Raw genomic sequence first — 144,179 nt, forward strand, 5'->3', positions numbered from 1 at the left:
GAAAAGGATAGCAACAATGGCATTACAAGAATTACCAAAAATGGTAAGAGGTAGATTAGCAAGAAAGGTAAATAAGGACTACTAAACAGTAAGAAAGTGAAAAGGGGTAATTATAAAGATTTACATTAAACACACAGGTAAAGGGAAGATAAAGAGAAAACTACAAAAAATGAAGTTCTGAAGGAAGTATATATAATAAGATAACTTATCTTTTAAACAAACACTAGAGAACTGCAGTGACTACGTCTGTACACAATGGTGGCAAATGAGATCTAGGGAAAGAGTGGGACTGCTGCATTGTGGGTTAGGGAGGAGCTCAAGAGCTTGTAGTATCCATGAGCTATAAAAAAGTGCCTGAGTTGGATGTGAAGATCGGAGATAAACACATATGTTGAGGAATGAATGAAAATTGACAATCTCAAATCTACTATTTCAACATTTTAGTAAGTATGGCCAAAGTCCTTTTCTGACTTTATTGTTGTTACACAGACTAGCCATAAAACAGCTAGCCACACACCCAACACACATTCAGTTTGTCCAAACACCTTCACATTGTTTCTTTTTAAATTGAATCCCAATTGGAGCTTAAAAAGTTCCAGTAACCATTACATTTCAGTGCTGTTTCAATTTTGTCTGTTATCTTAGAAGAAGGTGCTATCTTGTCTGAGAACTGGCCTCTCACTCTGTCCTTTAACATCTTGACAAACAAAAGTGTTTACTAGGAGAAAAAGAAGTTATGTCTTACCATAATGTTCCATCTGTATTGTTGATCCTCGTTCAGTCATTACGTGTGAGTATCGGTTCCAACCTCAGAACCGAGCCGGCCATCTTCCAAGCTCGCATCAGCTACAAACTCTCAAGCTCAAACTCTTACCCAGAATCCCCCTCTCCCTGTTACCTCAGATTGAGTTTGCAAGTCAAAGGAAGGTAGAGGCTACCTCTGGTAAAATGACCTAAAAGAACCGGATGGTGAGATCCACTAGAAGCCACAAGAGGGGGAAGGAGGGAGGGTTGCAATGACTGAACGAGGATCAACAATACAGATGAAACATTATGGTAAGACATAACTTCTTTATCTGATATTGTTAATCCTTATTCATTCCTTACATGTGGGACAGAGTCCCCAGCTACCTCTATTCCCGGGAGGCTCTCATGGAAGGACATTCCTGAGCACCAAAGAACCGAAAGATGCTTTTCCCCTGGAGGCCAAATCCAATTTGTAATGATTGATGAAGGTATGAGGCGTAGCCCAAGTTGCAGCTGCACAGATGTCATGTAAAGAAGCTCTGGCATGGAAGGCAGCAGAAGTTGCCACCGACCTTGTCGAATGAGCCTTTATGGTAGTAGGCAATGGAATATTACGTTGTGTATAAATGAAAGTCACACGGTCTTTCAACCATCTAGCCAATGTCACCTTAGCAACAGCACATCCTAATCTAGGACCAGAATAGGCCAAAAATAACTGGTCTGATTTACGAGAGGCCTTAGTCCTGTTCAAATAGAAACAAATTTGCCTGTGGATATCTAGGGTATGTAGGCAATACTCTCCTTTGTTTGAATAGTTGGGAAAGAAACTGGCAATTCAATGGTTTGATTAATGGACATTTCAGAGATCACTTTTGGCAGAAAGGAAGGATTAGTTCTCAATGACACTCAGTCTCTATGAAAAATCAAGTATGGACTCTTGATGCATAAGGCTTGAAGCTCAGAGATATGTCTGGCAGAAGTAATGGCGACCAAAAACAAGGTTTTCCATGACAAGTATTTGAGGTCGCAAGAAGAAGCTGGTTCGAAAGGTGGCATTATCAAAGTTTGTAGAACTAGTGACAGGTCCCATAGTTGAATAGGCTCTCTAAAAGGGGGTTTTAGATGATTCACACCTTTTATGAAGGTCTTGCATGATTTGTGTGACATAAGAGAGGAGTCTTGGACACCTTCATGGAAATTAGATATTGCAGTCAAATGAACTCTAATGGTAGAGGCCGATAAACCAGATTGAAGGTCGGCTAGATACTCCAGTAGATAGTACTATCGACACTGGTGCTAAAAAGGGATCTACTTGCTTTTCTTTCAGCCAAAAGGTAAATCTTTTCCACTTGCTTAGATAAGTAATTCTAGTGGAAGACTTATGAGATGCAATAAGAATGTCCCGTACTGGCAAGGAAAGATCATTCTGCCTGGCAATCAAGGGAATTGGAGGAGCCAAGCTGTGAGCTGTGTCCAAATTGGGATGAATCAGATTCTGCAGATGGGAGATCAACCCCGGGTTTAGATGGAGAATCCGTGGTTGATCTAGCAGGTGAGGCCAACGAAAGGGGAACCAAATCTGACGAGGCCAATATGGTGTTATGAGGATCACCTTGCTCTTCAACCAGCGGGCTTCCTTCAGAAACTGGGGAATGAGGAGGAGAGGTGGAAATGCATAAAGAAGACCCAAGGGCCAATTGTAGACTATAGCATCCGTGGGTGACTGTCCCGGAGGGGGAATCAGGGTGAAGTAGTTGCTGCATTTGTAGTTATTTGGGGATGCAAAGAGGTCGCAGCAAGGAAGATTTGCACCGCTATCAAGGGATTCAGGGACCACTCATGAGGTTGTAGAATGCACCTGCTGAGTCTGTCTGCTATCATGTTGGAACTTCCAGGAATGTGCGTTAATAGAAGAAAACGGTTGGTAGCCATCGCCCATTGCCATATCCTCATGGCCTCTCAACAAAGTGGGTAAGATTTGGTTCCGCCCTGTTTGTTGATGTACCAGACCACTGCCATGTTGTCTGATTGTATTGCAATAGTCCCAGATGCAGCAGGGGATGGAATGCTTGCAACAGCAGAAGCACTGCCCTCAGCTCTAGAACATTTATATGCACTTGGGCCTTCAATTCGGACAAGTACCTTGGACTGTCTGTCCCTGACATAGCCACCCCACCCCATCAGGGAGGCTTCCGTAGTCACTGTAGCCTTGGGCTGCTGGGGGGAGAAGGGGCGAGACCACTGTGATGGGTTGTGGGTCATCCACCAATTTAAATCCTGTTTGCACCTGTGAGTTACTCGAATCTTGGCTGAAAGAGAATACTGAAAGGGATACCACTGGGGGGAGCAGTAGCCATTGTAGAAGCCTCATATGAAACCTGGCCAGGGGGACAATGGTTTTGAAGGCTGCCATGTAACCCAACAGCTGTAGGACAGAGTGAGCTGTGGATTTCTCCCTTGAAAGGATTGGGATCAGTTGTTGCTTTATCCTTAGAATTCTGTGCTCTGGAATGGATGCTCTGCAATTCTTTGTATCCAAGATGACCCCTATGAATTCTGTGGACTGAGATGGGGTGAGATTGGATTTTTGCCAGTTTATAGTTATGCCTAGCCTTTCTGCAGCAAGGAGAGAGTATGCCAGGGCTTCTTCCAATAGATAAAAAAAAAACAACGAAAAAGGCAACCAGTAGCAAAACAACGAACACAGTATCCAGCAAATCTTTTAATAAAATCTCTGACGTCTCGGCCAAAGCTTCTTCCAATAGATGTCTGGTGGGGGCGGAGATGAGCCAGTTGTCTAGGTATGGAAACACCCTGAATCCTTGTAGTCGCAAGTGAGCTGTGATGACTGCCATGCACTTTGTGAACACTCTGGGGGCTGTAGAGAGTCCAAAGGGCAGTATTCTGAACTGGTAGTGACAGGCTCTCACACAGAAGTGCAGAAATCTTCTTGATGGCCTGTCCACTTTTATGTGGTAGTACACATCTTGAAGATTTATCGAGCACATCCAATCATCTTTTTCCAAAAGCAGGAGGATAGACTGTATTGTGACCATCTGGAATTTTTGTTCTCTTACAAACTTGTTCAATACACTGAGATCCAGAATTGGTCTCCAGTCCCCGGTTTTCTTTGGCACCAAAAATAATCTTGAGTAGAATCCGGATCCTATCTGGTCTGGAGGGACTATTTGGATGACTCTTTTTCTTAGCAGCTTTGAAATCTATAATTCTGCTTCTTCCCTTTGATTGGGTGGAACATCGGGTAAGTTTGTTGAGGGGGCAGGACAAAGATCGAAGGGAATATGATAACCTCTTGTAATTATCCTTTGTACCCAAGAGTCGGTGGTGATGGTTAGCCAGGCAGAAGGGTACACAGAGAAACGACCCCCAACCACCTCCAGAGGAAAGGAGTTGGGCCACTCTTCAGGAGTGCTGGTAGAATTGGCCAGAAAAAGAGTCCCTGGAACCCTGGTTACACGGACCCCCTCTGCCCTAAAAAGGGCATCTTCCCTGTGAGTTTCCCCCTCTGCCTCTAGGGGAGAACTCAGCCTGTGTGTCACAGAAAGGACCCTGAGACTTTTTGCACCATATCTTCCCACTATTCTGGTTTCTGTTAGAAGCACGCTGAGGGGAAGAATAATGGACACCCACGGCAGAAAGAGTCTTACCGTCCTGTTCACATCTGGCCAGTGTGCTTTTAACCTTGGGTCCAAACAATGAAGAGGCTTCAATGGGAGCATTGAGAAAGGAAGCCTTGAAGGGTTCAATGAAATTACATAAGTGCATCCAGGCATGTCATCTCAGAACAACGCCTGAACTCACCACTCTAGCTGCTCCTTCTGATGCATGAGATATCAGGCGCATGGAGGAGTTAGATATCAATTAAATGGTGGCCAGCTGAGAGGCCACTTTGTCACAGACCTCATCAGACATGGCACCAGCCAAAGTTTCAGAGAGCTCAGAAATTAAATCCCTTTGAAACCTGGTAAAGTGTGCCATATAATTCAGGGACCTGATTGCAAAGGTTGCTGATGCAAAAGTACACTTCCCTATTCTGTCCAGAGCCCGGGTCTCTTTGTTGGGGGGATGGACAGTCTGGCTTTCTTCTTCTGCCAGGTCCTTCTTGGTTGCGGCTGCCACCACCACAGCATCTACAGGATGACCTTTGGACCAATGGGGGTCAGTAGCAGGAGGGGACAAAATTTTATCTGGCCTCCGGGGAATGGCCTCAACGGTGTCAGGAGCCTTCCACGCATGCTGCACGATGAGCTGAAGCAGTTCGTCAGCAGGTGGAGTAACCCAGGAGGTAGGGGGCTGGGCGCAAAAGGCCTGCAGGAGCACAGACTCTTCAGAGGTCAGGTTAGAGGGCTGCCAGTCACCTCTCTGTTTAAGGATTTCAAGGATATCACCAAAGGATACCTGACAGGGTGACCGAGGGGACCCTTCCCCATCATCAAATCTGTGTCTTCAGTAAGGGACTCCTCTGTGGAGTCCATGTGCTTCCTCTTGCATGAGCTTTTTCGATGAACTTCCTCAGAGGGAGAAGCTGGGGAAGACAACAAAAAAAGGGGTTTCCTGCGGGAGTATATCCTGAGGCCCTTGCTCAAGGTGTCTGCTAGGAGCAACTTGTGTACATTGCGGTCCAGAGAAGGGAGGGGAGACTGATAGCACAGTATCGCCAGCTGATGCCAAAGCCTTCTCCATTAGTTGGAAGGCCGGTCCACCTGAAGAGGGGTGAGTGTCCAGGACAGGGGTCACCCCTCCCCTAAGTGGCTCAGCTTGCCAACTCGGAGTCCCTTGATGGCTGTGAAATACCAAATTATGTATGCCACAGCTGACATCCTGGGTCATAGCAAAACTCTCCTGCCACGAAGGCAACTGCGGTTCCTTAGTGAGGTTCATAAAGGGAACCTTAGAGGGGGAAGACTGCGCTATATCAAGGGGCTTCAAAGGCAATGAAGGAGGAGAATAAGTAGGGGTCTTTGGCAAAGGGTGATCACCTCCCAAGGAAGGATAGGTCCTGGGGGGCAGGATACCTCTGGCCAAAAGCACTTGATCCACAAGACGCAACTCGTCATGTTCAGAGAGGCTTCTAGTGAATTTCACAGACACGGTCGAGGGAGAGTCCAGTCTATCCAAAGATGGGGCAAGCTCGGTGCCCACCTCACCAGCCAGTCTGCACTGAAAACAACGGGTGCCATAATGGACTGAACTACAGGTGTCTGCACTGAGGAAATCATCGGTGCTGAAGTCATGGTCTGCACCGACAATAAGGTCGGTGCCAAAGTGGTTGTCGGTTCTGAGGCTGGAACCAAAAATTCGGTGTCAATAACTGAGTTGTTGGTTCCGGGTAAGTTGTCAGAGCTGATGTGGTAACAGTCTGCATTGACTGGATAGTCTGTGCCAGTGAAGAAGTCTGAACCGAGGAGCCCCTCGGTACCAATATGGTAAAGGACACGCTAGTCGGTGCCAAAATCACAGATGGCGCCGATGGCCTTGGTGCCAAAGGTCTAGGCACCAAAAGCAGTGGAGCCAAAAAAGTCAGATCCGAAGTGGAAAGCTTAGCCTTCTTGGGTCTCGGTTGGTGGGAGTCCCCAGCAGGGGACGAAGGAAGAGACTTGTCCTTTGTATGTTCATCAGTCTTTTTCTTATGGGATCTTGGAAGGGTTGAAGCCTCAGACCCAGAAATAGCCTTTGAAAAAGGAGATTTAAGTAGCCCCTTCAATAACAATTTATTCTTTCTCTCAATCAACGTCCTGTTAGAGAAAGTCTTACAAATTCCACAGGGCGGGTCAACTGATAAATGAGGCACACCCAAGCAATAGACACACAGGGAATGTGCATCTGAAGTAGGTAATTTATGGCCACAATCTGAACATCTCTTAAATCCTGCACTACCTTTTTTATCTGCCATGTTAGGAAAGAAGGAAAATCAGAAAGAATACCAGCAACGGTACAGGAAATACCCAAAAGTAAGGAGGAAAAGGGGTTTACCAATCATGGTAAAGAAGAAAATACCTTGCAGTAAAAAGGATGAAGGGGATTGAAAATATTCAAGAAGGGATAGTCGCTAAATGTGATAAGGTAAGAGAAAACAATCTAGTAACTTTTCTGAGAGAAAAAGTTGTTTTATATTAGTATGACAAAAAAATATTGTACTTAGTTCAAGTGAAGTAGCTTGACACGAACAAATGGCGACGTGGCAAACAAAATCTGGGGTAACAGGGAGAGGGGAATTCTGGGTAAGAGTTTTAGCTCGGGAGTTGGTAGCTGACGTGAGCTTGGAAGATGGCCGGCTCGGTTCCGAGGTTGGAACCGATACCCACACGTAAGGAATGAACGAGGATTAACAATATCAGATTATGTGTTGCAAAATATGTCAGAAACAGAAGAGAAAAAAAAATGTGCTCTATTCAGTCTGGTATAAGTACATTTGATAGACTTCCACTTTTAGCCTGCATCACCTCTGTCATCACAGTAACATTTACACAGGTGTAGGGTTTTGATTCCCCAAGTGTTATACTCCCCTTAAAGGCAGACCATATACATTTTAATAATAGGATTATAGAAGGTTACTAGGCCCAATTTTTCTGAATGGAGAGGGGTCCAAATGGAGATATGAAAAGTCAGCAAGCAAAGGAGAGTAGTGCTGAAACTTGAATTCATCCCCAAGTCTTGGTAAGTACCTTTGCAAGGCAGACTCTATTTTCACAAAATCTCACTAAGGTGACGCTGATATATAGCTGTATTTATATAGCATATATCATGGACAGAAGTAGGTCAAAAACTAAAAGAGATAGCTGGGTGCATAAGACTTAGGATAAAAAAGTGCCCAATCCTGGTACGCGCACTGGTGTCAGGACTGTAAAAAAATGACAGTGTAGAATCCTCAAAATATGGAAACATTCCTACAATGGGGCCAAGCCAGGCCCAGGGGAGGATGCCCCCCTGTTGTAGAAGGAAATAGCAGTCCATAAAAATCACAAAAACTGATAGTCCAAAGAAGAACCATAATGATGATAGAATGGACTATTGAGGATAACAAAGAAATTACGTATTATTACTATTATGCAAAAAGCCCGGAATTTCCAGACACAAGATATGATATACAAAATGATTAAGAGAGAAATTAGAGGAAAGACAAATACTTCCGCTTCAAATGAAAATTTGTGTTCATTAATACAACAGATTTGTGAAAAACAGTACACAGATCAATAAACTTTGATCTGTTTGGAAAAAGAAGCATCTGAGGAAGTGTGAAAATATAAACAACAAAACCAAGAGATGTTTGAAAAGTATAAAAAAGAAATATAGACATTGGAAAGAAAGGGAGATTTGATATGGTACAATATTTATGCAAAGGAGAAAGCCAAATTAATGAATATAAAGAAGGCAGCCCCAAAGATATTTGAAAAGAAATAGAGGCAAAGGCATCCGGATATGGAAAATTTCACAATAAAAAAATAATGTCACAAAGATGGAATGTAGAAAAGAAGATTAGTAAAGTAGTTTAAAAAAATAGAAGTTGAAGTTATGGAGTGCCTGCAAAGTGAAGGATTTGGTGTAGAAGGTCTAACACATAGGATACATCATAGCATGATGGAGCGAGTCCCCAAAGTAAGGAGAAACAGGAAGAACAGGAGACATCTGAAGACAAAATACGGACATAGGAAAGAAAAAAGAGATTTAATATAGTATAATATTTATGCAATGGAGAAAGCAAAACTAACCAATAGAAAAAGAGCAGCACCAAAGATATTTGAAGAGAAATACAGGCGAAGGAATCCGGATATGGAAAATTTTACAATACAAAAATAAGAAGACAAAGAGGAAAAGTAGAAAAGGAGATTAGTAATGGAAAAGTTAAAGAAATAGAAACTGAGGTTATGGGGTACCTATGAAGTGAAAGATTCAGTGTAGAAAATCTAATTCAGGAAGCACCACAACAGGATAGAGCAATGGACATCCAAATTAAAGGGAAACCAGTAGTACAGGAAGCAATTGGTCAGGTGCCATATGAAGATATTTTTGAGCATTCCACAGGAAACCAGTATAAACATTCACTTGAAGCTAGACAGCAAGGTAAGGAACAGGAAACTGTAGAAACTCTGACATAGTTAATGTTGAGTGATAGGCCAGTGAGTTCCTATATGACAGAGCAATGGGTGGCACAGGATGAAATTGAAGAGAAGGTGCCACAGGAAGATGCTATAGAACTTTCTATAGAATACTCACATGAAATGGAAAACAAGGGATGTGCCCTCAGTTTGGAAGAAAATGAGCTAAGAGAAGAGTTGTTTGATTAAATAGACATGGATAGATATATCAAGATCAATGGGAGAAATAGACTGCCAAAGGTCAATAAAACCCAAAAAGTCAGAAGTCTGATAAAACAAATAAATGCAGTAATTAGGATTGTCCATGGAGATCCATGCGATATAACAGATGTAAACAGGATATATTACTGTGCTGCTAAATTAATAACTGATAAAGTTCTACCCCAAGAACACAGGATAGTGAGGGAAAGGAAGGGGAAAAATCAAATACCATCATGGAAGTATCGAATAGAGAAAACTATAAAGGAATTAAGACAAGAAGTGTCACTGTTAGAAGACTATAGAAAAGGGAATAGATCAACAAAAATACTAAGAAAAATAGATCTGATAAAAGCAATGTGCAGTATTAGAATAGACCAGGATCTACCATGCACTATCACAAATAACAAACTAAAAATTTCAGGACAGGTGGAAAAACTTACAAGATACACAGATAAATATAAAAGAAAAGTAGAAAATAAGCAATTTATTGGTGACCCAAAAAAAGTTTTATAGAGAATAGGGAAACAAGGTAAAAGGAATTGAATGACTGCCAAAAAAAGAGGAAATAGATACATTTTGGAGAAGTATCTATGAAGATCCTGTGGAACATAATAAAAATGCTAAATGGACAGAAGTAAAAGAAAGAATAAGAAGTTTAAAGGTTCAGGATATGAAATGAGATGAAGTAACAGCCAGAGAGATTGAAACAAAGTTAATAAAAGCCTCTAATTGGAAAACCCCAGGCCCAGATGCGGTACCTAATTTTTGGTTAAAAGTATTAACATCTTTGCATGAAGATTTAGCCATGAGTAAGAACTATTTATAAGCACACCCCGAACAAACACCAACCTGGCTAACAACAGGCAAAGCAATGCTTCTTCTTAAGAGTGAACCTGCAAGCTACCCTAAAAATTATAGGCCAATAACTTGCCTTCTGATGACATATAAACTATACACAGGAATCGATGCTGACATAGTTTATAGTCATTTAGAAGAAAAAAGAAGTTATGTACTCACCATAACATTTCATCTGAGTAGTTCTACTTCATTTGTCTTCAACCTACCGGCAATTTCACTAGCATCTGCTCTGAGCTCCATGCTCCTCCACTTACCCATAATACACCTCCACTACTTTCCAACACCCACATCGAGTTTGCTGCCACTTATACTGAGAACACGACCTGAAAAAACACCTTACACATCTAAAAACTTCAGCCAAACAGGCTGTCCATATGGTAAGGCCAGGGGAAGGGAGGAGGGACGTTTGAAGACAAATGAAGTAGAACTACTCAGGTGGAACATTATGGTGAGTACATAACTTCTTTATCTGAAGTAGTTTACTTCATTTGATCTTCAACCTGTGGGACAGAGTCCCCCAGCTACTAAACTCCTGGGTGGCCCTCATGGAAGGATATTCTGGAGCACTGTGGAACCAAAGGATGCTCTCCTTCTAAAAATCAAATCCAATTTACAGTGAGAAATAAAGGTATGAGATGAGGACCAAGTAGCTGCAGAACAAATATCATCCAATGAGACTCTCAACCAAATGGCCGCAGAAGTAGCCATTGACCTAGTCGAATGAGCTTTCACCTGACCCAGAGGAGACAAACCTTTATCCTTATAGACATGAAGGATGCACAAGGGGATCTACCTAGCGATAGTGACCTTAGAGATAGGTTTACCCAAAAATGGTTCAGAGAAGGACACAAACAAGTCATTAGATTTAAGAAAGATTTTAGTCCTGTGTAAATAGAATCGTAACTGTCTAAGAACATCCAACAAGTGGAGTCTTTATTCCATTTTGTTAGCAAAATTTGGAAAGAAAACAGGTAAGTTAATGGTCTGATTGATGTTAACTTGTGATGCTACCTTGGGAAGAAAGGAAGGATTGGTACAAAGGGAAACCCTGTCCTTATGGAAAATCATGTATGGAACTTTAACAGACAACGCTTGCAGTTCTGAAACCCTCTTAGCAGAGGTGATAGCCACTAGAAAAGCTGTTTTCCAAGACAAAAACTTAAGATCCGTGGTTGCTACAGGTTCAAATGGCAGAGCGACCAAAACTTGAAGAACCATCGTAAGGTCCCATGGGGGAACAGGATCTTTGACCGGAGGGCATAATAGGAAAGTACATTTAATGAAGGCTTTAGACAGTCTAGAAGAGGCCAGAGAAGCAGACTTCTCGCTCACGTGAAAATGAGAGATGGCAGCTGGTTGAACTTTGATAATGGAAGAGATTGCTCCTTGTTGAAAAATCGAGAATAGCTGAAACAGGAGTTGTGAAAGGGTCTAAACTCCTTAGAGAAGCCCAAAAGGAAAAACATTTCCATTTGCTACGGTAAATCTTCCTGGTGGAAGACTTATGAGCTGCCACCAGAATAGACCTGACTGAAGAGGATAATCCAGGAGTCCTGGCAATTAGGGGAACTGGTGCAGCCAAGCTGTGAGCTTCAAACTGTCCAGGCTCAGATGAGGAACCCACAAGGGGTGTGAAATAAGATCCTGAATGGAATCCAAGGTAGAGCCAGAAGATGAGACCAAAGGAAGGGGAAACCATACCTGGCGAGGCCAAAACAGGGCAATGAGGATCACTTTGCTCCCCAGTCGACAATCTTTCTGTAGAAACATTGGAATAAGATGGACAGTAAGCATACAGAAGATCAGGAGGCCAATCATGGACTACAGCATCTCTGGGGGACTCCCCTGGCTTGGGGTATAGAGCGAAGAACTCACTGCACTTCGCATTGGAAGGAGATGTGAAGAGATCGCAACAAGGCTGACCTCACTCCAGAAAGATCTGCTCCGCTACGAAGGATTCAGAGACCACTCATAAGGCATCAGTATAGTCTGACTTAACCTGTTCGCTAGGATGTTGGACCATCCCGGAATGTGCGTTGCTATCAGAAAGCGACCAGTGGAGATCACCCATTCCCAAACTCTCACAGCCTCGCTACAAAGGAGGTAAGATCTGGTCACTCCCTGTTTGCTGACATACAGACCACTGACATGTTGTCTGATTGATTGAATTGCAATGGTTCCCAGATGAAGAAAGGCATGAAGGGAATAGAACTCCAAAAGGACTGCCCTCATCTCCAGAACATTTATATGCAAACTGGTCTCAATAGGGGACCACAGGCCTTGGACTGTCCTGCCCGAACAATGCCCCCCCACACCCAAGTTGGGAGGCATCCGTGGTCACTTTGGCTTGGACAGGGGGTAGAACAAAAGGTCATCCCTCCAGAATTTCTGGAGAATACATCCACCAAAGAAGAGATGACCTGCAGACTAGACTGAGGTGTATTGGATGCGATAACGGAAGATCCAACTGGGACCATTGCAACGCTAGAGTCCACTGTAGTACTCGCATGTGTAACCGAGAGCACAGAAGCATTATGGTCACTGCCATAGAACCTAGGGCCCTCCAAACTGATTCTGCTGAGGGAAGGTGAGAGCGATAGATGAGGGAAACATGCATCCTTAGGTTTCAAACTCTCTCCGTGGTCAGGAAGATTTTGCACTGTAGTGTGTCTATCCATGCACCTATGTAGTCTATCACCTGGACAGGATTCAGAAGAGATTTGGATGCATTGATTGTAATCCCTAAGGTGAGTGCAAGCTTTAGGAAATAATCCCTGGTTTGGCAAAGTAGATGCTTTATGGAAGCAGTAAGGAGCCAATTGTCCTGGTATGGGTAGACCTGAATCCCCTGAAGCCTCAGGTGAGCCGCTACTAGCGCCATCACTTTGGTGAACATCCTGGGGGCTGTGGTGAGATCAAAGGGTAGCGCTCAAAATTCATAATGATTGACTCCTAACCAGAAGTGGAGGAACCTCCTGGAGCTGCTGTGCATCTTTATGTGATAGTAAGCATCCAGGAGGTCTAATGAGCACATCCTGTCGCTCTCTTGCAGGTACGGCATGATGGACTGTAAGGTGACCATCCAGAACTTTTCTTTGGCAACTGACAGGTTCAGGGTAGATAGGTCCAGAATGGGCCTTAAGTCCCCCATTTTCTTTGGCACCAAAAAGAACCTGGAGTAGATGCCCAGTCCAGACTGATCTGGGGTGACGGGTTTAATGGCTCGTTTGTCTAGCAGCTTGGAGATTTCCAGTGCTGCTGCCTCCCTATGCATGGGTAGTACATCCAGTAGGTGTTTGAGAGGTATGGGAGGAACCACAAATGAAATTGAGTATCCTCTTGATATAATCTGAAGAACCCAGCGGTCTGATGTTATGGACTCCCATGCCGCCAGGTGCAATGACAATTGACTCCCGACTGCCTCCAGAGTACAGCAGTCGGGCAAGGGGAGTGGGCCTGTCCAAGAATGGTTCTTGAGACCCAAAATTCCTCGGACCCCCCCCCTCTGCCTCTGGGCCAGCATCTATCCTGTCCCTCTCTGCCTCTAGGGGAAGAAGAGCCCTGAGTGACCCGGGAATACTAAGACTTCCAGAACCACATCATCTTTTGCCCTCGCTGATTCTGGGAAAAGGATCTTTGAGGATTCGAGATGTGGATTCCGACAGCAGACAGTGTCTTCCCATCTTTCTCACTCTGGAACAAGGTGGCTTTGATGGTCTTACCAAAAAGGGTAGGACTGTCATAAGGGGCATTGGCAAAAGAAGCCTTGAAAGGTTCCGAGAACTGACATAATCTGAGCCAGGTGTTGCGCGTCATGGACACTCTGGACCCAGTTGCCCTACCCACTCCTTCAGTAGCATGTGAAAGGAGTCGCATGGATGCATTGGAAACCATTTTTAAAGTGGCCATCCTCACGGAGAACATGTCTCTGCCCTCCTGAGACATGGACTTAGGGAGAGACTTAGCCAGTTCCTTTACCAGGTCACACTGTAGTTTAGTAATGTGGGACAGGTAGTTCAGCGCCCTGATGGAAAAGGTCGCTGACGCATAAACTCGCTTCCCTAAGCAGTTCATCATCCTAGACAGTCAGGGGGATGAAATGAGGAACTCTCCTGGGCTAGTTCCTTTTTGGTGGCTGCTGCTACCACCATAGCATCTACAGGGAACCCTTTGTTCCACGCTGGGCTGTCAGAGAGAGGGCTCAGAATTTTGTCTGGTCATTTTGGGATTGGTTCCATGGAGTCCGGCTCCTTCCAGGCCCACGAGGTGACCAGGTCCACCAGGGGATCTGCTGGAGGGGACACCCAAGGAAGTAGATGGGCCCTTGCTGAAAGCCTCCAGGAACACGGATTCATCAGAGGAAGTTTTGGGGGTGGATCAACCTCCCCACTGGCATAGGATTTCCATGATTTCTCCAAAGCAGACATCCTCAGGAGGTGATTTGGGGGAACCTTCCCCATCATCCAAATCCGTGTCTGTGGTGAGGGACTTGGGGGGAGTCCAAGTGCCTCCTCTTACATGTATGCTTGCGAGGCACGTCTCTGATGGGGCTCTCCAGGGGGAACACGCAAGCCACCTGTTCCTCAGGGGGAACTGCCTGAGGCTCCTCGAGCATGGATTGTCCATCTGGTAAAATGATGGGATTCGTAGACAAATCCGAGGGAGTCGGGGCAGAGTCCGAGGAAATAGTCAAGGGTCTCAATCCAGTGGAGAGAACCCTTTCTACTATGTCGAACGCCAAGGGAGAACATGCCTCCTGGACCACCAATAAGAAAACTGCTCTCCCCGGATCCAAAGCGAGAATCGGAGCCAGGCCTGAAGTGGGCAGAGCTCCGAGGGGGGGAACTTGGCCTGACAAAGTCAGAGCCGATGGAAAGTGTTCTGCTCCCTTGGATCTGATACCCAGGCTTTGGCTCCAAGAGCCACTCAGATGTGAACTGGTTAGATCCGACATGCTCCAGGCAGCTGCCAGCATCGAGGAGACAGGTACTGTCGGCACCAACCCCCTGACTAAGGTCATCCTCTGATCCATGTACTCCAAACCCAGTGGTCGGATCGGAGAAATTGTCATGAAGAAAGAAAGTGAGCTCCCCCTCCAGAGGGAGAGGGGGCTGGCAAGACTCCCATCTGGATTTGTGCACTTCAGAAAGGCTTCGGGTGGACCACAATGAGGCCATGGACTCTGACCTGGCGGGTTGAGTAGCAGAGGCCTTAGATGGTGGTTGTGGCTCCTCTGGCTCTGGGGAAAATCCTGGGAGATCAGAGCCGAGGGGAGTCATGGAGCCTAGACTGTCTCTTGGTGGGAGTTCCTGAAGTAGAAATGTCTGGGGGACCTCTTGCGCTTTTCAGACCGGTGCTCTCTCTCCTTCTCTCTGCCTTTTCTGTGCTCCGCTTCCACAGGCTTAGAAGTGGGAGGGTGAGTCCCAGCCTAGGAGGGAGGAAAAGGAAGGACAAGAGAGGAAGGAGAGGTGGCCACAGCCAGTAGAAGAGGCAGCCACCTCCATAGTAGGTAGAAGGCCTTTCAAGGCCAACTTAGCCCATCTATCCTTAATGGTGCATGGGTTAAAACCCATGCAAATAGTACAATCAGTGCTTAAATGGGCTACACCCAAACACATAACCCAAAGAATGTGGCCATCAGCGGGTGACAATTCGTGGCCATACTCAGTGCACCTCTTAAAGACTAGCTTGGGTTCAGCCATGTTTCTCACAAAAATGTGCAAAGTCTAGCACAAAAAAGAGAAGGAAAAAAGAAAAACTATTTCCTACTCAGACCCACTAACCATACTCTCAAAGGCACACAGAATGCTGAGGGGGGGAAGCAACAACACACTAATTACCATCTGACTAAAACTACACAAAAACCCTAAAACACAACACACCAGTGAGGGGAAGAAGAGAGGGAACCTACAGTAACAAACTACACTCAACAAACTTTCAAAAAAAAACTGCTAAATTATCAAACTACCCAACTCACAGACTTGGAGCTCAGGATCACGATGCTTATGGCAAGCAGCGGCAAACGAGATCTAGGGGTTGGAAGGTAGTGGAGGTGTATTATGGGTAAGGGGATGAGCTTGGAGCTTGGAGCAGATGCTAGTGAAATTGCCAGCTCGGATCTGATATGGATCTGGTACCCACAGGTTGAAGATCAAATGAAGTAAACTACTTCAGATACTCAATTATAGAAGTAGAACAAAAGGCCAGTAAAAGAAAGTCATATGGAACAAAGGATCATTTGTTGTTAAATAAAGTCATACTGGAGAACTGTATAAAGGGGAAGAATCAGTGGCGCGTTTAGAAGCGAGAAGAGCCTGAGGCAAACTTTTCCTCTAACACCCCCTCGGGAACCCAAGCCATCGAGATGACTGCTTTATAACTTCCTACTAATAGTTGCATTAAAGACTTGTTTTATATCTTAATATTAAGGTCAACAAGTGTAAGCATTAATTTTGGCAAACAGTTAGCACTTGCACTGATTATGGTTATGCTGTTGTCCAGAAAAATTTTGCATTTCCATGAACAATGTCCCACGTTGGTCATCTGAAAAGGTTGCAACCCAAATGCTGCGTTTCTGTACGGATATGAAATCTTTGACTACTATAACTGGCTGTTTGTGTGCCTGTGTTATATATAACATAACATAATGCAATATGGTATGATAGATACATATAGGCATAGATATAGATAAACTCGAAGATATTTCTTTATTTACAGTTCAATAGATCAGCCATTTACGTGGTGACGTTATAGTTCCTTGGTAACGGCCACACAATACGCAGGTTGTGGGGTTATAAGAACCGAACTCCACTCCACTGATCCAATTCATTTTAGTTCTTTTTCGGTTAATAAAACATAGGACTTTGCATAGATTGTGGCTGGGTACTGGAGTGATGTAACACAATGTATGCTGGTATTGTTAACATACCTCTCAACCTGGAAACATCAAAAATCTGGACAACAGCCCATGAAAAATAGGTACAAATCACATTCAAAGAAAATGCATCTGGCCAGTAGTGGATAAAGATCACCATTGGGCTGTTTTCAAATCATAGGCCCCTTGCACATGAAACATATATGTGTTCTTTGATAAACCTTCCTGACTGTATTAAATTATATTCATGTATAATACAGCACACTTGTTAGAATGTGTTTAAATGTATTGTTTTGAACATTTTTCCTGTAAGCAATGAAACAAAATGTATGAACCAATAATGACAAAACTGCCCAATTCACAACATTTCCATCATAATAGTGCAGGTTGTGAAAAAGCAGCAGGGACGCCATACACACATCAGTCTAATTGCCTTATTTGCAGCATAACAAAAGCACAAAATAAGTAATTCAATTCCCACACACAGAGCAGCAAAATGTATTAATTTTAATGGCAAATTAATTCCCTTATTTGCAGCAAAACTAATTTCTTTACTTGCAGCAAAATGTAGCAAACATGAGCCCTTAATCAAGCAGCAAAATGAGTGGCAAATAATTTCTTTAAATGAGCAGCAAAATGAGTGGCAAATGATTCCATTAAATGAGACTTTAACATTTTAAATTGTGCAGGTTCTTGGGAAGAGCAGGATGATGTTGCATAACAAAAGCAGAAGACAACCAAGTAATTCAAATTCCTACACACGGAGCAGCAAAATGTATTCGTTTTAGTGGCAAATCAATTCCTTAAAAGCAGCAGCAAAATGTATTAGTTGAAGACTAATTCCATTACTTGCAGGCTGCAGCATAACAAAAAAACAAAAACCTGTACTGGACTGAAGTAAATTCAAATTCCACACACAGAGCAGCAAAATCTATTTGTTGTAGTTGCAAATTACTTCCCTTACTTGCAGGAAAACTAATCCTTACTTGTTATGCTGAAAACATAGCAAAATGAGCCCTTAATCAAACAGCAAAATGAGTGGCAAATATTTCCTTAAATGAGCAGCAAAGTAGCAAATAATTCCCTTACACGGACGAGACCATAACCATAACATTTTAAATTGGCAAAATTAAAGTGCAAGTCCCAAATTAAACAAAAATAAATAAATAAATACCACTGCCAAATAAACGATCACGGACCAGTCTTAAAGAAGAAGAACAACCAGTCTTAAAGAAATATGTCCTTAAAATAAACCAAAATAAATAAACTGCAAAGTTAACATCGACATGACACCACCACCAGAGTACCACTACCACCTAAAACGATAACGGACTAGTCAAGAAATCTGTCATTAAAATTAAAGTGCACATAAAAAGTGCACATTCCATAAACTTCCAGGCAGACATGACATACCTGAGCTGCGGTAATCTTCAAAATCTTCTCATCCCAGGAACTCTACTGGAACATGCACTGTCTGGGTCTTGGCAGAAGTTAAGACTTTAAACTGTATAAACAATCACTGCTGTAAACAAGGTAAAACACAGTCACCCAGGGTACTGAGTCTCCAACAGTCTGGCAGTCTGCCTAATGTCATCACTTATTTGTTAACTGGGGTTATTCTTACCCACGGACGATGGACATTTACTAAATAAGCAAAACTGGGAAGAATTTATATATGGCATGGATTGACTATAAAAAATCATTTGATAGTATCCCACATTCATGGATAAAAGAGTTTTTAAAAATGTATAAGATACACCCTACACTGATCAACTGCATTACAGTGACCATGAAACAGTGGCAGACCACTTTGCAATTAAGCCATGATAAAGGACAGATTATTATCCCAGGGATAAAAAATTCAAAGGGGGATACTCCAGGGTGATTATCTGTTACCATTGCTATTCTGCCCTGTTTACTTAACAGCTTAGGCCATGGCTACAATTTAGCTCCTAGAAAGCAACAAAGTGTAAAGACTTTTCATCTTCTCTTTGTCGATGATTTAAAACTGTATAGCTCATCAGATGAGGAAATGAAAGCACAGCTGCAGGTTGTCAAAACTTTTTCAGATGATATAAGAATCTCATTTGGTCTTGATAAGTGTACAAAAAGAACCTTTAAGGCAGGAAAACTGCAGCACCACGAAAACATCAGTTTGGGACAAGAATGTGGTATAAAATAACTTGAGCAAGAGGGAGTGTATAAATATTTGGGAATTGATGAAGGATCAACAATAAAACATGAACAAATGTGAATAAAACTTAGTAAGGAATACTTTAGAAGACTTAAATTAATTCTGAAAACAGCATTGACATCTAGGAACAAAACCCAAACTATAAACCAATTTGCTCTTCCTGTCATAACGTACAGTTTTGGAGTAGTTGACTGGCCCCAAAACGTGTTGGCTAGATTAGATAGGAAAACAAGTAGGATGCTTCCTGCTCACCAAATGATTTATAAAAATTAGTGCATACCAAGATAATATATTCCCCGTATCGAAGGAGGGATAGGCATCCTTGAAAATGATTACATGTACAGATCTGCAATTGATGGACTCCACACATATCTGCTGACCCCACAAGACCCAAATAACGTGAAAGTTTTGAAAAACGAGAAGAATAACTCTAAGATGACTTCTGTGCTTAATTTAGCAGAAGCATATCGGTGTCAAGCAGGAATGGAAATCAAACCAGAAGTAGATAAATATCAGGCAGAAACTGAATGTGCCAAAAACAAAAGAAAGAATATAAAGTAAAGGACCAGATAAGAAGGCAAGAAATGTGGAAAAAGCTTAAATATAGTTGCAAGTATGGAAAACCTCTGGAAGAACCTCACGTTGATCAGGAACGAATGCAGGAATGGTTAAGGAGAGGCAAATTTAAACCAAGAGATGAAAGGTTAATATTGGCAGCCCCAGATAGTGGGCTATGTACATGCTGGTTTACAAAGTCCATTGAACATGTGAGAGAGACAGACAAATGTAGGTTTTGTAAAACCGAAATGGAAACAGTCGCACAACTTGTTGCTGGTTGTGACTTACTAATGGCAGAAGTACTGTATACTGAAAGGCATAATAATGTGGCAAGACTGTTGCACTGGGGATTGTGCAAACATTATGGTATTGAAGTGGCTGAAAAACACTGGAAAAGTACAGTTGTGTACACTTACCATAAATGTAGATGTTCGAGTGTATTCACTGTTGCAATTATTACATTTGGCTTATCTGCTTGCAGTAGCCCTCAGTCAGCCTGATTAACAAAGTCTTGGGTCCTGCGTCAGTTGCTGTCCCTTCTTCCATGATGTCAGGTCGTTAGAGGTATAAAACATGCAGCCGACGCCATTACATCAGTTTTTCTTGCCCCATATGTCAAGTGCCCCCCTAATGGGAAGCAATTAAATATATAAATATACAAAGATATACCTCCAACAAAAAAGCAAATACACCAAAAAGCTTTTAAACATAGTAGAGGAAAGTAGAGGTATAGCTTAAAGAAGTTAGGGGGCTGGAGGGAGGGTAACCAGGACGGCAACAGTGAATACACTCAAACATCTACATTTATGGTAAGTGTACACAACTGTACTATGTACTTCATGTTTCACTGTTGCAGTCATCACATTTGGGTAGATTCCCAAAGCTAAGGATGGGAGGAGGTCATTAGATAGCGTTAGGACCAGCTATAATGCCCTGCAAGATTGCAGTGGCAAAGCCAGCTCTGGATTTTGAAAAAATTGGCAAGTGGTAATGTTTGGTGAAGGTATGCACAGAACTCCAGGTAGCAGCTTCTAGGATGTCCCTGGTAGGGACGCCTCTGAGAAAGGCTGTAAAGGTAGATGCAGCCCTGGTAGAGTGGGGGTCTGATGCCCTGTGGGATAGGTTTTCCATGATGCTTATAGCAGAAATGAATGCAATGGCCTACCCATTTAGAAGTGGTTTGCTTTGAAATAGCCTTCCCCTCTTTCCCTACAGCAAATGCCAAAAGCAGTTGTTCAGATTTCCTTTGAGATTTAGTCCTGTCCAGGTAGAATCTAAGTTGTTTGTGCACATCTAAGGAGTGCAGTATCCATCCCCCTTTGTTCTGTGGATTAGGAAAGAAGTTTGGCAAATGAATGGACTGATTAAGAGCCACACTGGATACCACCTTGGGCATAATGGAGGGATTGGTTCTGAGGGACACCCTGTCCGCATGAAAGATGATGAAAGGCTCCACTGCCATAAGGGCCTGTAATTCAGATACCCTTCTTGCTGAAGTGATTGCTAAAAGAAATGCTGTTTCCAAGAAAGAAATTTTAAATCTGCAGTAACAGCTGGTTCGAGAGGAGGAAGTGTGAATTTCTCCAAGACAAAGTTAAAGTCCCAGACTGAAGCTGGAGCCCGCTTTGGTGGCCTTAAATTTTTGGCCCCTCTGAGAAACTTCTTGAGCAGTGGGTGAGAGAAGAGGGGAGGTTCTGTGTTATAATGAGCTGAAATGGCTGAGGCGTGAATTTTGATGGAGGAAAAGGACAAGCCCTTGTGAAGCATCTCAGTTACGTATTGTAAAATCTGAGGTAAATTGGGCGCTGTTGTGCTCATCCCTTGAGATTGGTTCCAGGCACAGAATCTTTTCCATTTCACAGCATAGAATTTCCTAGTACTGGGTCTCCTTGCCTCTAAAATGATATCCATCACTGGTTTACTGAGGGATGGTAAAGGAGATATTAGGTAATTAGTCAGACTGCTAGGTTCAGTGTTTGAAGCTGAGGGTGCAGAATCTGGTTCTCTTGCTGAGACAACAGGGAAGGTGTCTGAGGCAGGTGCCATGGAGCCAACCATGACACACTGCGCAAGAGGGGGTACCAGTGTTGGCGTGGCCAGTCTGGTGCAATCAAAATCATCCTTGGCTTGTCCTGTTTGATCTTTAGTAGTACTTTGGAGAGCAGAGGCACAAGATGAAAGGCATAAACTGATAGGTTTTTCCAGCTGAAAGACAGAGCATCCACTTTCCAAGCTTGTTTGTGGGGATTCCTTCTGCAAAATTTCTCAATTGATATTTCTTGGGGGAGGCAAACAGGTCTATATCTGGGCTCCCCCATTTGCTTGTCAACACGTTGAAAATCCTTGGTTCCAGTTTCCACTCGTGTGGGTCCATGAGGTTTCTGCTTAGTTCGTCTGCCAGTGTATTTAGTTTTCCTGGCAGGAATTGAGCTTGGTAGCTCAAAGTTGTGTTCCACAATGCCATGGCTAGTCTGCAGAGGGGGTAAGAATGTGTACCCCCCTGCTTGTTTATGTACCACATAACAGTGGTGTTGTCTGTCTTTACCATTAGTTGTCCTGGAAGAATGTGATCCTTGAAGGCTGTTAGAGCATTCTGTACAACTAACATTTCTTTTTGATTGATATGCAGGTGCATTTGACTTGGGTTCCATTTGTCCTGAATGCACTTCCCTGCCAGGTGAGACCCCATGCATAGTCTGATGCGTCTGTTGTTAGGATTTGGGCAGCAGGGAATAGCGTGAATGGTAGTCCCTTGTTTTGGTGGCAGGCCTCTGCCCACCAAAGGAACTCTAGGCATAGGCAAGGTATGATAGGAATCATTACTTCTAGATCCTGAGAATGGTGACACCATAGGCTTTTTAGATACCATTGTAGTTTCCTCATATGTAGTCTTGCATATGGAATTAGAAGAATGCAGGAGGCCATGAACCCCAAGGCTTCCAGTATTTGCCTTGCAGATAGCAGGGTTTTTGTGGCCACTTGTTTGAAGTAGGTTGTCAAATGAATCTGTTTCTCTGGCATGAGGAAAGCCATCTGGAGAATTGTATTCCAGCTTGCTACCAGGAATATGATTTGTTGACAGGGTACCAGGTGTGATTTCTTTTCATTTATGGTGTACCCCAGACAAGTCAGCACCCTTTGTACAAAGGCCAGATGGTTCAAAAGTATGCCCCGGCTTTCTGCCTGAACGAGACAATCGTCCAGGTATGGGTATATTTGAATATTTCTTTGTCTGCAAAATGCAATAACTGGGGCTAGGCACTTTGTGAATACCCTGGGTGCAGTAGATAAGCCAAAGGGCAGTGCAGAGAACTGATAATGCGTGAAGCCTGCTTTGAAGCGTAGGTATCTTCTGCAAGATTCCCTGATAGGGATGTGCAGGCATGCTTCTTTTAAATCTAATGTTGCCAACCAAGCATCCTTGCCTAGCATAGGAAGCAACTGGTGAAGAGTCAGCATCTTGAATTTTGGAATCACCAAAAAGGTATTTAGAGTAGAAAGGTCCAGGATAGAACAACATGAATTTTCTTTTCTGGATACCAGGAAAAGTCTTGAATAAAAACCTTGTCCCTTTTCCTCCATGTTTAAGAGAGAAAGTATTTGCTTTTGGGCCTCTGCACACTGATTTGGGGGTAGATCTGACCACCCGCTTGGAGTTGGTAATGTGTGGAAGTGAAATCTGTATCCTTGGGACACTGTATTTAAGACCCATTTGTCCTGGGTTATGAGTTTCCAGTTTCTGGCCTGCAGACCAATCTTTCCACCTAAAGGAGCATTCAGTTGAGAAGTGCTTGGAAGTTTTAAAGGCAAGTCATTGAGATAGTTTGCCATAGAGGGAGTCTTACTACTCCCAGATTTGGATGCAGAAGCACCCCACTGCTTAGTCTTGTGCGTACCCTGTGACTGTAACCTGGGGTTTCTGCTGTGTCTGGGTTTGGATTGAGAAGATCTGAAAGGGGCCGGAAAGGACAAATTCTTAGAGGGCCAATGCAAACTAAATCTTGGAGGCTGAACTTGTAAAAAGTCTTTCACAGTTTGCATAGATTTAGCTTTATCTTCCATCTTTTTAAGAACTTCCTCAGCTTTGTTGCCAAACAGGTGGTCTTGATTTAAAGGAGCATCCAATAGTTTAGCTTTAAGCATGCCTTCTGAGTACAGACCCAGTGACAGCAGCCCTGCAAGAGGCTTCTAAAGAATCAAATCCACATTGCAAAGTATGTTTTCCAACCTGTTCAGCAGAATGCATTAAGTCCTGTATTTCTTTATTTTCAGCACAGTCAGGAATCAACATCATTTTCTGTTTAAGCGATCCAATAGCATGTTGTTGATACTTTAACATATGAAACTGACAGTTTAAGGCCCTAATGGCCAAGGTTGCAGAAGTGTAAACTTTCTTACCCCATCTATCCAGTGCCCTGGAGTCTCTATGAGAAGGGATAGGATTTTTAGCAGTAGAAGCCTTAATGCCTTTGGGTCCCTGTGAATTAGTCTCTGGATCCGCAATAGGATTTTTAAAAAGGAACTTGTGAGAATCAGGGACCCTGTAATATCTATCAGGTTTTCTGGGAGCAGGAGGCAAAGAGTCAGGGGCCAAACTAGATTCTGAAAAGGCATCATCAACAATGTCTAGTACCAGAGGTATAGCTAAAGGCCTATGCTGAGGTAGGAGTAAGGAATCCCTAAGCCTCTTTTTTGAATCAAATCCTGGCTTTCCCCGTGAAAATGCTCCCTTAAAGTGTGCAAAGTTTCACCAAAAGAGAAATCCTCTGGAGGGGAAGCAGAGGGAATACAGTCCTCTGCATCAGAATCCTCCTATGTAGATAAGGGTAAATCTAGATCATCAGAAGAATCAGAAAAATCAAAATCCTGATCAGAGGATTCATAAACAAATTCAGTCCTAGGTCTCTTAGAAGGGGGGGGGGGTTGGCTTCCCCTGATTAGAGTTATAAGATCTTCAGCCATTCTTATCATTTGTTTTATAGGCATAGAAACCCGTGCATGCGGCCTGGGCGTTGGTTTCTTAGGCATGGTTCAAGGTTTAGGCCTTAAAGAAGAAGGAGGCATCGGTTTAATATGCAAGTCCGTAGGCCTGAATACACCCTCAGAAGCTGGTGCCTGCACAGCAGCTCTGGACCCAACCAAGGTAGAGACATCTGCAGGTTCCACAGTTGAAGCATCTCGCGGCATACCGGACTCCGAATGGGTCTCAGTAGAGGCCTGAGAATCAGAAGTAGCGGGTATCAGGAGCTGCAAAAGCACCTCACTGAGTACTGGCGAACTGGCGAATGGCTTAGGAGAAACGTCATTCGCAGCTTTGGACCTAGGCAGCCTGTCTCTGTCTTTATCTTTGCATTTTTTCAGAATACCGGTAATCAGATGGCTAACTGACGACATTTCAGGATAATTGAACCGAGAACCAAAATATTTAGAGGTGAAAATATACTGACAATGGATAGTGCGTTGATTAAATACGGCACAAAACCGACAGCAAGGTACGTCGTGGTCAGGGCCTAGGCAAGGAATACAGTACGAATGAAAATCTTTGTGAGGTATTTGCTTTCCACAAGAAATGCAATTATTAACTTTTACTGACATTAGTAAGGAGCAAGAAAAAGTTTCCCCAATAGGGTACTTAGCTTTAGTTGAAGACCTCAGTTCTGAAACTCGAAAATGAAAATTACAGGAGTCGGCCGACTGGCACTTGCGAACTGCTTCTTCTTCGGGCACCACATGGCAAGAAAGACTGTTGTAATGGCATCGGCTGCATGTTTTATACTCCTGATGACCTGATGTCATGGAAGAAGGGACAGTAACTGACACAGGACCCAAGACTTTGTTAACAGTGAAGCACGAAGAACATCATGAGCCACAATGCATCATAGAAAATTATATCACAGGGGATCACCCATTACAAACAGTTCAAAAGACAGATGCTAGAAAACAGGATATAGTGGTCCAAGAAAAGAAGACAAAAGTAGCATTGATCATTGAAATTGCTACACCCAGTGACTACAGTGTCTTGCATACAGAGAGACACAAAGTCATAAAATATTAGGATCTGCAGGCAGAAACGAGAGCAATGTGGAAGAAAGATACCCAGACAGTTCCAATAGTAGTAGGAGCAATGGGTCTTATAAAAAAGAATCTACAATTGTATTTAGATATGTTACCAATCCATGTAACCCCATATGAATTGCAGAAGGAGTCATTACTGGGCACATTGCGGGTGCTGCGAAGAGCACTTTTGGCTGATATCAAAGATTGAAACAATACTAATTTCATGAATTTTAATCATACCTTGACTTAGGAATGGGGTTCATTCCCGTCATAGTATTAGAAACCCAAAAGATTTGGAGAAATAAAAAGTGTGTAGGGTTTTGATCCCCCAAGTGTTATACCTCCCTTTAATGGAGGCCATATACATTTCAATAATAGGATTATTGAAGGTTACTAGGTGAAAGGCCCTAAAGCCTTTTAAAACTTAGCCATTCGTGCCCCAATTTTCCAAATTATCAATGCCCAAGGACTAGAATGACATTGTTATACACCTGGGCCTTAGGGCATCTACAAACTGTCCCTGTCTATAAGAAACACGGGCAACAAGCCAGGGGTGAATTTGTGATTTCCCATCTATTGGTCCAATTTGCATTTGAATAGGATTAGGGAAGAGCTCTGCTTCACATGAATGGGGAATCTGTTCCAGAGAAGGGTTACTTACTCAACAGATGTGATATGTGCAATTCAACGTAGTAGTAAAATTTACACAGAGAGAGAGAGAGAGTTTTGATCCCCTAAATTTATTCCCTTCTAAAGGATTACATTTTCATTCCAATACTCTGATTAATTTGATACTTCAACAGTGTGCTTCCTGGCAACTCTCATCTGATTTTGTCTGTGCTATGAGCAGTTAATGCATAGATCAACAGAATGTAATCTGAGGTATGCACGTATTCAACTATAGTAGCATATACTGAGTATGTGTGTGTCAGAACTGATGAAGTCCTGGATAAGATCAGGATGAAAGCACTTAACTGTTTGGTACAAATAAAGTATTTTTGGCACATTACTTCAGTGTCACTTCTTCACAGGGGAATTTTATTGATGTTTTCCACAGGTATGGTGGTCTGAGTGGTTGCTCTTTACTAGTTGTTGATAGCATTTCTGTGTGGCAAGGTTCTTGGTTTTCAGTGAAATCTGCCATTCTCACTTGGTGTATTTTCAAACATTAAGCAACTTTTCCTCATTCTCAAACTTCTCACCTGCTCTCACTTTTTCATAAGTACCCTGTGGGTAATTTTTGTCCCTAAATGAACTAACTCTACACTTCTGTCTCTCTAAAAATTCATTAAATTTCAAACATATCAACTCCATATTTTCTAAGCACTACTGTTTGTAAACATATTACACCATGCATGTCTTTAGGCAACACCTGTCAATTAAGTCCTCAAACAAAATCGATCAAATCGATCAATATATATATATATATATATATATATATATATATATATATATATGGGTTACCCTGACTTAATCGACAGATCACTACATCAAAAAGCACTCCATAGATGTTGCAAAACATCGACAACCTAACGGCTGACGTTACTCACATGGTAAGTAACTGTATGGCCATCCACACATAGAAACCTACCATTAAAACAAACACACACATGTGGGGGGCTACACCCCCCACAGCCCCTACACCCCCACAGCCCCCTACAACCCCCTTACTTAATATTCCAACTCCGAGAACGCACTACCATGGGGGTACGGGGCAAAGTTCAGGCTCCTGACCAAATGGTTACTTACCATGTGAGTAACGTCGGCTGTCAGGTTGTCGATGTTTTGCTTTGTCGATGGAGTGCATTTCGATGTAGTGGTCTGTCAATTAAGTCAGGGTAACTCATATATATATATATATATATATATATATATATATATATATATATATAGTTCCCCGTTATAATCTTGAAATACTGAAATCTCAAATTTCAGTATCCTGAGACCATAAAGGTGAAATTTTAAAATAGAAAGTGCATAATCGCAAATTCGAATATCTCAAATTCGTGGTTATGGCTTTATGCTTCGTTACGCCCTGTGTTTTCTGTGAGTGGTGTACAGTGTTATGTGTGGACTTAGGTGCGATTTAAGGTAAGTGAGTGTTTTGTAAGGGTTTTTGGTGGGAGTTTGAATGTATGTGAGTGTGTCTGTAAGTTGTACGTGTGGGTTAGGATAGGCAGGTGAAAGTATGAGTGTGTAAGTGTTGGATGTGTTGGTGTTTGTATATCTGTGATGTGTGTGCCTGTGTGCGAGGGACTGTGGAATATCTGGGTGTAAGTTTGCTGTCTTTTCTTGTTTGTGCGATCTTGGAGTTAGTATATACAAGTGGGGGGCAGTGGAGGTGCAGCCCCTCCACATGGGGGGGGTGCAGGGGTGCTTGACCCCTGCTTATATATGGTGTAGGTGTGTTGATTTGTGTTGTTGTGTTTGTGTATGTACAATTTTTTTCCATTTTTGCAGGGGGAGGCAAGCCCCCTTGCACCCTCCACACCCCCTGCTAAATGAATATACCAATTCCAAGATTGCACTACAGTGAGGAAAATGGTATATTTCCCATTCTGTTCTGTATGGTGATCTCCATTCAAACCGTTTGAAGTTTCAAAACATCAATCTTATGGTCTCAACCATTTGCAGTTTGAAGTTTTGAAACTTCGAGCTTTTGAAGGAATATATATATATATATATATATATATATATATATATATATATATATATATATATATATTGGTCTACTTCACAAGAACAAAATACCACATTACTGAAGATGAGAAGAGCAAGGCAAAACATCATTTAAATGAATGACCACATAGTCGACAAGTTTCCCATAGTCAGTAACCACTGGCCGACAACCAACGGAAAATACACCGCACCATCTCCAACCCACCCAGGTGGAGGGCTGCACCCCCAACACCTTCCCCCTAACTAAATATACCAACTCCGGGATTGCACTATAGTTGGGAAAAGGGTAAATTTCCCCTTGTTGGCCCAGTGGTTACTTTCATTCTTGTGAAGCAGACCCATTCATATACACAGTATATATTAATAGATTACTGCCTTGAGAGTCATGCAATTTTCAGTGTCTGACAGAAAAATAAATGTGTTAGTTCATTTAACCACAATGTGTTGTATTTGTTTTCTGGTGGTACACTTTTGAAGGATTTTTGCCCTTTTCTTCACTGTAGTGTGACCATGAAGTTGATGTCTATATAATTTACAGAGGTGGTGGTGCTCTGTTTTTTTATACTTTTCAATTGATGTCTTTTGACTTTATCTTTCAGAAAAATGTACACTGAAATGATGATACTTGACACAAAAATAGTTAAACTGATCCATAACTATCAGGAGATTAAACAGACCTTAGTAATAGTACCTATATAATTTCCCTATTACTGGACTAACACATCAGCCCACCTACATACAAGGTTAGGGAGACAGTAAGAACAGTACAGGGTACCCACACTTTCCCCCTTTTCCTAGGATCAATAAAGCATCAACAGAAGTGTAAAGTGAAATAGTGTTTAAATGTTAAAAATAGTTAAACCCAGCAGTGAATCATTGCCAAGTTATAGATCTCAATAGCACACTTTACTAACTAAAATTCCAGGTGAAAATTTGTGATCAGCCATCCAGTCATCCATTCTGGGTTTAAAGCTTGCCAGGGAAGTACTCTGCTGTGTAGGTAAGGGTAGCCTATTCTAGAAATGGGAGACATGTTGGGTTAGGTACCTACCATGCCAGCTGGTGTTGATGTGGCAGTATACGTTTAGGCCTTTTGGGTAGGCATTTGCTTCACCAGTCACTCTGGTTAGGTGAAGGAGTTCATACCTTGATCTGACTAAAGTTTTTGACAGAATTCCCCATTTGGGTATAGTAGAAAAGCTAAATAAACTGGGATTTATCCCCTGTGTCACCCACTGGACTGCCAACGGGCTCACAGACAGGATGCAGGAAGTCAAAGTAGAGGAAATTACTGCCACAGAAGAAAGCAGTCTCCAATGGAGTCCCCAGGGTTCTGTGCTGAGACTTCTCCTGTTTGGCATCTACTTCTCTTAAGTAAAAGCCAATAATAAAGGGTCCTGGCTGACTAAGTTTGCAGATGACTGCAAGCTAGGAGCATTCATTGAATCCCCAAATAACTTAGCCATCCTGCAGGAAGATTTGTTCCAAATAAATAACTGGTGCCAAAATCATGGACAGAAGCTAAATGGCAAAAAAAATTATTATTGTCTCCTTTGAAAAGTCATTTACCCCGTGGAACTACCACATTGATAAAATGCCCCTAAGAGTTGACCCAGTTGTTCAGTATTTGGGAATAGTGACCCAATTTTTAACCAACATATGTGTATTGACATAAAAAAGTGTATGTATCTGTCCAGACACATGCAACAACTGGAACACCCACACAGATACCTTACTAAAAGGATACAAGGCCTAAACAATATGTCCTACATGGACCGACACAAAGTTCTGTCACTATATTTGGTATCTTCCAGACTGTTAAGAGGTGACCTTTGTTTGGAGTACAAGGCATCCCCCAAACCAGTACTGATGGATTTACTACACATCAGCAAGTCAAATGGCATCAGAAATACTTGGTCTCTGGATCTAAACCTCTTCTACAGCATCAACAGAACAGTTTGGAGGGACAGGTATATCTCACAAAAGATACTGCTACTCTGGAAATCAGACTCCTTATCCCTGTAAAACAAAGCTCATCCCTGCCCATATTCAAACACAACTTGGACATACAGATGGGAAATAGAACATTTATCCCAGAACTGTCCCTTCTACTACTTATGAACAGAGGCAGCTCTTAAATGCTTTATCTCATGAATACAGATGGGTAAGGCCAGTGTAACACCAAATGGGATAGGTTAATTCAAGCGAGTAAAAAGAAACTGGCTAGGCTTAAAATGTCCTGCAAGGGCAGCTAGCCTTGTACTTATCTATGAATCTGTAAGGCTGCTGGGTTATTTGTACCATTTAATTAGAGTGATGGAGGACAGGTGAGGTTTGGACAGGGGATGGGGAAATCCTGTAAGTGTGGGCCTGAACATTTAACCAGTTACTGAGTGAACAGGGAGAAATAAAGGCCCTTGTAAGGTAATGATTTCCATCCTCCTATAGGTTTATTTCTATATTCAGACATGAGTATGAAATGTTTGTTTTAGCAGCTAGGGCTACAAAGTGGCTACCAGGATTAATATGTGTATATCACTGTGGGCTTACTGAGGAATGTGACAAACCAGTTACAACATAATGAAAATTAACCTATTAACTGGAGTTCTGAATGACAGAAAAAAGATCTGTTGATACAAAGCTTAGACACTGAAATGGAAAAAGGTATTTCACAGAGTAGAGTGTGACTTTTTTCTTTAAAAATGGATTTGCATTGCTATTTTGTGATGTTTTAGAATACATATGTAACAGAGCAACAGCTATAATGAAAGTTGGAGGACATCTTTCAGACTCTTTTGCTTTAATACAGGGAACACGGCGAGGATGCCTGCTGGTTACCTTGCTGTTTGTAATCTACTTTGAGCCTTTACAGTGTTTCTAACACATAATCAAATAGCAGGTTACAGTTGAGAGGAGCGGGAAATTAACATGTCACTTTCCACTGAAAATGTATTAGGGGCACCAGATTAAAATATCAGGTTTTGCTGACAATATACTAATTTATCTGATAAATCTGGAAGGGGATATACCAGTTTTGTTTCCCATGTTACAAGTATTTGGTGGATTCCTGGGATGCAAAATAAATAAATAAATCTAATGCAAGATAAAACATAGTTAAGCATTTAATTATACACTGAGCACAGATCTAAGGCGAATCTACTCTTTTCTTCAGAATCATAATAAGATCAATTATTATCCTCACAATTCCAACAAAACTCTTATATTATGTCCTCCAAGCAAAATACTTCTGAACCTCATCTCCTAATCACATCCTATCTATATCTGCACTTCTTATATCCTGTTTTTCAAGTACAATTACCCAAAGCAACAACCATTTATTCACAAATTTGGTATTAAACATAAAACAAGAAAACCTGCCTCTACCCATGGGATCATACCTCCACAACCATAAAACTTAGTAGTGACATCCACTCAAACCCAGGCCCAACTAAGCATATTGAGGCACCAGACAGTATATCCTCATCAACTCCTTTATTGCTACCACCTTACCCACATTCCCACCCTGGCCTTCATTTTACCATACCAACTTACAGAGTATTTATAACAAATTCCCTGAAGTGACATCTGTTTAACTCCAAAATATGTCCTTGTCAAGCCCCAACTTAACCCCTCACTCCCGTCCTTGGGTACCCCTCTCAGTATCCCCCTCTCAGCAAAGTATTCCTCCTATTTGAGGATACTTATTTCTACTTTATACTCAAATCTGATTGGAACTAACTCTTTTTGTAAATATGTAAATAAATTACTACTCTGATCACATATGACAGACATAACTACAGGTGTTTAATTTGTTTTACTTTGTCTTAAATATTATTGTATAATTTAAATTTCTGAACACATCAATGTACATGTTATCTGTTTTATGTCTGTTTTTTTTTTTTTTTTTTGGAGTTTTTCTCCTCGGGTCGCCACTGAAAACGGGCCACAAGCCCAGCTGGACCAACCTGGTTAACAAATGTCAATAAATAAATAAAATAAATAAAATATTAGTTGTCACAGTAAATCTGGCTATGCCAGGAAAATATAACGAAATTTCTCCGTCATGCTATAACAGTATCAGATTAGACAGAGACAAGAAAAAAGGCGGTAGTGTCACTGTTTTTCTACAAAAATGCAATAAATATCTCCCTTTTCCCCAAAATGCTGACAACTTTCTCTAATACAGAAATCCTACTAATCATGCTAAAATTAAACACTCAGAAGATAAATGCAATCATGGGAATATACATATCCACAGATAGCAATTCTAAAACCTTGTGGAAGATATTCTCTGCAGGATCTTCTCAAAAATTCCTTATGAAGCCTTAATATCAACTGATGTTAATACAGATGGATAAACATTCAGTCTGAAAATCCAACCAATAGTATACATCTGTATTAGTCCACCCAACTTATAACTGCACCAGTTAGATATAACAAAGTGACAGCCAATCAACCCTCAACTGGATCCTAACATCCTCTCCACATTAAATGTCATTAAATGGAACTCTGTCAGATATTCTAAGTGATCACTTACCGATCTAAACCATAAGGTGCCAAACTTACCAATCTACACCATAAGGTGCCAAAGCAGCAGCTCAAAAACACATAATTTTAACCTTGTAAGAAACCCTACTACGTTTTGTGAAGACAATTTTATTAATATACTACATCTCCTTAACTGGGAATCACTAAAGACTTTCCCCATAGATGATGCTGTCTCTGAGTTCAATAAAATCTTCCTAGGTATTCTAAACACTTGAGCAACTCCCCCCAAATAAAAGAGACAATCGTGCCCCATGGCTAGCCTTAGCAACTAAATAATTCATGAAACAAACAGACATGCATGGAAGGTCTGGACAGAAAATAAAACAGCTCAAACTTTACTAAAATATATACAGCTAAGAACCGTAATAGAACAACTTATCACCAAAGATAAGAAAACCTACTACTCAGCCAATCAAAACATATGCACTAATAATCCAAAACTGTTCTGGGCCTCCATCAATAAACTGTGAAATCCAGGAAAAGCTACACAGCCAACATCAAACACACAGAAACAAAATGATGCTATAGCCAACCAAGTCAACAGGCAATTGATACAGACTGTGCAGTTGTTAACCAGCCAGGTCACTAATCAAGCTCTTGATGTCCATACTAAGTCAAATACCATCCTTCAACATTTCTCCTTCCCACCAGTTCCCAGAGATACTGTCAAAAATACCTCAAAAAATAAAGCCTACTACAACTACCCTTGACAGTCTAACTCACCTACCCTTGACAATCTGTGAAATGTCTTAAAACAGCAGCTGAGGCTAATACATATCCAGTTTAAATTGTGAAAAATTGATCCATATCTGAAAACAAAGTCCCCGTCACTATGGAAAAGATCATTCATTATTCCATTGCACAAGGGTGGAGTCAACACAGATCTTCCAAACTATGGGCCAGTTATCTTATCACCCAAATCAAAAGTATTAGAAAATGTATTCTCATGAGGAAACATCTGAACTGTCTAATTAATAACCAGTATCTTTCTTCAACCCAACATGGCTTCCATCCTTATCACTGCAGAACTACTGCTTTGCTGAATTTGTCCAATGCCTAGCCCCCACCATCTTCTTAGACATATCAAAGCTTTTGATACTGTTTCCCACCAGAAACTTTTACAAATAAACTCTATCCTTAGGGGTCACAGACCCTTCACTTTGATGTGTCCACAGCTACATCTTAAACAGACCCCAAGCAGTGAAATGGAAAAGTGATTTCTCCACCCTATTACCTTGAAACTGTTGGTGTCCCACAAGGAACTGTACTAAGCCCCCACACTTTTCACATGTTCATCAATGACCTCTACCCTTGCTCAATGCGTTGATGATTTGACTGAATCTGCTTTGTCAAATCCATATCTGAATTCCAAGACCTTACACAACAATCCTTCTTATTGATTGAAACATGGCTAAATAATTCACAAGTACTACTAACCACCCCCCAAAAAAAAACACTGCTCTTTACCCCAAAACACATCTCTACCAAAACAACATAATCACTATTATCTCTGCCAACAACACCATGAGAGAGCAAATAAACCACACAAAATTATTGAGTGTCATCAGAGAGGACTCATATACCTTTTTCTACCTCTACTTTCTCTATCCCCACTACTAACGTACCCTACCCTCCCTTCCTCTGCACATACTCCCCTGAGGTTATACTCATACCTTTTCCACATCTATTTCTACTATCCCCTCTATCACACCTTACACATCTCTACTTGTACTATCCTATGCCTACACCAATATAATCTGTTACCATATTTCATGACTTCTAGAATATTAATAATCATTATGAAAATCATCTATTATGTAAATAATGTTGCATCTTCCTATTATCAGGCTTTCCATATAATTTATGCTTGAACACTATGACTTTATTATGTCTGTTGAGTTTTTATTCTGACAAACTAATGTGAAGTTTTTTACAAATTTTGTGCTTGAATGTTATAACATTATTATGTGTGTTAAGTTCTCAGTTTGACAAACTAATGTGTTGTTTTCATATTTGTTCATAGGTAGGTACTAGGCTATCTGCCTGAGGGCATTTATAAGCCTAGCCAGAGTGTGTCGGCATTCGCTGCCCCATTAACTGAGCCTCTGTCAAGCAGAGCCAATGAAGTGATCCCAGGGGTGTATTTTCTGTTACCCATCCACTCATCAAGGTTTTTCTTGAAGAGTGTTAGTGAGGGGCTCTGCCTAATGTAGTTAGGAATTTTGTTCCAAAGCATGGGGAGTCTCTTGTGACAGGAATCTATCCCTCCAGCATGTTCTATTTATTGTCGTGGCGGGGTTTACCTCACTAGAGCGCATGGCTCACAGTGACTTGGATTTCTTTAGGTGGAGCATGTCCATCAATTCTGAGTTAGACATGGCTTTGTAAGTCAGGCAGAGATCACCTCTGAATAAGCAATATGCCATTGAGTACAGCCAGAGTTTTTTCAGTCAGGCTGCATAGGACTATATTTGAGGCCAGTAATCCTCTTGGTGAGGTACTTTTGTGGTCTTTCCAGCTGCTGGAAGTGTCTTGTGAGGTACATCCCAAATGGGGCATTGTACTCTATAATGGGCCTGATGAGCGACGAGTAGAGGGTCATTAAAACCTCTATTTCTAGATGTGAACCCTTTAGTAATGCCACATAGAAGGATTTTCTAACTACTTTGGCAATATGATTGTCAAAGGAGAGATAGCTATCTCCCTGGGACCCCAGATCTCCTATTACCTCTTCTGTATTAAGGGGGCTGCCACCTATGTGGTAATTCGTGGGTGTTTTGTTTTTCACAAACAGGATGACTATGCATTTTTTGGCATTTAGCTTGAGGCCATGACTTTGATACCGGGTGTCTGTCTCAGTAAGGCCCTTTTGGAGGATGTCCGTGTCAGCCGGAGAATCAATTATGGCTCTCAGTTTGCAGTCATCAGCGAACTTGGTTAGCCATAATCCTCCTGTGTTTGCCTGTACTTCTGATATGCCGAACAGTAGGGGTCACAGGACCGAGCCTTGTGGGACACCACTTCTGACTGGTTTAGAGTCGGACCTGGAGCCCACTATTCTTACCGTGTGAGTTCTGTCTGTAAGCCAGTTGGCAACCCATCTCGTGACATAGGGGTTTATGTTCAGTCTGGTGAGTTTTTCTGTAATACCCGAGTGGGAAACGGTGTCAAAATCCTTGGCGAGGTCAAGGTAGGCTGTGTGAACCACCTTTCCCTCATCTATGGCCTTGGTGACTGTCTCAAAGAAGTCAACCAGGTTTAGTAGGCATGATCTGCCCTTAACAAAGCTGAACTGGATCAGGTCAAGTGTTTGGAGGTTCCCAATGTCTTTGTTAATGAGTTCCATGATGAAGTACTCCATAGCCTTGCAGACCAGGCTAGTCAGGCTTATGGGACGATAGTTACCAGGGTCAGTTGTGGCCCCTCCTTTGTGGAGCGGAATAACCATTGCTGTGCACCATTCTATGGGCACGTAGCCTGTGGAGAGGCTGAGGTTGAACAGCGTGTTTAGGTGGGGGGTTAGTTTGTTCTGTAGTTCGTGCAATACGCAGCCTGGAACACCATCTTGCCCCATTGACGCTGTGTTTTTGGCTTTTGAAAGGGCTGTTTTCACCTGTGCGTTTGTGATTGCCGGGACACTACACTTTTTTGGTATTGTTGTGGGCCCTTTTGGGAGTGACAGAGGGGGTGAGGTTTGCACTGAATCTATCTGCCAGGATGTTGGCAATATCAGTAGGTTCAGTATATTTTGTGCTATTTTGCACTAGCTCAGTGCATATCTGCAAGTTTTCACTTAGATTCTTAACATAGCTAAAGAAGGCTTTGTGGTTATCCTTTGAATCCTTGGCTTGTTTTCTTTCGAAGTTAGCCTTGGATGATTTTATGAGGGACCTTAGTTTCTTACTGAAACTGATCACGGATGTCTTTCCTTTTTGGGATTTGCTTTTTTCTGAACTAGTTTCCTCCTTCTATTGTATAGCCTGTTTATGGCAGGGGTCCACCAGACTGGTTTCCTTCGCTTAGAGGAGTGAGTCTTGGTTTTGCTAGGGATGGCATGATCCTTGCATACTTGTAGGTGCTCACAGAGTGCATTTGTAAAGGTTTCTGCATCTTGGGCAGCGTTATCCTTTAGCGTGGCGTGGGGGCTGTGAAACTTACCACCTCTGTCTTAAGTAAGGTGAAGTTTGTTTTAGAAAAGTTTTTTACTGTGGTTTCCTTAGCTGGGGGTGGTGGGGGGTGTGGACATCCAGAGTGATTAGTTTATGGTCTGATCTAACCAGTGACAGGTTGACCTCCAGTGTGGAACACCTGTCGCCCATGTTGGTGATGACCAGGTCCAATATGTTTTCACCTCTGGTAGGGGAGTTTACCAGCTGATACAGGGTGTTTGAGTTGATGAATTCCAGGAAGCGCTGGGCCTGGGAGTTTGTAATCGAGTAGTTTTCCCAGTTAATGGTAGGGTAATTTAAATTGACCAATATCAGGGTGTTTGGTAGGACCTTCATGTTTTCCAGTGTCTCCAGAAAGGCGGAGTGGTGGTCCTGGGTCATGGAGGATGATCTGTAGCAGGCCACAATTTGCATTGCAGATTTGCCCAATATTAGTTGCACATGGCTGATCTCAGAGGTATCATGCTGCACCACTAACCTGGAGGTGTAGGTATCCTTGATGAATATGGATACACCCTCTCCTTTTGTGTTTCAGTCCATGTTCTGTGGCCGAAACATGTGGTACGAGTTGTAGCCTGGTAGTGCTGGGGTGCTCTCTGGAGCCTTGAACCAGGTTTCAGTTACTGCACAGATGTTGATGTTCTCCATACTGAGGAGTACTTAGAGAGCATGCATTTTGAGATTTAAACTCCTGGCATTGAGTAGCATAACCCTCAGTTTTTTGTTAATTGTGCTGTTTACGGAGGTGAGTTTGACTCTTGAGCCTTGCCTAAAAAAGGCACTATGGGGGCAGCAAGAGCCTTGGCCAGTATTCGAAAGCCTAAGGGTGACAGGTGCAAGCCGTCTCTTGAGAAGCAACGCAACTTGTCGAGCATATTGTCCCAGGCTGACAGACAATGGATCCCCTTTGAATGACACCAGAAGCTTAGCCAATTGTTGAAATTGATCATTTTTTCTTTATACTGAGGTATCATTCTTGGTGAGAGCAGGATGCTACTCAGGGTCAGGGTCATACCCACCTGGGCTACATGATCAGAGAGCTCTTCCATGTCTCTTTTCATGTAGTCCAGGGAGGTACGTCTCAGGTAATTTACACCAACATGAACAATGACAGAGTCATATTTTTACTTGTTCTGGAGTGACCTGAGTGCTTGTGTTATGTGGCTGATTCTGGCTCCCGACAGGCAGCTAACAGTAACCTTTCCCTTGTCCAGCCTAGTGAGTGGGACGTCAGTGTACCTGACTATAGAGTCACCTATTACTAGTGTCTTAGGTATGATATTTCGCCTTAAGGGCTGTGATTGTGCGGCACACTGATTTTGTGTTTTATGTGTTGTCTGCTTTGTGACAGGAGGTGCAGGTTGTTTGGGTGTCTGCTTTGGAGATCTCTGATGCTTTTGCAAGTTTTTATTTAGAGCCTCCAAGTATGATTTTGTGTATTTAAGTGTATTTTTTGCCAGTGCTGGTTTAGTAGGTCTATGTGTGGCTGGAGGTGTGGTGCAAGTGTTAACCTTCTCCTCTTGACTGTCTGTTCCAGTCTTGGTTGGAGAGAGCTTGGCCTCCAGTTTGGCTGTATAATTGCATATCTCACGCATGTTAGTGTTTTGTGGTAAGAGGATAGGGCTGTCTGTGTACATGATGAAGTTGTAACATTGTCTCAGGATACCCAGATTCACCAGCTGGACTGGAGAGTACACCTAAAATTGCCCTTTGGTCATGCCTGAATAGTTGGGTGAGCTGCTTAGTCGCTTGGTTGGTGAGGGGTGAATAATGAGCCTTGCCCTGCTGGGCAATCAAGTGTCAGGGTATATTAGTGCTTGCTATTAGGTCTGAGCAAGTGCTGGTCTGCAGGATGCTTTTTGAGTGCTTAGGTTGAGAGTTAGGCTAGTTTCAAGGGAAAAACTGAAGGGGAGACTTAGTGGAGCCAGGAATAATTTAACCCTAGCTAACCAGCGCTGCCAGGCGTGCAAAACCATGCAAACTCGGTTTTTACAGCAGGGAAATGAAAGAGATAGAAATTAGCCCAAAATGGCCAATAAACTACTAACTTCTGGGCTGGAACCACGTTCTTGAATGTTATGACTTTATTATGTCCATCTAGTTTTTCGTTCTTTTTATCATATGGATTTGGAGCTTTTCTCCCTATGCATCTGCTGAAATGGGTACCTCATGACCCAGTCGGACTTTCCCAGTAAACAAATGCCAAATAAATAAATAAACGTGAAATTTGACCACCATGAATCACTTCTGGTTAAAAAACACTCATCAAAAAATAGTTACATTATACAGAATAAAACCCTACCTCACTGACATAGCCAGAATAAGTATAGCTATAGCCTCTACTTTTTTTACAGCCATCTCTCCTCTGTGCTACCATAATCTTCACTAACCTTCAAGCCTCACAACTGTCAAAACTTGAGCAATGTTATAACAAAATAACCCAATTTGCAGTAAACTATAACAATAGAACTCACCACTGCCTAACACTCAGATAATTAATCTGGTTAGAATTACCACATCACCTAGCCCTTTCTCAGCTAACTATAATACACAGATTTCTCTATAAGCCAGAAAATTGCCCTTAATGCAACACTCCTCCCCCAATAGAATGTAATGTTCTAGAGAAAAATCATTAATCACTATTACCAAATCATCTAATACTGCAGGTGACTCTAGATTCAAATAGTGGAGCTTAGCTATGGAATCACATCCCACTACCACTGAAATCCATTCTTAATGCAAACTCATTTAAAACCAACTAAAATGTAACCTATCAAATCATTAATTCTGTTCCTGTATATCTCCAGGATAAATGCCACTGTTTTCTTCAGTTTGCCATATTATCAAACACTTTCTCTTCATTCAGATTCCTATGCCCCACAACTTGTATTCACCAATGTTTGACTAGTTACAGTGGTATATCCCAGCTGTACACATAGTTTTGTGACAATGCTCACACCCACCTCTATAGGTTCTTAGGTGTGTACTTGGCTAATGGCCCTGGAGCCTTTACAATCATAGCCCATAGGATTACCCTGGCATCGGACCACCCAACCTTAATTCCCAGTGCCTCTGTCGAGTAGAACCAAGGGAGTGATCCCCTGGGTGAATTTTCTATTTCCCATCCACTCATCAAGATTTCTCTTGAAGAGGGCAAGTGAGGTGCTCTGTTTGACATGTATGGGAAGTCTATTCCATAGCATGGGCAGTCTCTGGGTTATGAACCTCTCCCTATACTTCTAATATAACCTTTATAATAGCTCTCTCTATATATATATATATATATATATATATATATATATATATATATATATATATATACACGCACACAAAATTATCAATGAACCTGCTTTATACACCACCTCTTATCAATGAACCTGCTTTATACCCCACCTCTTATCAATGAACCTGCTTTATACCCCACTCTTAACTACTACACTAACATTTTCTGCCCTACCTAGTTCCTGCTCTCACCTCCATTTCTTTTTGAATTTCTAAGCACTAATCACATGATCTATTATCTGTCACATGCTGTATTATCTGTCTGACAAACCCACTAATACCCCTCTTAAAATGCTCAATGTTCAGCATCTAGTAATGCAATAAGTATCTTTTTATACAGTAATATTTTGCATTTATTTCATATGAATGTAATCTCATTAGCAAATGAATGTGTAATTGTTAATATATATTACTTAATGTCTGTCCACGTATATTACTGAATGTGTGTACAAAAATGTTTGGAACATGTTGGAGCTTTTTTCCCCCAGGCCTCTGCTGAAAAAGAGATTTTAACAAAACCCAGTCGGATAAATACAGTAAACAAAAGCAAAAGCAAAATAAAAGTAAATAAAATAAAATTTGATGGGGTTGAATGATGGGAATAGTGGCAGAATCAGACTTTTGTATGATAATGTGCTTGTAAGGCATATGATGCAGACTGGGTTTAGATTTAAAAGTAAATACTATAACAATATTTATTCTACCAGTAATGTTGTATCTTGGGCAGACATTTTACTGATCTCTTTGAATAATGTTTTGAATCAGTTAAAACAATGGCTCCAATATTTTCTCTAGGATAATATGAAATACTTAGTGCCATGGTATCATTTACCTAAAAAACAAAATAGTGAAATCAGGAGGCACTCAAGTCAATGCTCGCCCATAATATCACTTTACTCATCCCCAAACCAACGACAACCCCTCCGCAACAAACATACAACAACAAAAAAATGTACCTATACCCAACAAGAAAAATCTTAAAATGGCATCCTTTAATATGTGCAGCATAAATAATATGTGGGCCACACAGGAAACCTGGATCTCTAGTGAAAAATCTCAATATCCTAGCCATAACTGAATCCTAGTTAAAGACAATCACTGTCTTTCTCTATTCATGCGCTCTGTTACAACAGCATTTGCTATGATTGTAGACATGGTCCAAGATCAGGAGGGGATGATTCTGCTAATCAATCAAAATGCAACCCTACAAATTACTTCATAGGTTCTCAGGAGATTACTAGGCTAACGGTTTAAGGGCCCTTACAAGCTTAGCCAGTATAACCTGATTTTACCCAATTTATAGCCCCTAGGATGGTATGGATTTGTGCCTGTGCATAGAGTATCTTACAAATTGCCCCTATCCATAAGGGGCATAGGCACTAATCCAGGTGTGAATTTGTAATTCTCCATCCATTGATCCAAACTGCATTGGAAGAGGGCCAGGGAAGGGCTCTGCTTAATGTGAACAGGAAGCTTGTTGCAAAGAAGGAGCAATCTCTGAGACACTTATCAGTCTCTCCAGCATGTCGTGTTTAAGTCGTTAACTAAGTTTAGATCCTTAGATTGGGTGATTCTCATGCTATTGGACTTGCAGATGTGTAGCAGCTCCATCAGGGTGGAATTTGTGAGTGCCTTGTAGATCAGGCATAGGTCATCCCCTTAATAGTTGGTAGGAGACAAAGTAAAGGGATATGGTGTTTAGTCAATCCCCATAGTTCATGTTGTTTACACCACGTATTTTCTTTGTTAGGAACCTTTGAAGTCACTCCAGCTACTGTAAGTGTCTAGTCAAGTAAATGCCAAATGGTGCAATGTACTTGATTATTGGTCTAATGAGGGCTGAGTACAGCGGGTCTATAATTTTCTTGGATCAAGAAGCCATCCCTTTACTTATAAGTTGTTCCACGTAAAAGAATTTCCTCACCACTGTGGACACATAGCAGTCAAAGTTCAGGCTACTATCTATCTGGGTAGCTAGATCTCTCACTTCTGAGTCTACTTTAAGGAGTGTGTTACTAATGTAATTTGCAGGCATGTTTGACTTCCAAAAGGGTATGATAATGCATTTTTTGCATTTAGTTTTAGGCCATGGTTCTGGCACCAATCATTTGTGTGATCTAGACCCTTCTGAAGGATATCTATATCATTGGGATATTTAAGGATTGCCCTCCAGCTTGCAGTCCTCTGCAAACTTTGTCACCCAGAGGCCTTGCACATTTGCCTTGACTTCAGAGAAGTATATTCTAAACAGGACTGGTCCCAGTACTGAGCCCTATGGCACACCACTGGTAGTTGGCCTATTGCTGGATCTGAATTCACCCACTTTAACCACGTGTCCTATCAGTGAGCCATTTGGCTACCCATCTAGTAGCATAGGGATATATGCCCAGTTTTGTGAGTTTATTTATAATACTTGAGTGGGGAATTTTGTCATATGCTTTGGCCAGGTCAAGGTGGGTGTCATGTATTGTTTTACCCTCATCCATGGCCTTAGTATCTTTCTCAAAGAAATCCACCTGATTCAGTTGGTAAGACCTGTCCTTGACAAAGTTTCTCAAAGAAATCCACCTGATTCAGTTGGCGTAACCTGTCCTTGACAAAGTTGAATTGGGTCGGGTCCAGTGTTTGGAGGTCTTCTATGTCATTATTTATTAGGTCCATGATTATTCTTTCCATGGCCTTATATGTAAGACTAGCCAAAATTATGGATCTGTAATTTCCCGGGTCAGAAGATGGTCCCCCTTGCAGTCCGTAACTCTATTGGGACAAAGCCAATCCAGAAGCTGTGGTTAAATAGAGATGCTAATGGGCCTGATAAGTCCTGATTTAATCTGTTTAATAGGCAACCTGGTATATTGTCAGGCCCCACTTGAAGTCATGTTTTTAGCTTTAGAGAGCACAGTGGCAACTTGTTTTTTGGTGATAATTGAAGGTGGAGTGGTGGAAGGTTTTTCTTGGGGAAGAACTGGGGGTGATGGGGAGATTAAATTTAAGCTACATTTGTCAGCCAGCAGATTTGCTATGTCTTCCAGCTGTGTATAGATGATACCATCTGTAATTAATTCTGCACATTGTTGGGTGTTGCTCTTAAGATTCAAGATATAACTGAAAAATGCTTTATGGTTATCCTTAGCTTTTGAGGCTATTTTTACCCCACCGTCTTCTTTCAGGGACTTCAGTTGTTCACTAATTCACCTGTTTAGACTAATGAGGTACTTATTGCTCAGTTGTGCACATTCCCTCATACTTCTCAACAGGATTTTCTTTCTTTTGTTGTACAACCTATTAATACCAGGGGGTCCACCAGGGTGGCTTGCTTTTGCAGTTTGACCTGGATTTATTTCGGTCTGGTACTGCTATTTCTATGCAAAAGCTGCAGTGGTGGTGCTGCGGTAGCATTGTCGCCTCACAGTAAGACGTTGTCCTCTTCGATTCTCAGCTAGGGCGTCTTCTGTGTGGAGACATGCATGAATGGGCGTACCTTCGTTGAAGGTTGTGTGCCAGGGCTGGCAACTCGGCACGTAAAAATCTACTGCCAATCATTAGCGGATCGGAGTTCCGCTGTGGCGACCCCTAACTGGGAAAAGCCGAAAGACACAAACAAACTGCCATTTCTATGCAGTTGTTTATATGGTCATACAGGGCTTTTGTGTATGCCTCTGCATAAGTTTCTCCCCGGGATTCATGAAGCTTGTGCCAGGCACAGGCGTAGCGTAGGTGGTCTAACGCCAAATATGGCCACCGAGCGATTCAGGTACGATCCGATTCCATGTGTATTACCAGCGTATGCCAGAGCTGTGCAGCTCCCTGAGCATGCATGCTAATCACCCCATGCACAGTAGTGCAGCATGCAAATGAAGGTACATAGCGATTCATGAAGTGGTGCAGGTGTAGCGTAAGCATACAGAAATGTAAACCAAAAAAAACGGTTTACGTTTTTTCAAACAGAACATCAGAGCCATGAAAGCAGACCAAACTTATGTATTACAAAGTTAACATATGCCAATGGCTAAATATACAGCCAATGGCATAAAAAACACGCACAACACATAAAAATAACATTTAATGTCATGGCCACACTAACGCAAAGTACAACCACAGGGCATGTGTCTGCAAACGGGAACACAAGGAAAATATATATAGATGTCATAAAATTGCAATGTAACACAAATCATGATTTCGCCATAATAGTCAATGGTATGCATGCTAAACCACAACCAAGGCGCAAGGGTTGCTAAGGGTCTGTGACAGTGTTTGGCACAGTAACTATGAATTAGTAGTCAATGCCATGCAAATGAGGCAAGTAATACTGAATCGCAAATGCCTTTCTGGCGTAAGGCTGCACCACATGGCATAGCAGTATAACACCGAGGAGAGGCCTGGAGGTATACATGACATTAGCCGAGGGGTGTGCCACCGTAGCTGTAAGCACATTGGAGCATTGCTAATCTGGGTTGCCCATTGCTAAGCAAAGCCGCAGGATAGGGGTGTGGATGTAGCCATAGCTTTGCTTAGCTGAGAGCACACAAGGTGACCGAAAGCGCATGTGCATGTGGATGACAACGCGCTCAAAACCCGGTAAATGGCTGTGCGCTGCGTGCACCACAGCTGAAACATTAAGATTACGGGAAGACAATAAGGAAATGCTGCAGTAGGATAATTGGAGTACAACTGAGTAATTAACACCTATTAACTCACAGTGGGCCATTGATGGTAGCTAACAAGGCTGCTAGCAGCAACCTGCAGAACAGGAAAGGGGAGGTGCCGGATTGTAAAGAAAAGAGAACTGTCACAGCACAGCAAAGCAAACCTGTAGTAGATCGGCTATAGAACACATTTCGCAACACAATCCTGGGTTGGGAAAGTACAAAACAAGAAAGCAGGCTGCTGGATGCATGCCTGACAATGGGAGGGGAATCGGTTTGAAAAGTGAAGGCAAGGGCAAGAGGTGATCCATGGCAGACAAATGTAATTCAACACCAAAGGCACCACAATAGCAGTACCTGCGGTAAAACACATAAGTAAGATACCCTGCAGCTCGGATTGTACATACACACCCTATGACATCATCAGCTTCCAAAGCACAATAGTATAAAGTGTGAAGTCACCTCACACACACACTCGTGTATTCCCAAACACTGCACCATTGGTTTAAACAGATGGGGAACTTTTACAATGTACATGTTGGGAGCTGCCATGGCTGTGATTCATCAGCATGTGTTGGAGACTGAAGGTGGTGTGGAGGATGATGCTGACAACCACCTCAGGCACTGGAGGAGAAGAGTGTTCAGGCCAAGGGTAACCTACCAGGGGCTAGATGATCTGGAGATAGTAGAGCGTTACAGGGTGGACAGGGACATCATACAGCAAATCATTGAGCTGTGCCAGCCATGCCTCAGAGCCAGAAACAACAGAGGGGAACCCATCCCAGTAGACACGAAGGTATGTGTAAGCTTGAGAATACTAGCCACAGGTACCTTTCAAAGGCCAACTGGAGATATCATTGGGATCTCACAGGCATCAGCATCCAGGGTACTCCACCAGTTCCTGGATGCCATGTTACCACATGCCAATGAGCATATATACTTCCCCCGAACTCAGGAGGAGTTGGCCAGCAATATGCGCCTCTTCCACCATGTGGCAGACTACCTGGAGGTACTGGGTGTAACAGACTGCATGCACATACATATCAAGTCACCACCCAGTGAGCATGGTAGGCGCTACATAAACTGCAAGGGATACCACTCCATCAACTGCCAGGTAGTGTGCAATGCCAAGGGCATTATCATGGATGTGTGTGCTGGCAGCCCTGGAAGCTACCATGACTCCCACATCTGGCATGCCTCACAGCTGTACCAGATATTTGTCAGGGGGGACATCCCATATGGCCACCTTGTGAGGGATGCTGGCTATGCACTGGAGCCGTGGATGATGACTCCCATCAGAAGTGCACACACACCCATGCAAGAATGCCATAATGAGGCACACGCACAAACCAGAATCATCATAGAGCGTGTGTTTGAGATGCTGAAATCACGGTTCCGTTACTTGGACATATCTGGTGGAGCCTTGCAGTACTCTCCAGGCACATGTGCCCATACCTTCATAGTATGTGCCATGCTACATAATATGATCCTGCGGAAACAGCTGCAGCAGGGACATAATGGTGAAGGCCCTCACAACCCACCGCAGTTGCCAAGGGCACCACAGGCACAGAGGGATTCAGACATTCAGGCGCTGGGCTGGCAACTTGACACAGTAAAACTCCACTGCCAATCATGAGAGGACAGGTGATCTGCTGTGGTGACACCTAACCGGGAAAAGCCGAAAAAAGAAGAAGAAGAAGTACTGGACATATTAATGTCTTTGTACTTGGATCCGTATGCGCTACTCTTAATATTATTGGATGTTTCCCTATTGTACATATGTACATAATTATTGTTTATTACTCATATTTTAGACAATATATTTGAACTTATTTGTGTCAACCAGATGAAAAAGTTGTACACAATAATTAATAAAGAGTTGAAGGAATTTATCTGGGAAGGAAAGAGGGCAATAGTTAAGTATGATAAGCTGATCCTCCAAATAGAGCAAGGTGGTTTAAGATTACCTGATTTGAAGGGATATTTTAAAGCTACACAGTTTAGGCTCATATACATAACACAAGCAGAAGGTTATAATTCAAAGTAGAAAGGGACGATGATGAAGCAGGGTGGGGGGAGTTCAAAAAAATAAGGAAAGAGTGGGATTTTGGATGCAGATCCTTAAGGACAATAATAACCACCATACATAATATTATAGATTTGCAGAAAGTATTCTGAGAAATAAGCCAGCTCATGAATGGAGAAAAATTATTTTGTCAATAGAGATGACTGCAAGTAGGGGTAAAGAAAATAGACAAGAGGGTCTGGAATTTACTGGGGAAAACTCACAAAGGATCCAAGGTATTGGTAACAAATAATGAGGTCAAGAAGATGTTTGGAATGCTGGTAAGAAATTGCCTACAAGCAAAGAGAAAGAGATGGGCAGGTCATAAGTGAAATACCTGCTCTGGTAGAGTTTTTTTGCTGAATCTAGAACAGAAGCTGCTGTTAAAAAGGGGATAATTAGTAGGGCGTATAAAATTTTGCATGATAACTATAGGAACAACCAGAAGAGGTTAGAAAGGATCGGGAAGAGTGACTGGATAAGCAATTCACAAGGAAACATTGGGAGGATATACGCATGACTCCCAATTATGCAACAAAGTCTAGAAGATTTAGGATCTTTACTTGAAAGTGTTTGCATAAGGTATTTTTATACCCAAAGCAGACTTCAAAGACATAGGGAGACTGCAAATGTTGGAGGTGTGATGGGGAATAAAGGGGGAACTGGGGGACATATTTTCTGGGAGTGTAATGAGTTGATAGATTTAAAAAAAAATTCCCTGCAGACTACTCTGTCAGAAATATTGGGTAAACAAATTGGTGTAACTAAGGAAATGTTTTTTTTTGAGCTGTGATACAGAATCAGAATTGCCTAGACACATACCTCTCAACCTCTTACAGCAAGAAATCTGGATAAAGCCAAAATAATGGGTGGACAAAGGCCCAAAAATAGGGAAACTTTTTAAAATATTATTACAAACTTAGAAAGCTGATAAAATACAGGTTTTGCATTAATATGAATTTTCTGAAAGATATTAAGTCTGAAACTCAAATGCCTGCCATTATTTTCTGACTTCATTCCTCAATGATTTGCCAGTGATTTACCAGAAAACCACAATTTAACAAGAAATAGAAAAAATATGATGTAAAAATCTGGACATTCTGTGAAAATCTGGACAGTTGATAGGTATGCTTAGACACTGAGTTTAATTCTAGTGGCTGCCAAAACAGCAATTTCTAAAAAATGGAAATTGAAGTCTAAACTAACCATACTAGAAGTAGTGAATATAAAAATAGAGATAAAAGAACTGGAAGCAGGATCTTTAGAAATGGGTGGGAGCAAATCACACAGAAAAAAATGAGAACTGTGGGAACAATACATGCAGAATAACGTTTTGGAGGAGGAATGACCTTTAAGGGAAGGCAAGAATTGAATGAGCTATGTATTGCCTGACTGACAATGTCTGTATGGAATATTATAAATGATGTATAATGTCTGCAACTGAAAATATGTCAGTATGGTTTGTTTTCATTTACATAAACGTATGATTGCTTATGTCATAAGTGATAATTCAATAAAAATGTTTCTTGTTAAAAAAAAAGACCCTGATTAAAATAACTATGATGATTTAAAATCATCTAAAACAGATAAAAGCTATAAAAAAGATACAAGCTGTTAAAAATGAACTTAAAACAGATAATAAATGAAATCAGCTAAAACAGATACAGACTGTTGAAATAAATGTAAAAAAAGATAAAGGCATAAAAATACGTTACTTACTTTGCTCTGTTGTTGCATTACCTGTGAGCCTACCTCAAACCAGCAACAATTTAAAATAACAGAAGAAAGTCAAAAGAGATCTATGTGATTGCAATTTCGTTAGAAGCTTTTGAATTCAATATGCAGAGACTAATCTAAAGGAGAAGAGATGTACTCTTGGAGTAGGTTTGGTGTCACTTGAGAAATTGCAATTAACTGTTGATCATTTATCAATGAATGGTTTAAAATGTTTAAGAAAGCATCAGCAGTGTCTTGGTTGTGAGGCCTAATAGGAATCATGTCTGTATTACCTGCAACTTCTTAAAAGTGTTCCAAACAAAAAGACAGGAATTGAGTGATTTATTTAATGTTGGACTGAAAGAGACATTATGAAGAAAGAAAACTTGAAATGAATAATGTGTGTAAATGGAAAAAAATGTTTTCTTTTCTATTATGGCTGGCATAATGGTTAATGTCTTCACCTTATAGGCAAAACATGCAGGGTTTGATTCTGACCTTAGGTTATTAGCTAGGCTTAAAATGGCCCATCAGGTCACTTAGCCTAGTATTCAACTGTGATCTGCGGATCTATTAATATATGTGAGCCTATATCTTAAGTGATATTTTATTAAAATTGTTAAAAATATATATATTTGAACTTATTGACAGCTTGTGTTTATTGCCAAGGTACTAATACCGAGACATTTGTATGATATGACTTGCTTTTTCCTAATTATGCATTTCTTTCTATGCTTATTCTGCATTTTATACTATATTATTCTGTATTTTATATTATATTTCATGTGCACTACTGTTCACTGAGCCCTGATCATGGCTCAGAAGGGTCAATGAACCTGCACAGCTACCCAGTAAACAAATAGTAAATAAGTAAATGGGTGGATAAATAAATCCTATCACTCGCAAACTCACCCAGGACCACTGCACTAACCAAAACCTAAAATACGAGCTCCATGGAACCACTTAACCTTGCCCCTTTGAAATGTCTTTAGTTTATGATTCTCACTGGATTGTGTTCCTGAGAACTGGAGAATGGCTACAGTAGTACCATTACACAAATGTGGCCCCACAAGAAATCCCAGAAACTATTGAGTCATTAGCCCCACAAAAGCATTATCTATAATCTGTAAAGTTATGAAGCACATAACTGCTGACCTAATAAACAATGGCACAGGTGGCCTACAAACTTTGGATTCAAACCAATTTGGATTTGTAAAAATTAGATAATGTCTAATAAACTTAATTGTTTTCTTCTCAAGGGTCACAGAAGCCCTAGATAAAGGCCTGACACTTTGTAGTGGTTACACTGACATTGCCAAGGGCTTTGACATCATGCCACATGGTGGTATCAAAATAAACTCTCCAACTTAATATAGATTCATCTGTAATCTGCTGGACAGCCAACTGGCATTCTGACAGAACCCACACTACTGCCATTTTCCATGTACTTCTCAGAAGTAAAGATGTCAAGGGAAAATGGTTAAGTATGGTTACTGACAACTTCAAATTGGGTGCAAATGTCAAATAACTTGGATACAGAGATACTTAAGTAGAGCCTGGACCACACCAGTTGTGTCACTCATAGGATCACCTTAAATGACAAAAATGCAGTATAGTTACCTTTGGGAACTATGCCATCCTTTCTCTTACCAGATTTCTGGCACTGCTCCCAAAACAGATATAGTTATCCCATGGTTACCTGTTTTGTTGACATTCTTTCCTTGATCGCCACGTCTCGCATTAAGAAGACTTTCTACCATGCTTAGCTGATTTGAACAGGTGCCTTCTCTAGATTTCATGCAGTCTTTGGTCCTCTAAAATCTTCCCTTGTTAGATATATTCTTGAATACTATACCACTTTTGGAATGTATCTTACAAAGCACTCTGACAGGTCTAAAAGACCCCAATGGATTCTGACCAAGATCATCTGCAGACTACACAGTCTGAGCTACCACAAAAGACTAAAAACCCGATCCCACTACTCTGTCTCATATAGACTTCTAAGGGGGGTTCTCTGTTTAAACTTTCAAGCACTGAAATATCCTACTCTTTTGGGCTTCCTCCACCTTTAATGAACCAACAGTCTAACACTTTTGCCAAAGACCTCAGCCTCTACCACAAGATCAACATCTGATTCTGATGTCATGATGCCTTTGGAATAAGATCCTTCTGCACATCAAACAATGTAAAGGAGAAAGAACATATTTACGTTTGTTTTATTTTTACAAAATTCAACAATGAATATTGACAGCTAAGTTAAAAGTCCAAAACAAATCAATAGTATAGAATAGTTGTGTAAAATCTTACCATAACCATAGATGTCCTTCTCTTCCATGTTGCAGTATTCTAGTTGTGGGGATTTCCTGCCCTTAGGTGACTCGTATGTTGGCTCCTATACAAAAGCTTCAGCTTGGCTGTTGCATCGTGCATGGGACGTCAGACATAAGGCCATACACCAGTGGCCTTAAATGTGACGTCTGCAAGCACAATCCTCAGAACTTGAAGGCCAGCAAGTAGAGTAGAAGGCCCAGCAGGAGGAATGCCAGTGTGGTCAGGCATGGGACCCTGGTGTCCTTCAGTAGCATAGATAGGTCCAGGTTTTAGCAGGGGATAAAGGAGAATGAAGAGGGAGTAATGGTGGGTGGGAAGGAAGGACATCTATGGTTATGGTAAAATTTGTCACAACTATTCTATGTCCTTCTATTCCTATGTTGCAGTATTCTAGTTGTGGGAGAGTACCACAGCTTAGATGGATGAGAGGGTGACAGATGTTGATGAGGATTCTACAAAGCCCTGTAGGATTGCCCTGGCAAATCCTGCATGTGCTCTGGAGACTTGGTCAAATTTGTAATGTTTGGTGAAAGTGTGGATAGTAGACCATGTGGCTGTTTTCATAATGGATGCCGTGTCCAGACCTTTTATGAAAGTCTTGGAGGTGGCCAATGCCCTTGTGGAATGGGCCTTTACTCCCATGGGGGGGGGGGTTCCCATGGTGGGAGTAGCAGTGACAAATGGCTTTTCTGATCCAGCATGCAACGGTTTGTTTGGAGACTGCCTTGCCCAGGGCTCTGGGGTGGAAGGAAACAAAGAGTTGCTTAGATTTCCTAATGGATCTGGTTTTGTCCAGGTAAAATCTTAGTTGCCTGTGCACATCCAGGGAGTGGGGTATCCTCTCCCCTTCATTAGTGGGGGAGGGAAAGAAAGTGGGTAGGTGGCTAGATTGGTTTAGAGACAAGTCATTGATCACCTTGGGCATAAAGGAGGGATTAGTTCTCAGGGTGACTCTGTCCTTGTGTAAGGTGGTGTATGGGGGGGGGGGCAGGCCATTAAGGCTTGCAACTCTGAAACTCTTTTGGCTAAAGTGATAGCCACTAGAAGGACTGTTTTTCATGTACACATCTGTAGGGAAGATGTCCCAGCAGGTTCAAAAGGGTGTTGGGTAAGTTTTTCCAGGATGTAGTTAAGGCCCCAGGGCGGAGGGATAGGCTTCTTTAGCGGTCTCATGTGTAACACCCCTTTAAGGAAGAGTTTTACGTCAAGCCTGGCTGTCAAGGGGGGATCAAGAGGCAAGCAGGCTGATAAAGCAGAAAGGTGTACTTTCAGTGAAGAATAAGAAAGTCCAATTTTTATCAATTAACACACATAAGCAAGAACAAGGGGGGTATCAGCAATGCACTGGTCCCTGCCCTTGTCTAGACACCACTTAGTAAATCCTTCCCATTTAGCTAGGTAAGATTTTCTAGTTGTAGGTTTCCTGGCCTCCCTCAGGACTGAAAGCATGTTCTCTGAGTAGTGGTATCTGAAAGGGATCAAAAGTTTATCACCCACACAGTCAGGGATAGCATCTGCATGTGTGGATGGAGGAGAGTTCCTTTTTCTTGTGTCAGTAGGTCTACCTTGTAGGGTAACTTGTAGTGATTGCCCTTGGCTAGATTGTGAAGTAGGTGGAACCAGCGCTGCCTTGGCCAGTAGGGAGTCACTAACAAGATTTTTGGTTTGTCCTTCTTGATTTTCAGGAGGACTTTCTGAATCATTGGGGGGGGGGGACATAAAGAAACACTCCCTCCCAAGAGATGTTGAAAGCGTCTACTCACCATGCTAGAGGGGAGTAGGTCTTTGAGTAGAAGGTCTGCAGCTGCCTGTTCTGGGGGGAGGCAAACAGGTCTATTTACGGAATAGCTCACCAGTGGACTATTTCTAGGAAGACAGTCCTGTCCAGCATTCAATCGTGCTGTGGAGAGGATATCCTGCTTAGGAGATCTGCTTGCTTGTTGTCTTGCAAGGGGATGTAGCTTGCCTGTAGGGACAAGTTGTGGCAAGAGGCTAGGTCCCATATCAGCAAGGTAAGTCTGCACAGCTGATAAGCCTTTGTTCCTCCCTGTTTGTTGAGGTACCACATTACAGTGGTGTTGTCGATCACTATCAGAAGCACCCCTGGTAAAAGTAGGGGGCAAAGGTCTTTAGAGATAGGAAGACTGCTGTTATTTCCCTGACATTGATGGGTTTGGCCTGTAGAGAAGGGTGCCATTTTTCCTGAACCCTGTAGGATGCCAGTGTCACACCCCAACCTGAATCTGAGGCATCTGTATGCATTATTTGGGTTGGGTTGGGTGGGGGGGTAGTAGTGGAAGTCCCAGGTTTAGTTGGACTTGCTGGATCCACCAGCTGATTTGTCTTTAGACAGGGAAGAAGGGGAATGACCTGTTCTAAATGATGCTGGTGCTGGGACCAAATGTTTTTGAGGTACCACTGTAGAGTGCACATGTGCATTTTGGCCAGAGGTAGCATGGGGATGGTTGCTGCCATTAAGCCTAGGAGACAAAGGAATTGCCTTGCCATCACCTTCTGGAAGTGTAGGATTTCATTGACGAGGGAAGTCAGGGATAGTACTTTGTCCTGTGGGAGAAAGGCCTTCATTTTGTCCATTCTGATTCTGCAACCTAGGAAAATCTTGTTCTGGTCTGTGTACAATGAGGACTTTGGGAGGTTGATGGTGAACCCCAGATTTTGCAGAAGGGACATGGTGAAGTGCAGATGCTTTGAGAGGGTATCTTTTGACTCTGCCAGTATTAGGATGTCATCCAGATAGGGGTGGAGTCCCTGAGTTCTGCAGAAGGCAATGGTTGGGGCTAGGCACTTTGTAAACACTCGGGGAGCAGTGGATAAACCAAAAGACAAAGCAGTAAATTGGAAATGAGAGGAAGGGCCAGAGAAACGCAGGAATCTTCTGTGGGAAATCCTGATGGGTATGTGTAGGTAGGTCTCTTTTAGGTCCAAGGTGGCCATAAAGGCCTTGGCTGGAATAAGAGGTAACAGAGTGGGAAGTGACAGCATTTTGAAGGTGGGTAGCTGAAGGTGAAGATTTAGAAATGAGAGGTCTAGGATGGGTCTCCAGGGGCCATCTTTTTTGGGGACCAGGAAGAGATGGGAGTAAAACACTTTTCCTTCCTGTCCTGAGGGGACAGGTTCTATGGTGCCTAGCTTTAGCAGGTCTGACAATACCTGTGGAAGGAGATGTAGTTTGATTTTTGGGGGGAAATGGAATGCTCTCCTGGGTGTTTTTTCTTTCCAGGATATGAACTATCCTTTTTGGATAATGGATAGTACCCATTGGTCTGTGGTGATGGTTTGCCAGAAGGGAAGGCAGTGGGGAAAGCGTACAGAAAGTGGTAGGTGGGCAAGGCAGTCACACATTATTGGGCTTTCCTCTGTCCTGAAAGGATTGTCTGGGCTGGGGAGGTGATGCAGTAGGTCTGGACGTGGTTGGTCTTCTTGCCCCTCTTCTAGAGCTGGAAGAGGAAGCACCCATCTGTTGTGGGTTACGCCTTACATAATTGTTTTAGCAGTGTAGCTTCTATAATACTTTGGAATGAGGGACACCAGCAGATGCTTAATGTGTTGTAATTCTTTACTTTTTTCTTGCAGATTCTTGAAGAGGTCTGCAGATTATTTTCCAAAAAGTAAATAATAATCCAGGGGGGCATCCAAGATCTGGGACTTGAAGTCTTCTGGGAGATTCTGAAGTCTCAGCCAGGAGTATCTCCTGAGGACAGAAGCAGATGCTACAGAGTGAGCAGAAGCTTCTGCAGCATCATAGCTGCATCTAGTGGAGTGCCTGGCTACTTGCTGAGCCAAGGACAGTTTGGAGGAGATGTCAGCCTTAATGGGGCTGTCAGGAATAGACGGCAGCATGGAGGATGCTTGAGACACCAACTCCAGAGCATACTTAGTCATGTGGGTCTGATAATTAATGGCTCTGAAAGCCAATGTGGAGGATGTGTATACCTTCTTCCCCATCCTATCCATAGATTTGCTGTCTTTATCCATGAGTAGGAGAGAGGCAGAAGGAAGTAGCCTGGATTGCTTATCAGGGGTGGTGGCAATCACAGCTGAGTCTGCCAAGGGTGGTTTAACTAAGAAGTTTTGCTCCTCCAGCACCTGGTAAAAACAGTCAGGGTGCTTGGGGGCAGGTGGCTGTGAGTCTGGTGCCTTAGCAGAACTGGGGGAACATCAGAAGGGGAGGGGGATTCTACTTGAAGCAGCTCAAAGTATCTCTTTTGGGCATCAGTCATTTGTGAAGTATCCCATATGAAATAATTTTTGATCTTGGTGATGGTTTCACCAAAGGTAATATCCTCAGGGGGAGAATCCCCTTCAACAGATTCCTCATCAGGAGAATAATACTCCTGGGGAGATGCAATCTGGGAGGTATATGAAATACAGAGTCCTCTGAGGAAGAAAAGGAAGAATCATGCTCTTCCTCCCTAACCTGAGAGGTCATGGGTGGGAGGGAAGAGGCAGAGTAGTGGAGGATGAGGCTGAAGGCCTAAGGGCCATAAAGGCCTGTATGAGAGAGGAATTGAAGGACTGCCAATCTGGTAAGCCTTCTGCAGAGGAGGAGGTATGCTTGGTTTTCTGCTTATTTTTGGCCGGGGTGGAAACTGGAACCGGCCTGGAGTCAGATTTTGAGGCAACTATTTCTGAAGTCTGGATCCCGGTCAGAGGTACCACAGAATCTGGTTCCCCCTTGACATCGATGGTAGTCGTTGTCTGGGTAAGCTCCTAGGATGTGCCAGTTGTCGGCTGAGCAACAACTTCCCCAAAGGACGTCGTTGAAGTTGATGGATCCGCCAGGCACTCCTCAACTCCTAGATCAGCAGTTGGCGGGGTGTCCAGTAATGAAGCAACAGGTGAGGAAGGTCTAGGAGTCTTGGTCTTCTTACGCGGAGGTTCGGATGCGGCCTTCGATGCGGGATCCATTCTTAGGGCTAACTGCTTAAGGGACAGGTTTTCTAGGTAGAAGTTTAAAGCAGCCAGACGGCTGCGTACGGTCTTCAGCACAAATGATTGACAAATAAAGCAGGCAGAATGGTTTTGCTCCCAGCCTAAATAAAAAACACACCTATCATGGGCATCTTTATGGGGTATCTAGCACCCGCATTGGCATTTTCCCTTTTTACCTGACATCAGCTAAATTGCTACAACAACCAAGCCTAAGCAATAGCAATCGGCTATAAAAGGAAAAAACAGAAACCCAACGGGTTACTTAGCTTTTAGATGTGACGTCTGAGAAGGAGCAATCATATGATGCGTAGGTCATCTGCAGCTGAAAAGTTCTGAGGATTGTGCGTACAGACATCACATTTAAGCCCTCTGGTTTATGGCCTTACATCTGACGTCCCACTCACGCTGCAACAGCCAAGCTGAAGATTTTGTATAGGAGCCAATGTACGAGTCACCTGAGGGCAGGAAATCCCCACAACTAGAATACTGCAACATAGGAATAGAAGCACATCAGCTGTGACAGCAGTGTAAAACATCATTACAGTAGAATTAAATAACAAAAAAGTAATGATTAGTTTGTCCAGCAGAGGGCACTAGAGACCATCATATCAATAAAGGTAAGCTCATGCAGTAATATAGTCTTCTGAATCAGTTTACAAAAATCACTGGTTAAAAAGCTGAGGAGACTAGACATAGATGTGTTGTAATTGTTTATGTTTCTTATGTGGACAAGAAGACTGTTCTATGCTGAGGCTACACCACAGAAAGCTCAGGTAGTCAGAAAATGAAGGTCTTTTTTTTTTTCAAAACAGGTTTATTGTTTTAGCATATAAGAGAAATATCATAACAATTTTATACAAGTAATTAAAAATAGGTATTATTATAATATTCAACAAAACAACTAAAGTATTTACAAAGACATCCACTACAATCAGATCAATTAATTAAACTAAAATACCGTGCTATTGAAATTAGAATTTTTTTAACAAATTTTGTAAATTATCCCATACAATATAATATGATGTTTTTCTAGTTGTTCGAAAATGAAGGTCTTTTGACAGTTAAAACACCATAGACAAGGAATCTAAGAGAGCAGCCATGCAAGATTTGTAACTTGCATGCGGGGGGGGGGGGGGGGTGACAGCAGTGATGGTGTAGAAGTCTGAGAGTAACCAAAGGTTAATGATAAGACAGTGTTAACAGATATAAGTAATTGCTTACATTTTCTAAGCAGAGCACCCAGAGGTTATCAAAGGTTTTGTAAAAGAAGAAAGTATTCTTTAAGGAGTTGAGTGTGAAGATAGAGAGAGCATCCTCCAGTCTAGGAATAAGTTACATTGATGACATTGGCTGTCTGCACTTCTGGTGCAAGATAAGTAAGTATCTTTCAGTTTAGATGTAGATGCCACAGCCCATGGACCAATGTTCAGTCATATTTTCAACAACAGATTTAAAAGAGAGACTATGGTAGAGAATCAGTCCAAGGCATTTTTACTGGTCCACCTGAGCTAGGGTCATACTGTGTGGAGCCAAGAAAAGAAAGCAGCCAGCATCATGTAGGCAGAGGTTAGACCCAAAGACATACTTTTTGTGTTTTGGCTATTCTAATGTACCCTTTTAGTGTGAAATCAGTTCATAAATTGTTGAATTGAAGATGGAGTTTCTTTCTGATTAACTTAAGGGAGGGTCAGAGTTTAAGAAGACAGAGTCGTGGGACTAAGTGAACAGTGATTTGCTACAGGTTCTGATGTCATTGGCTTCATTTGATTAGATCCCTGTCTAGCTCATGCCTGCTATAACATGCACAGAGCTGTACCCACAAAGGGTCTTTTATTGAGGATTCTGAGAAGCACTGAAAGCCTTGAAATGAGAGAACAAAACTCGGCGGGGGTGGGAAAGCTGCACTGTGCCAATGTCGAGATTTTTGCTTCATATTTCTGGTGTGTTCCTCATAAAATGTGTAGTTTTCTGACAACTCACCAAGGCTGAAAGTCACTAAATAATGACATACATTTAAGTTTCAGACTTCATAACCTTCAGCAAATGCATGCTAAAACTAACTTCCTAAGTTTATTAGAGCAGTATATTAAAAATCTGCCCCTATTTTTGTGTCTTAGTCTCCCCATTATTTTAGGCTTTAACCAGGTTTCTTTCTTGTACTAACTGGTTGAGAGGTATGACACAGTGCACATTCGCCAATGGGCTCATTCTATAGTGGACCGTCTGGGCAAGAACTTTTTCCCCTATAAGAGGCCTGCAAAATCTATGTGACCAAGGAAATCCAGGTCTGAGGCTCAAATAACCAGTGCCAAGTGCAAATAAACAGACTTTGAGGCTGCTGCAGTTCACCCCATACAGATAAATAAAAAATTCTTCACTACTTAGTAGTAAATGCACCCAAAGTTTATCCTAAACAAACAAAACTCCAAGCAGTTATAGTTGCCTGTGCCCCAGAGTCATTCCTGTCAAAATCATGGACCAGCAGTAGCACACAACATTTGTAGCCAGCCTGACTGAGATGGGTATCTTGAGACACTCTAGGAATTGCCTGACAATCACCTATTACTCAAACAGTGTAACAGTATGTGAGAGATGTACATATGTAATGTCCTTGGAGGTTAAAATCTCATGCAGTGTAAACTCAGACACTTAAATCTTCAGCAGTACACCACACCTCACCAAGATCACAAAACACATAAACCATCATATGCTGTGGTTCTAAAGATTAACTTGCCTAAACCTTAAAGGACTCGAAAATGCGACAGGCAAAAGCACAATCGGCAACTTAAGCCTACCTCCTCATATAGCACGAGTCCCAAAGTCACTGATGCTGAGCTCGAAGGCAGGCATCTACCCAACCAAGCATACTAGTTATAGGTTACATCATTGTAAGACAGACAGATGTGTCTCTTACCAAGCTGAGGAAAGAAAGAGTGCTGGTTATTTGCTTGTTTGGTGCCAGGAGCCATCACATCACTCGTGCACTCAGTTCCTTGAACAAGTGCCAGTATGACTCTAGCATAATTCATGTTTTTGTCAATGACTTCAGATGTATCTCCCTGAACTATATGAAGAGAGACAAGATGGCGCTCTTCAGACTATGTGTCCAAGGCAGGTATGAGCCTAGCATTGAGCAACATTCTACCTTCTCCAAGGATGATGCTACATTATGAGCAGAAAATAACTGAAACCAATAACTGACTTTTTATGTCATTTGAAGTGTCCAATATTTGTCAGCCTGGGAGGATGTGATCAACAGACCATGCAGCTTCACCAGGATGGCCTGCATCTGTCCTCTCTAGGATTTGATTACTGGCAAAGATATTGTCCACCCCCCAATGTCAATCTGATAAACCTACCAACATAACAAAGCAAGCAAAAGAAAATATGGATGTGTTACTGATCAAATCTAGGAACTTAAACAAGGAACTCCACTCCATAGAAGCCCTCCTCACCAAGATAGTGGTAGACCTCTCTGTAGTGACTGTGACATGGTTTAAATTGTTCACGAGCACTCTGGCCATGCAAGGTTCTAATACTCTCCACACATTTTGATGAGCCACTGTGCAGGAGTGGAAAAAAAGGAGGAGGTGTCTCAGTCTTTATTTAGAAGAGATTCATATCAAGACTGGTAAAGCAGCATGATGCACTACAGCTTTTTTTATTCCCAAATAACCATCAGAAAGATCACATACCATATATTAGCTAAGCATAGAAATCCCTCTATGACTCAAGAAAGCTACAGTGCCTGGAAACACTAATCCCGGAATTCAATAAACACCATGTAGGCCTCTCGCAAAGCCTATACAGAGTTTACATGTATGAGCAGTGATGCACAGCGATGTGCGGTGAGCAGCAGCACACAATGCATATTCATGACACGTTCCATGTTTAAGTCAGGTTTCATGGCTGGCAACAGAGATGGTGGCCTAAGCAAACAAAGATAGCACACCTGTTGAAACAAGAGCACTGACGGTCCGTGGTTTTGCATGAAATGCTACAATTATCACCAGGGCTTCACAGATAGCTCTCAGTCTTGAACAAAGGCCAACATAATGAAGGGGACAATGGCCCAGAAATAAGCACACATTTGACATATATGTCCTATAGAAATGTGCTACTATTACCAAGGGTTTGTGTTAAGATACGTTCTGAAAAATGTGAAGTATGAAACCCAAATATATCTCTTAAACTCTTAGATCAAGAAATCTGGATAAAGCCATAAATAATGGGGGGGGGGCTAAAATAGGGACATTTTTGAAATATTGCTCTTACAAACTTAGAAAGTTGATAGAAAAATAGGTTTTACATTAGCATGAATTTTCTGAACAGTATGAAGTTTGAAACTCAAATGCCTGTCATTATTTTCTGACTTCAATTTGTAATGACATGTCAATGATTTGTCAGAAAAACATTTTACAAGGAATAAAAATCTGAACATTCTGCAAAACTCTGGACAGTTGAGAGGTATGACAAATGTATGTAGTAATGAGTCACATCAGTCCTGAGATCATCCCAGTGATATGGCATAAACCCAAAAACTTGATAAGGAACACATCTAGACATTCTGTGAAAATCTAGACAGTTGAGCGGTATGAATGTTAAGTATATAGTCCAAACATAGAGGACAGTGTATCTACAGTGCACAGTATTGTGACATCCCATTTCTGGCATTCTGTACTGAAGTTGTATAAATGATCTGTAACAGTACATGGACTGCCATGTAAAATAAATACTCAGGGGAAGTATGTGTATTGAACAGGTGCACACAGATGAAATGTTGGAATGAACACAGGGAAAGAGGACAGGTGAAACAACCTAATGTACAGCAGATGATAGCATGTCAATGGAAGATGGTGGTAGAAGCAACACCAGTCACACATCTATATGGTACAATAGGGGCTGCATAGTGAAAATGTGTACTATGTGAGTGTCATACAAGGTGACCTAACAATGGGGAGGATGTCTGTGTGAGATAAGCATTCTTACATAAATAATGCAGAGGACATCCATCAGGGATCTGACATACAGCTGGGTAGGGTACATATTGTGAAGCTGTGCAAACTGATTTGCCTGAATATGAGTGTAATCTCACCAGAGATCTGCAGCACGTGGGACACAGGTAAAAGCTCATGGGCAACATTAAAATAACCAACCACAGTCATGGACAATATCAGAATAATAGCATATATATATATATATATATATATATGACTCTAAAGTCCCTTTCATCTGGAAACAGTGCTACACTGTACCTATACACAAATAAGGTAACTCCTCTGATACCTTCAACTTTATACCTATTGCTATCCTCTCCCCTCTCTCTAAAGTGCTAGAAAAATGTATTTGTAAACAAGTTATGCAGTATCTAATACAGGAAAATCTGCTTACACCCACTCAAATAGGCTTCAGACCTAAACATAGCACCACTACATCTCTATTATCCTTCCTCAACACTGTCTCTATAGCCATGGACGACCATAAACTTATTTCATGCCTATTCTTGGACCTCTCAAAAACTTTCAACACTGTCTTACACACACTTCTGCTGCACAAACTGCATAACCTCAAATTCTCATCTGATACTGTTGAATGGCTCTCCAGCTACCTCACTGATAGATCTTAATCAGTGAGATGGCACACTGTGCTCTCCCCTCCTCTACCTGTAAAAATGGGTGTACCTCAAGGGTCCATCCTAGGGCCTTTACTTGTTAATATCTTTACTAATCAGCTCTATACCGCTTGTCCTCAGTCATCTTTAATGCAATACGCAGATGACTCTACAATCATCACCACAGCCAACTCTCCCTCTAAGCTCTTCTCAGCTACTCAAGCATCTTTTAACTTAGTTGAAACATGGCTCTCCAACAACCAGTTCACCCTTAACCCTAAAAAAACAAAGCTGTTAGTCTTCCTGCATAAAAAAATCAACAATATTAAACCCTTTTTCTCCATACAGTCCCCTAATAACACTCCCATTCAGTTAGAATCCAGCACTAAGCTCTTAGGCGTAACCATAGACAATCAGCTTAAATTTGACTTGCATGTTAATAACTGTATCAAAAAGACTCATTCAAAACTAGGGCTCCTTTACCATAAAAATAAATTCCTTACATCTGAAGCCAAGAGTACTCTCTCTCTCTCTGTCTTACTTTCCTTTTACCCAGTCTAACGTACAACCCTCAAATTCTCACAAATCTTAACTCAACACTCCTGACCAAACTTGAATCTACCTACAACAAGGTAGCTAGATCTGCTGCCCAACAAACCTACAAATCCCATAATTGTCTCTCTCTAAAACACCTAAACTGGCTTGAATTAACCCACCAGCTTCTTGTCTCTCAGCTCCATTCTATCCTATTCCAGCCTTCCTACTACCCGGCATTATCCCCTCTCATCTCCCATTATTCTCCCTCCAGACCTCTCCAAAGGTCTAACCCAAGACCTACTACAAATCTACAAACCCAAGTCTAAATTTGGATGTAACATGTACAGCTATCACCCCACTATTGCCTGGAATAAGCTCCCTCTAGAAATCAGGACCCTTACACATCCTAAACAATTTAAGACAGCCACCAAAGAGCACTTTAAAAGTCACTGGTCTTGCCACTGCACACTCCCTCCTTAAACATCCCCAACTTCCCATACCTTAATCTGCTTTCTGCCCTTAACTCATTCTTGTCACTAGCTCTCTCTAATCTTCCTTGACTACTCTTTTGACTGTCTTCTAAAACCTATTAAGCAAATCACATCAGAGAAATATTCTATTGTAATTGTGTTGCCTTCATGCAGCTACATTAAGATAAAACTGGGTTTTTGTAACCACTTACCCCAAAAACGATATTCATCTTAATGACATATTATTTATTTTTATACATCTTGAAAGAGCTTTGTTATACTCCTGATTATTGACACTGTATAACATTATATTGATACTTAATGTCTTGTAATAATCCTGTAACATTGCTGTTTAATGCTAAATTATAATGAAAATTGTATAATATGTTGGTGCTTTTTTCCCCAGGCCTCCGCTGAACAAGGGCTCTTCAGCTCAGTCAGACAAACCCACTCAATAAATGTAAAATAAATAAATAAATAAATATATATATACAGCACAATCCACATTGTTACAAATGTTATCCATGCCTCCATGCCATTACTGTTGTCAAAAACCTATGTATGTACTGTGTGCATCACCAGAACAGGTAGCACACATGCATGTGGTGTAACAACTTGTTGGGTGTTCCGCACCATCAGTCCTGTTTATACCACAAAAAGAATACCTAAGTATGATCAATAAGCTGTGTGACAGCTCACTATGACAAAGGTGGTACACTTCCATTATACATCAGTGGAAGATGTGTAGGGAGGTACATGAAGAAGGGTGCATTGTACTCAGTTATTGGTGTGATGAAGGCTGGGAATTATGAAGGTATTATGGCCTCTGATGTGGATGTCCTCCACATACTCAGTACTTGTGTTACAAACAATGGAGCAGTCAGCATTGTGTTGTGACCACATGCTGGTGGATGCTCCACTTACCACCTACAACAGGACAAAGGTCACATACCTATTGGTCTGATTACAGGGTGTGATTTTCACATCATTCTTGGGCTCTGTGTTTGTTTTTCTAATTTAACAAATCTCCCCACATTTTCTTGCCATTGCAGGTGTTGTCATGGCTGTGGCATCCATCTTTGGCATGTGATGAAACAGTCTGTATTATACTAATATCACAGTTGGAGTCAATAATTGCCCACAATCTGTAGTCCTCCAGGCAGCTGTTTGGACTCAGGATGTGTATGTCATCTTTGATGTCCATCACTTAAATAATGGACAGGAAAGGGCCTAACAGACAATGATGTATGGACATAATCACTCCACCTGGGATATAGGTCCCTTTACACATTTCAGCATAGTAAGATGCCATGTATGTGATAAACAGGTCTACCCACTTGGTGATATAATGGTTTATGGCCACATCTGACAGTGTTGATTAAATACCTCAGTGTGGATTTGCATGAAATGCCTTGGCCTGGTCAAGTTCCGCATGATGACAGTGTTGTCATCATGCATGCCCTCAATGACCTCTGAGGACATCTATCAGATGTAACAGACATGATGTAGCTTTAACAACTCACACAGGTTTGTTGCACACAGCCAGGGTATTACTAGTGTCCATTTAGAAAAGGTTCATGATGACATATTGGTCTACCTCACAGTTGAGGAGAGTCAGGATGTGTCCACACATGCATGCATCAGATGGTGCCCCAACCAACTCAGATGGATGCATGTTGATGTACACCCTTCTAAGGGAACATAGCCCATGTAGAGGGTGTGTTGAAATGTGCATTCAACCATAACAGGAAGGTGTATTTGCTGAGTCACGCCACAGGTGATCTGTGATGTTGTCACAGCCCATTGATTCTGTGTGATAGTCCTGGATGAAGGTAAAGACAGTGCATACTGCCTATCTTGATCTGGCCTAGAGTTTTGACACAATCCCCCACTCAGTTATCATTGAGAAACTATCCTAGCTAGGGATTAACCATTATGTCACTAGATGGGTAACCAAGTGGCTCACCAACATAACACACACTGTAAAAGTTGGTGAATACACCTGTACCAGTACAGCTGTCACCACTGCCCAACCCCAGGGATCTGTGCATGGTCCTTTACTGTTTGGAATCAATTTCTCAACAGTTCAAGCTAAAGTATATGGCCCTTGGCTTATCAAGTTTTCAGATTCTTGCATATTGAGTGCAATCATTGAGTCTACCAATGATAACATACTACAGGAGGAGCTAACACATACAAATGACTGGTCTCAAAGCCACACAATCTACAAATAAATGCAGAAATGTGGTTTTATTTTGTCCTTCTGAAAAAGTGGAATTCCATGCTAATTACAGCATTGACAATAGTCCTGGCATGCGGAAACCCAGTAATGCAAGCAATGGGAGCACACATAGATAGCGATCTGAACTTTGACCACCAAGTGTCCACACTGGTACAGAAAACTTATGTTCTGCACATCATATGTCACACTATCATATTCAGATCTTAGGATTGTATGATAGCATTGTACTCAAACCTCATCAGAACACTAAAAGAGTACAATGCTCTGTTTTGCTTGCACCTTACCAGACACATTCAGCAGCAATAGTTCTAGTTCTGCATGTTACCAGATTAATGTGCATTGCATATCACACACCATTGGATATTAATTTTTGTAGTGTATGTGATATATGTGTGGAAAAAGGTACTGAGACTCCAGGTTTGCAGTGCTTGGGGGGAGGCAACACATGGTGTATTGTAAATATATGACATTGTTAGATAGGGCTTCAGTTTGTGTTTCCACATGTAATTTCATGTCACAGACCAAAAACGGACACTAAATAACAATAATACAAAATAATATTTACTTTTTCATAGTGAGACAAGCAGCGAGTTTGCACAACAGTTGGGTAAGTGTTTGCGTATGCAAGATACACATTTCCAATACTATTCATGTTTGCACATAGCTAAGCATTGCTAAAGTCTGAGAGTTAGTACTGAGTCTATGAAACACGCATGTGCTTAACTGACTCTGGCAACAGGTGCAAATGCACGGACACATTTCTTTTTTGAGCCCAGACAATACTGGGCCCTAATCCGGGTGTAAACAATACTTTCAAATACTTTTAAATAAACATTGATAATGCAATGACATGCATTCTTTATAGTACATGTGTTGCTGTGTGCTGGTATAGCACAGTGGGGTTAAGCGACATTGTGCATAGGTAACAGCAGCATTTTTCCACCACTCACCATCACTGTGCACCTCCATGCAAACATAGAGCCCAAAAAATGAAGAGATCTATTGCTTTTTCTGCTACTTATGTGTGTTGTGTGTGATTCTATTTTTTGACAAGATCAAAGATATTAAAATATGATAGCTTGGAAAGTGATGAAATGGGAAGCAAGCAGGGGGAAGAACAAAAGGAAAGCAGGAATGTGCAGGAGGAAGGTAGGAAAGAGCCATAGCTATCCATTTCTTTTACAGTGTAAACTGAAAATATGTAGAGAATATTAAATGAATTTGGACTGTCACTTACACAAAGAGGGAGGACCTCAATACAATCATGTTGTATAGCCAATTGGAATGAATCAAGTGTATCAGTAAGACATGTGTGTAAAATGGAAAGCTTTGTATGGAGCGATTTTTTTTTGTGGTACGGGTGCTCATTTATTTTTTTATTTCAGAGAGAGGAATGTTGGGGAAGGGATGTGGTAAGTCTGGGTCAGATAAGTTGGGTAGGTGAGGAAGCAATTGCAGACAGACAAGGCAAACAAGAGAAGAGGCAGGGATGGTGATGGGACACAAAAGGTTGGGGGGCACCATGATTGAGGTGTGGGAGGGGGCAACCCAGGCCCATGACCATCAAACTTGGAGACAGTGAGAATCGAGTCCTCACCCATTGCATTGTCATCACTGTCACCTTACTCCACTGGTGGCAGGAGTACTTGACGTTTCCACTTCCTACACAACATGAGGGAGAGCAGCCTCTCTAACTGGTGTAGGCATGCACACATGGTATAGTACAAGATCCTACGCACCATTTCTGGCAACCTGCTGCGGATGATGAAATCACTGCCTCCACCACTGCTCCTGGAGGGTACCACTGGATCAGCCTCCAGAACAGGACTACCTGAGGGCACAGGTAGTGCAGGGGTGGCACAGACAGTCCTGCCATTTTGACAACATATAATAGGAATAAAAAAAGAAAAGAAAAAATATAAAATAAAAATAAAATATAAAAAAAATCTGTTTAAAAATAAAACAAAAATAAAGAAAACAAAAAAAGAGAGCCAAGAGGTGGGGTGAGTAAAAAAAGGGATAAAATTAGTATAATCATATGTGACATACAATGCATTAATACAATTCTACAACTGTTTTATCTTAAGGTTTACATTTAAGTATACCTCCTAACAAATACACACTATACTACAGATTGCTGCAAGTAATGCTTGAAATGTGCATATATTCCACATATGAGTGCTCCAGTTATACAGATTACAGTTTACAGCAGGGCATTTGTGCCACTGGTATAGTTTTTAATTTAATGTAAATAATATTGAAGAAATAACAGTACTCTATAGTTGTGTATTGTGGTATTTGAACCCACAACCTCTGACTAAAGCCTAATACTGGACTCTTACAATTGGTTTGTGCTACAGACTAATGCATGCATGCTTGCTTTTACAGTTGGGATATGCATACTCAATTTGATACAACTTTATACAATACCAAAAAAAAAGCTATCTTTAACTTTTAATGCTACAATAACACTTCTCTTCTGATGCATAGATACCACTTACTTCCTTCAGTCTCTCCAATCAAGCTTCATGGGCCTGGACATTAAACTTCCAATCCCTGCCAGCTGGGGAAAGAATAGAAAATAACAGGAGAGCATTACACATACCAGTTTTCACTATATTAAGCATGCTAAGTCTTACAACTACTCTCTTTAATTGATACTAACACAGCTGTGGAATGTCCACAGTCCTAAATTTCTCCAACCAATGGTTGACAGCATCCCTTTTTCTCCTCTGTAGATCATTAAAATAATGCCTACAATGCTTCCAGTGTGCAGGATACCAGTGGCACTGGATACAGCCTGGGCTAAACTATTCCATGCCTCAGACTTTATCTGGGAGCCAGAATTCTCCCCATGCAGAAGCCTTTGGCTAGGGTACTTTAACAGGATTCCAATAAATTATCCTGGACTCCTGGACACCCTACATCTATGCTCTAAACCTGGCACTTCCCCCACTAATGCCACCCATGTCTACCAGCAGACCTAGAGCAATGGAGACTGATGCTTTCCCACAAATTCCAGTTATCGCATTTACTGGGAGTGCCTAAAACCAAACAACACGTTTGCATGATGGTAAGTTGATAGCAGTAGTACCAAGCAGGGAGGAATTAAACAATTGAAACAAGAAAGTTAATCTGACACATTGCCTTAGTTTGAGGGGTGTCTACTGTTTACTGATGTAGCCTGGAAATATATTTGGAAATTGTAAGGTAACTGTTAGTTGAGTTAGGTGTGCAGAAATGCACTGGGGGCATACATGTAATGACCTGACACATTTGTTTTTACCTTTATACACTGAGAACATTTGATTTTTACACTGTAGGATTCAAACCTAGGCATAAGGGACAAAACATTTTCTTCCAGAGCACTGATTTTCCATTTTTGCCACAGAAGAAGTGCTGCTCAGACATAGTCAGCAATGATACATAAATACAGGTGACAGTATTAGCCGTTACACATGTATGTGCGTGACCTGACAAGGTTATTGGATACAGATCCAGTTGTGTTTATGTTTTAGGCAAATGTGATGCCCATGCAAGTCCAGATAGAAGAATTATGCTTACAGAAAGATAGTTCACAGTATACCCTCAGTCATACATCTGAAAACACAATAACTGTGTCTCATTTCTCATACATATAATTCATATCAGCTCCACTATATAAAGTGTTATAAGTGAGTGAATATAATGAGAAGTAAAATAACAGTAAAAGCATATGGAATATCCTGTATTAGAACCCAGGACCATGTGTATGGCAGTCCTACACTTACACCTATTGCCACAAGAAAGTTAAAATAACACTTGTCTATATTTCAGTTCATTGCTATAAATTGCACTGTCACAACAGTAAAAAAAAAAAAGTTGCACACCCTGTACTAGAACCCAGGACCATCTGTACTCCAGCTCTACACTTACACCTGCCACAGGATGAGTTACATGACATTCCCTATTTACTAATCATTCTTAAGGTCTCTGTGTTAACTGCCATGCAACACTGCTTAGTGGGTTTGCGTGGTGCCCAACAGAATTAATTGGAAGTATCTGTTTTTTTATTTTTGGCTGTCTGGGTCCTGTATGCTTCCTGGGTGGTCCAGTTGTCCAGTTTGCGCACTGCCACACTTTGCTCAAATTAGATAAACACACCCAAACCCGCTATTCATTTCCTCCATTCCTGTGATTGCTGCATCATGCAAACACTGCCCCCCCCCAAAAAAAAAGGCAGAAAAAAGGGGAAAGTAGTTGAAATGAGGAAAACAAGTTGGCTCACATGAAATATGTATACATAGATCTGGGTTTGAACTCTCACTCCAATGAACCTTCAGAACACAGAAAGAATGCTGTATCCCTCTTTGTCACGCAAACAGCTTTGCAGCAAGGAACTGAAATCATTCTGCACACAACTAACTGCAACATCATCTACAGTAATATGAAAGCATACAATTGTTATTTGTACATTTATTTTTGGATGTAGTGCACTAATTGATTACACAACCAGTTATGATTATTGCTTGCACATATACAGTTCTGTCTTACCTGTCTGTGTTTGTTGATCATACTTCACCTATCTGACCAGTAATCTGAGACATGAAGTTTGTAAGCCATTCTATATCATTGGCCTTAAAATGTGTATTAGCTGGAAACAATATCATACACAGTTGCCAACAAATGAAGGGGAGGCTGGATGCTAATTAATACAGCCTGTGAACTGTGTGCTGCTTCTTTACATTTCCAGTCTTATATCTAACATCTTGTGAATCTAACATGACATACCCACTGGATGTAAGGCAGTCTGCAGTGCTGTTGTGTTTTCCTTCTCCCAACCAGTAATCATTCACAGCTGCAATCCATTAAAAACAAACACTGAGGGACTGCCTGCACTATATTTACATCTCCTACATGGATCCACGTATTTGGGATTCAGCAATTCTAATCAGTTCATACCTCATTTGCATATTCACAGTGCTAACAGTCCTGAATGTACTCCATATAAAAAGACAACTGTGTAGTTAGGCAAACTGAAGGTGGGGAGACTTCTGTATGTCACCCCTATATTACTTTCAGACAGATCTGCACAGAGGATTACTGTACTTCAAAAGGCATGCTTCCATTTTGTCAGCTATATACTGCATATGCTGGAGTGTAATTAAGAAAAATCTGAAGCAAGGGCTTTTACACTTTTATCTGTATGCATTAGTTAGAAGTGCATTTATGTCATGGTCACATTTGTCAAGGCATTTCACAGATATACATGACTGACAATACCTTACAATGGCATGCACATGGATAAATATGTACAAATGTTTCAGGGACAGTTCATTTAATAGCACTTTTAGCATTTCAAAGATGGTTTGTTACCAAAATGTGTAATTTTCCTGTTCTTTTATGGGGGGAGCAAAGCTGCATTTCTGTTATGGTACAAACAAGGATACCTTGCTAGTGTTACTCTCCTTTTCTTTTGCATACGGCATGTTGTTCGTATTTCAAATCTCTAGACTGTTTTATGTTATTCCAGTGGGTAATACTGAGATGCTACCATTTCTGTTTTATCTGGGAACAATTATTTTGCAGTTATGTGATACTCGTGTATTATCCTTCTGTTGTCCTTTAGGACACCTAGGACTATGCCACCCAGGTGTTTCAAACATCAAAGATCACTCTTCACTGATGCTGAAAATCAAAATTATAGCTGATGCATTTAGGCAACATGGTGCTTTCCTGCTTGAAAGGGGACAGTGAGATATAGCATGCAGAATGCATATTTGGTGGCAGATTGTGCACAATGTTAATGCCGTGGGTGGCCACAGCAGGACATATCAGCAGGTGAGACACAGTGCCACTGATATGATCACATCTGCATGGAGGAGAGCAGCTGCAGTGGGCAAATGTGAGGGCATACTGAGTAAGCCAATCTGTCTACACCCACAGCAGCTGCTGGTTCCCCATTTGACTCCTCATCTGTGTGTGGCTGTGGTGACCTTGGCACTGGTGGTGGGATGTGTGTTCCTACCCCTTGTTGATCCTGTTGAAGCTGTTTTCAAAGGATGATGGTGTGTAACGTGCCACATACTCTGAATATTTCAGTGCATGTCCATGGATTGTACTGCAGGACTCCCCCAGACGTATCTAGGCAATGGAACCATGACTTTAGCAGCCCGAACACACACACACTGTGATAATTCTGGTTTGAGCATGTGCCTCACTATGGCATTCTTCAGTGAGTGTGTGTGCATTTCTGATGGGTGTCATCAGCCACAGTACCACTGCATAACCTGCATCCCCCGGTAAATGACCCTGTGGGATATCCCCCCTAGTGAACATCTGATGCAATTGGAAGGTGTGCCAGATATGTGAGTCATGGTAACTGCCAGGGTTGCCAACACACATGTTCAAGATGATTCCCTTGGCATTACACATGACTTGGCATTTAATAGAGTGAAATCCCTTTCTATTAATGTAGAGTCTTACCTGTTCTCCAGGTGGTGCCTTAATTTCCATATGTGTGCAATCTATGGCACCCAGTGCTTCAGGGTAGTACATTACAGGGTAGAACTCCTGCATATTTCCAGCCCTCTCCTCAGGAGTACAGGGAAATATATGCGGTCACAGGCATGTTGTAGCATAACATTCAGGAATTGATGGAGGATCCTAGATGCTGATGCCTGTGACGACACCCTTAGCATGCCCCCTGTTGGTCTCTAAAGGTACCTGTAGCTAAGATTCTAAGAGCTACACATACCTTTGTCTCCACTGGGATGGGTTCCTCTCAGTTTGCCCAGGCTCAGAGTTGAGGATGACAGAGGTTGCAGAGTTCCTGTAGTGTATCCACCATGTAGCGCTCTACAATTTCCAAGTTATGTAGGTTGTGATAAGTTAACCGGGGTCTGAATACTCTTCTCCTTCTTGGCCTTGGTCTATCAGCAGCAGCAACACAGACTTCAGCCTGTTGCATATACACATGAATTAAAGCAACAGCAGCCCCTAATGTTGTTTCTGTGTAGACCCCTTTCCATGGCTGTATTCCAATAGGGTTTGGAATTCATATATTAAACCAGCACTGAGTCTACACAGTTGCTTTATAGCTCATTGAATAGCTCCTCCACCTTGGATTGGTTGATTAGCATACAGTTCAACTGCTTATGCTGTAATTAGCATGCCACAGTGTTTACCTTGTTTGCACAGCTTTGCGCAGTGGTACATGCCGTTTAATGAATCCAAAACAGTGTGCTATCATGTGTGCATCATGCTGCAATGTGCACATGGTGGAAATGGCCATGTAGGTATTACTTGATCTGGCTGTAAGTATTCAACCCAATTTTCTTAGTTGACCTAAACTGTCCAACTACAGACGGGAAAACCTACACCACCACTAGTGCATAAGGACAGAAATTCCTGGATTTCTTCAATACAAATGCCCTGGAATAATTTGTCAGAGTATCCACTAGAGGGAACAGCATCTTAGATCTTGTCCTTACTAATATGGGGGCATCTTGTACCATCTCTTATGTATCTTTGTCACTTGTTAGGTCTGACCATAAAGCAATCTCCTTTAAAATAAAAATAAAACCAGTGACCCCTTCCACCCAAGGTACCTTTAGAAATTTCTCTTAGATCAAACGGACTTTTCCTAAGTGCTACATTGGTAAACTTCAAATCTCAAGCAAACACAGTTAACTCAACTGAATACACAGAAATATACATCAGCACACTATGCCAGCATGTAAGTAGTTACACAGATGCAGCTGTAATCTGTACAGGCAAACCTCAGAACTAACCCCTGTGAGACAACTCTAATATCAACAAGCTTTACAATAAAAGAAAGAGAAAGAGAAATTTGACTAAAAGTAAGAAGTTTAATTCCCAGAATGTTTGAGCTCTCATCATCAAAATAAACATACAACTCAGAAGCCTAATAAAATGTACCAAAGTCTGGGACTAAAATAGCCACACAAGCCAAACAGAATCACAAGGCCTTTTTACTTATGTTTGTAATCTCAGAAGCACAGCACAGCAATTGTGAGATGACTGTGAAAAGGGTTACCTACAATGAGGCTGAAGATCTAGTGAATCTACTAGCAAACAAATTCAGCTCAAACTTTAACCCTCCCTCTCCTCTGTATATCCCAGAAGATATACTTGAGATTGAGTCTCCTCCAGCAATTACGTAAGACCAACTCCTAAAAGCTCTATCAAAAGTTAAAAGTACTGTATCACTGGATCCTGACAATATCCCTGGATACACCTGATAAAGCATGAAGCATGGTGCATGATTTAGTCACCCGTAACAACACTGTTCAACCTCAGCCTCCATACTGGTTTTGTACCAAGTGAACAGAGAACAGCTACAGTTAATTCCCTGCATAAAGCAGGATCTTCCACAGACCCAGGCAATTACAGACCCATAAGTCTGACCAGTCTCATTTCCAAAGCCATGGAAAGACTTATCATGGAACTAATCAATAATGACATAGAGAACCTTAACATACTGTCTCTGTCTCAGTGTGGATTCATCAAGGGCAGGCTATGCTTATTCAACCTGGTGGACTTTTTTTGTAAAGGTCAACAAAAGAATGGATGAAGTTAAAATGGCACACACTGTATACCTCAATCTGACCAAAGTTATTGACACAGCCTCCCACTCAGGCTGAGTAGAAAAGCTAAATAAACTGGGAAGAAGCCCATATGTCACCTACTGGCTCATGCGCAGGAAGGATGAAAATAGGGGAAGCTACCTCCACAAAGAGACCATTCACCAGTACAGTCCCCCAGTGTTTGATGCTGTGACCCCTCATGATAGCATCTACTTCTCTGAAGTAAAAAACAATACTAAAGGTCTCTTGGTGACTAAGTTTGGAGATGACTGCAAGCTAGGAGCAGTCAATGAATCCCCAAATGTCTTAGTTATCCTGCAGGAAGCACTGTTCCAAATAAATGACTGGTGCTAAAATCATGGACTGAAAATAAATGCCAAAAAATGCATTATATCCTTTGGGAAGTTGCCTACCCCAGGGAGCTACCACATTGACAATGCACCCCAAAAGTTGACACATTTGTTATGGCTTTTACAATTTATGTCAACAGTGACCTAATTTTCGAGCAACATGTGTCCACTGCCATAATAAAATCCATCTATATTGCATGGCTTATGAACAAAGAGATTGCATCTAGATCTAAAGATGTCACTGTCATTCAATCAGTTATCATTAGGCCAGTCAATAAGTATAATATCCCTTTTGGCATATATCTATCTAGACACATACAACTGGAATGGTCACAGAGATACCTTACTAAAAGGATACAAGGCCTAACCAATACATCCTACACAGACTGCATCAAAGCCCTGTCACTAAACTCTGTATCCTACAGGCTGCTAAGAGGTGAAATGAGTCTGGTATACAAGGCATTCTCTGACCCAATAGTGATAGACCAACTACACATCAGCAAATCAAACGCCATCAGAAATACTCAATCCAGAATCTAAACCTCTTCTGTAACATCAACAGAATGGTTTGGAGGGACAGGAATATCTCACAGAGGATACCCCTGCTCTGCAAAAGACTCTTGACATCCACATAAAACAAAGCTTATCCTTTCTCCATATTCAACTGCAACTCAGATCTATGGATAAGTAATAGAACTGCCTTCTGTACTACTACTGGACATATGCAGCTCCTAAATACTTTATCCTATGCATTGTTCCCCTCAAATTATCTATGGTATGATCCCAGTTATTATAACTAGGGGTAATATATAATTATTAGCCATGGGATGGGTAAGGCCAATCTAACAACAAATAGGATAGGTTAATTCAAACGCCAAAAGAAAAACTGTCTAGGCTTAAAATGACCTGCAAGGGCAACTAGTCTAGTAGTTACCATGGCCAATGCCATTCAACCTCTCAACAAAGGAAATATGGACAAAAATAAAAAATAATGTAGGGACAAAGCCCCAAAAATAGGGACAGATTTCAAATATTGCTCTAATTAACTCTGAAAGTTGCTAGAATAACAAGTCTTGTGTTATAATGCATTTTCTGAAGGATATGAAATCTGAAACTCAAATGTCTGTCACTATTTAGTGACTTCAGTCCTCAGTGATTTGTCAGAAAACCACAGATTTTAGGAGGAACAAACCAAAAATATAAGGTGAAAATTTGGACAGTGAAGAGGTTTGTGTAAATCATTGTGTGTATTGTACCTTGTCAGCCACTGTAGCTATATAGCACATGCATATACGTTACTGAGAACATGCAAGATCAGTGCCATTTTGTATAATCAGCCAGAGTGAATGCAGGCATGAATGGAGATGCACATGCGACTGTGTTTGAAGTGATGAGTCAGTCAATTAGCTTAAATATATGTTCCAGTTACAGCTCCTGATGTGTTTATGTACAATAAACAACTTGAACCCATCACAGTGCCTCAGTGTCTCATTTGAATACATGAGACTAGTGACATGGTTTCAATGAAAAACAGAACAGAATGAAGCAGCCAAACTGGATTGAAATTTTCTTTACTAGATTCTGGTACCTCGGCCTTCACATGGAATAACAATGTTATGCATAAACCAGTATAAATACACACCTCACTTAATCAATCATATCAATTAAACAATTAATCAATTGTATATAAATATATTACATTTTAAAGAAATACATACAAAATACATATAATATATAATACTTCATGTTAATAATTATACATCTAAATTCATACCATTGGGAAATAGAGTTCCATAATTAATAATAAATTTAGATTCCATATTCAGTAATTTAGTTTGAAAATTTTTATTATTTTCCCCCATTCCCCATGGTCTTGCCAAAACACTAAATTAAACCAGTTTGTTCTCCATTGTGAAATTGATGAAAATGACTTGCAATTGGACTGTCAAGTCTACTATTCCTAATATCTCCCAAGTGTTCCAAAATTCTTAGCTTGACCCTACGTTTCGTTTGTCCTATATACCATTTTCGTTCTTTACAACTGCACCCAATAATGTATACCACCCCAAATGAATTACAATCAAAATGATCTAATGCATGGTATGCAACCCCATTGATTTTATGGTCATCTAAATTAATAATTTTATCACAAACCTTACATTTATTGCAAGCAAAAGAACCTGCATCCATAGCTTTTTCCTTCTTGCCCTTACTTCTAACTAATTCCTTCAGATTTTTACATCTTGTATAAGAAAAAATAATATTTTTTTGGAATTATATTTCTCAAAAAATCATCACTAGTTATTACTGGCCACATGTTTAACATAATTCTCTTCAAAATGGAAGAAAAAGGAGAGACTTTATCTACAAAAAATATTTTATCCATCTCCATTGGATCCTTTTTCTTAGAATGAATGAATTTATTCCCAATTCTCTTCCTACTCCTATCAGCAACCCCCTGCCTGTTCAAATTTAATATTCCTTCCACATTGGCCCTATGGGAATAAACATTATCCCTAGAATAACCTCTGTTCATTAATTTCTGACAAATGATGTCAAATTCCCTTTGAATATTAATATTCTCTGATGTGTTCACAGCAATTCATTTGAATTCACCTAAGGGCAACGACTCGAGTAAATAATTGCTATGCATACTGGTAGCGTGTAAAAAATTATTTACTGCTGTTTTTTTATGAAAAGGCTTGTGTTCTATCGTCCCCTTAGAACCAACATAGAAATGCACATCCAAAAAATCCATGTTTTTGACATTTACCTGATACGTAAAGTCTAGACCACATGGATTTGATTTTAAACTTACAATGAACTCATCAAAATCTTTGGGGTTGCCTCTGCATAAAAATATGAGGTTGTCTATAAATCTCTTATAGATCAAAACATTATTCTGAAAAAACTTTTTGGTGTAAACAAATACATTTTCAAAGTGCCCCATGAAAATGACAGCATATGAGGGTGCAAAGCTAGCACCCATGGCCGTCCCCTCCTTTTGTAAAAAATATTTTCTGTTAAATTCAAAAACATTATGAGTAAGGCAAAATTCCACCAGTGAAATAATGAAGTGAGTTTTGGGTCCTTCCCCCATGAATGTATGAATAGCTACCAAGCCCCATTGTGTAGAAATAGATGTATACAATGAAACCACATCCACACTAGCCCAATAATAATTTTCTTGCCAAATCCTTCCTTTAAAACTGTCACAAACCTCTTTTGTATTCTTGACATGTGATGGAATTCTATTTAAATATTCCTTTAGTACAGAGTCCAAAAAGATGCCAACATTTTGCAAAAAAGCCCCCCTCCCTGAAACTATTGGACGTCCAGGTGGATTTGCCAAATCTTTATGTATTTTTGGCAAAATAAAAAACCTGGCATCATTTGGATTTTTAATAAACAGTTTCCTAACATCACTATGAGAGAAAAAAACAAGCCTTTCACCTTTTTCCAATAGTTCAAGTAGTTTATCATTGAACTCAGTAATAGGATTTACAGATAAAGAAATATATACCCTATTGTCTAAAAGCAAATCAAGGGCTATGGAATTATATCTATTCTTATCAAAATCAACCCAATTGCCTCCTTTGTCTGATTCCAAAAACACATATTTATCACTCATTCTTCTTAACTCACATAAAGCTTGCCACTCATCCTTACATAAATTATAACTTTTCTTTTGTTTTTTAAACAAAAAATATTCCTCAGCAACCTGTTTGTTTAAAGCTTTCTCAAAAAAAATTATGCAAGAATTGTTCTTAACAGGATTAAATTCACTAACACATGGGACCTTTGGAATATTGAGTTTACCATACCCTGTGTTGTATTCAAACATCCCACTAGCGTTATCAACAGTTTCATAAATGTCAACCATTTCATTTTCATAAATGGAAATATCCATGAGTGAGCTTTCCAAAATTGAATCATTGCCAACATCATCATAAACGTTCTCATTTAAACAAGTATTATTTACTGCCATGGCCATTTAAATGTGATTAATTTATCTGATTGTTTGATAACTGAAAGCATGAAAAATGTTTTATACAGGGGCACGAAGTTCATACCCACATACATTCCTTCACTAGCGGAGATTCTTTTGGAGGTTAAAGCCTTTTGTAGAAAATTATATTTAAAGGTTTACTTCCATAGACAAAAAACAAATAATACTTGTTTAAATGAGAACGTTTATGATGATGTTGGCAATGATTCAATTTTGGAAAGCTCACTCATGGATATATCCATTTATGAAAATTAAATGGTTGACATTTATGAAACTGTTGATAACGCTAGTGGGATGTTTGAATACAACACAGGGTATGGTAAACTCAATATTCCAAAGGTCCCATGTGTTAGTGAATTTAATCCTGTTAAGAACAATTCTTGCATAAGTTTTTTTGAGAAAGCTTTAAACAAACAGGTTGCTGAGGAATATTTTTTGTTTAAAAAACAAAAGAAAAGTTATAATTTATGTAAGGATGAGTGGCAAGCTTTATGTGAGTTAAGAAGAATGAGTGATAAATATGTGTTTTTGGAATCAGACAAAGGAGGTAATTGGGTTGTTTTTGATAAGGATAGATATAATTCCATAGCCCTTGATTTGCTTTTAGACAATAGGGTATATATTTCTTTATCTGTAAATCCTATTACTGAGTTCAATGATAAACTACTTGAACTATTGGAAAAAGGTGAAAGGCTTGTTTTTTTCTCTCATAGTGATGTTAGGAAACTGTTTATTAAAAATCCAAATGATGCCAGGTTTTTTATTTTGCCAAAAATACATAAAGATTTGGCAAATCCACCTGGACGTCCAATAGTTTCAGGGAGGGGGGCTTTTTTGCAAAATGTTGGCATCTTTTTGGACTCTGTACTAAAGGAATATTTAAATAGAATTCCATCACATGTCAAGAATACAAAAGAGGTTTGTGACAGTTTTAAAGGAAGGATTTGGCAAGAAAATTATTATTGGGCTAGTGTGGATGTGGTTTCATTGTATACATCTATTTCTACACAATGGGGCTTGGAAGCTATTCATGCATTCATGGGGGAAGGACCCAAAACTCACTTCATTATTTCACTGGTGGAATTTTGCCTTACTCATAATGTTTTTGAATTTAACAGAAAATATTTTTTACAAAAGGAGGGGACGGCCATGGGTGCTAGCTTTGCACCCTCATATGCTGTCATTTTCATGGGGCACTTTGAAAATTTATTTGTTTACACCAAAAAGTTTTTTCAGAATAATGTTTTGATCTATAAGAGATTTATAGACAACCTCATATTTTTATGCAGAGGCAACCCCAAAGATTTTGATGAGTTCATTGTAAGTTTAAAATCAAATCCATGTGGTCTAGACTTTACGTATCAGGTAAATGTCAAAAACATGGATTTTTTGGATGTGCATTTCTATGTTGGTTCTAAGGGGACGATAGAACACAAGCCTTTTCATAAAAAAACAGCAGTAAATAATTTTTTACACGCTACCAGTATGCATAGCAATTATTTACTCGAGTCGTTGCCCTTAGGTGAATTCAAACTAATTGCTGTGAACACATCAGAGAATATTAATATTCAAAGGGAATTTGACATCATTTGTCAGAAATTAATGAACAGAGGTTATTCTAGGGATAATGTTTATTCCCATAGGGCCAATGTGGAAGGAATATTAAATTTGAACAGGCAGGGGGTTGCTGATAGGAGTAGGAAGGGAATTGGGAATAAATTCATTCATTCTAAGAAAAAGGATCCAATGGAGATGGATAAAATATTTTTTGTAGATAAATTCTCTCCTTTTTCTTCCATTTTGAAGAGAATTGTGTTAAACATGTGGCCAGTAATAACTAGTGATGATTTTTTGAGAAATATAATTCCAAAAAATATTATTTTTTCTTATACAAGATGTAAAAATCTGAAGGAATTAGTTAGAAGTAAGGGCAAGAAGGAAAAAGCTATGGATGCAGGTTCTTTTGCTTGCAATAAATGTAAGGTTTGCGATAAAATTATTAATTTAGATGACCATAAAATCAATGGGGTTGCATACCATGCATTAGATCATTTTGATTGTAATTCATTTGGGGTGGTATACATTATTGGGTGCAGTTGTAAAGAACGAAAATGGTATATAGGACAAACGAAACGTAGGGTCAAGCTAAGAATTTTGGAACACTTGGGAGATATTAGGAATAGTAGACTTGACAGTCCAATTGCAAGTCATTTTCATCAATTTCACAATGGAGAACAAACTGGTTTTGAATTTAGTGTTTTGGCAAGACCATGGGGAATGGGGGAAAATAATAAAAAATTTTCAAACTAAATTATTGAATATGGAATCTAAATGTATTATTAATTATGGAACTCTATTTCCCAATGGTATGAATTTAGATGTATAATTATTAACATGAAGTATTATATATTATATGTATTTTGTATGTATTTCTTTAAAATGTAATATATTTATATACAATTGATTAATTGTTTAATTGATATGATTGATTAAGTGAGGTGTGTATTTATACTGGTTTATGCATAACATTGTTATTCCATGTGAAGGCGAAGGCCGAGGTACCAGAATCTAGTAAAGAAAATTTCAATCCAGTTTGGCTGCTTCATTCTGTTCTGTTTTTCGTTGAAGCTTCGATTTGGACACTTTGTGATCCAGAAGTGTTTTTCTTGATTTATAACTAGTGACATGGTGTCAGAATGGGATCCAAAGTTGAAGCAACTTGCAAACCATAAGGCACGCAGTTAGAAGTGAAGGAATATACAGGAGCCATCTCACAAATAGATCAATGGTTATTCAAAGGTACTTAAACTCATTTAAATGATTTTTCAGTTGCCGAATGTGTGGCGAAGCATTCAAAACATTCAAAATAATTACCGAGATATAATAAGATTTGACCGCAAAACTAGGAAGGGAGGGGGGTAGCTGTTCTATATAAATCTGGGCTACAGGTGACCACTGAAGCCTCTCAACCACCCCAAGTCAGTAATGCTGAAATTCTTGTTACTAAGATACAAATCAATAAATGTAAATGCATATATATCATCTGTGTCTATATACCTCCAGGTAATAACATTAACACCCTTGAGGACATCCTTTATTGGTTGTCAGTTAACTACCCCCAAGAAACCATAGTCTTTGATGACTTTAACATCTATTGGAAAAAGTGTTCCTCTGAACACCCTACCATCCATGTTAACCTGTATGGGATTACTCAGACCATTACCTCCTCCACTAGGATCAGCAAACCCAACAACAAAGAAATTACCTTAGACTGGATTCTCATTAATAGTCATCCCCAAATATACAAGGCAGGGACCCTCCATGATGATATAAGTGACCACTTTCTTACCTTTATAATTAGGCATAAGACTTGACACTCTTAACCAACCCACCTATAACACAATAAGGAACAATAAAAACTTCAACCCTGTTAAACTTAGTTTATTTTGAAAGTTATGTGTTTGGTCAGTCCTAAAACACCTGTCACTGGAGGAAGCAGTAATATACTTTAATACTAAATTGTTAGCCATTCTAGACTACCATGCGCCAACATGTTCTATAAGAACTAAAACAAAAAATGTCCCATGGATTACGAAAGAAACTAGACAAAGAATTCTACTTAGAAATAAAGTATGGGCCAAGTGGCGTACCACAAAAAAACCCTGTAGATCAAATTAAATACAGACAGCTAAGGAATAACACAAAAAAATCCATTTTGTCAGATAAAAAAAAAACTTTTACTACCAACTACAGCAAACCCACCAAAATAAACTTCAAAAGTTCTAGGCAGGTATCAATAAACTCCTGCACCCAGAACAATCCACCACTCCGACCCCCTCAGGCACTAACCACAATAGTCCTGAAGTAGTTGCCAATACCTTTAACAGTTTCATTACTGAAACCATCCACTCTCTAGACAACCAGCTATCTCCTGATGGCTCAAGTTCTTTTACTTCTATACCCAGCTCTCAACTCTCTTTTCACCTTCAACCTGTTTCCACATCCCTTTTTCGAACCCTTATTAAGAAACTTAAACCAACCACCCTCTCTGCTCATCTCTTACCTGCAGAATATCTGCAAAAAGCTGCAGATGCCATAGCCTATCCCATCTCTATCCTGATTAATAGAACTATAACCAAAGGTTCCATCCCCTCTATCTGGAAGATATCTCATATTATCCCTCTGCATAAAGTTGGCAACTACAATGAATTATCAAATTATAGGCCCATAGCTATATTATCACCCCTGGCTAAAATCATAGAGAAATGTATACATAGACAACTGCTGAGCTATCTTATCCAAAACAACTTACTCGCCAACTCTCAACATGGTTTTAGACCATTTCACAGCACCACTTCTCCCCTCCTGTCTTTTTCTGATGCCATTAACAAAAATCGCAATAATAACATTCTTTCCTCAGCCCGCTTTATTGATATCTCTAAAGCCTTTGACATGGTAAACCATCAACTACTCATAAACACGCATGGATCCTTTTCTCTAGATAATCTGGCTATACAATGGTTCCAATCTAACCTAAATGATAAACAACAGGCTGTCCTATGGCAAAACAAGATATCAACTTGTCTTCCCATTACCCTTGGTGTTCCACAAGGTTCCATATTAGGACCTCTCCTATTTTCAATCTTTACTAATGACCTGCACTCAGTCATTCCACATGCTACCTGTATTCAATATGCAGATGATTCCACATTGATATGCTCAGCTACTTCCCCCTCTAATCCACAGATTCTAACCCAAAATGTGTTTAACATAGTTGAAAACTGGCTCCTTAACTGTCGACTCATACTGAATCCTAAGAAAACAAAATTACTACTATTCTCTCCAACCCGTAGGTCCTCCCCACTTACCTTTACTGTTAAGTCAAACAACAGCACCATCATATCTCCTGATCCCTCCACCAAACTATTAGGGGTATTAATTGATAACAACCTTAAGTTTGATGTGCATATTAACCATACTATAAAAATAGTCAATAAAAAACTTGATTCTCTATACAGGATTAAGCCCTTCCTTATCCCACTAGCTAGGACTGTTATTGCCCGCACCCACTTACTCTCTACCCTCCTTTATGCCACCCCCATATTTACAAACTTGAGTAAAAATAACCTTAACAAACTGGCAAGCTCCTATAATAACATTGCTAGATTTGCCACTGGAGCTGCATACAGAATCCACCACTGTCATAACTTGAGTCAATTAGGATGGTTAGAATTGCATAACCAACTACAATACAATCAAATTATAATTGCACATAAAATTATTTACCAACCTGATAACACTCCAATGCTTAATAACCTTATCACCCCATACAACAACCTTAAGACCCTACGGTCATCCAACAGGCTACTAGTACAAATAGTTAAAACCAACAACACAGCCGGTGTTTTTCTCTAATTCCATTGGCAAAACCTGGAACTCCATCCCCACTGATCTTACTTTGGTTTTCTCAATAACCCTATTCAAAAATAGCCTTAAACAGTACTTCAAAACACATTGGCTATGTCCCTGTACTTACCATGACTAACTCTCTCCTATATCCCTAGGTTCAAGGATACTTTTTTGTTGTACTAAGATTGAATGTTTCTGTTAGCTCATGAACTTTGTATGCTTTAACATGTCAGATTTTATGTCACTGTATATGTTTAGTCTAGCATATTATTCAAATGAATTTACTATATGTATCTTTCATGTATAAATGTAATGTACATTCTCTGTCTATGGTTGGAGCTTTTCTACTTGGGCTTCTGCTGAAAATGGATATATATCCAGTTGGACTAGCCCGGTCAACAAATGTAAAATAAATAAATAAATAAATGTCTGAAATTGAGGCATACTGATAAATGTTTTCAAAATTAATACAAAAGTGTTTGAAATAATTTCCAAAGTGTTAAAATGTACGAAAAAGCTAAAACAACCACATTTTTTTGCAATTCACTACTTTTTCGCATTAACTAAAACTGTTTGAAGTATACAAAGTGTCTGGAGTGTTTGCAGTGTTAAAGTAAAGCCTTTTCAGACAGATTGTTGTGCATTTGAGCATAATTACAAGTACCTGATCTATGCTTTACTTAAATATATTTTGCTGTTATGGAAGAGGGATTTCATAGACCTGGACCGCTGGTGTTTGATAATAATATTGCTAAAAACTGTTGAGTGATTGAACAAGAATATATTTTCATACAGGCTGCATTTTCTGCCAGTGCGAATGTGGACAGTGTACAACATAAAGCTAAGATGAAAAAGAAATATAAACCAACTGGGGCTGCTACAAACAACCTTATTGTTAGCTGTTGTAACTGTGAAGGCAGTCATGAACCCAAACAAGAGAAGTGCTAAGCTTTTGGTCAGCAGTGTCACAAATGTAAAAAGTGGAATCATTTCAAAAGGCTTTGCAAGTCTAAAGTGGCACATACTTTTATTAAAAGAGAGCATCCAAAGACACAAGTAGATCAGATAGAGGGCTGTGAGCAAACTTTTTATGTTGATGGTGTCTCTGTGATTAATGAAACAATTAACACAGTAGATTATCAGTTGGCAGCAAAGAGCGAATATTTCGTACGGTTTGGATTAATGGGAAACCTGTAGTGTCTAAAGTAGACACTGGATCCAAGTGTAATGTTATATCAGCATAAATGTTTGACAAAGTAAAAGCTGGTGAGAAACTTGATTCAGCAGAGTGTGTAAAACTAGTTGCTTATGGTGGTGAAGATATTCAAGACTAATGGCGCAGTAGTTCTCACATGCCATTCTGCTGGGAACAGCTATGACTTGCAGTTTTACATAGTCAAAAGACATGTGCAGTCATTGTTAGGCCTCAAAGACAGTTTGTGGACTGATGTCATTTAATAAAGAGGTCCACCATGTAAGTCTGAACAACAAAGATACTTTTACACAGAATATTTTAGTGAATATGCTGATATTTTCACAGACGAGCTTGGCAAACCTCCAGTCACATATTCCATGAAATTAAACCATGAAGTAAGCCCAGTTGTCAGACCAGCAAGGAAGGTTCCAGTAGCAATGCAGAGCAAAGTAAAAGCAGAGCTTGACAAAATTATGAATTTAGGTAAAATAACCCCAGTAAAAGAACCAATTTAATTGGTATCACCCACGGTCATTGCTCATAAGAAAAGCTCAGATTATATTCGAATGTGTACTGATCCGACAGACAAAGTGCTTAAACATTCTCATCATCTGACATGCACAGAAGAAGAAATAGCCACTCTCATTTCAAATGCCACTGTTTTTTCTGTCTTAGATGCAAAACGTTAATTTTGGCAAATTTCGCTGGATCACAAATCTTCATTGTTAAGTACTTTCAGTACACCATTTGGTAGATACAGATTCTTGAGTATGCCATTTGGAATAAATTCTGCCAGTGAAGTATTTCAATGTGTGATGGAGCAAATTTTTTCAGGTTATCCATGTGCTATCATAGTAGATGACATTACTGTAGGGAGCAATGGTCAAGTTGAACATGATAGAAACCTCAAGAAAGTTCTAGACCGTACTCGTGAAGTAAATCTTGAACTGAATACTCAGAAGTGTAAATTCATACTGAAAGAAGTTACTTATGTGGGTCAGTTTTTACCAGTTCTGGCTTACAACCACATCCATCTGAGAAAGCAGGAATTCTTGAGATGCCAGTTCCAGAAAATGTCACATCTATACGTTTTCTCAGTATGGTCAACTATTTAGTAAAGTTCGCCTGAGATCTGAGCGAGCTTTCAGCACCGCTACACAAGTTGATACACAAAAATATAAACTGGTCCTGGTTGGAACAACACCAAAAAGCATTTGATGTTCTGAAACAGAAAATTGTCAGTCCACCCACATTGAGATATTATAATGTTCACAAACTTTAACTGTTTCGTTTGATGCTTCAAAGTATGGTCTTGGTGCAGCATGTCTTCAAGAAGGCATACCAGTAGCCTATGCATCCAGAACTTTAACTCAAACCGAAATGCAGTATGCGCCAATTGAAAAAGAGCTTTTGGCAGCACTTTTTGCATGTTAGAAGTTCAGTGACTATATTTATAGCAAACCTGCTCAAACAGAGACTGATCACCAACCATTAGTGACAATTTTGAAAAAAACAATACATACAGCCCCAGCATGCCTGCAATGCATGATGTTAAAATTTCAAAAGTACAATTTCAATATTGTTTATACAAAAGGCAAATATCTATACCTTGCTGATGCTTTGTCAAGAACACCCAGACAAACAACAGAACAGCATGATAATAAGAAAGCAGACTTTGAAGTCATGGAAGTCAAAAGTTTTTCCTCATCACATCTTGATGAACTCAGAAATCATACAGCTTCAAACCCAGTTCTCCAAAAGCTGAAACATTATCAGTCAAGGATGGCCAGCATGACAAATTAGTTTACCACTTGACATACAGAAGTATTTTCCTTACAGATATGAGCTCATGATGGAAGATAGAATCATCATGAAAGGTCCTAAGGTGGTAATTTCTACAACCCTCCAACAGGAATATATCAAAATGTTGCATCATGGCCACCCATGTACTGATTCAACCAAAAGAAGGGCAAGAGACATAGTATTGTGGTCTTCTATTGTAAAAAGATATAGAGAAGGAAACTCTAGCATGTTCTGTTTGCAACAGTACTAAATCACACCATCAAAATGAATCACCTCAGCTAAACCAGATTCCTGAACTACCCTGGTCAATGGTTGCTACTGATATTTTCAAATGGAATGGTCAACATTACTTAGTGTTAGTAGACTCTTATTTGAATTGGTTTGAAATTGACCTTCTTCCTAACTTAACATCCAGCACTGTCATCACAAAATTGAAGAGACAGTTTTCTGTTCATGGTAGTCCACACAAAGTTGTATCTGACAATGGTCCACAGTTCTCAAGTCAGCAGTTCAAGAATTCTGTTGAGTCTTGGGACTTTGTCCATGTTACTAGTAGTCCTGAGTATCCAATGTCCAATGGATTAGTTGAGTGTGTAGTTCAAAGTGCAAAACGTTTGTTGGAGAAATCCAAGAAAGATGGTACCAATGTTTTTCTTAACCTACTTAATTTCAGAAACATTCCTCAAGATAATTTATTTGCTTGGTTCACCTACTCAGAGATTGATGCCCAGACAGACTAGAGCAAGTCTTCTGATCAGTAAACAATTACTGATTCCAAATGCAAAGAACAACACAATGGTCGAAACTCAACTTTTGAAAAAAAGCCAGTCACAAAAGTTGTAATAGGATACATCCAGCAAACCCCTCAGACCATTAAGACAAGGCAAGATCATGGGAATCATGGGAATGCAAACATCTAAAGGATATGACCAAATGGGAATTGTCAAAAGTATTTGTGAAGAACTGAGATCTTACATCATAAAATCTGATGGACTGGATTTCAGAAGGAATCAAAACACATATTGCCAGTCTCCAAACCGATGACGCAACAGATTGCCTGCACCAGAGACTCTATTCATCAGAGCGACTCTACACTTGTTCAAATTCCAGAGGATAGTGTATCTTCTTCAAGTAGTCCTGATGTAGTCCCCAAAGTTCCAATTGTAAAAGATTCTCCAATGACTGTCTCTGTTGCTAAGCCCAGTCAAAGGTTTTATGTAACTAGATCAGGTACAATTTCCAGACCCATTCTGAGATACACAGCGACTTGGACTTGAATTCATTTGTTGTTAAATGTTGATGTGATATCTAGCTTGTAAAATATTTTGTTCTCCTATTGTATGTCAAACAAATCACAAAGGGAGGATGTAGATCATTGTGTGTACTGTACCTAGTCAGCCACTGTTGCTAGATAGCACATGCCTATAAGTTATTGAGCATGTGCAAATTCAGTTCCATTTTGTATAGTCAGCCAGAGTGAATTCAGGCATGAATGGAGCTGCACATGTGAGTACGTTTAAAGTGATGAGTCAGTCAGTTAGCTTAAATATATGTTCAAGTTACAGCTCCTGATGTGTTTATGTACAATAAACAACCTGAACCCATCACAGTGTCTCAGTGTTTCATCTAAATACATGAGACGTGCAACAGTATGGTCATTACCCATGAAAAAGGTCATCTGCATAGAGGGAGAGGTAATATTTGAAAAGGCTGAACAGCACCTCATTACTAAGGAGAAAAGGATAAGTCCCAAAGTAAGTGCCTAGAGAGGATTTTTAAGGAATCAAGAACACCAGACTTGTTTGGAGCCAGTTTATGAGACTGTCAGTGCCATTGTCAGTTGGAAAACCAGAAAGCTGTAATCAGCTACTATGAAGACTGTTTTATGATTAGTATAAATAGTACCTGCTAAGAATCTCTTCTCCAATTGCAGTCATAGCATTGAAGCCACTCCTAAAACCAAGCCGAACATTAACCAAGAGCCTGTACTTATTAATGTGTCTGATAATGAAGATGTACACAAAGTGTTGAAAATTGTGGTTAGAATTTTAAGTAGCCAGTAGCTCTGTAGTCCTTTGGGTCAAGAAGATTAACTACTTTAGGCAGTAGGAGTACGGTTACTTGGTTAAAGTACTCCGGACAATCCCTGAGATAAGTAGACAATTGGATATATGGGTGAGAGGCTTGGCTACTGGTGGCTCTGTATGTTTCAAGAAGGTGGGAGGCAGAGACAGAGTGGAGCTTTTCTAGGAGTTTGAATACCTTGTTTATTTTTACTGTCCTAAAATGAGACGTATTTTTGGCACTTTTACTGCTGGAGCTACAAGTTACTGAATGGGGATGACCAGATAAGGCAGAGGGCAGACATGTGGTGGCTGACAATTTCTATTTTTTATGTCATCTACCAGTCACTAGTGACAGCCATCAGTGCCTGGTATTACTTTATTATGAACCTTGTCTCTAAGTGTACTATGTGCATCCAAGAAAATCCTTTGATTAACCAAGGAAAACAGCTTTTCTTCACCTAAGGACAAAAGCATTACAGCCTTGGTGGCAAAGTGAAGAGTAGCTGGACATGTTGAGATTGTCCTTGTAATACTACCAGATTACTTCACATTGCCTAATAGAAGTTCAAATCTCCTTGGTGATCCAAGGCCTCCTTCATGTATTATATGTCCTCCTTCTGCCTGGGAAGAGTTTATTCTGGATTTGGGAGAGGGCAGAAAGAAAAAAATGCAAAGTTCTATCAGGATCACATTCACCTAAAAAGATCATTTTAGCTGATTCTGTTGAGTTTTAAGAGTAAAATGTCTGCACAGATTCCAGGAGTGACAGGTTGCCAGCATATGCAGTTTTAGGTTTTTATGACATAAAGGATAAAGGACCAAGCAGAAAGGATGGGAAAGGAGTCACTCATGGTGTCTGAGTGAACTCTGATGACTTATACATCTGGGGGAATGTTGGAAGGAAACACATAAACCAATGAGTAACTACTTGAGATCAGGTTGTGTCTGGTGGGGTCAAGGGAGATTAGGATGAAATTGTACTAGGCAATGATCCTGTCCAGAACAGTTAGATGAGGCCAAGCCACTCCAGACTGAAATCTTCCATAATAATGCATTTGCAATGCATGAATACAAGGGAGAATTTCAGACAGTAAGTATTCAATATTCATGGAGATTGGGGGTGGGGGGACTATAGCCAATTCCAAGAAACAGTTTGTTCACCAAGGACTAATTTGGTAACAACTCATTTGGACTGTCTACGAGTCATGCCTGCAGGTTAGTTTTTTTCCTGACTAATAACAAGACACCTACACCAGATCTTTGATAACATCTTTTGTCTGCAATCCGGTGTAACCTGTTCATTAACAGATGGTAGGGACAACAGTTCCCAGGTTATTCATGCAGAATTCAGGTTTCAGTTAGAGGCCATTTATTACTAATACTATTAACATTAAGTAGGGTAATGCTGAGGCCTTTGGCTAATGTTAAAAGATGAGACAGGAGAATGAAAGGCAACTCTTATCATCTCAAACCAACTGACTTATTTGAAAGAGTTTCTGAAGCCATGGACAAGAGTCATTAAGTCCACACTGCCTAGCTGGATCTGGTAATTGTCTCTGATATTATTCTTCATGCTGGTATTATCAACAAGCTTACCCTACTAAACATTAACCCTATGTCATATGATGGGGAAGCCAACTGGGTCACTAACAGAATGCACAGAGTGAAGACTGGAAATCCCTTTACCAAAAGAAAGGACATCATGAGTAGTGTCCAACAGGGCTTGGTCCAGGAACTCCTCCTCTTTGTTATCTACTTCAGTGTGAAGGCAGGTGTCAAAGGCCTTTGGCTGGCAAAGTCTACTGATAAGTGCAAGCTGGGTGAAATTGTTAATTTTGCTGGTAATTCCCTTGTACTGCACAAAGGACTGGAGCAGATCAATGCCTGTTTTACTGACCACTGGCTCAAACTCAATACAGAAAAAAATGCAGTGCAGTCTTATTGAGAAACAAGACTATCCTTGCTCATACCATATTAGTAATACCAGTCTTAAAAACTGAACTGTCATTAGAGATTAAAACCTGACAAGGCTATTAGACATCTAGGCACCATCATTGAAACTGAGCTATCCTTTGACCACCAAGCATCAACCATAATTAGGAATTCTAGTTCTGGCCATACAGTACATGAACTGCTGGTGGGCATCCATAAAATGGTACAGGAACTGCTGGTGGGTATCCATTAAATGCAAAAATGCAGGATTCTTTCTAACACAGCCTGTGGATTGGGGAAGAACGTGGGTAGATAGATATTTTAGTTGAGTGCTTCCACAGAAGTTACCTAGGGCATTAAGGAAGAGCTGATCTACAATGAAAACTATGTAAGGTTCCTTGAACATGAGGACTTCTAGACCTAACACTCCTGTAGTGGTGGAAGTCTTCCTACCAAGAAGAGAGTTTTCCAGGTAGGAAAATTTAAAGGTACATATGTGACCATCCAGAGGCCACTGATCTTTGTTGCAAAGTTGTTCCCCATCCCATGCTGCACAAGGAAAGCTTTGTTTTATTGCCTTTCAGTTCAGCAGAAAGGTAAGGGAACTTAAATTCCATTGCAAGTACTCTATTGTGAATTCCCTTGGTCACACACTGAGTTCAAGTTACATAAACCAAAACTATTCCATACAAAACTGTCAATGATCCCTGTTGAGATTTGGGCTCCACTATCCCATCCCACAAAAATAAAACAATTCTGTATTATCCTGCATTTCAGCAATAAGGTAATTGATCTGTGTAAAATATAAAGTTTAATACCTCCAACCAATCTCCACACTTCTGACAAAAGGAAAAATCATAGAAAAGATTAGCTATAATCAACTTTCTCAGTACAGCAACCAATATCACCTCTTATCCTTTAAGCATAACGGATTCTGGTCTGGTTGTATCACAGTGACTGCCCTCTGGGGTCTTACTGGGTTTGGTGAAAGGAATACTGACTGGTTCCATTTTACTGAGCCACCCAGAGCTTCTGATGTTCCTGATCACACCATCCTAATGGATTATATTATCGAAATGGGGATTAGCTTTGACAGCATTCCCTGGTTACAAAAATATCTCTTTGTCAGACCACGAATTAAGCAATAACACACGAATCACTAAGAACGCTAAAATTTAATGAGAAGCTTTCGGGCTATCCACCCTTCATCAGCATATAAAATCAATGAAATTTCCAAGCTTTTAAATAGAGGTTCATTTAAAATCACATGATCTAGCCAGCCTACCAATATTATTCTTTTAAAACAATCAGATAATAACATCAATTTACATTACATACATTCAACGAATTAAATATGCATATAAAAAAAAAAATATATATATATATATATATATATATATATATATGTGTGTGTGTGTGTGTGTGTGTGTGTGTGTGTGTGTGTGTGTGCATACATGAACATAAAACAAATATAAATATAAACCAAGTCAAATGTTATCTCTCTGTCTTTTTACCAATACTGGCTTTAAACTAACAGTACTATTTAAGCCTGGTGGTGAATCTGCCTGCAACCTAACAATCCATTCATACTCTCTCAATTCAAGCTCATTATTTATATCACCCCCTCTTGGATTTGTTGTTATTACACTTATACCCCTGAACTTAAATGTGTGCATGTTGAACTCCAAAATGTGTTTAAAAAGACCATTATTTGGTACTTTCCTTTTTATTTCTGACTTATGCTCAATTATACAGTCTTTTAATTTTCTCATCATTTTTCCTATATAAAATGCCGTACACATTATGCATGTTGCTAAATATACTAATTTTGCTGTATTACAATTTACAAAACAGTTGAAATGAAACTTCTCTTTAGTGACTGGATGTTGATAAAACTCATTCTTGTCAAGAACATCCATGCAACAAGTGCAGTTAAAACATTTATATGTTCCCTTTTTACAATGTGGGGTTACATCTATATTTTTAAAATCTTTATAACATAGCATTTGTTTTAATGTTTCCTCATTCCTAAAAGCAAATTTTGGTTTTAAGCCTACCAAGTCCTTTATTTCTGATGATGCCAATAGAATTATCCAATTTTTCTTTATAATGTCACACACTTCTTTTGTGTTACCATTAAATGTAGTTACATATCTCAATACACTTCTATCATTATTCTGGTGCACTTCTTCTGTTACTAGCAAAGAATTCCTACCAAATATGGGCCTATATCTATCCTTCCTACCTAAGAGGACCTCATCATATATCATATTTACATTATGTACAGGATAACCATTCCTAATAAATTCATCCTTCATCAATTTTGCTTGATCTTTAAAATTGTTGTCCTCTGTATTTAGTTTTCTAACTCTTATCAATTGAGATTTGAGAATACCTTTAAATGTGTGCGGAACATGCATACTACTTCTTTTCAGATACCTATTTGCATGCACTTCCTTCCTATAAATCATAGTTTTAATTTTATCAATTTTTTTTATATATATTCACATCTAGGAACACTATATTCTCAAATGAAAAAGTCATTTTAAACTTTAAAAAACTTGTGGTTGCATTTAAATATGTAACATAAAAAACAAGTTTTTTGATAAGAGTTAGCTTAGTTAGCTCCTCATTCCTAAAAGCAAATTTTGGTTTTAAGCCTACCAAGTCCTTTATTTCTGATGATGCCAATAGAATTATCCAATTTTTCTTTATAATGTCACACACTTCTTTTGTGTTACCATTAAATGTAGTTACATATCTCAATACACTTCTATCATTATTCTGGTGCACTTCTTCTGTTACTAGCAAAGAATTCCTACCAAATATGGGCCTATATCTATCCTTCCTACCTAAGAGGACCTCATCATATATCATATTTACATTATGTACAGGATAACCATTCCTAATAAATTCATCCTTCATCAATTTTGCTTGATCTTTAAAATTGTTGTCCTCTGTATTTAGTTTGCTAACTCTTATCAATTGTGATTTGAGAATACCTTTAAATGTGTGCGGAGCATGCATACTACTTCTTTTCAGATACCTATTTGCGTGCACTTCCTTCCTATAAATCATAGTTTCAATTTTATCCAATTTTTTTATATATATTCACATCTAGGAACAATATATTCTCAGATGAAAAAGTCATTTTAAACTTTAAAAAACTTGTGGTTGCATTTAAATATGTAACATAAAAAACAAGTTTTTTGATAAGAGTTAGCTTTTCTGCATCGGTTGCTGTCTCTCCAGGTCTGACGCCAGGTCGTCAGGGGTATAAAAACAGGCAGCCGATGCCATTACATCAGTTTTTCTTGCCCCAAATGTCAGCAGCCCCCAGTAGGGAGCTAAGCTATGGTGGAAAAAATCTCCACCAGTAAAAAGTAAATACCAATACCCCTACAAGTGATGTGTAGTATACAGAGAGTCGAGAGAGAGAGAGAGTGAGAAGGGGGCTGGAGGGAGGGAAACCAGGACTGCAACAGTTAATACACTTGAACATTTACATTAATGGTAAGTGTAAACAACTGTACTATGTTCTTTGTGTTTCACTGTTGCAGTTATCAGAATTGGGTTGATTCCCAAAGCTGTAGAGAGGGTGGAGAGAGTCAAGAAGTGTTTGGGATGGCTAGAATGCCCTGCAGAACAGCAGTTGCAAACCCCACCCTGGATTTGGAAAATATAGGCAGGTGGTAATGCTTGGTGAATGTGTGTACAGAGCTCCAGGTAGCAGCCTCCAGAATGTCCCTGGTATGGACTCCTCTGAGGAATGCTGTAGAGGTAGAAGATGCCCTAGTGGAATGTGTTCTGGCCCCCTGAGGGTTTGGTTTCCCATGGTGTTTGTAGCAGAAATGGATACAGTATGCTAGCCATTTGGAAATTGTCTGTTTTGAAATGGCCTTGCCCTCTGCCTCTGGTGCAAAACTGAGTAGTAACTGGTCAGATTTCCTGAAGGGCTTAGTCCTATCCAGGTAGAATCTGAGCTGTCTGTGCACGTCTAAGGAGTGCAAGATCCTTTCCCCTTTATTTTGAAGATTAGGGAAGAAAGGTGGCAAATGGATAGATTGGTTGAGAGCCACACTGGACACCACTTTAGACATAAAGGAAGGGTTAGTCCTGAGGAAAACCGTGTCAGCATGAAAAATAATGAAGGGTTCCACAGCTATAAGTGCTTGTAGCTCAGATACTCTTCTAGCTGAAGTGATGGCCAGATGCAAGACTGTTTTCCAAGAGAGGAATTTTAACTCTGCTGATGCTGCAGGCTCAAAGGGGGGGGGGGGTAGCGTGAGCTTTTCCAGTACAAAGTTAAGTTCCCAAGCAGGGGTGGGTGCTCTCCTTGGTGGCCTTAAATTGTTTGCCCCTCTCAGAAACTGTTTGATGAGAGCGTGAGAGAATGGTGGCTCAGAGTTGTAATGAGCCGAGATGGCAGAGGCATGGATTTTAATGGAGTAGATCTGCTAAGTAATCCAAGATTAGAGGTAGGGAGGGCAGAGTTGTGTCCTCTCCTTTAGATTGAATCCAGGAGCAATAGCTTTTCCACTTATCAAGATAGGATTTCCTTGTACTGGGTCTTCTGGCTTCAAGAATGACGTCCAGTACCTGCTTGCTTAGGCTGGACACTGGGAGAGAATTCAAGGAATAAGCCAGGCTGCAAGATTTAAGGTTTGCAGTTGCAGATGCAAGATGTGTCCCCCTGCTGAGTGTGCAGGGTGGGGCTCTGGGGTAGGTGCCAGGGTGGCACCAGTGACAGGCTGCGCAGGAGTGGGTACCAGTGCTGGTGTGGCCAGTGCGGGGCAATCAGAATTGTCCTTGGTTTGTGCTGTCTTATCTTGAGCAATATTCTTGCGAGAAGGGGTAGAGAGGGAAATGCATAGATTGAGAAATTTACCCACTGGAAGGATAGGGCATCTACTTTCCAGGCCTTGCTGTGAGGTGTCCTGGTGCAGAATTTGCCGAGTTGGTGATTGCTAGGGGAGGCAAAGAGATCCACCTCTGGGGTCCCCCATTTCTGAATCAGAAGGCTGAAGGTGCTGGGCTCTAATTGCCACTCATGTGGGTCTAGGAGATTTCTGCTTAAGTCATCTGCCAGTGAGTTTTGTTTGCCTGGCAGGAATTGAGCTTGTAAATGGACCTGCATATCCAAGGCCATTTTCCAAATGGCCATGGCTAGCCTGCAGAGTGGGTAAGAGTGGGTTCCCCCCTGCTTGTTGATGTACCACATAATTGTGGCGTTGTCTGTTTTTATTAGCAGGGGTCCTGGTGAGAGTAGGGATCTGAAAGCTGTTAGAGCATGCTGCACAGCTAGCATCTCTTTTTGGTTTATGTGCAGATGAAATTGACTTGAGCTCCAGTGGCCCTGAATGCACTTGTCGTCCAGGTGTGCCCCCAGGCATAATCTGATGTGTCTGTGGTTAGGGTCTGGGCAGCATGGGGTTGAGTAAAGGGTAGTCCCTTGTTGTGGTTGCATGCTGCTGCCCACCAAAGAAACTCTGTCCTTAGACAGGGTATGATAGGAATGATGGATTACAGGTCCTGAGAATGTTGGCACCAAAGACTTTTTAAGTACCATTGAAGTTTCCTCATATGCAGTCTGGCATATGGAATTATTAGGATACATGAGGCCATGAACCCTAGGGCCTGCAGGATTTTCATTGTGGATAGCTGAGTTCTGGTGGCCATTTGACTGAAGTAGTCTGTCAGATAGGCTTGTTTTTCTGATATAAGGAACGCCATCTGGGATGCTGTGTCCAAGCTTGATCCCAGGAATGCAATCTTTTGACTGGGGACTAGTTTTGATTTCTTTTCATTGATGGTATACCCCAGGGATGTTAGAAGGTTTTTTACACATGTCAGGTGCTGCAACAGCATTTCCTGACTGTCTGCCTGAATCAGGCAGTCATCCAAGTGTGGGTAAATTAGAATTTTTCTCTGTCTGCAGTAACCAATTGCTGGAGCCAGGCATTTTATGAATACTTTGGGAGCAGTGGATAAGCCAAAGGGAAGTGCAGAGAACTGATAATGCATAGATCCTGCCTGAAACGAAGATATTTCCTGCATGAGTCCCTTATAGGGATGTGCAGATAGGCTTCTTTTAAATCCAGGGTGACTAACTAGGCATCTTTGGCCAGCATAAGAAGAAGCTGCTGAAGGGTGAGCATTTTGAATTTTGGTACCACCAGGAAGGTGTTTATAATGGAGAGATCTAGGATTGGGTGCAAAGTGCCCTCTTTTCTGGGTACCAGGAAAAGTCTGGAACAGAACCTTTGATCCATCTGTTCGACAGGAACAGGTTGAAATGCCCTTATAGAGAGCAGGGATTGAACTTGTTTTTGTGTCTCTACCCACTGGTTTGGAGGAAGGTCTGGGAACCCTATTGGGGTTGACAGTGAGTGGAAGTAAAATTTGTACCCCTGGAATACAATGTTGAGGACCCATCGGTCTTTGGTAATGGAAGCCCAGTTTTTTGCATGATGGTCAAGTTTTCCTCTTAGGGGCACAAGCAGCTGGGCAGAGGTGGGGAGTGGAGTTGAGAAGTCATTGGGAATTCTTCCCGTAAGGGGGTGGATTAGCACTCCCTGTTTTTGAAGTGGAGGCACTGCATTGCTTAGATCTCTGCATACCCTGAGACTGTAGTCTGGGGGGGTCTGTTTCCCCTGGGTCTAGTTTGAGATGACCTAGAGGGGGCTGGAAAGGACCACTGTTTTGAGGGGCAATGCCTACTGAATCTAGGAGTCTGTACTTGCAAGAAATCTTTGACTGTCTGCACAGATTTAGCTTTTTCTTACATCTTTTTAAGAACCTCTTCTGCTTTGGTGCCAAACAGATTGTCCTTATTCAAAGGAGCATCTAGTAATTTTGATTTGACATGGTCTGGCAACATTGCTCCTTAAGCCAAGCATGCCTTCTCAGTACAGAACCAATGACTGCTGCCCTGCAAGATGCTTCTAGGGCATCAAAGCCACTCTGCAATGTATGCTTGCTGACTTGGCTTGCATATGCATATGCTCTTGTAATTCTTTACTTTCTGCACCGTCCGTAAAGGTCGCCATTTTTTGCTTAATAACTTCCATAATATGTTGTTGGCACTTCAGCATGTGAAACTGGCAATTCAAAGCCCTAATGGCGAGAGTTGCAGAGGTGTATACTTTCTTACCCCATCTGTCTAAAGCTCTGGAATCCCTGTCCGAAGGAGTGGGATTCTTAGCTGTAGTTGCTTTGATACCTTTGAGCCCCTGGGAGATGACCTCTGTGTCAGCAGTAGGATTTTGAAAAGGAATTTGTGAGAGTCAGGAACTCTGTAGTACCTGCCTGGTTTCCTAGGAGCAGGGGGTAAGGTATTAGGAGTTAAGCTGGAGTCCATAAAGACATCATCCACAACATCCAGGACTGGGGGTTATGCTAAAGGCCTATGTTGTGGCAAGTCTAGAAATTCTCTGAGTCTCTTTTTGGACTGAGGATAGTCTTGGCATTCTCAGTGGAAATGCTCTCTTAAAGTATGTAAGGTTTTGCCAAAAGAAAAATCCTCTGGAGGAGAAGCAGAGGGAATAGATTCCTCTGCATCTGAATCCTCATAAGCAGATAAGGGCATGTGTTCATAATCAGATACCTCAGAGTCATTGGACTCTTGGTCTGTTAAAGCTGCTGGGGACAGGTCTATTTTTCTCTTAGCAGGGGAAGGCTGACTTCCCCTAATCAACATAATAAGGTATTCTGCCATTTTAAGCATTTGATGTTGTGGCAAGGAAGTAGGTGCATGCTTTTGGGTCGTCTTTTTTTTAGGCGTAGCATGTACTCTTGGCCTTAGAAACTCGGTAGTTTTAGACAGAACTGAAGACGTGAAAGAAGTTATCAGTTTGTGTCGAATATCAGTAGTGAGAAGAACTTCCTCAGAAGCCGGTGCCTGCTCAGTGCCTCTGGACCCATCCAAGGTAGAGACATCCACAGGTTCCGTGGAAGAAGAGTCTCGCTGCATACCGGACACTGAATGGGTCTCGGTAGAGGCCTGCGAATCCATTGAAGCAGGCATCAGGGGCTACGAAAGCGCCTCACTGAGTACAGGCAAACTTGCAATTAGCTTAATGGAAGCATCGTCGACAGCTTTGGACCTGTGTGGTCTGTCTCTGTCTTTATTCTTATGTTTTTTCGGTAGATCGGTAGTTGGATGGCTTATCAAAGCCATTTTGGAATACAGAGATTGAGAACAAAAGTATTTAGCAACAATAAGGGCCCAATGACAAATAGTTTGGGTGTTGAACAAGACACAAAACTGACAGCGGGAGGATGTCGTGGTCTGAGCCTAAACAGGTGACGCAGTAAGAATGAAAATCTCGGTCTGGTATTTGCTGTCCACAGGCAAGACAATTGTTAACTTTTTTCTGACATCGGTTAGAGCAAGAAAAAAGGATCCCCAACGGGGTACTTAGCTTTAAAAGACTTCAGGAGATAATTCAATTTGATAATGAAAACTCGGGTAGCGGTCAACCAGCATTTGTGCAAACTGTTTCTGCTTCAAGCTCCTCAGCAAGAAAGACTGGTGTAATGGCGTCGGCTGCCAGTTTTTATACTCCTGATGACCTGACGTCAGACCTGGAGCGACAGCAACCGACGCAGAAATACTAAGTCTCTGGTATTTGAGCCAACTGAGGGCTACCTGTAGGCAGATAAACAAAGTGTGATGACTGCAAAATACAGTTGGGTACATTTACCATAAATGTAGATGTTTGAGTGTATTCACTGTTGCAGTTGGGCAACCTGCCAGCAGATTACACAAATGTAATGACTGCAACAGTGAAACACGAAGAACAGTGAAACACGAAGAACATCTGCAAAAACTCTATGTCTTTTCAGATCTTTGATCACAATGGTATTATAACAGAACATGTTTCAAATATTTGAGGAATTGGCTAGACCCCTCTCGAGACTTACATCTCCAGCTGGAAATAGTAGGAAAAATCAACTCACTCCTAGTAGGAAAAAAATCAACTCACTCCTGTTATGGGCCAAAAAACCCTCATTTTCTCATGCCTATAGAGCAGCTACAGACAAAGGATATTACTCTCTCATTTGGAATATTGCCTGCCTCTAATAGCCACAGTTTCTAATAGAAATACCACAACCACTAAACATTGCTGTTTCATCTCCCCAAAAGTATAAACACCACTTCAAAACAATTAAAAAAAGTCTAGTGGTTGCCAATGCGCTAACCTCCTACGTGGATCAGTACTACATCAAATGCAAAATGTTCAAACAATCCATCTTTGAGCTGCTAAACTCATAAGATAGATATTCTCATACAATTTAAGAAGTCTTGGACACTCAGGATCCCTTCTTCAAACAACCAAATGTAAACTTCATTGCACTGACCACTGCTTTTCATTGCTAAGTGCAAAACTCTGGGAATCTCAGCTATTCCATTTGAAAGATACTTCATGTTCCCCTAAATACCACTCAGAAGTAAAAGCTCATCTTTGAAAATAAGAAAAATGCAACTATTTTCTCACAGGATATATTTAATATTATAATTTATCTCACTGCCTTCTCTCGCTACTCCACTAATTCTAACATTTGACCTTCAGTACCTCATTTTCCATGATGCACATTTTAGGTAGTTGTCACTAATGGAATTTGGAGCATGTGATTTTGTACATCTGTATGTAACACCATTTTATTTGTTGTAGTTTGCTTTCTTTGTATTCAACCTGTGCACAACTTGTAATGTAAATTGATATTTCTCTTTTTCTTTCTGGACTGAGACCAAAATTGGTCAAATGTGATCAGTGCTCTACCATGCTTAACAAATTTAAATAAATACAGCTAAATAAAAAGTGTTTCACCCACTTCCACCACAAGCAAGAACAACATTGTTTTGTTTTGTCTTGTCTTGCAGTTCACCTGAACAGTCACTAATCTGATCCCTGTTCTAACATGAATGTTCCCACTACATTCCACACAAGGAAAACGTTGCTGTACTATCCTGTAGGTTAGTAAGAAAGTGAGGGATCTTGAATTCTATTACAGCTATTCTGAGGTGAGCTGCCTTGGTCACATTTTGAGGACAAGCTACTTGTCCTAAACAAAAGCATTTTAATTAAAAAAAAAAAGTTTGGCTCAGTTCAGACTACCCTGTTTTAACTTGTCCACATTTTAATTGTTATCCTTTGTGATGTTAAAGGCTTTAAAATTGCTTTCTCTCTCATACATGTTTTTTTTTTTCTGTGAGGAGAGCCCCATACCTCTGTGCCAAATAAAACCATAGAGCATTGCTTTGTCAGCACAGATTTGATTGATAGAAACTAACAAGGTTATTGTTATACTTCCTCTGTCTCTAATTTTATTCTAATTCCTGGACGTATCTCTGAGGAAGACATTAATATGCAGTTTGCTTCCTGGATAGTATTTACCCCTGGCCAAGCTCTTGTTAATGCCTGTGCAGCCAGTACTGCCTTCAGAATCTGGTTGCTGGGGGTATCCCATGTGCTTCCATTGCACGTCTACTGCCATGCTTTTGTTCTAATTTGCTTTAGTCCAGCTGAACCTGCACAGAAGCTAATACACTAGGCCCCTGCTAAACTCACATATCTCCCTCTGCACAACTCAACTGACCTCACAACTCCATCATCCAAAGGTATTCTGATTTTTGGTTACAGGAAAATCATATACTTTTATGTTGAATTGATGCACTTATTCAGGATACGGCATGACAGAGTATTGACTAATTTAGTGGACAAATAATCATACACCATCTGCACATTATGGCCATATGCAGTGAAACAGCCCTTTACTGTCTGCACTGCATGGCAACATGAACATCTCCTACAAACCTCAAAGAAAATTAATTTGCACTAAAGTATTAAATGAGCTCAGTGTCTTGCATGTGTTTTATACATTTTTCTGTTGGTTTAAACATTTGAGCATTTGCCACATTGGGTAATGGCACAGTGAAACATTAGTACTACTAATTGTTCAGTCTCTTGTTTCAGTCAACAGATACATGCTTTAATATTGTTTTTCTGAACAATAAGATGATCTTACAATTTATTTTACTTTTTAGCAGCATATCAATAAGAACATCCTTTTTATCATACTTTTTCTGTACTGCTTATTTTGTCTTCCCCAGGATTTGTTTGCCCATGTAATCTACTACTGGTATGTCATAACTGCCTTAGATGACATGCACCTTATGCTATTATTTTTACTATGATTAGATTTCTTATTATGCTATTGCATAATTAGTTAAAAGCTGTTTTCTTATTAGACTAACCTTTTACTGTATGGAAGCCTGGCATCTGTTCTTTGCTGCTGATAATGTGAAACACCAATCACTCTGTGGTGTGCTAGCTTATTGTATTAATCTTGCTTCAGGCAATAATAATGCTAGAATACATTCTGGTGTCTTTCTCAACTGCTACATGTCGGTGATCTTTGGTATGATGTGTCTTCTCCATTTCAAACAAGTAAAATGTTGCTGTACTCTTCAGCAGTTCATTAAATTGGTGTGGGAGTTTGAACTTTATTGCATTTACTGAACAGCAAAATATCTCTGGCGCAATCTTGGGACAAGCTACTTGCTTTAAGCAAAAAAATTAGGAGACTCAATTTGCTCAGTTCAGAGTGCCCTAGTTTAGCTTTTGTGTACTTATGAAGCAACTTGCTTGCTGTTATTGGGCTTGAAATTTATTTCCCTGATGTTTACAGCCATGCCAAATAAAACTGTAGAATATTATATCTTTAGTGCAGGCTGAATTGTTAGGAAGTGACACGACTTACTGGCATACTTCTTCTGTCTACAACTAATTAAAACACCTGGAGTTAACTCTGAGGAGGACTTACTTGTTACATGTTTCCAGGATTGTACTTATCCCTGGCCAAACACTTGTTGATGTCTCTGTAGCCTGAATGTTATCAGAAGCTGGCTCTTGGGGTATGTTTCCATTACATGTTTATAGCCTTATTTTTTTTTTGTTTGTTTCACTAAAGGGCAACTGAATGTGCACAAAATGTTAACAATATCAGGGCTCCTGATGACACTCATATCACTTTTCCTAAGCTTTACTGACATAACCTCTTTCAGTCAGGCTACGGTCATCCAAAGATGCTTTGACTTTTGTTTACATGGGAATAATTTATTTTGCATTGAATCAATTTACTTGTTTAAGCTACTGTTAGATGTAGTATCGATTAATTTAGGAGGATCAATTTCGTACCACTTACAACATGCTGGCCAAATGTAATGGTTGCATTTTATTTCAGCTGCATATCCTAGATGTGGACATGGAACTTGTCCTAGTGAATTTTAAGAGACAGATTTACAATAAGATATTAACTAAACTCTGGACATGTGTATTTTTTGTAAAACTTACTGTTGATTTAAAAATGTGAGCTTTTCCTGCACCAACTATCACCATATTCAGTTATTTGAAGTATTGAACTGTTCAGTCTCTTGTTTAACTGAATGGAGCACGATTTTAATATAATGAACTGCAACAAGACTTCAAAAGTTATTTCTACTGAATTTGGTTTTATTTTTTAGCAGCATGTCAGAATAACTTATGGCAATCATTCATTTGTTCAGCACATCAGAATAACTTCATGGCTATCACTCTGTTATTGTACACTGTTAGCCAGCCTTGCCTGGGAAGTGTTTACAGCTGTAACTTACTATTAGACTTCCCTCACCAGGTGTTTAGTTGCCTTATATAACACACACCTTTATGTTATTATTTTTACAGTATAGTTAGATGCTTTATGTACAGTGAGATGCTTTATTATTGTTCTGTTTAAGTTATTACAAGCTGTTCTATGTTCTTTGTTCCATGGAAGCCTGGCATTTTTTTGCTTGTTGTTGTTTATATGAAATGGTTTTCAGGCAGTCTGTAGAGTGCTAGCTTATTTTATTAAATTTTCCTTAGGTTATTTTGAAGATTATGACTAGATCTCCAGTTGTAAGCAATTTGCTACATGTTCAAGTTATGTATGTCAAGAAATTCATCTCAAGAGCAGAGTGAATCAAAGCTCAAAGGTGAATCTTGGCATCCATGTTGAAAACACATAACAAGATGGATTATGATCACAGAGACCCAGTCATAATGTTCTGTAGTACAGGGAACTTTGCTATCTCCCTTGTACTACAGTAGTTAGTGGAAAAAAGTGTAGGAGCACTAAGTGTTTTACAACTTTGAAAGCAACAAAAAACATAGAAAGCAGCCACTGCAGAAGACAGTGGAAAAGTGGAAAATTTATATGGATGGTGCAGTGGTAGCATTGTCACCTCACAGCAGAAGGTTCTCTTGTTCGATTCTCGGCTGGGGTGCCTTCTGTGCAGAGTCTGCATGTCCTCCCTGCGTTTGTGTGTATTTCCTCCGGGTTCTTCAGTTTCCTCCCATGTTACAAAGACATGCATCTGGAGCATTTTCTCCCCAGGCCTCTGCTGAAAATTGGCTCATTCCAAGTCGGACTTTCCCAGTTAACAAATGTAAAATAAAATAAATAAATAAACTATATCGACCCAAAGTAACCTTTCACATTTTGTTACCTTTTTTTTGCTGTATAATGCCATGTAAGGCAACTTTTTTATTAAAAAAAAACTTGTTTAAAATCTTTACTTTGCATATGATGGCAATGAAAGCTATGTCAGTTCATAATTAAAGCTTCACTTGCTATACCATCCAATCTGCTTCTGCTTCATTTTGTATCTTCTAGTTTTTGGAGGTAACAAAACTTAACTTCTCTTTTCAGTCTGTGTCCAGCCATTGGTGGCAGCAAAAACAAACCAGAGTCTATTGATAACCTCTCTTCCACTCTGCTGTGGTAGCAAAGCCAGCCTGTTTTCCCTTAGCACCTTTTTAGTCTTTGTCAGTCAAAGCTAGTCTTCACCTTTCTATAGTCTTCAATTCTCCACTTCTGTGTTACACATTATCTGATCTTTAGTAACAGTGGAAGTCAATCTACTCCCTCTCCCAGGCTTTGACTGCAACTGAAGCCAACCTGTACGGCAGTAGAAAGTGAGCCACACTTAATATCCTGTCAGCCTCCGGATGGAGCAAAGCTTAACTTCTCTATGCAATTAACTCCTTATCTGACTTTACTGAAACAAAGGCCAATTATTTTGTTAACTCACTGCCTGTTCTTACTGGTAACAAAGTCTAACTTACAGTATTTCTTGCATTTTTCTTCTATCTTCCACTTGTTATAGGAACCTCATCTAATCTCCAGTGGCAGCTGAGTGCTAGGCTCTACTGTCAGCTAAAGCCTTATACAGCCCTTGGTATCAGCATATTATCAGCCAACCTTTGTTATAGCCTTTGATGGCAGCAAATGCTAATTCCATTTGACAGTCAACTTGTGGTTTGTTCTTTGGTGGCAGCAAAGGCTAACTTCAGTTTCAGCCTTTTCTAACAACAGTTAGCTATCTAAGCTCTCATCTCCTTTCTCATCTTTTTCTATGTGTAAATGCACATTTCATATACACATTGTCATCTCATCGTTAACTGCACATTACTTAACAACCTTATCCCATCCACTTAAATCCTACCTTCTTATTATGTGAATTAGCCACTGTATACATACCAAATTGCTTTTAGCTACAGTCATCGGTACAGCGGTAGCGTTGTTGCCTCACAGCAAGAGCTTCTCCTGTTCGATTCACGGCTGGAGTGCCTTCTGTGTAAAGTCTGAATGTCCTCCCCACAGTCGAGTAGCCTCCGAAAGACATGCGTGAATGGACGTGCCTTGGCTGAAGGTTGGGCATCAGGCTGGCAACTCGGCACCATAAAAAAGTCTACTGCCAATCATTAGCGGACCGGAGTTCTTCTGTGGCAACCCCTAACCAGGAAAAGCCGAAAAGACAAACAACAACAACATCATGTCTTCTCATCCCATTATCCACAACACAGAGGATTAGGATCAGGTCTCCAATCATAAGCAACTTGTTATGTGTTGGAGACATGCATACCAAGAAATTCACCTCAACAGAGGACTAAAGTGAAACTTCAGAGATGAATTTTGGCATCCACGTCCAGAATGCATAACAAGCGAGTTATGATAAGAGAGACCTAATTATAACTCTTTATAGCACATATAGTTTTAGTTGCACTGATGTACTCATAGTTACAGAAAAGAATGTAGGAATATGAAATGCTTTATAGCCTTGAAAGCTTTAACATTCATAGCATTACCATTCAGACAGCCAACAGCTGTAAAAGCTGTTAGACTCTTTACTTTCATTTTTTATTTGTGTGGCTGTACAAAAAGTATTACAGTTTTTAAAGCTGTCAATTTACTTCTGGTGCTTTTCTGTGGGGGCTGTCATATGTGTTGCTGAGCAAGATCCAGTCATAGCAGGTGCATAACATAGATAATTCTGATTATACCCAACTTGTTATATTCACAAGAAATTCACCTCAAGAGTAGAGTAAATCAAAGCTTGAGAGATGCATACTGACATCTATGTCAAGAAAGTACAGCTGTGCAAGTTAAACTTACCATAACAGCAGATGTTGAAATGATCACTGCTGCAGTAAGAGTTAGCTACATGGGTAATGTCCTGTCGAGAATATAATAGCCAGCCAGCTGCCAAATCTTCAGAACACCTTCCATGCACCAAAACTTTCAGGCAGCTCAAGCTTGTTAAGAACAGCAAGTCAGCCAGATTAGCTGGGTCAAATGGAGCAAGTGTTAGCTTCTCTGACACAAAACTAAGATCTTTATAGCACACTTAAAAGGAAAGGGGTTTAAGCAGGGAACACATGGGTCATGTGACTAATTAATTAATATTTAAATATAGTTTGTAATTGTGCTTATTCAGTCTGAAGAAGTCTAGTTATCGGGGAGAAGAAAGCACTTACTGAATCCTTGTAGTGAATAAAGTCTGTCTGGTTTTATGCCAGCTTATTTTATTTACAAAACTAAGATCTCAATGAGGGGTCATCGGTTTTCTTGCAGGCCTCTTATGCAAAGCCCCTTTCTAGAAAACTTTGACATGAGATTGCATTGAAAGAGGAGGATCAATAGGTTGATATAGGATATAGGTTCAATAGGATAGGTACTAACCTATGAATCAATAGGAAGACATGCTGAAATGGCAGACAAATGAACCCTGACAGACACAAATACTGTAGGCCTAGACAACAACTAGCCCTGAATGGGTGCTGGTTATGTTGTTGGCACCAACTACAAAAACCTTTTCCATTTGCTTGTTACTATATGATTTTCTAGCAGCAGTCTTTCTTGCCTCCATTAGTACCTGCTGCATGTCCTCAGTAAAAAAGTACCTTAAAGGAATTAAGACCCTATCATTCAGGCAGTCAACTGAAGTTGATTGATGTCAGGGATATATCAAAATACCTGTTCTTGTGCAAGTTAATCCAGTCTGTGAGGCTTGTGGTAAATGTCCCTGGCCATTTCCAAAAGAAGGGAGACCAACAGATGCCTGGGCCAGAAGAGAGTCACCACAATGATATCGGGGGATTCCTTCTAAATTTTCAGAAGTAACCTGGATATTAATGGAAATGGTGGAACAGCATACAGGAATATTCCTGTTCAAGGAAAAGAAAAGGACTTCCTGCATGGATCCCTGGAACAGAATCTTGTCAGTTGATTGTTCACATAGGAGGCAAAGCAGTCTTCTTGAGGAACTCCCCACAAATGGATCAAATATTGGAAGACCCACCAATTTAGTTTCCTTTTGTGAGGATCTGCCTGGTCCTGCTCAGTTGGACTGCCACACAGATTTGCGCTGATGGAATGTAGGATGTCTGTAGAGTGAGACATTAGCTGTGAAGCTATATCTCAATCTAACATGGTTAGTCTGCAAAGGGAGTACAATCTGGGTCCCCCTGATCTGTTGATGTACCTCATGATTATGGTATTGTCTCTAACCACTAAAAGAGGTTCCAAGAACCAAATATGATTCAGAGAAGCATCTCCTAAATATATATGTGCTTGCCTCTGCCCTTCGTGTCCCACACCCCCTACAATTTTATCCCTCCTGAAACTGCTCCTTAAGCAAAGTTTGAAGTGTCTGTGGTGACGTATTGATTTGGAGCAGAGAGGGAGAAGGGGAAACCTCGATTTAAGGATGTCTGTTGTCTCCACCAAATTACTTCTCTTCTGACAAATCCCAGCTCTGGGGATTGAAAAGTTAAAAGGTGCTGATGATGGGACCAAAGTCATTTCAGATGCCACTGAATCTTTCTTCTGTGGAATATTGTCAGGGATATCATGAGAATCACAGATGCCATGAGGCCAAAATTTCTGAGGTATTCCCTCACAGTGACCAGGTTGGGAACAAAAAGACTTCAGATACCATTGGATTTTCTTTGTGTGGTGTTTTGAAAGAGATATCATGAGAATCATACATGCCATGAGACCCAAAATACTGAGTTATTTCTTTGAAGTGACCAAAGACTGACTGGAAAGCCTGTAGAATATAGGTCTTCTTCCTGTGGAAGAAAAGCTGTTTGTACTGAGGTGTTTAGTAGACATCCCAGGAACACAATACTGTGTGTTGGAGTCAAAAAAGACTTTCAAATATTCTCTTGGAAGCCCAGCCTGTATAGGAGATCTCTCATTCAAGTGAGAGAGTCGAACACTTTGGCACATACCTCTCAACCAGCAGACATTCAAGGGTCTATATCGCTTCGTCAAAACGGCAAAAGTTCGAATACCATATGTATGAACTTCTAACCTCGAAGTGCAAAACCATCGAAGGCTTAAAACAGCGATTTTTTTTCCCAGAGAAAAAAATTGCTGTTCAAAGAAACATACACACAACACAAGCACACCAAAAAAACAGCAATCCACACACATACACTTAAAATCCTACATCTAACTCAAACCATACACATCATATTTAATACCTACCTACTTAACCACAAACCCTCCAAACCCTAGGTCCACATATCACATGTCACACACTCACCTGACCCGCGCCCTAACTCTAACTCATCTATCCCACCCTAACCCTAAAGTTTGTCGCTATCGCACACCCACTTCACCCTAACCCTAACTCACCTAACCTGCGCCTTAACCCTAACGTCTACACAATTGCACACTTACCTGAACCTGACCCATAACTTTCCACCACAGTCCTGAAAATCGCGAAGCCAGAGAAACGGCCCACCGAATTCTTTCCCTGGGAAAGAATTTGGTGTTCCATGGCTTCGCGATAATCAGTTTTCGAACTTCACAGTTCAAACATATGGTGTTTGAACTGCTGAAGTTTCGATGAACTAATAGGAACCTGACATTCAAAACAGGAACATCCAGCAAAAAAATTGCACACCTAATTAGTATAAAATGTGAACAAATACCACATAACTTTTCCTGCTTCCAGCAGGAATGTGGGATACTACTCATAAACATATTTTAATAAAGAGAGTGACAAAAATGATGGAAAAATATAAGCACATCATCAAAGAGACAGTTTAAAATATGTAAACTTAATTGAGTAGATTTCCACCACACAAAGTAATTTATTTTTGCTTCGGAAAAGTTGTAAAATGTGTGCACTTTTTCTTTAAATTACTTTCTGCATGTCCTCCCCGCGGTTGGGTGGGCATTCGAAAGACATGCGTAAATGGGCGTGCCTTCGTTGAAGGTTGAACGTTGAGCTGGCACCTCGGCATTCGTGAAAATCCACTGCCAATCATTAGCAGACTGGAGTTCCGCTGTGGCAACCCCTAACCGGAAAAAGCCGAAAGACAAACAAACAAACAACTAGTATGTTGGTAATGTAGTGCGGTTTTCTGGGTACTAGACAGCTTCAAAAATCACACATGATGACTGGGATTCAGAAAATTGTGTGAAGGGGTAAATCAAGCCTGAAAATATGAACATACTTCCAAAAACAGAGGCATGTTCCTCCAAAATAGGGACAGTTGAGAGATCTGCTTTGAAAAAAAAGATGATTCAAATATAAGCAAGTCATATAAATGGAAAAATGTGGCTATCCTATAGCCTGCAATGAGCTATGACTGGAGCAAGACACTTTGTAAACACACTTGGAGCAGTGAATAGCCCAAAGGATAAGGCAGAGAAAGCACAGTTATGTAAGAATTACCATACCAGTAGATGTCGTACTGATCACTGTTGCAGTATTCGTAACCAATGGGTTATCACCCCTTATGTCCAGCTGGGGTACCAAAGGTTTATCTTCCCAAGACTGCATATCTGATGTGTGATCTCAGCTTGCAAGCACAGGTGGTATATAGGCAGAGACATACAAGTGTAATTTTTCAGACCATCCCCAAGGCAGTGGCCAGAAGACCCCTGAGAAAGAAGTGGTCAGCTTGAAGAAATGAAGTGGTAAGGAAGTCTCCTTGTTCTGGGATACTGTCAACAGAGTAGGAACAGAGGGAGACAGGAGAGGGTTATTAGAAATAATCATATAGGGGAAGGAGGGTGGGAAGGAGTACTGCAACAGTGATTAGCAGGACATCTACTGTTACGGTAAGTTCTTACACAACTGTTCTGTGTCCTGAATGAAATCACTGTTGCAGTATTCTTAACCAAAGTGTGATTCCCAAAGCTGAAGGGAACATAAAGGTGGATGGATAATAAGCAGCAGAATTATCCAAGAGGCCAGAAAGGACTGACCTAGCAAAGGCAGCCCTAGACCTTGAAAAGGCATCAATCCAGTAGTGTACAGTGAAGGTGTGTACAGAAGACCAGATGGCAGCTTCCAGTATGGCCCTGCTATCTTCAGTTTAAAAGAGATGACGTTAGAGATCCAGCTTACGTTGATTTGCTTAGATACTGGTTGACTCAGTTTTGAGTCCATGGAAACACAAACAGTTGTTCTCACTTTCAAATGGATTCTGTTTTGTCCAGATAGAATCTTAGCTGCCTGTGAACATCTACAGAGTGTAGGAATCTCCTCCTTTTCTGTGGACTGGGAAAGAAAGTAGGAAGGTTTACGGCCTGGTTGAGAGATGGCTCATTCACTACCATGGGCATGAATGATGGGTTAGCCCTCAGGGTCACCCTGTTCTTGTTAAAAATAAGAAAAGGAGAAATAGCCATGAGTGCCTGAAGTTCTGAAATTGTCCCAGTCAAAATGAGAGCAAAAATAATTATTTTCCAGATGCAGGATTTGAGATTTGCTGATGGTTCTAGTTCAAAATGATGTAAGGTAAGCTTTTCTAACATAAACCTGAGGTCCCAAGGAGGAGTTATGGGCTTCCTTGGTGGTCTCACATGCAGAACCCCTTTAAGGAATAGCTTGACCTCAGATCTAGACATAAGTGGGGGATTGAGAGGTAAGCAGACAGAGATGGATGACAGGTGGGCTTTGATGGAAGGACTGGCCAGACATATACATGAGTTTACACAGATATTTCAGTATGGAAGGTACCTCTGATCTTTTGGGGTCCTGTTCATTCCTATGGCACAAAAATGAAAAACTCTTCCATTTGGCTATGTAAGATTTTCAAGCAGTTGGTCTTCTGGCTTCTTGTAGAACCTGAATTATGTCATCAGAGAAATGGTGCCTGTAAGGAATTAGAACCCTATCATCCACAGGGTTAGGTTTAGGGATGACAAGTTAGGATACAGTAGAGACCCTTTCTGCTATGTGATGAGATCCACTTTAAGTGGTCATTTGTAGCATATGCCCCTAGCTGGATGAAAAAGAAGAGGGAACCCATGCTGTCTTGGCCAAAAGAGGGTCATCAGCAAAAGTTTTTCTTTTTGGACCTTTACGGAAATCTTAGAATGAGAGGTAATGGAAGGAAGGCATAAAGGACTTTCCCTGTTCACTAAAAGGAGAAAGCGTCTGTCCTCCAGGCTAAGGGGCAAGGGCCCCTGGTGCAGAATAAGGGGATCTATTTGCTGTTTTCTGAGGCAAAGAGGTCTATCTGAGGTGTGCCCCAACATTGAAGGATGTCCACGAAAACTTGTTTGTTCAGGGTCCATTTGTGAGGGTCCTCCAAGGTCTTGCTTAATGAGTCTGCTAACACACTGTCTTGTGATGGGATGTATGGTGGTATTAGATTGTCTGTGCTAGTCTTCACAGTTGGCATGATCTGGTTCCCCCTGGCTTGTTTATGTACCACATGAGAGTTGTGTTGTCTGTGAACACTCATAGGGAACCTGGTTTCCAGACAAGACAGAAAACTTAAACAGTTTGGATAAGGGCCCTCATCTCTTTCAAATAAATGCATTCCTTTAATAGTTTTGGCTGCCACCTGCTCGGTACTTGGTGGGTCCCTGTTCAAGCCCCCAGTGCCTTATCTGAGGCATCTATGTACAGTTGCTAAACTGGGGCTGGAGGAATGAAGAGGAGTCCTGGATGGAATGTCACCTTGTCCTTCCACCATAAGAGTTCCCATCTGAGACAAGGTAATAGAGAAATCACTGTATCTAATGGGTGAGAGTGTTGAGACCACACTGGTTTTAGGTACCACTGGATTTTCATCATATGCAGCTTGGCTAGAGGAAGCACTGTGATAGTAGATGCCATGAATTCCAGAGCCCTTAGGATTTTCCTGGCTAAGGAATGCAAGGCTGTGAAAGTAGTCTGTAAAATTCTGCACTTTTTCTGAGTCAGGTAGGCCTGAATCTTTTTTGTATCCATTCTTCAGCCCAGGAAAACTAAGTTCTGAGTTGTCTGCTGGGAAGACTTCTTATAGTTGACCGAGAACCCCAACTGTGAGAGGAAGTTGAGGGTGAACTGGAGGTGCTGTAGAATAATCTGTGACTAGGTAGCTTGGATAAACAGATCATTTTAAGTAGAGCATAATCTGGACTACTTAGGTTCAACAGAAAGCAATCACTGGTGTCAGACACTTTATTAAAACTCTTGGGACTGTGGAGAGCCAAAATGGCAAAACAGTAAACTGAAAGTGAGATGACCCAGAACAAAACCTAAGGGGCCTCCTGCAAGAGAGGCAAATCAGTATATGGAGATAGACATTTTTCACAATTAGCGATATCAGAAAAGCCTGAAGTAGTATGAAAGGCAGCAGTGTGTGTAGTGTGAGCATTCTGAAGGCTGGCATTTTTAGAAAAGTGTTTAGTAAGGAGAAATCCAGTATGGATCTCCACTGCCCTTCTTTTCTTGGCACTAGAAGAGTCTGGAGCAAAACCCTTCCTCACAAATTATTCTGGCATCAGTTCTAATGTGACTTCTACTTTGTAATTCCTATAGAATGGGTGGAAGCAGGTGGATCTGGTTATGGGGAGAGGGAGGTATGCCATTTAAATGGTGGACTCTCCATCCAAGACATGACACAGCCTTTTTTATAACACAAAAACCCCAGTGGTCTGTGGTAATCTTTTTCCAGATGGCAAAAGACTGGGTGAGCCTTTTTGATAGGGGCTGGGCAGGAGGAAGAGTCCATAAGTAATCACAGATATTTCTCTCCAAAATAAGGCCTCCCAGAGAAGGAATCCTTCTGTAGTTTTTTTCTGGGACTCTCCTTCTGGAGTTCTTCCTGTACTTCTGACAAGGTCTAGGATCCCTTCTAACAAAGGAGGGTGGTTTGGCTGGATAATTCCTCTGGTACCTAAATACAGAGATTAATAGAAGCTGTTTGCAGACCTTCAACTTTTTTTTCCTGTTCCTGAAGGGTTTTGAAAACTTTAGCTGCTTGTGGGCCAAACAAGAGGTTCTTGTCTAAAGGAGAATCATTTTTTTGCTTTACAGTCTTCGGTCAAGGGTTTTATTTGCACAACCATTCATACCTACGAATGTCAGGGGCAGTGGCAGCTGCCCTGGATGAGGTCTCTGCAGTATCATAACTACATTTAATGCTGTGTCTGGATACTTGGTAAGTAAGGACAGCATTTGTTGTTTAGGGTCAATTCCCTGTGGATCCACGACTGCCTTCTGTAAGGAGTTCAGGATGGATATCAAATACTTGGCCATCTGGGTTTGGTAATTAATAGTCCTGAATACCAAAGCAGAGGAAGTGTAAACCTTTTTTCCCCCACTTATCTATAATTCTGCTATCTTTACCAGATGGGAAAGCACTGGCTTTTGGAATGAGTTTATAAGGTTTTCCAGAAAAAAGACACAGCAGAGTGGTCTGCTACACGTTTTTTAAACAAGAACTTAAGATCATCAAGGACATTATAAAATTTGCTTGGTCTTTTGGGGGCTGGAGGCTGCGACTCTGAGGCAGCTGAAGTGGATTGAAAAGTGTCTAAAAAAGTCTCAAGAGCTGGAGGCACTGGGGAAGGGGTTGGAGTGCCTATTTACAAGAGGTTATAGTATCTTTTCTGGACCTCTGTGATCTGCTTAGATTCCCACTCAAAATGCTTCATCATGTTTAAAATGGTCTCTCCAAATGAAGGTTCTTCCACAGGACAGTCAGGTGAAATGCAGTTCTCATCATCATCAGAAAGGACTTGGCCAGGACAGGGGAATTGAGAGGAATAGGGCAAAGAATGGTCAGAATTGGAAACCTCCTCATATTCAGAAGATGAAACCACGGCAGTCTTTTGAAGTGTGGAGGAAGGGGTTGGGAAGAAAAAGAATGAGGCTTCAGGACCAAAACGGCATTGAGCAGACCTTGAGAAAAGTCTATCCATTCCTTCTCCCTAGAGGGAAAAGAAGTTATATGCTTATTTTACTTTTTGCCATTTCTATTTTGGCATAATGTCTGTCTTAACCAAGGGCGGTGATTCAGATCCCTGATGTACCTCTGTTAGTTCATCTGAGATCTCTTCCCTAACAAGCATCTGAAAGATGCCTTCTAGACCCTCCAAGATGATCAACCGGACCCCCCCTGATTCTAATACCTCCTCTACCCACACACACAACTTCTCTCCAGCTCCTATTTCCACAGCCATAGTAAAGAAACTGCTTCTGAAATTAAAACCATGCACTAATGCCCCTGACAACTTGCTTCCAGATTTCCTTCAAAAATCCGGAAATTCCATTGCCTACCCTGTTAGCATACTTCTCAACAGGTCCATTCAAGAATCTTATGTTCCTTCCATTTGGAAAAAAAAGCCTACATCCTCCCACTTCACAAAGGTGGAAATAAAATAGATATCTCCAACTTTCAGCCCATTGCCATTCTCTCCCCTATCTCAAAATCCTTGAAAAATGTATCCACAGCCCATTCCTTAACTATTTACTCAACAGTAACATATTGTCACAACCCAGCATGATTTTAGACCAAGACATAGCACCATTACAACTCTCATATCCTTCTGTGACTCTATCAATCGGGCATGTGATGCCAGAAAACTGATCTCCCTATTTCTTGATCTTTCTGAAGCCTGATACCATCTCCCACCCTCTTCTTAACACAGGCATCGCTCCCTCTACCCTACAATGGTTTTCTAACCACCTCACTGGCAGGCAACAAGCTACAAAGCGGCAGAACTCCTTCTCCCCTTTCCTTAATACCTCTGCAGGTGTCCCCCAAGGGTCCATCTTAGGACCAGTACTTTTCAGCATTTTCATCAATGATTTCCACTCTAGCCTCAATCAAGGGTCAGTCATCCAGTACACAGATGACTCCACTATTATCTGCACTGCCAACTCCCCACACAAACTTCAGCAACTTACTAAGGCAGCTCTCAGCTCTACTGAAATATGGATGGCTAACAACCATCTAGCATTAAAGCCCAAAAAAACTAAGCTAATTTTATTCACCCTTAAGAAGACCATCACCATAAAGAAAGACACATTTTCTGTTCTCTCCCAAGATAACACTTCTATTGAAGTTGTCACACACACTAAACTTCTAGGTGTCACCATAGATGAGTATCTAACTTTTGACATGCATATTCACAATAACATTAAAAAAGCACACCAGAAACTGGGCATGCTATACCAACACAAAGCATTCAACTACTCCTCCAAACTAGCCCTTGCCTCCTCCTTCCTTCTCCTCTCTCTTCTTTATGGTGCTCCTCTTTTCACCAATATACAGGTCAGTCTTAAATCCAAACTACAGTCATGCTATAACGAAACTGCAAATTTCATCACCAATGGACAACTATCCCACCATTGTACCTCTCTTCAAATACTAAACTGGCTTGAACTTCATCACCATCTTACATATATTCAACTAATTACTGCCCATAAACTAATATTTAACCCATCCAGCTGTCCTGCTGTTTCTAATCTATTTATACTACATCACCCAAATAGGCCTCTCCGCTCTGAAAAGCATATGCTCCTACAAGTAGAGAAACCCATCCTTTCTGCTGGTCAAACACTCTACTCCTTTTCTACTTCTAAGCTATGGAGCTCTCTCCCAGCCTCACTTAGATCCACCAGCAATACATCTATCTTCAAAAAAATCTTTGAAACAACATTGGTCCTCCCACTGGCAATGTACATGCACCAACTCCTCACAACACATAGCTTGACATTGTCTCTCCCCTTATTCCTTACCCGTCTTTGCCTCTTCCCCTTTTCTACTCCCTCCTCTCCTCTATCCTTCTACTACCTCCTGACCATCACATTTACTCCTAATAGATAATCCACTTCTGTTCCCTGGTGTAAACATATTGTCAATTTGATATTTTACATTCAGCTGCACTGCCCCTTTCTATATCAATAACAATTTGTATCCTCAGTTCACATTTATTTATAGGTGCATTACCTTTTCATGTGTCAAAAAACTCTGTTTACTGTTTCTATTTTTATAACTACTATTTGTGTTTTTATCAAAATTTGTACATTGTATTTGTCAAAATATTTGTATTGTATATATATATGTGGAGCTTTTCTCCCTGGGCCTCCACTGAAAATGAGCACTTTTTGGTCCAGTGGACCTTCCCAGTAAACAAATGCAATAAATAAATGAATAAATGATGGTTCAATCTTTTGTGTGAACTCCTCAGTCATAAGGCCCTCTGACACCATACTTGCCTCCAGTGGGGTTTCAGTACAAAGCATCTGAGGTGGAGTTGGATGTATCATGGATTCTGAAATCTCAATAAGTGCAACAGAATCAGAAAGAGTCAACTGAGTCTCTGGGCTAGGCCTTTTTAGCTTTTTCTTAAGTGGTAAAATTTTACTACTCTGGGATTTATTAACAGGTGTGCAGGCTTTGTGTTAGCAAAATGAGCAGCAACACTCTTTACATATGCATGCTAATCATCATTCTTACATGATTTGAAGCACAATGTCATGGCCAGCAATAGTGCTGGCAGCCAATAAATGTACATAACTTAAAAACGGACATGCTAGCAATTAACATGAGAGGTGCACAATGCAACATTGTAAGAAAGGGGAGTAAATGTAATATCATTGTTGATAACATGCTGATTTGAGATAATAGTTAGCAAGGACAGTGGATGAATTATGGGCCATTCGCATACAGTGCAGTTATTGAATATCGCATGTATATACAGGAAATGTATATGTGATAACTGACTGTAATGTTGTAGCCTCCACTCCATCCTGTATAAACAAGGCATGAGCTGCACAGCAGCTGTGTCATGTACACCTGAAAGGGACAAGTTTTAACATTTGTAATTGCACAAGCATACATAGGAGTGTACATTATACTGACACGTCTTGCATGTGTTTCATATACATGTGCATCATAAACAAGAATATAATAGCAATCAAAATACACAAGCATCAAATGACAACACAGATCTGATGACACTGCAGTACTTCAAGGTCTCTGTAAATGGTGCACATCTAATACAGGACTATACTGGGCATGCTCACAAGACAATAAAGTGAACACTGCCATAACAGCATGTAAGCAACACAAACACATATTATTTGCATAAATAATAAACAAATAAAAACTGAGAATAACTTCATGCAGTGTTATTTGTGTAATGTCAATACATTCACAGAATTTTACCCTTGGCTGTAAATGAACAGCAAGCTATGAAAGCCCACTGACTACAAACATGTGTATGAAACAATCACATGCACCATAGCTGAAGTCTTAACAAAGCTGCAAGACACCACCTAGTTGGCTTTTACCAAATAATGTAAAACAAAACCAGACAACATAAAACCAAATTAAGTGGGGGGCTACACCCCCACACACCCCTATGTGGGGGGCTGTGCTCCCACCCCCCCAACTATATATACTAGCACCAGGATCACACTACAGTGGGGAAAAGGACATATACCTTTCACTTGCTTAGAGTACTACTTGTCAGTGAAATGAGTTTTAGGTGAAATGAACTTTAAGTGATTTGGTCTCAGTGAAATGAGTTTCAGTGAAATGGTCTTTAGGTGAAGTGATACGAATCCATATATATATATATATATATATATATATATATATCTATATATATATATATATATATCTATATATATATATATATATATATATATATATATACACAAGACATCAATGGGGGGAATGCCCGTGTACGCAACAATGGTTTAATAGATACCATGTCATTTACTCCTGGTGTCTTTACTGCATTAAAAATATAATCCAATGTAATTCAGCCCATCAGGCACATTAAAGAGAGCAATGCTTTAGCATGTCATGTCAGAGTTAGTGGCCCCCAGCACTGATATAAATTTTTTGTGTTGGAAATTGTGAGAGATAACATTAGAGGGGGTGATATCAGGAATAAGACTGAGCTGGCTGAATTACATTGGATTACGTTTTTTAATGCAGTAAAAACACCAAGAAGAAATGACATGATATCTATTGAACTATTGTTGAGTACACAGGCATTCCCCCACTGATGTTTTTTTAGTTCATATTTCTTTTATGCAGCTATTTCTGCTGTGTTACTGTTTGCTTTATCAGCATAATTACTCATGCAAGATTTGCACAAGAGAGGTTCACAATAGTACAGCAGCAGGATAACGGTGTGTTAAGAAACGTTGTAGCCAACAGTGATATCTACAGGAGTCATACAAAACATTCACAAACAGTATGGAATATATGTGGATTCGAACTTGGCAGCATTGTAAGAAAACTCTACAGATCTGAGTATTATCTAAACACACAACATAGGAGCTCCTACTTCACAAAGTTCCCATGTGACAACAGATCGTAGAAAAGGAGAATGGATGTATTACCTGTCATTACTTTCATAACAACTATAAGCCGAATGTTCAACTCTTCAGCTTGTTCAAAAGTAGATTAACCTGACTAAATATAGATAAGCACAGCAGTGTGGAGAGCACCACAGTAACGTGCCTGAAGGTAAAAACTCAAAAGATTTTGCCCTAAGCATTTAGCATCAGTTGAACTTGTTTTTCAGAAACAGACATGGTGCAAAGCTGGATGAAGAAAAATAATCTCACAGAAGGGAGAAGACACATATACAGGGTGAGAGGGAGGCAGGGACCAAGAAAATTATGACAGAAGCAGGATAATGTTGGCTCATAAAAAGAAGTTATGTCTTACCATAACGTTCCATCTGTATTGTTGATCCTCGTTCAGTCATTACACATGGGTATCGGTTCCGAGCTCGGAACCGAGCCGGCCATTTTCCAAGCTCGCATCAGCTTAAAACTCTCGAGCTAAGCTCTTACCCATAATCCCCCTCTCCCTGTCACCTCAGATTGAGTTTGCAAGTCAAAGAAGGTAGAGGCTACCTCTGGTCAAATAACCTAAGAGAACCGGATGGTGCGATCCACTAGAAACCACAGGAGGGGGAAGGAGGGAGGGTCGTAATGACTGAACGAGGATCAACGATACAGATGGAACATTATGGTAAGACATAACTTCTTTATCTGATATTGTTAATCCTCTTTCATTCCTTACGCATGGGACAGAGTCCCCAGCTACCTCTATTCCTGGGAGGCTCTCATGGAAGGACATTCCTGAGCACCATAGAACCGAAAGATGCTCTTCCCCTGGAGGCCAAATCCAATTTGTAATGATTGATGAAGGTATGGCTGCACAGATGTCGTGTAAAGAAGCTCTGGCATGAAAGGCAGCAGAAGTTGCCACCGACCTTGTTGAATGAGCTTTCATGGTAGTAGGCAACGAGATATTACGTTGTGTGTAAATAAAGGTCACACAGTCCTTCAGCCATCTAGCTAATGTGACCTTAGCAACAGCAGATCCTAATCTAGGTCCAGAAAAGGCCAAAAATAACTGGTCAGATTTATGAAAGGGATTAGTCCTGTTTAAATAAAAATGGCTTTGCCTGTGTATATCTAGGGTATGTAGGCAATACTCTCCTCTGTTTGAATGATTGGGAAAGAAAACTGGCAATTCAATGGCTTGATTAATGGACATTTCAGAGATCCCTTTAGGCAGAAATGATGGATTACTTCTTAGAGACACTCTATCTCTATGAAAAATCAAGTATGGACTCTTGATACATAAAGCATGAAGTTCAGAAATACGTCTGGCAGAAGTAATAGCGACCGAAAACAAGGTTTTCCATGACAAATACTTGAGGTCGCAAGAAGAAGCTGGTTCAAAAGGTGACATTGTCAGGGCTTGCAGAACTAATGATAAATCCCATGGTTGAATAGGTTCTCTAAAAGGTGGCTTCAGATGATTCACATCTTTTATGAAGGTCTTGCACAATTTATGGGACATAAGAGAGGAATCTTGGACACCCTCATGAAAATTAGAAATTGCAGCCAAATGAACTCTAATGGTAGAGGCCGATAGACACGATTGAAACAGGTCGGCCAGATAGTCTAGTATTATCGACAGTGGTGCTGAAAAGGGGTCTACTTGTTTATCTTTCAGCCAACAGGTAAATCTCTTCCACTTGCTCAGATAAGTAATTCTAGTGGAAGACTTATGAGAAGCAATGAGAATATCTCGTACTGGTAAAGAAAGATCATTCTGCCTGGCAATCAAGGGAATTGGAGTAGCCAAGCCATTAGCTTCAGGCTGTTCAGGTTGGGATGAATCAGGTTCTGTGGGTGTGAAATTAACTCCGGGGTTGGATGGAGAATCTATGGTCGATCTAGTAGGTGAGGCCAAAGGAAGGGGAACTAAATCTGTCGAGGCCAATATGGTGCTATGAGGATCACCTTGCTCTTCAACCGACAGGCTTTCTTCAGAAACTGGGGAATGAGGGGAAAGGGTGGAAATGCGTAAAGAAGACCCGAGGGCCAATCGTGGACTAGAGCATCCCTGGGTGACTGTCCCATAGGGGAACCAGGGCGAAGTAGTTGCTGCATTTGTAGTTGGTCAAGGATGCAAAGAGGTCACAGCAAGGACGGCCCCAGCGGTGGAAGATCTCCACCACTATCAGGGGATTCAGGGACCACTCGTGAGGTTGAAGAATGCACCTGCTGAGTCTGTCTGCTATCATGTTGGAACTCCTGGGAATGTGCACTGCTAGAAGAAAACAGTTGGTAGCCATCACCCATTGCCATATCCTCATAGCTTCTTGACAAAGGGGGTAAGATTTGGTTTCACCTTGTTTGTTGATGTACCAGACCACTGCCATGTTGTCTGATTGAATCGCAATTGTCCCAGACAGCAGCAGGGGATGGAATGCTTGTAATGCCAGAAGCACCGCCCTCAGCTCTAGAACATTTATATGCAGATGGGCCTTCAGTTTGGACCAAGTGCCTTGGACTGTCCATCCCTGACATAGCCCCCCCACCCCATCAGGGAGGTATCTGTGGTCACTGTGGCCTTGGGTTGCTGGGGGGGAGAAGGGGTGAGACCATTGTGAGAGATACTGTGTCATCCACCAATTTAAATCCTGTTTGCACATGTGGGTTACTCGAATCATGGCTGAAAGAGGATGCTGAAAAGGACACCATTGGGTGAGCAGTAGCCATTGTAGAAGCCTCATGTGAAACCTGGCCAGGGGAACAATGGTGATGGAGGTTGCCATGGAACCCAACAGCTGTAGAACCGAATGAGCTGTGGATTTTTCCTTTGAAAGGATTGGAATTAGTTGTTGCTTTATGCTTAGAATTCTGTGCTCTGGGATAGCAGCTTTGCAATTTTTTTGTGTCCAAGATAACCCCTATAAATTCTGTTGACTGAGATGGGGTGAGATTGGATTTCTGCCAGTTTATGGTTATGCCTAGCCTTTGAGCAGTGAGGAGAGAGTAAGCCAAGGCTTTTTCCAGTAGATGTCTGGTGGGGGCGGAAATGAGCCAGTCGTCTAGGTATGGAAACACCTAGAATCCTTGAAGTCGCAAGTGAGCTATGACAACTGCCATGCACTTTGTGAGCAGTCTGGGGGCTGTAGTGAATCCAAAGGGCAGTACACTGAACTGGTAGTGACTGGTTCACGCACAGAAGTGCAGAAATCTTCTTGATGACCTGTCCAACTTTATGTGGTAGTACACATCTTGAAGATCTATAGAGCACATCCAATCGTCTTTTTCCAAAAGTGGGAGGACAGACTGTATTGTGACCATCCAGAATTTTTGTACTCTCACAAACTTGTTCAGTGCATGGAGATCCAAAATTGGTCTCCAGTCCCTGGTTTTCTTTGGCACCAAAAATAGTCTTGAGTAGAATCTGGATCCTATCTGGTCTGGAGGGACTATTTGGATGACTCTCTTTCTTAGCAGCTTTTTTATCTCTAGTGCTGCTTCTTCCCTTTGACTGGGTGGAACATCGGGAAGATTTTTTGAAGGAACGGGACAAAGATCGAAGGGGAAATGACAACCTCTGGCTATAATCCTTTGTACCCGGTAATCGGTGGTGATGGTTAGCCAAGCAGAAGGGTACAAGGAGAAACGTCCCCCAACCACCTCCAAAGGAAAGGGGTTGGGCCGCTCTTCAGGAGCGCTGGTAGGATTGACCAGGGAAAGAATCCCTGGAATCCTGGTTATGTGGACCCCATCTGCCCTGAAAGGAGCATCTTCCCTGTGAGTTTCCCCCTCTGCCTCCGGGGGAGAACTCGGCCTGTGTGTCATAGTAAGGACCCTGAAATTTCTTGAACCATATCTTCCCACTCTTTTGGTTTCGGGAGAAAGCACGTTGAGGGGAAGAATAACGGACACCTATGGCAGAAAGGGTCTTACCGTCCTGTTCACATCTGACCAGTGTGCTTTTATCTTTGGGCCCAAACAACGAGGAGGCCTCAATGGGGGCATTAAGAAAAGAAGACTTAAAGGGTTCCACAAAGTTGCACAAGCGCATCCAGGCATGTCATCTCAAGACCGCAGCTGAACCCGCTGCTCTAGCTGCTCCTTCTGATGCTTGAGATATCAGTCACATAGAGGAGTTAGATATAGACTAAATGGTGGCCAGCTGAGAGGCCACTTTGTCACAGACCTCATCAGACACTGCACCAGCCAAGGTTTCAGAGAGCTCAGAAAAAAGATCCCTCTGAAGCCTGGTAAAATGTGCCATATATTTCAGGGACCTGATAGCAAAGGTCACTGAAGCAAAGGTGCACTTCCCTATTCTGTCCAGGGTCCGGGACTCTCTGCTAGGTGGATGGGCAGTCTGGCTTTCTTCTTCTGCCAGATCCTTTTTTGTTATGGCCACCACCACCAAAGCATCCACAAGAAGACCTTTGGACCAATGGGGATCTGAAGCAGGAGGGGACAAGCTCTTATCCGACCTCCGGGGAATAGTTTCGATGGTATCAGGAGCCTTCCAAGCACACTGTACGATGAGCCTGACAAGTTCATCGGCAGGTGGAGTAACCCAGGAGGTAGGGGGCCAGGCGCGAAAGGCCTGCAGGAACACAGATTCCTCAGAGGTCTGATTAGAGGACTACCAGCCACCTCTCCGTTTCAGGATTTTGAGGATATCACCAAAGGATACCTCAGAGGGTGACTGAGGGGATCCTTCCCCCTCATCGAAATCTGTGTCTTCGATGAGGGACTCCTCTGTGGAGTCCATGTGCTTCCTCTTACATAAACTTTTCTGGTGGACCTCCTCAGCGGGAGAAGCTGAAGAAGACAATGGAAAGGGGGATTCCTGAGTAAATATGTCCTGTGGCCCTTGCACCCGGTGTCCGCTAGATGCGACTTGTGAAACCAGTATACCAGAGGAGGGCAGAGGTATAGACAGTCTGGTATCGCCAGCAGCAGCGAAAGCCTTCTCCCATCAGTTGGAAGGCTGGTCCACCCAAAGAGGAGTGTATATCTAGGACAGGGGGCACCCCTCCAAGTTGCTCAGCCTGTCGATCCGATGTCCCTGGATGGCTGTGGAGCAGCAAGCTATGCGTGTCACAGCTGACATCCTGGGTCGTAGCAAAACTTTCCTGCCATGAAGGCAACTGTGGTTCCTTAGTGAGGTCCATAAAGGGAACCACAGAAGAAGAAGACTGTGCTATATCCATGGACTTCAAAGGCAATGAAGGAGGAGAATAAGAAGGGGTCTTTGGAGATGGCTGATCACCTCCCAAGGAAGCATAGTTCCTGAGGGGTGGGATACCTCTGGCCAAAAATGCCACAAGATGCAACATATCATATTGAGAAAGGCTTCTAGTTGACCTCACGGAGACTGAGGGAGAAACAGGCCTGTCCACAAAAGAGGCAGACTTGGTGCCCATGTCATCTGACCGCACCAAGGACAATGGTGCTGAGAAAGACTGGACTAGTGTTGTCTGCACTGAAGAAGTCATCGGTGCCGAGGTCATTGTCTGCACCGACACAGGGATCGGTGCCGAAGTGGTTGTCGGTGCCAAAGCTGGAACCGACAAAACTGGAGTCAATAATAAAGGTGTCGGCTCCGAGGAAGATCTTGGAGCTGATGCGGCGGTCAAGGTCTGCGCCGACTGAACGGTCGGTGCCGATACAGTAGTAATGGTCTGAACTGAGGAGCTCCTCGGTGCAGATATATAGAAGGCTGCAGGAGAAGACGGAGCCGAAATCACTAATGGAGCTGAAGGCCTCGGTGCTGAAGGTCTAGGCACCGGAATCACTGGGGCTGACTGAGAAAGCTCCGGAGCCGAAACTTTAGCCTTTTTATATTTTGGTTGGCGGGTGTCCCCAGCCGGAGATGAAGGCAAAGATTTAGCCTTAGTAGAAACATCCAAGGTTTTCTTATGGGCTCTAGGTGGGGTTGAGGCCTCTGAAAAGGGAGATTTTAGAAGTCCCTTCTGTATCAGCTTGCTTTTCCTTTCCAACAAGGTTCTATTAGAAAATTTGTCACAAATAGTACAGCGTGGATCAACAGACAAATGGGAAGCTTCCAAACAATAAACACACAAAGAGTGTGCATCAGAAGTAGGCAGTTTGTGTCCACAATCAGAGCTTAAATCCCAGACTACCTTTCTTATCTGCCATGACAGCAAATTAAACAGAAGAAAAAGTTACCAACAATGGTACAAGAGAGTACCCGAAGGTATGAGAGAAAAGGATGAAAGGATTACCAATGATGGTAAAAAGAGAATACCTCGTGGTAAAGTGGCAAAGAAAAGGCAGAAAAACCTGAAGAAATTATAAGCGCTAAATGCGATAGGGTAAGAGACAATAAAATATGAACTTTTCTGACAGAAAAGTAGTCTATAAAGCTATTAAACAACAATTGACTATACTTAGCTCAAGAGAAGTAGCTTGACACGCCCGAATGACAATGCGGCAAATGAAATCTGAGGTAACAGGGAGACGGGGATTCTGGGTAAGAGTTTAGCTCAAGAGTTTGAAGCTGATGTGAGCTTGGAAAATGGCCGGCTCAGTTCCGAGCTCGGAACTGATACCCATGCATAAGGAATGAACGAGGATTAACAATATCAGATCAATATATAGGCAACAGCTACACATAAAATAGTGTACTAAAACAGTCAGAAAAACTTAAGCTACTGTAACTCCTGGATTAGAACCCTTGAAAGAATGCAAAAATCTGTGTACAGATTAGAGCTTTATCTTATCAAGCAACAAAGGAACTCCTACTCCACACACTTTACATAACACAACTGAAGGACAGTGACAACTTACTGAGGCAGCAGGGATGAACAGGGACAGACAGAGAGAGAAATAGCAACTGTATCTTTGTGGAACACGTACGACCATCTGTATGGTATGTTACATATTTCCTCATTATTAAGTTGTCATGCACTGTACAATTGTGTGTTTGCTGTAGGGAGCAAGAAGGGATAGGAGATCACAGCCAACATTAAGACATAAGCAGGATAAGGATGGCTGTCCCTGTTGGAGCTGGAATGTTTTTGCAAATGATGGTTTGCTGTACTCTTCAAATGGTATGTTAATGAGATGTAGATGGAAAGAAATACAGAAAGTTGAAGATAACTATATGATAGTAATATAAAATGTCATGAAATAATCTGACCCATAGTAAAGACATCACTCTACAAACTGGGGAATTATGTCAATATGCCACAGACAAGCTTCTAGTTCAGGACATCCAGCAGCCTAAGAACTGTTACAGTAACTGTTTCACAGTACTGTCTTTAGTCTGCCTTTACTGTGTATTCCCATAACACAGCAGATTTAAGAACATTTGTGCAAAAGTAACTGGACTACTGCACCTGAAATTAAAATCTTCAGCTTTTGCCATAGGAAGTTAAATGGCACCCACTGTCACTCAGCACTGGTGATGAGGACAAAAAGTGAAAGCTTTTCCATAGGCCAGTTTTGGCCACATGCATTGTGTGTGATTCTATTTTTTGACCAGATTAAACATGTAAAAATGGACTGAAAGGGCAGCAGTGAGCATGGCGGGCAAGCAGAGGGTAGGACATGGGAAAGAATACAGGGATTTGCAGGACACTGGTGGGAAAGCACCATAGCTATCCACTTGTTCAGAGCATAAATGTAGACTTGTGCTAAAAAATTCATGACTTTGGAGAGTCACCACACCAGGGATGGGAGACAACAACAAAATAATGTTGTATAGCCAACTGAACCAAATCAAGTGTGCCAAGATGACACATAGGCAAAGTGGAGAGCTATGTATGGGGTGTAATTTTTTTCTGGAACAGGAGCCTTTTTTTTGAGCAAGAGAGAGAGAGAGGAATGTTGGGGAGGGTGCTTAGTAATGAGTGGGTCAGTTAGATAGGATAGGTTAGGCAGCAGGTGCAGACTTACAGGATACACAAGACAGACAGGGATGGTGATGGACACAAAAGGTTAGGAGACACCATGATTTTTGATAGGCAGGGGACCTCAGAAGAGCATCCAAGTCCAGCTTGATTACAGTGAGACTTTAGTCCTCACCCCTCGGAACTCTCATTTCCTGCCAACCTGCCTGGTTTAGTGCAGGACTCAGAATTGTTTTGGCAATATGATGCAAGACCTTTTCAGCCCTGCTGATTTGGGTACTGAAGCCCTTCTCCATCATGCTGTCTACCAGCCCTGTCAGCTGCTGTTGGGTGAGAAAATTGCCACTTCCAATATTACTGTTCCTGAAGGGTACCACTACACCAGAAGCTGGTGCAGAGTTACCTGACACAGTTGGAGCAGGTAGTGTGGGTTTTGTGGAGGCAACACTGACAAGGCTGTGTCCCAGATCTGCTGGGTGTCTGTGCTACCTGTGGTGATGTCACCACTGCCACCTGTGGAAGTATGGAGGGTGAAACCCCAGTGGTTGGTCTACTTCCTTGTGTTGATGGTCATTTTGCTTTTAGAAGCAATGTATAAAAAAGGAAAATTGGGGCAACATAAAAGAGTTAATTAGATAAATGGCAAGTCACATTACTTATTTCAATACATAAAACAATATAAAAATACATAAGTACACCTTGGCCACATCCAGATATGATGGGAAGGCATAAATGTGTCATAAAATCAATCACAATGGTATGATATGACTAACAGAATCATGTATTTCACTGTGTCATATCAGAGATCTGCTTTCTAAGGTAATAACTGCATTTGCAAAGACTGAACTTTTAATGCCATGCAGTACTGAAGTTAAAATATCTTATAAATAGTAGCTTGTATAAAAATTGAACATCTGTTTGTGGATATTGAACTCACACACAATTAATCTGATGTATTCATTGCCTAATGCAATAACCAAGAGGTACTGGAGCATGCATGTAGGTGTGATATTAAAGTTAGGGTATGCCTGCTCAAGATGATACACAGTGATGGAATGAGAATACTTCTGTGCCTTGCAGTCAGAACAGACGCATACTTATCCCGTGTTTCTCAAAGGTGAGTTAGTCTCTCCTGATGCACCTCACAGGTTTCTGCAATCTCCGCTGTGGCTGTACAGTAGAAAAAGAAAAAAAATCTATATGAAAGCATAATGTGCACTGGTGGCTAATTAATGCCATATCATAGAGATGTTATGGATCAGTATACTTACACAACTGATGGGTGGTAACTGATGGGAGAATGAATTTAAAACTGCAAAGAATGTCCCTCTTGTGTCTCCTCATGTCAGGTAATGGCATTGCTCCCCAGTGCATGGGATGCCAGTTGCACCTGACACTGTCTTGGCCAAGTTATTCCAAGCCTCAGCCTTATACTGAGACCTGGTATATCCCCCCTGCAATCGTGCTTCATGAGGAATACCACAAAAATCCTGGAGTCTCAACACCCCGCCATTATGCCCAAAATAGCATACCATCTCTACCTTAACCAGCCATGTATGCAGCAGTCAAGCCAGAAATATGGATCTGTAACAGTTTGTATGCAAAGACGCACATCGTTGCCAACTACATTTGAGCAACTGGAAGCAGAGCAATGGCTTGCCAAACACATTGGAAATAAATACATCAAGAGACACAGAAGATGTTAAAACCAACATTGAGATTTGGCCACATGTGAGGCTCAAAAGCTTGAATAATGTTCCAGTGTTAAACTGTATGCTGTTTATAATCATGGTATCATACTGGAATGTTAAGAGTGAGACAGCAGTAAGAATAAGCAGTACTACCCGGGGATGAAACTGCTTAACTGTCAATGCCACAGCAAAACTTACTTATTAGCATGCTAATTACAGGGAAACTAATAAAAAACTGACTGTAGACATACTTAAGATATGCCTGTATGTCTACGACTACTTAAGTCATGGAACTGCATTCCTATGTGAAAGGCATTGACTGTGTTTGAAAAATACATCTCAGATGCATGCACTTGCATGACCTGAGTGAGACATGTTGGGTTAGGCTATATACATACATACTTCATAACACATACTGTCATAAACACATAGTTATGATATGAGATAACACTGTAATCACAACAAAAACAATGTGCCCATCATGTATGTGCATTCAACATTAAATATCATCAGTGTCATGTCTTACATAATTTACATACATTCTACTGGGCTTTTATTTCTTGCAATAAACATAGTTTTCATACTCATGTGTAATGACATTCCTAATCAAAATGTTATGACAAATGGCATTCTGATCTCCTATGTAAAAGTAGTCAGCTGATTTCAAACCCTGCATCTTGTACCACAGAGAAAGTTACCTGACAGGTTGAATTTATTCACCAATTGCTACACTGAGTGCTGATGGCCAAACACCACAAGCAGACTTGTTTACACTACAGAAGGGAGCCTAAATTTAAATTTTCACTTTTTTGCTTTGGTAGTGAACTATGTTTGCACACTGCTGAGTGGAGAGCAAATACAAAAGACATTGAAAAAAATATGAGAGAGAAAAAAGCTGACAGTAAAATGAATTTAATCATGGGTATATCTAGCAATGACCAGAGCATGAATTGCATTCAAGTGACACATTCATCCTTCTCACATCTCCTTGACACACATGAACTTTAATTTCTGGCACACATTATCAGGACTGTAGGTACTGGCAAATAACATTAAAGGGGACATACAACAGCTCATTTTGTTAGCAATAGTTGGAATAGTTGAGTTTCAAACAGCAACACAATTACATCACAAAATGTATGTAAATATGGATATTCAGACCCCCTCTTTAAAATTATCACCTTACTGGACTCAAACCCAGCATCGGCTGTTTTGTTTCTCTAACATCACTGCATTTACCTTGCACCACACAGAAATTTACCAACAGGTGTATTTTCTTCAGCAAGTACTATCAATAGTGCTGCCATCCACGCATCACTTCCAGGCTTGCTTGCACTGCAGAAGGCCGTCTAAATTAAAATTTTCACTTCTTCCTTAAGCATTGAACTGTAGTTCACTGCGAGGAACCACTCCAGTCCAGACTGTGCAACGTTAAATGGCTAGCAAATGAAGAGAAAATAAAAGAAAGATACTGAAATAGAGGAAACATCATGAAACAAGTTGTTAATATGTATTCTTTTGATATCTCCTCAACTTGGTTGTGTTTCAACATAAACATATGCTCATTAAAACATCATTATGTTCACACAAACACAGCCATCTCTGAATTAGAATGCCAAGATACTAGGGAATTCACAAGACACTGTTCAGATTCTTATCATTATGTGTCACACATATTATAAGGTGAAGATAAAAAAGAGGTTTTCTATACTCAATATGTGAAATAGTATCTACTGACATTACAGGAAAAAATGAAAAAAAAATCCTGACTTTTGTCCTGTGTAATTTGCTGTTATATGTGTGGATGACTGTGACACTAGCAGCAAGGTGATCATCTTTCCTCACAGAACATAAAATAGAACATCTGAACACTGCACCTCTTTGTTTCTCTTTACTTTGTGAACATAGATTCATAGGTTTTAGATTCATAGGTTAGTATTAGGCTAAGTGCCCTTGCGAGCCATTGTAAGCCTAGCCAATTATCCCTTGTGAGACTCAAACCCTGCACCTTGTGTTTGTAAGGCAAACACCTTAACTAGGGTTGCCACCTTCTTTCATGGTGAAAACCAAAGTAAAGCCACACCCCTCGCGTCACCAATAATCCCACCCACCCCCTCTCCTGCCCATATTCTGCCCATTTTGTGATGTTGCAATGACATCACTCGGTGGGGAACGCCCTCTTTTTCTGTTCCTGCTGCTTGCTTTCGGCTGATTTACTATGCTTTCTGTAAAAAAAGCATAGTAAATCAGCCGATTTACAAACTCCGATAGTCTGTTTCCTTTTTGAAACAGAATACCAGAGTTTGTACACTGTTTTCCGGACTACCGGAGAATCAGTTTGATTTCCGGATAGTCCGGAAAAAAAACAGAGGGGTGGCAACCCTAACCTTAACCATTAGGCCACCCTCCCAACATCTTTCAAAAATCTATTCTTCTCTAAGAAGGCTGATATGTACTTTGCCTTGCAGTCGATATATGTTTCAGTGAGTAATCTACTTCATTAGAACTGCAGACACAATTGTTTTGATAGGCAGAAACTTTTGTCAGAAACAATTAATATCAATGTTAGGAATGCTCCTCTCCTAAAAGTTAGTCAGTGGTAGTCACAAAGTTTCTTGTCGGTACCATCTCTCTGACACACCCTGACTGACTGCAGTCAGAGTACTCATTCGCACTTGCAAGCATTTAGCATGTAACACTTCTCAGTGCTTGTCCTTGCAGAGGTAGGGTGTTACACCATGTTTACATTCCCTGCACTTGCTGCAGGTTTTGGAATTCATGAATGCTAATGAGTTCACACCTCATTTGCATATTCACAGTTAGGGCTGCATCTACACTATATCAAGATAACCTTTTATGTAAGGAAATGTGTATCGTGGTAGGGGAGATTGTTTAGAAAGCTGCGTGCTAACTGTTTGTAAAACATGTCTCTAGTGTCACAAGTAACTTGAGGAAAGATAAGTTGCTGTTTTTTTACAATACACTGTATTTCAACCTTAATAATGGATTGCATTTCACAATACACCCATAGCTTAATTTGTGCATTGTTTGCCCCTTGTTGGTGACATAGGGAAGTGTATCAGTTATTTATTACATTACAAAAAATTGTGAAGAAAGCAACGTGACATTATAGAACATTTTCTATGCCTATCTGCCAAGTTATTGAAGAATAGTGTTGTATCACTTTGTAGTAAGGTTAGAGGTTTGATGTTTGTAGCCAAAAATGTGTTACACCTGTGATATATAACTGACTGCCCTCCACACAGGTAGATATCCAAGAACACTTTAACCCATTTATACTGGAAAAATGTGCATTGCTTTGTTTAATGCTGCACTGTACTAATCAGTCCCATAGCTGTTGTCCTCCTTACATGACCTGTACAGCTGCTTTTCATTTCCTTTACTTTTATTTTTTTGGGGGGGAGGGTGAGTGTGAGCTGTATTTACTTGTATGTACTAATAAAAAACTTTAATTCTTACATTGGTGTTGGTTCTGACAAGGAGGACAACACTGCGGGTATACTGCAAGTAGGCAATACGATTCAATAATTTACATTCACTTCTCTGGAGTTAGGTTTACCCTCATGCATTCTCTTCCACCACCACCATGTACAAATAACAGATGACTGTGCACTGGCCTTTGCACATTTTTAATGTAGTTATGGTTCCATATATGTGTGGGAAAGTAAAATGCTTGATGCACATCATTGTGTAAAGTCCACAGGTAGATACTGCAGATATCACAGTCATACAGTATTACCAACATTACTGTACACAGGAAAGATGTCTCATCTTAGGAACATATAACTATGTGGATACGAAAATAAGCAATTTTTTTTTCAAACAGGTTCCATACTTACCTTAGGCTTCAGACGAGGGTGGAAGAGAATGCATATTTCCTGTACTGTTTCCCTGTCTACCTAGTTTTGCTGTATAATTTTCTGTATCATACAGTCCATACTGAGTCAAACAGGGTATAAAGAACATTCCTCTTCTTGGCAGAGGTCAGGCAACAGCAGCAGCAACTTTTATTAAAGCCTGCTACACATACAACTTTCTAACAACAGCAGCAAATGCTAACATGCTTTTTTCTAAGTGTAATTATTGCTGTAATCCAAATAGTTTTGGATTTCAGGTCAAATGGCTACACCCAGTATATATGATTGCATTATAGCTTCATGAATAGATCCACTATGCTGGATTGGTTAACTAATATGTAATTCAGCTGCTTATGCTTTCATTAGCAAATGTTGCCATTTAATGAATACAAAATAGTGTGTTACTGTGTGCATGGTGTGCCATATGCACAATGGCTACGTTTAGTGTAGCTGTTAATGAATCAGGCCCCTAGTCCCTTGGTATCTTGGTTTAAGTAGTTGGTTTTCAGATGTGTTTATTGGTCCATTTTCTGTTTTTTTTTTTTTTGTACAGTCCTAACCTAGTTATGCCACATTGGAGAATAACATGTAAATTCTGTTTAGTTCCTAACAGTGAATTCATATCTTCCACCCCAATAAATTTCATGTCTTTCTTGAGAAATCTACCCTCTTGTTATATTTTCCATTCTAGGTCCCCAGTATATCCTCACAATTGCAAATGAAGGTCCAGTTTCCACCCATAAATAATAGCTCCCTGATTAGCTCTATAACAGCAGTTTTTGGTGGAATATAAATGCATATCAGAGTAAACCACCTCTCTTACCAATAGCCCCATTACTACCAAAAATCTACATTTATTGTCTTTTTCCCCTCCTCTGTGACTATTGGAGCACCTCTAGCAATCAGTATTATCACTCCCCTTTTCTTTTCTTTACGTTGTTCTGCTGAATGTCCATCCTGAAATCTTTTCTTTGTGAAATTCACATGCCCATTTCTACTCAAATGTGTCTCCTACAATAATGTAATTTGCATCCTACATTTCTCAATATAATTCAGTACTTTTTGTTTTTTGTCTGTACATCTAATGCCATTTACATTTAATGATATTATGGACAGAGTAGCCATTACAATTGAAAGCTATTACTCCTATCAATTATACATTACAGTTGTTCTGAACGTGCATTTTCAACATCTGGATTGCATACACACACTAATATTTAACAGGCTGATCTCTTATGTATTTGCTTATTCTCATCTCCATTTCAGCCTGTGTCATATTTTGCATCAATGAAAAATTCAGATATAAAACTAAATCAATTTTCAGAGCTTCCATCCCTTTTCAACTTTGAATGAACATACATATATATGTACATTTTCAACAAATAATGTTTACCCCTACAGACAGGAGCAGTTGCCTCAAATCAATGGCTGCACCCACAGACATTACTTAATCTAAAAGTCAGGTTTGGGAGTTCAACTCTGTTGAGTTGTGCTTGGCAAGTTAGTTTCTTGTGGACTCCACTCCTGGTGAGTAGGTGAGCAGCTGCACAAAAAAGTTGGTCAATCTTTATGTAATCTTTGGTTCTTATCCAGTTAATATATCAATTGCCTGAGAATATCTAGGGAATGAGGTACCCTCTCCTCAATGCTTTGTGGCCTGGGAAGCAACCTGGGAGATGACTATCCTAATTAAGGACAATTTCAGTCACTTTAGGCATAAATGGAGGGTTGGTATGCAAGGAAATTCTGCTCACATGGAAAAACCCAAAAGTTCCTTGCTCATCAGGGTCTGTAATTCTGATACCTTACCTTGACCAAAATGATCACTACCAAGAAGATGAATTTGCTGATCTGAATGGAGGAAGTAATTTTTCAAGTATAAAGGACTCGTTAACCTCCTTAGTGGCCTGAGTGCAAGAATCCTTTTAAGAAGTGATGAAAAGCCTCTATGGTGAAGAGAAAGGGAACACTGTGGCAGACAGGCAGACCTTAATAAAAGAATATGGTAAGCCTATTTGAAACAGTGCTTTCAAATTCAACAGGACCTGTAAAACTTTTGCTTTAGTAGATATGAGGCCCGTCCTTTAGCATTATAAGTCGCACTTACCCATAACAGTAGATGTTCGAAATCTTCACTACTGCTGTAGCCTTTAGAATATATGGGATGCATCTTGCCCAAGACACAGTGACAGGCCAGCTTCCAAAAGTTCTGGCTCTCTCCCACACTTCCAGTCTGACTGCTGATTGGCTTGCCTGAGGACAGAAAATCAGCAGCCAGTGGAAAATCTTCAGGACTTTCTTGCTTAATAGTTAAGTAGTAACATACTCAACCCGAACTAAACAAACAAGAAAAAACCCTATACATCACTAGGAAGATGTTGGGTGGGTGCAGCTACTGCAGCAGTGCGGAATTTGGACATCTACTGTTATGGGTAAGTGCAACTTACACAGGAGTACTATGTTCATCATTACCACTGCTGCAGTAGCCTTTAGGTTATATGGATTGACTACCAAAGTGTATCCAACCTGGGAGTAGGAAGGCTATGGATACAGGAACCTTTGATTCTAGCAAAGGCAGTCCTGGATATAGAAAGATGAATCCATTGTGAAATGTCATGCACAGTTATATACAGAGGACTGTGTAGCTGTGTCCAGAAAGTTTCTAGGGTCCAGGTAAGAAAATAATCTTTATATTTCCAGTACATGCCATAAAAGAAGACAAGGCCCCCGGAGAGTGTGCCTTAATACTGCCTAGAACTGGGTTGTCACAGTGGTTAACAAAAGGCAATAGCCAAGAACAACCAGCTGGAAATCATCTGTTTGACTCATGCTGTTCTTTTTTTTTTTTTTTTTGTGCTGCCTTTTCTTAATCTTAACTTAAGAAGTAAATAGCGGATTCACTTTTCTAAAGGACTTCTAAAGGACTTGGTTCTGTCACGTTAGTACCTGAAGTGTCAGAGCTGTCAAGTTAGCACCTAAACTGCTTAAGCATGTCCAGAGTATGTGAAATCCTTTTTCCATGGTTCTGATGGTGAGGATAAAGAACACGGAGATTTATGGCCTGATTCAAAGAAACCAGAAACAACTTTGGGAATGAGGGGTTTATTCTTGCAGATACCTATCCCAAACACAAAGCAGATAAAGATTACCCACCAAGACAGCTTGCAACTTGGATGTTGACCTTGCAGATGTCAGAGCAAATAGAACAGTTTTCTATGTAATGAACCATAGATATACCTGATGCTCAGGTTCAGATGGAAATGTGGTTAACTCTTCCAGCAGAAAGATAAAATCCCGGGAAGGAGCAACCTGTTTGCAAGGTGATCTCTGGTGAAACACTTATCAGAAACTGCTGCACTTAAAAGACACTAAAAAAAGAAAAAGATCCACAGGTAGACATATTGAAATAGCTGTAAGATGTAACTTGAAAAAGTAATATGAACACCTGAGGCACGTAACTTGCACAAATATTTGAGTACCAGAGGTATAATTCCAGGAATGGCCCTGGTGACTTGGTAGATATGAAACAGAAAAGTCTTCCACATGTCAATATAAGATTTTCAAGTATCAGGATTTCTTATTTATTTTATTACTTGCTGCATGTCCTCAAAGAAGAGGTGTTTGAAAGGTATCAGAATCCAGGCAGGAAATTTAAAGATGTCTTAGATTTGTGTGTGTCAAACTCTCCCTTGTCTTGTTCATCTAGATCAAGATCGTGAAGAAACATGTGGTAATTGCTCTTGGCCAGTTCCATAAAGGGAGAACCAATATTATCTGGCCAAAAAAGGGGAACACCGCATTCTTTGCAGAGTCCTATTTTGAAAAAAGGCAAAAGATCTGTCTGAAGTGTTCCTCAGAACATGATCAATACTTGGAAGACTCTGTCATTCAATTGTAGTTGTGAGGTTCTGCTCAGTTATTCTGCTACTATGTAATGCTCCAACAAAGAGCAATATAATTCGGGGGTTAAGGAATGCCAAACAGCTAACTCCCAAGCAATCACAGCCAGCCTGTATAGAGGATATGGTTTGTGGTCCCTAACATGTTGATGTATCCCAACACTGTGGTGTTGTACAACAGTTGGAAAATGTGCTTTGGGGTGTCTGGAGAATACCACAGGCATTGCCACTTTATCCTAATAGGAACTGCTCCAAGGTAATTCTGAGGTGCCTGTAGTTACCGACTGAATTAGAGGTTGAGGAGAAAAAAGGGAAGATGTGTAATCTCTGCAGTCTTCACCAGTGCAGTTCTCTTTATAGAATGCCCAAGATAGGTATATGAAAATAAAGGATGAAAGTGTTGGCTCCATGTCTTTTTTAGATACTGTAGGCAAGAAGAATCATGAGAAACAAAGATGATATGAACCCCAGAATTCGAAGAAGTCTCAGGCTGATGTCTCAGACTGAACCAAGAAGCTCAGGAAAGTTTCTAGATAAAACTCCAACTTTCTGCAATGGTTAAGGAGGATCTGGAATCCCAGACTGGATAGAAGAGTTGAATCCCAAGTTAAGGACTCTTGACATCTGGGAAAAATAAAAACTCTGCAAAGAAAGTAAGTCATACAAAAAAGGAAAGAAAAATTCTACCTAGTTCAGTGGGAAGGGAGTTTTCTGTATCCCTCCTGAACCACCCTTAACACCCAGGAGTCTTTCACAATCTGTTGTCCAAAGGGAATGAAGAGAGCCAGTTGCTGGAAGAGGTTTTAAGTGATTAAGACAGAACAGTAGGGAAGGGAAGGAAGCACACTAGCATAGCCTTCCTGAAGTTGTATACTGTCCTTTTATTGAAAAGGTTCTGGTTTGTTACTGTTACATTCATGTCACCTCTGTTGACTCTCAGACGTGAAAGAGGACGTAGGTGATATGAACAGGAGGTGGGCAGAAAACTCTTACAAACTTCCTAATCTAATCTCCCTCTTTCATGAACATGTTGGTGGACCTGATGGGCCCAATAAAACTTTTTCCACTAAAACTGAATTTAAAAATTCAGACTTCTTTTCAGTTGAAAATTTCTGAATTTGTACTTCGTACCTAGATATACCTCCTCAACAGAAGCAAAACCAAAGGCCTAGACACAGCATCTCCACAATTATAAAGCACATTTAGATAACAGATACATGTCAAGAGCAATACGATACAGAGAGGTATGAAACTCTAAATAAAGGACTGATGACAGTTATGGATTCTATATATCCAAGTGGAAGAATAAAAATAACTATACATCAAATCTCTACCCTAACCTTCCCCTCTACATACAGGGGAACAGCTTGTTAGTTACGAAGCTTTGTAAAGTCTACCTGCTTCTATGGGGACTAAAGACTGAGAATCATAATTGCTACAGAGGATATAATATGCCTTCTCCAAGGCTTACACTGGTGGAGGAAATGGTGCAAAATATCATCAAGCCACTTGCAATATATTACAAAATCTTCCCATTATATTAGCAACAACCATTAGCTCCCCCCCAGAGAAAAAGTACAGTTGTGTACACTTACCATAAATGTAGATGTTCGAGTGTATTCACTGTTGCAGTCATCACATTTGGGTTATCCTGTCAGGGGTAGCCCTCAGTCGGCCCGAATACCAGAGGCTTAGTATTTCTGCATTGGTTGCTGTCACTCCAGGACTGACGTCAGGTCGTCAGTGGTATAAAATCAGGCAGCCAACCCCATTACATCAGTTTTTCTTGCCCCAACTGTCAGGAGCCCCCAAATAGGGAGCTAGATTATGGTGGAAGAACACCACCAGTAGAAAGTAAATACCAAAAATTCCCTGTAAGGAGAGAGAGAGAGAGAGAGAGAGAGACAAGGGGGATGGAGAGGGGGGGACCAGGACTGCAACAGTGAATACACTCGAACATCTACATTTATGGTAAGTGTACACAACTGCACTATGTTCTTTGTGTTTCACTGTTGCAGTCATCACATTTGGGTTGATTCCCAAAGCTGAAGAAAAGGGTGGAGGCAGTCAAGAAGACTGGGGGCTGGCTACAATGCCCTGCAAGACTGTGGTGGCAAAGCCTGCCCTGGATTTGGAGAAGATAGGCAGGTGGTAATGCTTGGTGAAGGTATGAAAGAAGTCCATGTTGTAGCCTCCAGGATGTCCCTGGTGGGGACCCCTCTGAGAAAAGCTGCAGAGGTGGAAGTTGCCCTGGTGGAATGTGTCCTGACCCCCTTTGGGGCAGTTTCCCATGCTGTTTGTAGCAGAAATGGATGCAGTGTGCTATCCATTTGGAGATTGTTTGGATATGGCCTTGTCCTCTGCCCCTGCTGCGAAGCTGACTAGCAATTTATCAGTTTTTCTAAAAGATTTAGTCCTATCCAGATGGAATCTGAACTGTCTGTGCACATCTAGAGAGTGCAGAATCCTTTCCCCCTTGTTTTTTGGGTTAGGGAAAAAGGTGGGCAAATTAATGGATTGGTTGAGAGTCACAATGGACATCACTTTAGGCATGAAGGATAGGTTAGCCCTGAGGGAGACCCTGTCAGCATGGAAAATGGTGAAGGGCTCTACAGCCATGAATGCTTGTAGCTCTGAAACTCTTCTAGCTGAAGTGACAGTCAGAAGCAAGGCTGTTTTCCAAGAGAGGAATTTTAACTCTGCTGAAGCTGCATGTTCAAATGGGGGTAGGGTGAGTTTTTCCAACACAAAGTTAAGGTCCCAAGCTAGGGTAGGAGCTCTTCTGAGTGGCCTTAAGTTGTTAGCCCCTCTTAGGAACTGTTTGATGAGAGGGTATGAGAAGAGTGGTGGCTCTGTGCTGTATTAAGCAGAGATGGCAGAGGCATGGATTTTAACAGAAGAGAAGGATAGACCCCTGTGTAGTAGGTCTGCTAGGTAATCCAGGATGAGAGGTAGGGAGGGCTGTGGTGTTTTGGCTCCCTTAGCCTGGATTCAGGTGCAAAACCTTTTCCACTTGTCACCATAGGATTTTCTAGTGCTGGCGTGTCTGGCCTCATGTATAACATCTAGGACTTGTTTGCTTAGGCTGGCAGCTTGAGGAGAGGTCAGGGAATAAGCCAGGTTGCTAGGATGAGGGTCGGCAATTGGGGATGCATGAATTCTCCATTCTTCTGGGTCAGGAGTGTTGGGATCTGATGTAGGTGCCATGGTGGCAGGGGTGACAGGCTGCACAGCAGTGGGTACCAGTGGTGAGTTTGGGACAATTAGGATTGCCCTCGGTTTTTCCTCCCTTATTTTGAGCTGTACCCTTGAAATGAGTGGTAGAGGGGGAAATGCATAGACTGAGAGGTTTACCCACTGGAAGGATAGAGCATCCACTTTCCCAGTCTTGCTGTGAGGTTCTCTGGTGCAGAATTTGCTGAGCTGATGATTGGAGTGGGAGGCAAAGAGGACCACCTTCGGGGTGCCCCATTTCTGGGTTACAAGGGTGAAGGTTCTGTGGTCTAGCTGCCACTCGTGTGGGTCTAGCAGGTTTCTGCTTAAGTTATCTGCCAGAGAGTTTAGGGAGCCTGGCAGGAATTGTGCTAGCAGGTGTAGCTGCATGGCTGAGGCCGTGTGCCAGAGGGTCACGGCGAGCCTGCACAGAGGATAAGAGTGAGTCCCTCCCTGCTTGTTGATATACCACATCACTGTGGTATTGTCTGTTTTGATCAGTAGAAGCCCCGGGGAGAGTAGGGGTCTGAAAGCTGTCAGGGTGTGCTGAACAGTTAGCATCTCTTTTTGGTTGATGTGCAAATGTATTTTGATTTGGGCTCAGATGGCCCTGAATGCACCTGCCGTCCAGGTGTGCACCCCAGGCATAGTCTGATGCATCTGTGATGAGGGTCTGGGTGGCATGGGGTTGTGAGAAGGGAAGTCCCTTGTTGTGGTTGTATGCTTCTGCCCAGCAAAGAAAATCTTTCCTAAGACAAGGTATCATTGGTATGATAGTTTCCAGGTCTTGAGAGTGTTGACACCATAGGCTTTTTAGGTACCACTGTAGTTTACTCACATGCAGTCTGGCATATAGAATGAGTAGAATGCAGGAAGCCATGAACCCTAGAGCATGCAGGATTTTCCTTGCGGATGACTGGGTTCTGGTGTTTACTTGAGAGAAGTGGCCTGTCAGGTAGGCTTGTTTTTCTGGAGTAAGGAATGCCATCTGGGATGCTGTGTCCAGGCTTGCTCCCAGGAATAGAATTTTTTGTGTGGGGACTAGTTTTAATTTCTTTTCGTTGATATAGTATACCCCAGGGAGGTCAGTAGGTCCTTTTCATAGGTCAGGTGCTGTAACAGCTTTTCCTGTCTGCCTGAATCAGGCAATCGTCTAAGCAGGGGTAAATATGAATATTTCTTTGTCTGCAAAAAGTAATGGCAGGAGCCAGGCATTTTGTGAAAACTCTGGGAGCAGTGGATAAGCCAAAGGAAAGCACAGAGAACTGAAAGTGCATAGATCCTGCCCTGAAACATAGATATTTCCTGCAAGATTCCCTGATTGGGATGTGTAGGTAGGTCTCTTTTAGGTCTAGGGGGGCTAACCAAGCATCCTTGGAAAGCATAGGAAGAAGCTGCTGGAGGGTGAGCATTTTGAATTTTGGTATCACCAAAAAGGTGTTTAGAATGGATAGATTGAGGATAGGGTGCCAGGTGCCCTCTTTTCTGGGTACCAGGAAGAGTATGGAATAGATACCTTGGCCTATCAGGTCTGCAGGAACATGCTGTATTGCCCTCATGGAGAGCAGGGAAAGGACTTGCTTTTTGGCCTCTGCCCACTGGTTTGGAGGAAGATCTGGGAACCCTTTTTGGGGTTGGCAGAGTGTGGAAATAAAATTTGTATCCCTGGGGCACTATGTTGAGGACCCATCGGTCATTGGTAATAGAGGCCCAGTTGTTTGCAAGGAAGGACAGTTTTCCTCTTAGGGGCACAAGCAGGTGGGCAGAGGTAAGGGGTGGATGTGTAAAGTCATTGTGAGTTCTTACCATACGGGGGTGACTTAGCACTCCCTGTTTTTGAAGAGGAGGAACTCCATTGCTTAGATCTCTGCATTCCCTGGGGCTGCTGTCTGGGGGATCTGCTTCCCCGGGTCTGGGCTGAGCTGGCCTGGAGGGGGCCGGAAAGGACCAGTGCTTGGAGGGGCAATACCTACTAAACCTCGGAGGCTGGACCTGTAAAAAGTCTTTAACTGTCTGCATAGATTTATCTTTTTCTTCCATCTTGTTTTAGACCTCTTCTGCCTTGGTGCTAAACAAATTGTCTTTGTTCAATGGTGCGTCCAATAATTTTGATTTGACATGGTCTGGAAAGGTCTGTTCTTTAAGCCAAGCATGCCTTCTAAGGACAGAACCAGTGACTGCTGCCCTGCAAAAAGCTTCTAGGGCATCAAAGCCACATTGCAAGGTGTGCTTAGTAACTTGGCTTGCAGAATGCATACGCTCTTGTAATTCTTTATTTTCTGCACAAGCAGGAAAAGAAGATATTTCTTGTTTGAGAAGTTCCATGGTATGCTGCTATTTCAGCATGTGGAAATGACAATTTAGTGCTGTAATAGCAAGAGTAGCAGAGGTGTATACTTTTTTAACTCATCTGTCTAAAGCTCAAGAATCCCTGTCTTAGGGGATGGGATTCTTAGCTGAGGTTGCTTTAATTCCTTTAGGTCCTTGAGAGATGACCTCAGGGTCAGCAGTATGATTTTTGAAAAGGAATTTGTAAGAGTCAGGGACTCTGTAGTACCTGTCAGGTTTCCTGGGAGCAGGAGGAAGGGTGTCAGGAGTCCAAACTGGATTCCATAAAAACATCATCAACATCTTGGACAGGAGGAATGGCCAAAGGTATGTGCTGTGGTAAATCTAAGAATTCCATGAGTCTCTTTTTTGACTGAGAATAGTCCTGACATTCCCATTGGAAATGCTCCTTTAAAGTATGAAGGGTTTCACCAAATGAAAAATCCTCGAGTGGAGAGGCAGAAGGAATGGATTCCTCTGCATCAGAATCCTCAAAAGCAGAGAGGGGTTGTATGTCTTCATATTCAGAAGCATCAGAGTCATCTGACTCCTGTTCAGATAAAATTACTGAGGACAAGTCTCTTTTTCTTTTGGAAGGGGTAGCCTGGCTTCCCCCAAGAAGCATAATAAGGTCTTCTGCCATTTTAAGCATTTGAGATTGAGGCAAGGAAGCAGGTGCCTGAGCTTGGGTCATCGTTTTTTTGGGCGTAGTTTGTACCCTGGGCCTTAGAAACTCTGTAGTTTTAGAAAGAACTGAAGACGCAAAAGAAGTCACCGTTTTGTGTTGAGTATCGGTAGTGTGAAGTACTTCCTCAAAAGCCAGTGCCTGCTCAGCGGCTCCGGACCCATCCAAGGTAGAGACATCCGCAGGATCCTTAGTTGAAGAAGAGTCTCACGGCATACCGGACTCTGAAAGGGTCTAGGTAGCAGCCTGCGAATCCACAGAAATGGGCATCAGGGGCTGTGAAAGTGCCTCACTGAGGACCAGAGAACTGACGACTAGCTTAACGGAAGCGTCAGCAGTAATTTTGGACTTGTGTGGTCTCTGTCTTTATCCTTACGTTTTTTTGGAAGATCGGTAGTCAGATGTTTTACCGAAGCCATATCAGAATTCAAGGACTGAGAGCAAAAATATCTAGCTACAATAAGGGCTCAATGACGTCAGTCCTGGAGCGACAGCAACTGATGCAGAAGTACTACACCTCTGGTATTCGGGCCGACTGAGGGATACCCCTGGCAGGATAACCCAGATGTGATGACTGCAATAGTGAAACACAAAGAACATCAAACTCTTTCATCCTAGAAACAATTAAGACAAGACATTACTTCCCAAATAGGTCAGAAAACCAGTCTTCCTCAGTAATATTTCAAGTGATCTGTTAACTAGGAACTGAAAGCTACTTGCAATAATTTCTTCATTGAGGTAAGAAAAATAGAAGTTATGTACTCACCATAACGTTCCATGTGAGTTGTTTATCTCGCCTTTATTCTCACTGATGGGTTCGGAGCTGATCCTCGGCTCCGACACGGCCGATAGCAAAGCTCAAGGTTTGCCAGTAGCTCGAGACCAAGCCCCTTATCCCATAACGCACTGCTGGAATTACCTCAGATCTTGTTTGCTGTGAGTAACCGTATCTACACATATATATATATATATATATATATATATATATATATATATATATATATATCTACACACAAACATATACATACCCTTTTATGTACTTCTACTAAGAACACTTCCCAAAAGGGAAGAAGAAATACTGAATAACCAGGATGGTACTGCCTCTAAGCCAACAGTCAGCCGGGGGGGGGGGGGACGTGAGAATAAAGGAGAGATAAACAACTCACATGGAATGTTGTTATGGTGAGTACATAACTTCTATATGTGAAGTTGTTAAATCTCACCGTTTATTCTCACTGATGGGTAGCGTCCCTAGCACCCTGAATCTTGGGTGGCTCATGAGAGTATGTTCTTCAGTACCGTAGAACCAAAGGAAGACCTGTCCCTTGAAGCCTTATCCACTTTGTAATGCGTGATAAAGGTATGAGGCTTAGATCAAGTGGCTGCAGCGCAAATATTGTCAAGGGGCAATTTAGGTTGAAAAGCAGAAGACGTAGAGACGGCTCTGGTAGAATGAGCCTTAGGTTTGTGTGTTAATGGCATGCTCGCATTTTCATAAACAAAAGGATATACAATCAGATAACCATTTAGATAAGGTTGTTTTAGCCACTGGATTGCCTTTTCTTGCTTCCGAGAAGGATACAAAAAGTTGATCTGATTTTCTAATATCCTTAGTTTTGTCAAGATAAAATCTGAGCTGTCTGTGAACATCAAGTTTGTGCAGCATCTATTCCAATTTGCTAGAGTGGTTGGGAAAAAAGACTGGCAGCTCAATAACCTGATTGATATTTGATTCAGAACAGACTTTAGGTAAAAATGAGGGGTTTGTTCTGAGAGATACTCTATCAGTATGGAAAATCATGTAAGGTGGTCTGATAGATAATGCTTGAAGTTCTGACACTCTGCGGGCAGAAGTAATGGCCACAAGAAATATTGTTTTCCAGGATAGAAATCTGAGATCACAAGAAGATGCTGGTTCAAAGAGAGGAAGAATAATTTGAGACAACATAAGGTTTAAATTCCAGGGAGAATAGGGAATTTTGATCGGAGGTCTCATATGAAGAACGCCTTTAAGAAAAGTCTTAGATAATTTATGGCCCATAACATTTGAGCCACCAAAACCAAGGTGAAAATTTGAGATGGCAGCTAACTGAACTCGAACTGTAGCAACTGCTGCTCCTTCCTTAAAAAGTTTTGTCAAAAATTCTAAAATAGAAGATAGCGGAGCTCAGAAAGGGTCAATGTTCTGCGTGTTGGCCCAAATTGAGAACCTTTTCCATTTACTGCCATATAATTTCCTGGTAGATGGCTTGTTTAGACTGTCTGTGCACATCTAGAGAGTGCAGAATCCTTTCCCCCTTGTTTTGTGGGTTAAGGAAAAAGGTGGGAAAATGAATGGATTGGTTGAGAGCCACACTGGACATCACTTTAGGCATGAAGGATAGGTTAGTCCTGAGGGAGACCCTGTCAGCATGGAAAATGATGAAGGGCTCTACAGCCGTGAATGCTTGTAGCTCTGAAACTCTTCTAGCTGAAGTGA

Source organism: Protopterus annectens, chromosome 3.part0 (genome assembly GCF_019279795.1).
Source record: "Protopterus annectens isolate FY-2018-M chromosome 3.part0, PAN1.0, whole genome shotgun sequence".
In the NCBI taxonomy this organism is placed as follows: Eukaryota; Metazoa; Chordata; order Ceratodontiformes; family Protopteridae; genus Protopterus; species Protopterus annectens.